The sequence below is a fragment of the Rhinolophus hipposideros genome, assembly GCF_964194185.1.
Source record: "Rhinolophus hipposideros genome assembly, chromosome: X".
NCBI lineage: Eukaryota > Metazoa > Chordata > Mammalia > Chiroptera > Rhinolophidae > Rhinolophus > Rhinolophus hipposideros.
The window spans coordinates 70,738,921-70,883,099 of record NC_138046.1 but is presented as its reverse complement, the minus strand read 5'-3'; the positions used below and the strand labels follow the sequence as shown (position 1 = coordinate 70,883,099).

Genomic DNA, 144,179 nt, shown 5'->3' with positions numbered 1-144,179 from the left:
TGGCAAAGTAGGTACTAATCAGATTTGAAAGAAATAAAACTATTAGATGGAGCTCTTAAATTATTATTAACTTCAGCATGTACATGTTTGCTCAGCCTTGATATTATTTGAGATTTCTAATTACCTGTGGAAAGCTTCAGATAAGTTTTTATATTTGTGTATACAGTTTCATCTGTCCTCACAGTTCTTATCTCCAAGACAGCTAATATTTCACTGGGATATCAAATTCAACCTATCCCAAACTAAACTTATCATTCTGGAACCTGTCCTCTCACATTCTACATGAAAATTTATACTTCCTTATTTTTATATTTCTTATTTCATCATCAACCTCTCAGTTACCAAGGGGATTATTTGTGATTCATATCTTCATATCAATATCCATATGTAATCAATCATCAGATGCTGTTGATGCTACTTCATGATTTCTTTCATGATTTTCCCCAACTTCTCATTTCCATCATTCTGATTCAGGCCCCTGTCATCTTTTATCTATGCTATTGCAGCAGCCTCTTTATCTTCAGTTTTCTTTTCTTTCCTCTGTATTCCATTCATCACATTATCATTATATTTATCTTGCTGAAATTCAGATTTTTTCATACTGAACTATAAATATCTCCCATTAGCTAGCAATGATTTGTCATAGTAGACAGTTTATAAATATTTCCTGAATTGAATTATCTGTGCAACCCCAGCTATATGTACTTACTTCTCATAATCCCGTGAGTGCAAATACCTATAAATATAGTGAATATATTTGTATTCAAAATGTATAGTCAATAATTTTCTGAAGCTATTTATAGTTAACTTTTATACTAAATTCAACTGCCAAATCTAAACCACATCATTATAATCAACATATATATGAGTAATTACTTCTGAAAGGTTACTAGATGAAGTGATATACATTAAATAAATTTCTTCTCTATGTAATGATAATGGGGATGTACATAATACATGTACATATATGTATAAGTATTGTTTTCAGTGAATTTCTTAAAGCCAAAGTATATTGCTAAACAGTGAACTGTGATTTTGTAGGCCTAACATATATGTTCATGCAATTGAGTAGAGATTAAAGTTCTTTACTTTCTTAAATTTCTAACTACCTGAAATCAGTGTGTGCATTTGTGATTGCATATGTGTGTGCTTATCAGCATATAAATATGCCTATGTACCTTTACCAGGGTATGTGTACTTATCTGTGTACTTCTGTAGTGATGGGAAAAGAAAAAAAAATAACTATTTAATGTAGTATTTACTGCTTGAGGTTTTTTAAAAAAATTATGGGACATGATTCAGTTCATGTTATATAACATATATATAATATTTCTCTGTGTTTTTACAAATACAAAACAACATGAAGTCTGCATTGCAGGATTTTTATTTATAAAATGCTATACTGTTGTGTACGCAGAAACTTGAGGATTTTTGTTATAATTAAATTTCTAAATTCTGTTTCAAGTTTCTCCCACCAGCTCTTTTCTCATTTTCCAAAATATTTAGAAAATAAATATAATGAAAATATTGTGGAATTTTATTTTGACTTTTTATCTGGAAGTGTCGACATACTAATACAAACCATTACAGATAATTTCAAATTCAGCCTTTGCTTGCTTCAGTTGTATCATATGTTGTTTGTTCATTATATATGAAGTATCTGGCATTTGGAAGCAGGCTTCTAAAAAGGCGAAAAAACAGCCTCCAAATCAAAGGCCTGTTGAAAATAGTACACCACATGTACACACACACACACACACACACACACACACACACACAAACCCACACACACAGTTCTGCCATTATATGCTACATTCCTCTTTTCAACTTTCCATTCTGAAATGAGGAAACAGGCTTCAGTTTAAACTAGTAAAGATGATTTTAATTTTATTACTTGTGATTAAATATAATGTGTACAATTAGGTTTTTAATGAATTCAATCATGATGATAACGAAATTTGGATAATTTAGGTAGTGTTTCCTCCATAGCACATTTAGGAGTCTAATACTTCTGGATTATGCTCTCAGTTTTCCATTTTATGTGGTCTTGCACATGAATCTAAATCTTTTAATACGAAATTTTGTGATTTTAATATATCAACAAATCAAGATATTTTCATTTTATTTATGACTACAGGTAAATTAGAATAAGAATGAACAATTTTTATCTATTCAATAAAAAATAAGCATTTAGAAAGTTTAGAAATAAAGGATTGTATTTCATTAAATATTGATCTAGGTTATGACTACAATTACAAGTATTTGTGATATTGAAAACGTGTTTTGAGAACTCATAGACACAGATAATAGTTTAGTGGTTACCAGAGGGTAAGGGGGGAAGGGAGTGGTAGAGGAGGATAAAGGGGATCAAATATATGGTGATGGAAGGAGAACTGACTATGGGTGGTGAACACACAATGGGATTTATAGATGATGTAATACAGATTTTTACACCTGAAATCTATGTAACTTTACTAACAATTGTCACCCCAATAAACTTTAATTAAAAAAAGAAACAAAAGAAAATGTATTTTGTGTTGGATAATATTAAAATATATCATAATTTCATATAATTAAAGACCTGTGCCCATGTTTATATATACAACCAGGTTCACATTGTTGAGACCCAACATAATTTTTAAAAATTATTTTAAGGTAAAATCTTGTTCCTCAAACACTAAAACCACTTCTGTTTAATCCAAAGTCAGTAAGATTTTCACTCCATGTAATCACTTATAGAACAGCTGATATTCTTTTTCTCTTATACACTGTTACTTCAGCATATATATTCTTGAAAGCTCATAGTCATAAAATAGGGATAAACACTTTATATAGTAAGATCTTGTAGGCAGCTAGAAAACTGGAACAAAAGTATAAGTAATAGTATGGCTTAGAATAAAAATTTAGGAATTACTGACAAAGATCACAGATAAAACCTGGAGGTGAATAAACTTTACAAACATTTACTGTAAATGAATAAAAGCAGCGGGAGGAGGCCAAAACTTGGGACCTGCTCATAGGTAGCTGTCAGGTGAAGAGGAGAGAATGATGAAAATCAAGGTACAGTCAGAGGGTAGAGAAAGATGGTATATTATGAAAGATAAGGAGAAGGTTTTTTTTTAAAAAAATGAGATGTCAATATTGCAAAAGGGAATCTCTTGTGAAAAAGAACAATGTAATCCTATTTGTATCTTCTAAGCCTATCACACAGTAGGCACACAATAAGTCTTTGTTGGATGAATGAATGAATAAATGAAAGAAAACTGTCAAGGAATTAAGAAATGAGAAGAAATAGTTGTCCTCAACTAAAGACATATGGTATTCTTACCTGTTTTTTTTAAAATTTTTATTGGGGGACAGTGTGTTTCTCCAGGGCCCATCAGCTCCAAGTCGTTGTCCTTCAATCTATTTCTGCAGGGTGCAGCTCAGCTCCAAGTCCAGTCACCGTTTTCAATCTTAGTTGCAGGGGGCACAGCCCACCATCCCATGTGGGAATTGAACCAACATCCTTGCTGCTGAGAGCTCTGCACTCTAACCAACTGAGCCATCTGGCTGCCCCTCTGGAAGCTCAGTGGCAGCTTGTTGTCTTCAATCTAGTTATGGAGGGTGCAGCTCACTGGCCCATGTGGGAATCAAACCAGCAACCCTGTTGTTCAGAGCTTGTGCTGTAACCAACAGAGCCATCTGGCCACACTGATGATTACCTTTTTTGTCACCTTTTTATGGATGGCATAAAAAGGAAACAGATCAAAGATGCAGATATGCAAGTCTTCCCAAAGCAGGGATGCCACTTTGCAGGCTTTAATCAGGCATTAATTCAATGTCTAGTGGGATCCTCAGTGGCTATCTGCCTATGCAGCATCTCTCATGTGCTCTAGCTGCCCCCTCTTATCCCAAACCAGCTTCATCCATAGACATTGTGTGTCAATGTCTTCTGACTTGAATGTTCCTTGAGGCTGCTTCTCAATTTCTTGTTTCTCCATCACTTGTTTGTTGAGTGGATGAATGGATGAATGAATGAATGAATGAATGAATGAATGAGAACTAAGCAATTTGCTCATGGTCACAGTACTACAACCAAGTGGCAGAACCCATTTGTTTCTCTGTTCAGCACTCTGCTACCCACTATAGGGAATAGAGAAGTAACACAAAACATACCTCTCCCCTTTCCTATATCTTGGTCCAAGTCAATTCTAGCTATGTGCTTGGAAGATTGCCACGTGTATATCATATAGATGTGTATGTACTGTTATTTATAGATGTCTTAATTAGTATTGGTTTGTTAACTCAGCAGTGAGTGGTTTTAGCTTACAGTACATAATATTAAAAAGAGAAAAGTATTTGTACATGGCTGGATATAATACATTCACACAGAAAACTGAGCCTCCAAATGAATATAAAAATGTTTAAAGTATGTGAATTGGTATGTTGAACAAAGGTGGTACATAAATTGTGATCAAAGTACAAGTTTATTTTTACCTCCCACTGTTCCTTTAAACTTTAATAAGGATAATTATCTCTGCCTCCAACTCCCATTGATTACTTGAAAAGACAGTCTCAAATTGTGGTCTGTAGGGTCTCTAAAAGGAATCACCTACAGTGATTGTTGAAATGGCAGATTTCTGAACCCTATCTCAAAACTACTGAATTAGAATCTACAATTTAGTAAGTAACACATGTAAAGTCTTCACTCACTAAAGTTTGAGAATAGTTGAATTCGAGTGAAGAATTTCAATATAGAGATAGGGACAACTGTCACATTTCAGGGGAACTAAGGGGGGAATAAATGGGGAGGAGTTGTAAAAAGCTACTGTAGAACACCCATAATTAATTTACCTATAAAACAGAAATGAAAAGGGGATTAAAATTAAGTGACGATCTGTCCTGCGGGGTCTCCTGCGGGGTCTCTGCTCCCACTCCCCACATAAGAACGCAGTATGTGGTGAGGCCAAAAAGGAACACCCACGGAGCCATAGGTAGTGAGACTATGGTCTCACTGGAGGCTGGGTTTACACGACATGCGACCTGCTGTCCGCTTTGCTGCCAACCGACCGACTCTCCTCTACTCTCCTCCACTCTCCTCGGCTTCCCTCCGTAGCCGCAGCAGTTATATCAGTGGCCAATGGCTCAACGGTTACAGCTGATGTCCAACTAGTCACAGCTGATGGCCATCTACTACCTGAGCCAGCACCTCTCCACACGAGGCCAAGAGCCTGGAAACTGCTCTCTGGGGCTCTGTCCCCACACAATCTGTCATGCGGGGTCTCTGGTCCCTCTCCCCGCATAAGAACACAGGATATGATGAGGCCAAAAAAGAACACCAATGGAGCCATAGATGGGGGTTCATACCAGTATAGTCTCGCTGGCGGCTGGGTTGGAGACACAGGAAGCAGGAGCCACACGATGCACAATCTGCCATCCGCTTCTCTGCCAACCAACCATCCCCCTTGACAACGTAGCCACGGGCAGTTATATTAGTGGCTAATGGCTAATTGGTAATAGCTGATGGCCAACCAGCCACAGCAGATGTCCATCTGATTACAGTTGGTGGCCATCTAATAACGGAGCCAGCACCTTTTCATGTGAGATTGAGAGCCGGGAAACTGCTCTCTGGGACTCTGTCCCCACACGATCTTTCAAATTTGACTTAGTCTTCAGCAGTAGTCTGCAATAATTTTTGCTCCGTATATACTTATAAAGGAGGAATATGTTTCTGTGAATCCCCAAATGATGTAGGGGACTTTGGAGTGAGTGAGTGCGGGATTGTGTCTCGTGAGACCATAGAATGGAAACAAAATAGTTTATTGAAAGCAGCGTTCCTGAGAGGGAGGGGCTCCCGAATAGGGGTGCCCCCTGACTGAGGCAAAAGCTCCTACTTTTATACCTTCCCTTGCCTGCTTGGGGATGGGGAGCTGTTTGAAGAAGGGTACTGGTGCCTTCTAATGAAATTCGTCTACCAGGTTTGTTCTGCTTGATCATCCTGAAGGAGTTAGCAACCCTCTAGCCCACTCTTATCTATCAGATCTGCTCCATTTGTCAGGCCAAAAGGAATTTTATAATTAACCTCAAGGCCTTGTTACATTATGTCCTGGAGTGAAGGAGTGATTTCAAAACCTGGAGTTTTAAAATATGGCTGCCTTTGTTTATTCCACCAGGGACCTCCAGGTCTACGTAGGGACATGCTAGCTAACCTGTCTCACTTACATTTTGAAAATCAATGTACAGCCCAATACAAAGCTCACATTTAAAATATTGCATCATAAATTTAAACAGTTGCAAAATATGCAATTCCCAGCTTATTTGTAAATATTGATATTTCAATTTTAAATTACTTCTTCAAATATATCCAATAAAATGTAAATACTCTGGAGATTTCATAATTCTGTCATTCATTTAATAATACATGGAAAAACTTTAGCCGCAGAAATTTTAAATAATTAATCTCCTTGAACCTATATTTTCATTCCAATTTTCTAACATAATATAATTTGTTTAAAAATATTTTATTGATTTCCTTATCATAATTCCTGCAAAACTACATATATAAATTGAATTTTATTTTTTAAAATTCCCTTTGACAGTATATATTTTTCATTGAGGGAGCATTATAATTATTAATAGAATAATTAAACAAAACAACATATTTGAATTTTGTATTTATAAAATATATTAAACAAACATTAAAATTTTATTGGGAACATATTAGTAGAGACATATACAGCTGCTTTTGTACTGAGTTCATGTATCAATAATGCATATTACTTTTTACTAGAATGTGATAGGAGTCAGCATCATTTATTTTTGCAGATGTGAGCACTTAAAAAAAAATTAGTTTACCTAAATATGTGGGTGTAAATGGGAGGCATTTGATTACAGCAATGCCATTCAATTATTTGATCTCCTCTTGCAGGGCTCAGGAAACTTACTGGGGCTAAGAGTCAGTGTTAATGTTTTTTAACCTCCTTCATTTTGTAGTGATTTGAAGTGTAGTGACTTAGGACAGGATTGATTAAAATTACCTGTTTAGCATTCAGAAATTCAAAATCAGTTGGAGGCATACCTCATTTCATTGCACTTTGCTTTATTGTGCTTCACAAATATTGAGTTTTTTACAAATTGAAGGTTTGTGGCAACCTGCATTGTGTAAGTCTATAAGTGCCATTTTTCCAACAGCATTTGTTCACTTTGTGACTCTGTGTCACATTTTGGTAATTCTCACAATTTTCAAAATTTTTTCATTATCATTATATTTGTAACGGTGATCTGTGGTGAGTGATCTTTGATTTTACTATTGTTAATTGTATTGGGGGGTCAAAATAACCAAGAACCACACCCATATAAGACAGCAGACTTAATCAATAAATGCTGTACTTGTTCTGGCTGCTCCACGGAAGGGCCACTCCCACATTTCTCTCCTTCTCCTTGGAACTCCCTATTCCCTGAGACAAAACAATATGAAATTGGGCCAGTTAATAACCCTACAGTGGCCTCTAAGTATTCAATTGAAAGGAAAAATTGTACAACTCTCCCTTTAAATCAAAAACTAAAAATGAATAAGTTTAGTGAGGAAACCATGTGAGAAGCTGAGACAGGCTGAAAGCTAGGCCTCTTGTGCCAAGCAGTAAGCCAAGTTATGGATGCAAAGCAAAGTTTTTGAAGGAAATTAAAAGTGCTACTCCAGTGAACACATGCATGACATACGAAACAACCTTATTGCCAATCCAGAGAAAGTTTTAGTGGTCTGAAGAGAGGATCAAAGCAGGCACAAGCCTAGTCCAGAGCAAGGTCCTAACTGTATTTAATTCTTTGAAGCCTGAGAGAGGTGAGGAAGCTTCAGAAGAAAAGATTGAAACTAGTAGAGGTTGCTTTGTGAGCCTTAAGGAAAGAAGCCATCTCTATAACATAAAAGTCAAGGTGAAGCAGCAAGTGCAGGTTTTGATGCCACAGCAAGTTATCCAGAAGATCTAGGTAAGATAATTAATGAAGGCTGCTACACTGAACAACAGCAATGTAGGTGAAACAGCTTTATTTTGGAAGAAGATGCCACCTAGGACTTTCATAACTAGAGAGGAGAAGTCAGTGCTTTGTTTCAAAGCTTCAAAGGACAGGGTGATGGTTATTAGGGGTTAATACAGCTGATGAATTTTAGTTGAAGCCAAAGCTCACTTATTCTGAAAATCCTAGGGCTCTTAAGAATTATGCTAAATTTGCTATGGGAGAGCTCCCTCACTACAAAAGTTTTAAGCCTCCTTCACCATAAAAACTTGAAGTCTCCTTTTTCCTAGTTTCTTAGCTCCTTAGCCCCTGGCTTTGATTACTCTTCCAATCAGTTTCTCAATCCTAAAGATTGCTCCTAGTCTGAATTACAATGTCTCTCAGGTAACTACTTAAAAGCCTGTGACTTCCCCACGTCTCCCAAGCCATTCCGAACCCCCAGGCCAGTATATTTACTTGTTCATTGTAATCATTGAAGCTTAATGTTCTTTCCAACCTATTCTGGGCCCAGTTCCTTGACAATTGACACCACTTAAATGATTGGTTGAATGGCCACATGCTCTAGAGAGCTAATGGATTTATTACTTAAAATCTATTTTTCCTCATTCGGGGACCTTGGGGATACAGAGGATACCCCAACAAGACTGCCAGTCAAAACCAAAGAAGCAAAAACAGTCTTCCAGGTGGATATCGAGACCCCTTTCTCTCATCTAAGATCGGATAGGGCGAGAGTTCCATGAATCCCCAATAAGTAGGGACAGCTCTACACCCCTGCCCAGCAGGAAGCAGATACAGAAGAACAGACCTCTTGTCCCTCAACTTCCCATAGACATTTTATGGGGATCCCGCCTCTCAAGGGAAAAATAAGGCAGGCAGTTAGACATAGACATTGGGTCTCAGCATTTCTGCTCAAAAGACCTCCCCTCTTTGTCCAAAATTTCCCCTTTCCATTGTAAACAAATGGGTACAAGATACCCAGCTAGATCAAACCGACCACTCACACCTGCCCACTCTAAAAAGTTGAGGTAATAGCCTCTTGTCAATCACAGGTGTCAATCAAGTGTTCCCACTCCCGGAAAGGAACAGCCCATTTGAAAGAAAAAGATGAAAACTCCAAGTCGTTGCCAGTCAGGCCCTTTTTTTGAGCCCAGGTCCCCGGCCCTGGGCCTTTTTGCCTTTGAGCCCCTTCTTTTGCTCCTACTAATGCCACATTGGGCCCTTGAGCCATTCTCTACTACTCGATCCACTTCTATTTCTTTGAAGTGTACTATCTCTTCCAATAAACTACTTTTTCACCACTTTATCTCGGTCAGGTACCTCTTTTAGTTCTTTGCTCAAGACGCCAAGAACCTGGACATTGCGCTGAGAAGGACTCACTCTCTGGTAACAAATTTACTTTACCTGTGCTCTATAAATGAAACAATAAAGCATTGATGTGGGGATAGAGCCCCAGAGAACAGTTTCCAGGCTCTCGGCCTCACATAGAAGGGTGCTGGCTCAGGTAGTAAATGGCCACCAACTGTGATTATTGGATGGCCATCAGCTGTGGCTAGTTGGCCATCAGCTGTAACCAGTGAGCAACTGGCCACTAATATAACTGCTCTGTCTACGCTAGCAAGAAATGGGGGCTAGCAAGAAGATGATGGCTGAGCTAGCAAGCACAGATTGCAGCTAGCAAGCACGTAGGGTAGTGCAGTGTGGATTGCAGATTCTGTGGCTCCTGCTTCCTGTGTCTTCAACCCAGTTGCCAATGAGGCTGTAGTGATATGACTCCCCTATCTATGGCTCCGTGGGTGTTCCTTTTTGGACTCAACATATCCTGCATTCTTATGTGGGGAGCAGGACCAGAGACCCCGCAGGCTGCCCCACATAACAAATGGCACAGCGAGCAGGGTATTGTGTCAGCCGAAACTCTCCGGAATATACTGGAGCAGTTTGCACGTATAAAAGCTCAGTTTCATAAGCAGGGTATGGTGCCGGCCAAAACCTACCGAAGCATGATGGAGCGGTTTGTGCGTGTGAGAGCCCAGCTTCCGGAGGCCCATGAGGAGCTACACCAGGAATGGGAGGCACTGTCTGCCTGGGAGACTCAAGCCTCCAGCTAGCACACCACCTTCTTGGCCATGGAAGGCGTTGCCTTCATTTTGGTGATCTGCTGCAGCCTTAAGCTCTGAGGGTTGTGGACATCTTCTGCGGAGGACTCCACCCACTCAGACACCTGGCACGGCGAGCAAGATCCTGGCCAGGTAGGAATGGAGTCTGATTCTGGGCAGGAGGACGTGTGGCCCTCACACAGTGTGTGGTGTCCGGTGGCCACTGTTCTCAGGAGTTGGACCCCCAAGGAGGGGTGGGAGGACATGGACGGCTCTCCGGCCAGCATGGAGAGGGCTCTGCAGGCTCTGGCTGAGCGGTTGCTGGAGGAGGAGAAGGCTACAGCCGGCCGCATGGGCTGGATGTTCCTCACGGCCTTGAGTCTCAACACAGAAAATGCACTTAATGAAGTGGCCCAGGTGCCGGACCAGGTGTCCCAGTTGGAAGCGCTGGAAGCTCGGGTCCACCTGTTAGAAGAGGGGCCCCACAGTGGAGAGTCTGAAGCAGAGGCGGAGGAAGCCAGTGGAGACAATGTAGTTTCCAACCCCTAAGCCCAGCCAATCTTGAAGCAAAGGGTAAAACGTGAGCCACCTTTGGGCCCTAGGGGCGTTGCTGCTGGCAACCCAGCTGTGACTGAGTTCACAACCTACACCCCTTACACTCCCACTGAGTTGCAGGAGCTGGGGAGGCGGTACAGACAGCGCCCTGGAGAGCCAGTCTTAGCTTGGCTATTAGGTTTATGGGATGAGGGAGCAGACAATATTCTCTGCTCTCCAGGCAAGATGGAAAAGCTAGCCTTCGTGACAGTACATCCGTCCCTGCGACAAAGGTTACAGAACTGACATAGGTTAGCCCACGACCAGGGCAACCATTCTCTAATGGAGTGGCTCACTGCTGTGGTACGCACAGTATGGGGACAGGCTGGCGAGCTGTTCGACACTGTGAGTCAATGGCAGTCATATATGGAACTTATGCAAATCATCCGTGAAATGGGTATGAGACATGCTATTTTTAACCTTAACATTCAGGGGCCGGATGACGAGCTTTTTACAGCCAACCTGAGAGATCTGGTTTTGGATACTGCACCTGCGAATGCTTTTGGATGCTTGGTTGCTATTCTTACACCTTACATAGGGCGACGGATCCATGAAGTTACAACTTCCATGGCCACCCTAGTGGATGTTGAAAGCTGGAGGCGAAGGAAGTTAAGACAGGAGGTCCTCGCAGATGAGACCTGGAAGCCCAAACCAAAGCTAAAGGGGCGAGGTCGCGGGCCTCAGGAGTAACACGTGCACAGATGTGGCGTGATCTCGTGGCAGCAGGGTTCAATCGGGAGAAAATAGACCAAAAACCCAATGCACTCCTGCTGGAACTTTGGAAACAGTTGTGTCCAGAACAACAATGCTGGAGAAGCTTAAAGGAGAAGTCTGGGAAAGCGCGACCCGTGTCCCTCCAGAACTTCATGCAGGCTGAGGCTGACTCGTTTCAGCTTGATTAGGGGTGGGGCCAAGTTTCCCGATCAGAGGGGAGGAGCAGGGACCGGAGGCCCCACGTGGATCTGTCCATACATTGGTCCCCTTCTAATGTGCAGAGGGTTTTGGCCCTAGTTGACACTGGCGCAGACTGCTGTTTTGTTCATGGGAACCCAGAACTGTTCCCCGGACCAGCAATCTGCATTGATGGCTACGGGGGAAAGACTGTGACTGTGAAAGCTGTTTCCTTACCACTGGGTATAGGAAGGCTTCCCCCTCCTACCTACAAGATTTATGTCTCTTTCATTCCGGAGTATATTCTAGGGGTGGACGTGCTACATGGCCTCAGCTTACAGGCATCGGTAGGAGAGTTCCATCTCTGGATCCGGGTGGTGAAAGCGGTGACACGCGGGCATGCTCACCACCCTCCTCAAGTGTTGCCACAGCCCTGGTGCATGGTTACAGTGTGACAGTATTGCCTGCCAGGAAGGCAGGAGGAGACTGATGGTACCCTAAGAAGTCCAGGAAGTCTGACTGTGCCCAGAAGGACTGGTGCCCTGAGAAACCCTGGCTGTGCCCAGGATATTGCATTGATTTCCAGGCTCCTCACACAGGGACCCTCGCGGAAGACGTTTGTTGCGTAGATTGTGAGGCGAGACCCTGTAGGGGTGGACTTTAGGGACAGAGCCCCAGAGAGCAGTTTCCAGGCTCTCGGCCTCACGTGGAGAGGTGCTGGCTCAGGTAGTAGATGGCCGTCAGCTGTGGCTGGTTGGCTGTCAGCTGTAACCACTGAGCCATTGGCCACTAATATAACTGCCGTGGCTACGGAGGAAAGTCGAGGGAAGTGGAGGGGAGTGAAGGAGGAGACTGAAGGAGAGTGAAGGAGAGTCGAGGAGAGTCGGTCGGTTGGCAGCAAAGCGGACAGCAGGTCACATGTCGTGTAAACCCAGCCTCCAGTGAGACCATAGTGGTATGACTCCCCTACCTGTGGCTCCGTGGGTGTTCCTTTTTGGCCTCACCATGTCCTGCGTTCCTATGTGGGGCCCGGGAGCCGAGACCCCGCAGGAGATCCCACACAACAATTGATAACAGCACATCTGTTTACAACATGGTTTACTAAATTTTTTAAGCCCAGTGTTGAGACTTATTGCTCACACAAACAAAAAAAAAATTCATTTCAAAACATTAATACTGCTCCTTGAGCATGTACCTGGTCACCTAAGAGCTCTGATGGAGATGTACAGGAGATTAATGTTGTTTTCATGCCTGCTAACACTACATTCATTCTGCAGCCCATAGATCAAGAAGTAATTTTAATTTTCAGTTCTTATTTAAGAAATACATTTTGTAAGGCTAGTGATTCCTCTGATGTATTTGGGCAAAGTAAACTGAAAACCTTCTGGAAATGATTCACCATTCTAGATGTCCTTAAGGACATTCATGATTCATGGGAAGAGTTCAAAATGTCAACATTATCCAGATTTGGAAGAAGTTGATTCCAACCCTCATGGACGACTTTAAGGGGGTCGAGACTTCAATGGAGCAAGTCACTGCAGGTGTGGTGGCAATAGGAAGATAATTAGAAGTGCAGCCTGAAGATGGGACTGAATGGCTGCAATCTCATGATAAAGCTTTAATGGATGAGAAGTTGTTCCTTATAGATGAGGAGAGAAAATGGTTTTTTGAGATGGAATCTTCTCCTGGTGAAGATGCTGTAAAGAGTGTTGAAATGACAGCTGGAGATGAAAATATTACATAAAGTTAGTTGATAAAGAAGTGGTAGCCTTTGAAAGGATTGTCTCCAATTTTGAAAGTATTATAGTTCTGTGGGTAAAATAAATGCTAATAAACAGCGACATGTGCTATAGAGAAATCATTCATGACAAGAAGAGTCAATTGATGTATCAAACTTCATTGCTTTCTTTTTTAAAAAATAAGCTTTGTTGTATTTTTGTTTCAGAGAGCTAACAGATTTATTAATTAAAATCTATTTTTCCTCATTCAGGGGAGTGGGGACAGAGCCCCAGAGAGCAGTTTTCAGGCTCTTGGCCTCACATAGAAAGGTGCTGGCTCAGCTAGTAAATGACCATCAACTGTGATTGGACGGCCATCAGCTGTGGCTAGTTGGCCATCAGCTGTAAACAGTGAGCCATTGGCCACAAATATAGTTGCCTTGGCTACGCTAGCAGAAAATGGGGGCTAGCGAGAAGATGGTGACTGGCAAGCGTGATTGCAGTTAGGATGGCGGGTTGCAGAAAGTGAGGCTCCTGCTTCCTGTGTCTCCAACTCAGCCGCCGGCGAGAATATAGTGGCTTGACTCCCATATCTATGGCTCCGTGTGTGTTCCTTTATAGCCTCACCATATCCTGTGTTCTTATGTGGAGAGCGGGAGCTGAGACCCCGCAGGCCGCCCCGCACAACAAGGGGCCTTCAGGATACAGAGGATACTCCAGCAAGATTGCCAGTCACAACCAAAGAAGCCAACATGGTCTTCCAGGTGTTGGAAGACCATACACCTATCACGCAGGGGACCCTGTTTGCTGCGCCATTTGTCATGCGGGGCATCAGGCGGGGTCTCAGCTCCCGCTCCCCACATAAGAACGCAGTATGTGGTGAGGCCAAAAAGGAACACCCACGGAGCCATAGGTAGGGAAGTCATACCACTATGGTCTCACTGGAGGCTGGGTTTACACGACGTGCGACCTGCTGTCCGCTTTGCTACCAACCGACCAACTCTCCTCGACTCTCCTTACTCTCCTTCAGTCTCCTCCTTCACTCTCCTCGGCTCCCCTTCCGTAGCCGTGGCAGTTATATCAGTGACCAATGGCTTAATGGCTACAGCTGACGGCCAACCAGCCACAGCTGACAGCCATCCACTATCTGAGCCAGCACCTCTCCACATGAGGCCGAGAGCCTGGAAACTGCTTTTTGGGGCTCTGTCCCCACACTCGACCCCTACTGGTTCTCGCCTCATAATCTACACAACAAGTGTCTTCCGCGAGGGTCCCTGTACAAGGAGCCTGGAGGTGAATGCAATATCCCGGACACAGCCAGGCTCTCTGAGCACAGCCAGAGTTTCTCAGGGCACCACCAGTACTTCTGGGCACAGCCAGACTTCCTGGGCTTTTTAGGGTACCACCTGTCTCCCCGGGCACAGCCAGAGTTTCTCAGGGCACTGCCACTCTCTCTGGGCTCATCCAGACTTCCCGGACTCAGCCAGGGCTCTCAGGGCACTGCCACTCTCTCTAGGCCTCTCGGGGTATCATACTGGAACAACAACGACTCACAGTCAAGGTGCTTATATATTCTCAATGGTGGCCAGTCAAGACACAAAAGCAAACATCCGCCAGTTCCACTATACCGTGGTATGTTCCCAAACAGTCAAGCGGTCCATTAAATTAAGGATAGAAGGCAATTCCCCATAGTCCATAGTCATTCGCCAGGGCTGTCCTGGGGGTGAGGGATGACCTTGACCTCACCCTCATCTCCCAAGGAGGACTCAGCAAGCATTTCCTCCTGGGACAAGTCCTGCATCTGGGTTGCCTCAGCAAGCACTTCCCAGCCCACAGGGCAGCAACAACCTTCGCTTTCTCCGGCCTCTGCTGGTTGGGGAACCATCCACATCTTTCTACCCCTCCACGGGAATCGAGCTCTCCAGCAGCTGCTCCTCCTGGTCTTCCTCAGACTGAGCTTTCATACGCACAAACTGCTCCACTGCCCTTCGGAAAGCTTTGGCCAGCACTGTATCCTGCCGACTATGCCATGTGTCACGCAGGGGACCCTGCTCGCTACGCCATTTGTCATGCGGGGCATCAGGCGGGGTCTCAGCTCCCGCTCCCCACATAAGAACGCAGGACATGGTGAGGCCAAAAAGGAATACCCACGGAGCCATAGGTAGGGAAGTCATACCACTATGGTCTCACTGGAGGCTGGGTTTACACGACGTGCGACCTGCTGTCCGCTTTGCTGCCAACCGACCAACTCTCCTCGACTCTCCTTACTCTCCTTCAGTCTCCTCCTTCACTCTCCTTGGCTCCCCTCCGTAGCCGTGGCAGTTATATCAGTGACCAATGGCTTAATGGCTACAGCTGATGGCCAACCAGCCACAGCTGACAGCCATCCACTACCTGAGCCAGCACCTCTCCACATGAGGCCGAGAGCCTGGAAACTGCTTTCTGGGGCTCTGTCCCCACACACCTCACAAAGTGATAACCCTAACAAGTCTCTTTCCCATCTGACACCATACTATGCTATTGCAATACAATTGACTATATTCCCCATGCTGCACTTTACATCCCATGATTCTGTATTTTTTATAGTTGACATTCAATATAATTTTATATTAGTTTCAAGTGTACAGCCTAGTGGTTAAGCATTTATATAATTTATGAAGTGATACCCCCAATAAGCCTCGTACCCATCTGACACAACACGTAGTTTTTACAATATATTTTACTATATTACCCATACTTTAATTTCACATCCCCCTGATCATTTTGTAACTACCAATTTGTACTTCCAAATCTCATCACCTTTTGCACTCATCCCCCACCTCCCCCACCCATCCTATTTTTTAGAAATTTCTACACCCACCCCAACCTTCAACAACCACCACCCTGATATTTAGCAGCCATCAACATCCAGGCAAGACCTTCCACCAGCAAAAGTAATCAAACTTATTGAAGGCTCAGATACTGGCAAACATTTTTTAGCAGTAAAGTATTTTTAATTAAGGTGTGTACATTATTTCTAGACAAAATGCTATTGTATGCTTAGTAGACTATAGTGTAGTATAAACTAACTTTTACAGACACTTAGAAATTAAAAAAAAATCCATCTGACTCACTTGATCACTATATTTGCTTTATTGTGGTGATCATGAACAGAACCCACACTATCTCTGAGGTGTGCCTGTACTCTTTTCCTTTTATCATTCTAGTTCTGCCCAATGTGGCTTGTGCCAAGTGAATAGTTCCACCTCAGGACTATAATAAGTTGTTAATGTGCAGCTTTTAATACACAGCTGAGGGGACAGAGCCAGGAGTGTAGTTTCCAGGCTCTTGGCCTCACATAGAAAGGTGCTGGCTCAGGTAGTAAATGGCCATCAACTGTGATTGGATGGCCATCAGCTGTGGCTAGTTGGCCATCAGCTGTAACCCGTGAGCCATTGGCCACTAATATAACTGCCATGGCTACACTAGAAGTAAATGAGGCCTAGCAAGGGTGGAGTGTGGATGGTGGATAGTGTGGCTCCTGCTTCCTGTGTCTCCAACCCAGCCGCCAGTGAGACTATAGTGGTATGATTCCCCTACTACGGCTCCATGAGTGTTCCTTTCTGGCCTCACCATATCCTGTGTTCTTATGTGGGGAGCAGGAGCTGAGACCCCGCATGCCACCCTGCATGATAACAGCTGACTATTATTTTTCTTTATGTTATGTAATCATAAAATTATAGGAAAAAAGTAAAGTATTCCTAAACACAATTAAGTAACTTTAAATTCTAAAATGTCCTAATAGCTGAGTAGTTTAAATTCCTAGCCAGAGTTTTGCTCAGAATGCAACACGAAGAGTGTGCACACTGCTAAATTGCCAGGATTTTTCAAGTTGTTTACAGTCTTGTTTCCCACCTATATAACCATTAATTATTTTGAAGGGTATTTTAGCTGTCGTGCCGGGGACCCTGCTCACTGCGCCGTTTGTCGTGCGGCGTGGCTGGCGGGGTCTCTGCTCCCGCTCCCCACATAAGAACGCAGGACATGGTGAGGCCAAAAAGGAACACCCACAGAGCCATAAGTAGGGGAGTCATATCACTATATTCTCGCCGTCGGCATCCGCCTCTCTGCAATCTGCTCTTGCTAGCCCCCATCTTTCTGCTACCGTAGCCACAGCAGTTATATTAGTAGCCAATGGCTTACGGGTTACAGCTGATGGCCATCTGATCACAGTTAATGGTCATTTACTACCCGAGCCAGCACCTTTCTATGTGAGGCCGAGAGGCTGGAAACTGCTTTTTGGGGCTTTGTTCCAACATTAGCTCATAACCATTCTGAAGTTTCATTTTAAAATAGAAACAGACTGGTAGATACATAGAACAAATTAATAGTTACCAGAGGAGAGAGGGATGGGAGGATGGGTGAAAAAGGTAAAAAGGAATAAGGTACAAACTTCCCTTAATAAAATAAATAATTCATGGGTATTTAATATACAGCATAGGAAAAACAGTCGATAATATTGAAGTAGGAATATTTTTCTGTGAGTCCCCAAATTATGTAAATGATGTTGGATCTGCCAGCAGTTTCTGGGTGTAGGCAGGGATCATGTTTTGTGAAGCTGAAGAATGAACACACAGGCCAGGGAGAGGCAAAAAAGTTGTAAAGGAAGATAGTTTACTAGAGGCAGAAGAAGAGGTTGCAGCTCCTGAGCAGGAGTGGGTCCCAAACGGGGGTCCACAGGGACTGAGGCAAAAGCTCTTACTTTTTGACCTTCCGTTGCCTTTTTGGGAAAGGAGGCTGGAGCCTTCTAATTGAATTCATCTATTACGTTTCTCCTGTTTGCCCATCCTGAAGGGATTAAGGAACTAACCCATTCCTATCTATCAGATCTGCTCCTTTGTCGGGCCAGAAGGGATCTGAGATAATTTATTAACCTCAAGGCGTGTTCTCATATCCCTGTCCTGGAGTTAAGGAGATATTCCAGCACCTGGAGCTTCAGGATATGGCTGCTTTTTGTTTATTCCATCCCGTCTACCTAGCAATCATACTAACTAACCTGTCTCAATATCATAATAACTTTGTATTGTGACAGATGTTTGGTTACTAATTATTGTGTTGATAACATTGTCATATATATAAATGTCAGATCACTATGTTATACAGCTGAAACTAATGTAATATCATATGTCCACTGTAGTTTAATAAAAAAAAGTTAAAAAAACAAACATAAGAAAAAATTCTAGCACTGATTGAGACAGTAAATTCATGTAATAATAAATTCATTTAGAGTTTGTCATTTATTAATTCTGCATATATTAAATAGTTACTGGATGTTAACTAAATAACAAGGCAATTTAAAAGGAAAGATAAGAAAGATACAGTTACTAACCTCACAGACATCTTCTTTATTTCTGTTTGAATGTGTTTCTTTCTTTTATAATCAAAAATTTAAGAGGAAACCTCATACTTCATAAAATATTATTCTCTTCAATTATTTTCTAGATCTATATATTTAACCATTTTACAATTCTGTATCCAAGATCCAGAAAAATGTCCATAATCTGCATACTTTAAAAAGCACATCCTAGAGTGACGTCATAGGAATGGCCACAGCGGGGTGCACTTTTTGAGTTTTCCTCCGGATCTTATCACAAACGGGACATGTAACCCATCAAAGGACTCTCTGCTCATCACACAAAATAGCTAAGTGACTCGTGCAAGAATTACTTCCACGTGGGCAAATTGGACGAGCAGGGGAAGAATGAAGAGAGCGGAGTGGAGACGCAGCCTGCACCTGCGGTGGTGGAAACACGGCCCTCATCTGCGGCAGTGGAAACGGGGCCGGCATCTGAGGTGGTGGAAACACGGCCCGCATCTGTGGTGGTAAAAACACAGCCGGCATCCGCAGCTGAAGAGACGCAGGGGATCCCAGGACGGAACAGAGAACACAAAAGCCAGGACATGGGCTCTTTCCCTGCCCCCCACAGCTGATCTCTCCCGCCAAGGGAGCAGCATATCCAGCATTTGAGGCAATAACTTCAGCTGGAATCTCCAGTTGGGACCTAGGCCGTACAAAGGACACAAAATCCATAAGTGGACCACTCCCACCCCGACCCCCACCCCCGCTCTTCCAATCCTACCCCCTCCCTACCAGAGACTTAAATTGGCCCCTGAACTGAGGAGTAGTGCCAGATTACAGAGGAGCCTTAGTGCTCAGGCTCTGGGAAGACTGGCAGGCAGCTCTGACCCAGGGAAAAGGCTGGGAAGAGTGTGATTTTTGCTGGTCTAGAAGAGAAGAGACTTCTCTACCCCCAGCCACCACCTTAGCTGGCCTGTGGGAAGAGTGTGACATGGCTGCACTGGGAGAGAGAAGACCCCTCCATCCCTAGCCGCCACCTTTTCTGGCCTGCCTACGGCGGGGTAATTACATCTGCCAAGGCACTCCCAGGGATCAGCAGTAAGCGGCAGAAACAGCTCCTGGCTTTCAGCAGCTCAGAAATCTCCTGCCTGCCATAAACACACACACACACACACACACACACACACAAACACACACACATGGAAGAAGTGCCAAAAGACCCAGGAGTACTGGACACAGGGCTGGTGTTGCTACTCTCAGTATGCATATGTGCAGGCAAGGGCAGAAACTGCACTGACTCTGTAAAAACTACCATCCAGACCCCTGAGCCCCGTGCATCTAAATCTGTAGTCCCAACGTCACTCTAGGCACCAGGTGACCGGCTCTGCCTGCAAAATACGCAGGGGACTCTTTGGTACAGCAGAAACAACCTGGAGATTACTTGGTGGGCTTGCGCCAAGACTGGCGCTGCTTATTGTTTTGCTTTCTTTTGTTTAGTTTTGTCTTTGTATCTTTGATATCTTTGCCTGTGTTTAGTGGGGGTTGTCGGTTGTTTTTACATGTGAATGTATTTGATTTTTTTCTTTGGTGTTGTTGTTGTTGTTGTTGTGGTTGTGCTTGGTGATTTGCTTTCTTCTGAAATTGCACTACCAGGGCCCAGATTGAGAAGCACAAGATTCAACATATCCAGAGGCCAACTCCAGACCAAACCAGAGTACTACCAGGTTTGACCTACAAGTCAAACAACCAGAGGGAATTCTCTACAGGCACAAGAGCCCATAGAGGCCAAACCACATCTAAGCAGTCAACCCTCACCCAGCAGAACACCCTGCAGTGGGCAGAGTGTCTGAATAGTCAGTCAGGGGTTAACCCCACATACTCACAAGTGAAAAGCAATTAAAGATCTTCTTTAACAGGACAATATACATAACACAAGAGTCACATCTGGAGCACATGCAGAGGAGAAGAACAAAGTAGTTCAAGTAAAATATAAAGGACACATACTGTATAAGATAACTCAGCAAGAAATAAGAACTCTAGGGGATCTACCTAATACATCAAAGCGAACACAGAGAGTCAGCCAGAATGGGGAAACAAAGAAACCTGTCCCAAATAAAAGAACAGAAGAAACCTCCACAAGTGGAACCAAATGAAACAGAGGTAACCAAACTATCAGAGATAGAGTTCAGAACACTGGTGATAAGAATGTTTAAGGAGATTAGAGACAACATAAAAAAGAATCTAGAAATCATAACGAACAACCAGTTAGAACTAAAGAGCATAATCACCAAAATAAAGAACTCACTTGAAGGAATTACCAGCAGGTTAGTTGAAGCAGAGGATCGAATCAGGGACTTACAAGACAAGTTCTCAGAGATCACCCAAACAGAACAACAGAAAGAAAAAAGAATAAAAAACAATGAAGATGGTTTAAGAGACCTCTGGGATAACATCAAGTGAAACAACATGTGCATCATAGGAATACAAGAAGATGAAGAAAGGAAACAAGGAATTGAAAACATATTTGAAGTAATAATGTCCGAAAACTTCCCTAACCTGATGAAGGAAACCAACACACAAGCCCAGGAAGTGCAGAGAGTTCCAACCAGGATAAACACAAACAGGTCTATACCAAGACACATTATACTTAAAATGGCAAAGCTTAAAGACAAAGAGAGAATCCTAAAAGCAGCAAGAGAAAGACAGAGGGTTACATATAAGGGAACTTCCATAAGACTATCAAATGACTTATCTACAGAAACATTGAAGGCCAGGAGGGAGTGGCAGGAGATACTCAAAGTGATGTTAAACAAAGGCCTGCAACCTAGATTGCTTTATCCAGCAAGGCTATCATTTAAAGTTGATGGAGAGATAAAGAGCTTCCTGGAAAATAATAAGCTAAAGGAATTTATTACCACCAAGCCAGCAATGCAAGAAATACTAAAAGGACTTCAGTAAATAAAAGAAAGATGAAAACAATCTAACTGCAAATTTAAAAATGGCAATAACTATGTACCTATCAATGATCACTTAAAATGTAAATGGATTAAATGCTCCAATCAAGAGACATAGGGTGGCTGAGTGGATAAGAAAGCAAGACCCAGAGGGTAAGGAGAGTGGGGGAGGGAGATAAGGATAAGGGGGATCAAATATATGGTGATGGAAAGAGAACTGACTCTGTGTGGTGAACACACAATGGGATTTATAGATGATGTAATACAGAATTGTACACCTGATATTATGTGATTTCATTAACAATTGTCACCCCAATAAATAAATTAAAAAAAAAGAAAGCAAGACCCTTGTATATGCTGTATACAAGAGACTCACCTCAGATCAAAAGATGCACACAGGCTGAAAGTGAAGGGTTGGAGTAAGATATTTCATGCAAATGGAAATGCAAAAGAGCTGGAATTGCAATACTTATATCTGACAAAATAGACTTTAAAAATGAAGAACATATTAAAAGACAAAGATGGGCACTATATAATAATAAAGGGATCGATCCGACAAGAGGACATAACCTTAGTAAACATCTATGCATCCAACATAGGAGCACATAAATATATAAAACAGATATTGACTGACATAAAGACAGATCAACAGTAACACTATCATAGTAGGGGACTTCAAAACAACTCTGACAACAAGGGACAGGTCTTCCAGACAGAAAATGCACATGGAAACAACAGCCATACATGATACATTGACCACTTGGATTTAATCGATATTTTCAAAGCATTTCACCCCAGTGTTCCAAAATACACGTTCTTCTCAAGCGCACATGGAACATTTTCCAACATAGACCATATGTTAGGCCACAAAACATGTCTTGATAAATTTAAGAAAATTGAAATCATACCAATTGTCTTCTCTGATCACAGTGCTATGAAATTAGAAATGAACTACAGGAAAAAAAAAACTGGAAGACACATCAATTCACAGAAGCTGAATAACATGTTACTAAATAATGGATGGGTCAAGCAGAAGATCAAGGAAGAAATCAAACGATATGTGAAGACATACGAAAATGAAAACATGACGACCCAAAATCTATGGGATGCCGCGAAAGCAGTCCTAACAGGGAAATTCATAGCATTGCAGGCCTACCTTAAAAAACAAGAAACATCACTAATCAACAGTTTATCTTCACACTTAAGGGACAGGGGAAAAGAACAGCAAAATAAGCCCAAAAGGAGCACGGGGAAGGAGATATTAAAGATCACAGCAGAAATAAATGAAAGAGAAGCCAGAAAAACAATGCAAAAGATCAATGAATCTAAGAGTTTGTTCTTAGAGAAGATAAACAAAATTGACATACCTTTAGCTAGACACATTAAAAAAAGAGAGAGGACCCAAATTAATAAAATCAGAAATGAAAGAGGAGAAGTGACAACAGACACTGCAGAAATACAAAAACTTTTAAGAAATTACTATGAGCAACTATATGCCAACCAATTTGACAATCTGGAAAAATGGACAATTTTCTAGAGGCCTACAACCTTCCAAGGCTAAGTCAAGAAGAAACAGAAAGCCTGAACAGTCTGATTACCACCAGGAAAATTGAATCAGTAATCAATAATCTCCCAACAAACAAAAGCCCTGGACCAGATGGCTTTACAGGTGAATTTTTCAAAACATTCAAAAAAGAATTATCACCTATTCTCCTCAAGCTCTTCCAAAAAATCGAGAAGGAGGGAAGACTCCCAAACACTTTTTACGAAGCCACTATCACCCTGATCCAAAAATCAGACAAAGACACGCTAAAAAAAGGAAACCAAAGGCCGATATCGCTAATGAACATAGATGCAAAAATCCTCCACAAAATATTAGTGAACAGAATTTAGCAAAACATTAAAAAGATCATACACCATGATCAAGTGTGATTTATCCCTGGTGTGCAATGGTGGTTCAACATCCGCAAATCAATTAATGTGATACACCACATTAACAAAATGAAAAATAAAAATCACATGATCATATCAATAGATGCAGAAAACGCATTTGATAAAATACAGCAGCCATTTATGATAAAAACCCTTAAGAAAGTGGCAATAGAGTGATCATATCTCAACAAAATAAAGGCCATATATGATAAACCCACAGCTAATGTCATACATATGGGGAAAAGCTAAAACCATACTCCCTAAGATCAGGAATAAGGCAAAGTTATCCACTTTCTCCACTTCTATTCAACATAGTGCTGGAAGTTCTAGCCACAGCAATCAGACAAGAAAAAGAAATAAGAGATATCCAAATTGGTAAGGAGAAAGTAAAATTGTCATTATATGCCGATGATATGATACTATACAGAGAGAACTCTAAAGACTCCACCAAGAAACTATTAGTGCTGATAGAAAATTTAGTAAAGTAGCGGGATACAAAATTAATATTCAGAAATCAGTTGTATTTGTATATACCAATAATAAATCATCAGAGGAAAAATTAAAAAAAAGAGTCCCTTTTACAATTGCTTCAAAGACTCTAAAGTACCTGGGAATAAATTTAACCAAAGAAGTAAAAGACCTGTACTCAGAAAATTATGAGACACTGAAGAAAGAAATGAAAGAAGATACAAAGAGATGGAAACAAATACCGTGTTCATGGATAGGAAGAATTAATATAGTTAAAATGTCCATACTGCCTAAGGCAATATACATATTCAACGCAATTCCTATCAAAATACCAACAACTTTTTCACAGAAATAGAACATATAATCCTAAAATTTATGTGGGACCATAAAAGACCCCGGATAGCCTCAGCAATCTTGAAAAATAAGAACAACGTGGGAGGTATAAGAGTACCTGACATCAAATTATACTACAAGGCTACAGTAATCAAAACAGCATGGTAGTGGCATAAAAACAGACACATAGGTCAATGGAAGAGAATAGAGAGTCCAGAAATAAATCCATGTCTATATGGCCATTTAATCTACGATAATGGAAGCAAGAATGTACGATGGGGTAAAGACAGTCTATTCAATAAATGGTGCTGGGAAACCTGGAAAGACACATGCAAAAAAATGAAGCTGGACCACCTTCTTACACCATATACAAAACTAAATTCAAAATGGCTTAAAGACTTAAATGTAAGATCTGAAACCATAACATACCTAGAAGAAAATATAGGAAGAAACTTCACAAACATTACCCGGAGTAAGATTTCTACTGCTATATCCCCTGTGCGAGGGAAGTAAGAGAAAAAGTAAACATGTGGGATTACATCAAACTAAAAAGTTTTTTCATAGGAAAGTAAACCATCAATAAAACAAAAAGTGATCCTACTGAATGGGAAAAGATAGTTGCCAATGATATATCTGATAAGGGGTTAATATCACAAATTTATAAAAAACTCACTCAACTCAACTCCAAAAAAAACCAAAAAACACCCAATTAAAAAAATGGGCAGAAGACATGGAGACATTTTTCTAAAAAGGACATACAGATGGCAAAAAGACATACGAAGAAATGTTCAACCTCATTAACCATCAGAGAAATGCAAATAAAAACCACAATAAGATACCACCTCACCCCAGTTAAAATGGCTATCATCAATAAATCAACAAACAAGAAGTGCTGGCGTGGATGTGGAAACAGGGAACCCTTATACACTGTTGGTGGGATTGCAGATTTTTGCAGCCACTATGGAAAACAGTATGGAGGTATCTCAAAAATCTAAAAATGGAACTACCCTATGATCCAGTAATTCCACTCCTAGGCATCTACCCGGAGAAATCCAAAACTCCAATTCAAAAATCTGTATGCACTCCTATGTTTATTGCAGCACTTTACACAATAGCCAAGATATGGAAACAACCAAAATGCCCATCGGTAGATGACTGGATTAAGAAGCTGTGGTACATTTATACAATGGAGTATTACGCAGCCATAAAGAAGAAAGAAATCTTATCATTTGTAGCAACATGGATGGATCTAGAGAACATTATGTTAAGTGAAATAAGTCAGAAAGAGAAAGACAAGTACCATATGATCTCACTTATATATGGATTCTAAAGAAAAGACTATGTGAATGAACTAATCAGAGACAGTTTTGGGGACGCAGAGAAAAAAACGAGAGTGGTTAGATGGGTGTGTGGGAGGGGGTTGGGGATAAGGGGAAAGGTGAAGGGATTTGGAAGCAGCTGGTAACCACAAGATGGCCTCAGGGTTTTTTTTTTGAAAATTAATTTGGGGAAGGTATTCTATAATGTTGTAAAGATTTTGTTGGGTATCCGATGGACATGCGTCCTATTTGGGAGACCACCTCAGGGATACTGTGGATACCTGATCATGGCATTGTACATCAGAAGCTAAACATTAATGAATGCCAACTATAATTTTATATATATAATGTGATGGTTCAGTGTGAGGTCGGAGGGATAGTGGATGGGGGGAGGGGGGTTCACAGTATGAGGGATATAAATGATGAACGTCTAAGTATTACCTTGTTTTGTACACCTGAAACTAATAAATAAATTAATTAAAAAAAAAAAAAAAGAAAATACCACAAAAGAGCTACTAGCTTGCTGTCATTCAACATTTCATGTTCAAACAATGCTATCCTGTCTGCACAGCCCCTATAAAAACCTCCTCATCCCCTCTTCAGGACTGGAAGTCTCCTTTAGACATGCATTCCGGATTGTAGCCATCTTTTGCACAGCCAATATACTGTTGCTCTCTTACAATAAAGCTTTCTTAAGTTGCCTGACTGTGTGCATTCCATTTCCAGCCAACCTATCAAAGAATACAAGTGATTCTCAAGTGACTTTTATATAAATCATGTTGTAATAACATTGGTTTGGAAAATTTGGTTGAAATATGCTCTAGATTTGAGAGCTGAGGATTTTTCAATGTAAAGGAATATGCCCCGCAATGTTTGCCTTCAACTTAGAAAAGCAGTCTTTTCTTATATAAGAGCTTATGAAATGAGCTATTTCACTGTCTGCCTCTATTGCTAAAAATCTTTCTTGGTGATTTAGCATTACATTTGGTAACCTATAATATGGAATGCATATGATTCTTTCCTATCTATATCTACGTATCTATGTACGTATGTATCTATCTATGTGTGTGTATCTGACATTTAAATAGATACCCACACATGCATGTGTATATACTCATAAACACACAAAAGAATGTAAAGAAAAACATATTCACACTTATTTGTCTTACCCATCATTTTATGGTTCTAACAGATTACTTGCTATATATTGCAAACAAAATATCTCCAAATATGTGGTAAAAGATCATAGGTTTACAATAAAGAACTAACTATAAAAAAAAAAAGAAAAAAGCACATTCTAGGTAGACTCATACAGTATTGTACTATTAATGTTTAGATTTTGACAGTTATTAATTACCATTTATCATGTTGTAAATGGTAAGCAGGGAAATACGTAATTACATCTGAATCATAATAAGTTCAGAGAAAATAGAAAAATAATGTTGTAGACTCTTGATATCTAAGAAGATATTATATAGAGCTATTGATCTAGTCAATTTTGTACTTATTCTTGTGACTTCCACGTGTTATTTTCACCTCTATTTTACTCATTCTGCCTTGTATTTACAATATGCTTATTCAATGTCTAACTTTGTGTTTTGGGCATACTGGGAAATACAAAGGTCTAAAACACAGATGTTGACTTCAAGGAGTTTTTTGGAATGCTTTCCTACCCAGATAACAGAAAGGCAATTAAGATTTTGTTGCCAGTACTCACTGATATACCTGGGGCTATTCAGAAGAACTATTTGAGATTGTCTTCAATGATTTACATGCTAAGTACTGGGAACAGAAAACACACTCACCAAGAAGAGATGATTATGATAGATGCTAACACTGAGGCTTAAGGAACCTGTTGGGCGACAGGTAAAACATTTGAAGATGGAAGTAACCTCTTTGTAACTGGTATAAAAATCAATTATATATTTATCAATGTGTATTTCTGATTTGTTAGTATTAGAAAAAAGAAAACTACTGTATCAGCGTTCTCCAGAGAAACAGAAACATTAGGATGTGTGTGTGGTGTAGAGAAAGAGAGAGAAGAGAGATTGATTTATTATAAGGAATTGGCTCACATGATTATGGAGGCTGAAAAGTCCCGAGATCTGCAGTCAATAAGTTGGAGACCCAGAAAAGCTGATGATATAGTTCCAGTCCAAAGACCTGCAGGCTTGAGACCCATGAAGAGCCAATATTTCAGTTTGAGTCTGATATCAGGAAAAACAAAGTCCCATATTGAAGGCAATCAGGTAGGAGAAATTCCCTTATTTAGGAAAGGGTCAACCTTCTGTTTAGTCAGGACTTAGACTGCTTGGATGGGGCCCACCCATGTTAGGGAGGACAATCTACTCAGTCTATCAGTTGAAATGTTAAACTCATCCAAAAACTCTCACAGAGGCACTCAAAATAATGTTTGACCAAATATCTGAACACCCTGTAGCCCAGTCAAGTTGACACATTAATTTTCCATCACACCTACAAAAACAAGAGGGCAAAGGAAAGGTATAACTAGATTTATAGGAAACTACAGGTGAAATACCTACCAAAACTTAGAAAAATATATTCATTTCATTCTCTATTTCAAGTTTTTAAAATCCATTACAAGTAGAATCTTTACAGATCTGGTCAGCCGCTCCATATTGTATGAAGAAATTGATGCAAAGAAGTAAAGTGACTTGTCCAAGATCATACATCTCATTAACACTAAAGCCAGAATTAAAACCAAAACTTTATAGTTTCAATATTCTTCCTAAGGATACACTGGTATAATTTGCCCCTTATCACCTGTATGCGTTATATGGAAGCTGCATAAAGTTCAAATTCAATTTCAAAATGGCATTGGTGAATGCATTCCTGATACACGACTGTTACGGAAACACCTCTGTACAAAGTAGTGATTCTGATTCAGATCTCAAAGTACTTTTTGCAGTTGTTACTGAGTCATATGTCAATTTGGAGTTAATTCAAAACATGCAGTTTTGTATCCTCTCATAAAGACTTTGAAGAAAAAAAATGTGGACTTTTAATACTGCCTGTGAAAGTAAAGAGCATGATAAGGAGCTGTTTATATAGGCACGGAGCCAGAATGGACTATTCATTTTCAAGCTTTGGTCACTGAAAGAAGACATCTCTTCTAAGCTAAGGAGCTTAGAAAAACACTGCTTTCTTCCTTCAAGTGTAGATTTTAAATACCTTAATACATCCCCTAATGGGGGGTATAGTCTTGGGCAACCAATACTTTCTTATATTTCTGAAACTGTTCAGGTTTTCAAGCAAATATTTACAGAAAGACATTCACATTTTAAAATGTTTCATAAAAATAACGACAAACCTGTATGAAGGGACTGATGGTAAGATGCTTTCCCTTAATGAACCACCTTCAAAATTTCCATAAGATCCCCAAAATAGATCATAATGAAACCACTGTTACAAATTCTCCCAGGACAAAGTGGCACAGTTTTAGAAGTGAGCTAATGGGAAATGAATCCGGCAGGAGGTGGGGTGAGTGGAGGGAATCTAGAAGGAAGTGAACTTAAACACTGCTTTTGCTCACTTGCCTGGGTTTAAGCCATAGCTGCTGTACTTCTGTAAGGAAGAAGCTGAGTTAGATATTTGCAAGTTCAGGCGGGAGGGCTGGAGCTTGCACATCTAGCCGCTGGAGTGTGTCGTGGTAGCTGCTTTCCTGTGCTAAGCTGATTTACTTGTTTAAGGTCTGACTTCATCATCCTGTCAGTATGGGTTCCCACCTACACTGTTAGCAGCAGCTTTTCAGCTAGAAAGCTAGAAGTATTCACAGTGCACCGGAGGCTGCAGGAAGCGGGGGAGGGGGAACAAGAAAGGCTGCTCTGGGCACTTGTGCTTTTGTTAGTTCAACAGAAGAGGCAGAGAAACAAGAGATAACAAAGGCACCGTTTCCTTTCTGTGAGAGAAGGCTTTTGTCTTTCCTCCTGCAAGGATGTCAATGTCTGGCAAGAAAGAGTTTGATGTGAAACAGATCCTAAGGCTACGCTGGAGGTGGTTTAGTCATCCTTCTCAAGGTTCGCCCAGCACTGGAAACTGCCTTCAGCAGGAAGGATATGAGCATAGAGGGACCCCGGTTCAGGGCAGGTTGAAGAGCCACTCTCGGGACAGAAATGGACTGAAGAAAAGCAACAGTCCTGTCCACCACAACATTCTGGCCCCAGTACCGGGACCGGCCCTTGCCCATCAAGGAGCTTTTCAGAATTGGCACCCACAAAACCTGATAGAACATCTTCGAGCAAATGAAGATACTCCTAAAGCAGTTCCAGAGGAGAATTTGTTCAAAAGAGCCTGTGAGAAACATTCACAAGACTTGGAGATGATGGCTGATGACAATACAGGAGATTCTACAGCAAGGTAAGAGTTTTTGATCGCATAACTTAAAGCCATTGCCTAGGTTAATTTATCTTCTAAAATAGTCATTTAATGTTTAAATGTGCTATAATAATCTCTGAATTTCTATGCAGCCTATCAGGGTGTCCACAAAAAACCCTCCTTTAAGTCTATAAAGAAAACAGTAACAGTAAATTTTCATAATGAACAGGGAATATGTTTTAGGGTTGTGAGTTTCTTCTGCTCCATTCCTATTCCATTAAGGATTGTTTCAGTTCTAATAAATGTTTATTATAATTAATAATGTTCTGTAAATGTCCTCTGTAACTTGGATGTTGAAATAGTTGTGATTCTTTGCACAAGTGTGATGAATCACATAGAAATCTTTTTACTTTGTGAGTTAAGCCAACTCTGACAAAATAAAACCTCTGACTGCTCAGCTCATCCTTATTGGTTCGTAGTACATAGTTGATATAGTGACGCTTGATAAATGTTATCTTTGTGTGAGAATACGGAACAGCTTCCTTTGGCATTTGAGATTCATTTCAAATTGTTTTAATTTCGTAGCTAGTTTGCAATCATGAAAATATTTTACATAAAGCAGGTAATAAAATGCTACTTACAGCAGTGAGATCTTAAAGTAAGAAATGGAGTATGTCAGCTATTCCAGGACATTACAATGAAATAAGAAATAATAAAAAGTATAGTTTCAGTATAATTCAGGAAATATTTGACTTTGTCTTTATTTTTATGTTCATCAGTACTGTTTGAGTGGGACAAATTATGTTCCACCCTCTAATATTGTCCAATATAACTTAACCTCATAGATCTTTATTTTTTTCTTTCTCATAGAAGATTTTATTTCCTGAATAATTGATGATCTTAGCAAAATAATTAAATTGTAAAAAAAAAATTTGGAAAAGGAAGTATTTTGACATGTTTTAAATTATATAACACTTTGGCATGAAGCTAGTTAATGTATTTGGAAATCTGATTATTTGGGATATTGTGTCTCTACATAAGTATAGAGGAGAAGGACTGGCATATTTGCTTCCAGATAGAAGTTTTTTTTCCAATATATCTGCCTGACAATTCTTCTCTAAGATAAATTCAAAACACAACAACAATGCAAAAAGCAATGTAACAGGCAAAAGACAAATCAACTGTGCAAAATGATGCCTTTGTAGGAACTCAGTCTTCCTTTTGAAAGGTAAACTGCAAAAGACTTTGTGGAATGACTTTAAGTATATTATTAGATTGTTTGTGATACAGACATCCTACCAAAAAAGTATTTATGTATGAATTTTTCTAAATATTTTTCTGATTACCCAAGAAAGTGCTATATAACTGTTGGAACTACAGGTTGTATTTAGTGCAACAATAGATTTTCAAAGTAATATGTAATCCATACTTTTAGATTCAGAAGGTCTTCAAATGATCTCTCCTTACCATGAACATCAATTTTTAAAATTGCTGAATTTGGAGGTTAGTATGAAACCCATTTGACTCTCTTGGAGAGAAATTTAAATTACCCACTCTGACCTCCTGACAAAATTCTTTGAGTATTCCTGAATTGATTTACCAGCATGAGAATATATTTATAATATATTAGTTGATAAAAGAAAATGCTGGATAAAATGTCAAATATAAAGTGTCACCAAGTAATATTTTTAAAACTATATTTTTAAATTAAAGTTTTCATGTTCTTAAAAAAGGCTCTGTTAAATATAATATGGTTAAAGTCGAAATATAACATTTTCTTAGACTTAACAGGAAGTGGTTTTATAGATGTGCCAAGGATATTTAAACTAAAGACAAAGGGTCATGGCTTATTATTTGAAATACGATGGCTTATTAATTTATCATTACCCATTCTGAATTGTTATGTCTTGTTAAGGAAAGTTTGAGAAGGAGCTTTGTTATGTCCACCTTCTCTAATACCTCTCTTCTTCAAAAAGATTAGGGAGCGGGAGGAAAGGAGCTTGGTAAGTTGGCAGCAGCCTGCCATCCCCTTAATAGAACTCTTCTGGTTAAAAAATGAACAAACAAAAATGGTAGTCAGTGTGGAGAACTACCACACTGGTACAAGATGAGCTCTGACACTGAGGGCAAAGTGATGATCTTTAAGCCATCCTACTTTCTTCAAATATTGCAGGGAATGAATAGAGAACGGACAAAATTCCTAATGTGTGAATAACCTAAAATTATTCCTAAAACAGATACTAAAGCCAAGTTATTAAAGTTATATCAATGTTAGTTTGGGGATTTAAAAACCGAAATACATTCCTATGTAATTGATTTATAAATATGTGCTTCAATTAAGAACAGCTCTATATCATGATCCCAGACTGTGACTATGCATATATCAGTATGCCTGTCATCAGAGACCTGGGCTCAATTGTCATTTTCTTTTTGTCTTAGTCACATACTAACCCTGAATCTTTCTTCTCCATAACTATTAGGGTGGTGCAAAATTAATTGCGGTTATGCAATTCTTTTTAACCTTTTAAACTGCAATTACTTTTGCACCAACCTAATATTTTGCTCAGTGTCCTTTCTTTCCTTATTTTATCCCTAGCGTTCTAAAAATCAGAACAAATATTTTAACAGTGTATTACGGTCATGCTTCTTATATGACAATATTTAGTTATGAAATTATATATATGTATATATATATATATATACACACACATATATATATAGTGCCCAAAAATGTATACACATTTTAAGAAAGGAAAAAACTGTATTAAAATTGTAATACAATGAATGATGCTAGCATTCATTTGATTAACATCATCTTTTGAGCTTTTTATACTACACATCGCTACATAATTCAATTAAACTTCAAAAAATGCATACGGAACATCTCTTAAAATGTGTATATTGTTTTGGCACCGCTGGTATATACCAGGGGTGCCAAAAAAATGTATACAAGTGGACACTTTAGTCAACGTTGCTCAAGTAGTAGTTCGCCATAATCAGAAGTGTCTGGACACTGATGGTAACCACTTTGAGCACCTCTTTTAATTGGAGAAGTCGAACGTGACTTGTATTCATCTTCTGTTACCAGTATATATTGAGTATTACAATTTTAATAGTTTTTTTTCCTTTCTTAAAATGTGTATACACATTTTGATATATATATGTATATATAGATAGATAGATAGATAGATAGATAGATAGATAGATAGATATAATCTTTCAACTGCTCTTGTAGAAATGATTGCTCCTGAAGAAATGATTGTATAAGTACAGGTATATGTCAAAATATTAAACTGTATTTGCTAAAACAAATGTAGCTATCTCCTTGTTGTGCTTCAGAACATTAAATAAAATGCTGATAAACTGTGTGGGCTCAGGCAACATGCTCCAATACAAAGCTGGAGGTTCTCATTGCTGTGTAGTTTGAAGGAATTGTCAGGAATGGGGGTTGTATCCTCATCCTACCTGTTGGATATTTAGGTTTTTGCATAACCTACCAATTGTACAGTATATGATTTTGTATATTTTGCCAGTGTTACACTGTCAGACACGATTTTAAATTCCCTCTCCACTTGAATCTTTTCCAAATTTCATCTGAGGTTTGGTTGAAAAAAAAAGAGTTTCTGTGATTATGTATTGTGATATCACAAAGAAGGGGGGGATCAGATGAATGACTTAGAATTTATTAATAATTCTTTCCACAGATATTGAGCACCCACTGTGTGTCGATCACACTTCCAAGTGCTGGTCTAAAACAGGTTCAAAACAGAGAGCCTGTTTTCATGGAGTGTGTGTTCTAATGGAGGAGAGAGAGACATTAAAATTAAACCAAAAATATTAGGTTGGTCAATAAGTAATTGTGGTTTTGCAATTTTTAACCTTTTAAACCGCAATTACTTTTGTACCAACCTAATATATCAGTTAAGTGGTTATAAGTAGTGGCATGAAGGAAAAAGCAGGGAAGAGAGTTAAGAAGGGATACTCCTTCTGATAGGGAAGGCCTTTCTGATGAGGTAACATTTGAGCTGAGATCTAGATGAAGTGAAGGAGGAAACCGTGAGGCTGTCTGACTCAAGAATTCTAAGCAAGTGACAAACTACTGCTGCTGTGCCTCCAGGGAGCTCTTAAACACCATTCAGCTTTTTTCTATTGAAATCAATGCCACCTGTCCCCATACAATCCATTGATTAATGTCCAAAACATCCTTGACTTAACTGGTGAACTAAAAAATATGCCCTGACCTATTGTTCATTGTAGTGATTTTTAAGATCACATGCACATCCCATGGCCACAAAGGTGATTTTCCAGCCATCCTGTGACCACTGCGGTATTTTGTCCTCTGGGGATCTGGCTATTCAGGCAGCAGACCACAGGCCTCAGATACGGAGGCCTGTGCCTTTTGTGAAAACAAACACATGTTGCTGTATTTGCTTTCTTATCAAAACTATTTAGATAGGACCAGATGTATTGTGCATCTTCATCCTCAACCCAAATCCATTAGTGATATGGAATATGCTTAAGAAATATTTATTTTTAAGGGAAATCCTAAATTTTAAACACTGAAACTTATTGTAAATATTCTTTCTCATGGAGTAGGAAGTAAGCAGTTTGGGTAGTTACAGGGAGAGCTTTCCAGACAGACCGAAGTGCAGTTTCAAGAGCCCTGAGACGGGAGTGTGTTTGATATTTTGAAACACAAGGACCAGTGCAGCTGGAATAGCGTCTTCAATGGGGACAGAGGTAGGAGATGATTTTTGGAAAAGTAACAATAATAAAACAATAGTAATACAACGTTAAAAAACAATAAGTTCCTTTTGTAGAAACTTACTATGTGCCGTCACTAAATACTTCACATATATTTTCTCATTTTCTCAAGGAAAATCTTAGAATGTGAATATGGTATTCACATCAACAAAGGATATTTTTCCGTGTAGTATTTTGTTAGATATCTGTTGTTTTTGTTGTTGTTGTTGTTGTTTCTTACAAGGCAAAAACAATGTGTTTTTCTAAAGTTCATTGCTGGACCTGCTTTTCTTAATTTTATAGCAGAAACTGATAGTTCTAAGGAAGGAATAAGGAATAAATTAAAATTTTATTGTTGTTTATGGAAGTTTAATATTAAATCCCTTTGCCTATAGTTCAAAATGTACCATATAAAAAATACATCGTTTATTCAACTGCTTTACTAAATTTAGAGCATTTTAACAAATAATTTAAACTTAATGCAACGATTCCTAATCTTTTTAGAGATGAAACTTTTATTGGTTTGTTTGTAACACTTGCTACTCACAGCCTAATTCCAGAGATGAAGGTACCTTGGTCCTCATGTCTCATTCCTAATAGTGTGGCATTGCATATGTATTTAAGTTAACATTAATTAAAATATATTTACTATTTTAAAAATGTGGGATTCCTTTCCATCTACTAATTTAGCAATATGTTAGGGTCGTGTTCCTTTAAATATTATGAATAAGTATCTATAGCTGTTATTTCTGGTATTTAGAAAGCAAGTATCATTTTAATCCTGCATTTGGAAATAGAAATAAAGGTTTCAAATATATGGTACTATTTAATATGTGACTTCAAGAACAACATATTAATTATATTGACCTGTTACACATTGCCTAAATGTTCAGTCACTTATTACGTTAGTGTAAAGTTTATTTCTTTAACTTGTACGTCTTCTTTCTTACTTTGTAAGACATCTGCCCCTTAATGCTAATTAACCTCGTTGATGTCTTTCCTCTGACTTTATAAGTGAAAATAGTTGCAATGTTTTATTTATTTATACACACACACACACATACACACAGTGCCAAAAAATGTATACACATTTTAAGAAAGGAAAAAACTATTAAAATTATGCTGATGGTAACCACTTTGAGCACCTCTCAAAGGTGACTTGCATACATCTTTTGTTATTGGTATATATTAAGTGTTACAATTTCAATAGTTTTTTCCTTTCTTAAAATCTGTATACCTTTTTTGGCACCCTCTATATATATATCGGGGGGGCAAAAATATATACACATTTTAAGAAAGGAAAAAAACTATGTTAAAATTGTGATACTCAATATATACCGATAACAAAAGATGAATACAAGTCACGCTTGACTTCTGCAGTTAGAAGAGGTGCTCAAAGTGGTTGACATCAGCATCCAGACACTTCTGATTCCTGCTTGAGCAACATTGACCAAAGTGTCCACTAATCTTCTTTATCCATTTATCAGTAAATTTTTGAAGGCATTCTGTATTTTTCCTCCTGTCTAGAATTCATTCTTCCCCATATGTGTATCAAAATGCTAACCAATATTTAAAGTATATCTCAAATCATATCTTTTCCATGAAGCATTCTAAGGTTGTTCTGGTCAGAAATATTTCTTGTTTTTAAATGCCTATACAGCTCAATGACAAAGCAACTTAAACTGTTCTTGCAATATTCTCCTCTTTTTTTTTTTAATTGGGGAATATTGGGGAACAGTGTGTTTCTCCAGGGCCCATCAGCTCCAAGTCGTTGTCCTTCAATCTAGTTGTGGAAGGCACAGCTCAGCTCCAAGTCCAGTCATCATTTTCAATGTTAGTTGCAGGGCCGTAGCCCACCATCCCATGTGGGAATTAAACCGGCCACCTTGTTGTTAAGAGTTGGCGCTGTAACCAGCTGAGCCGTCTGGTGGCCCCTCTCCTTTTTTCATGTCTATGAAACCTTTCAAGTGAATGCACTTTATTTCGCCAACAATTGTGTAAGCCTCCAGTAAGAATCAGCAATCAGCATGTATTTATGTTTTCACACTTAGAGTGCCTAGGAAAATGTAATGCATACAGTAGGGATTCAATAAACACTTGTTTTTTTTTTTAAATTAAAGTTTATTGGGGTGACAATTGTTAGTAAAGTTACATAGATTCCAGGTGTACAATTCTGTATTGCATCATCTATAAATCACATTGTGTGTTCACCACCCAGAGTCAGTTCTCCTTCCATCACCATATATTTGATTTAAACACTTGTTGAATGGAGAAAACAAGCACTAATACCAATGTCTTAGTTAAGCAACTGGCTTGTTGAATGCTACAACAGACTTCAGACTAAATTAAATAGTTGTGTTACCTAAAGTTTTGTGTGACAGTCTGTTATACATTCGGTCACTTAATAGTGTTGTTATAGCTATTGTAATCAACATTAGCCAGAAAAGGACACCTAAATGCCATTGCGCTGACAGCAGTCTGGTTTTACAGGGAAACAGTGATCAAAAGATTTAACAGATAGCTTCTATTGAGGGAGCTAAAAGTGGAATGACCAAAAACCAACCACTTGTGTTAAATATTTGCTGAAAAACATGGCAAGGCATTTAGTATGGCTACTAAAGAAGCAATAGCAATAGACAGGGTGTGAAGAGAGCAAGAGGTCTCCATTCTATACAGTAACATCTGAATGCATGCAAGAGATAAGTCACTTTGACTAGTGGTAACAGGCTAAGAAAGTTTAACTAGGAGCAACAAAGAAGTCACTTCTGATAATTTCAACAAACATGATCATTGGTATTGCTTTCTTCAAGTGCAAATGAAAATGATATGCAAGTATATCTACATATTGATTTGGGAAATACATGTTTTACAGTATTTTCAGAATGAAACTTTATGTAGTGCTTTTTGTTTAAAATTTCAGTAATACTTATTTCATCCTAAAACATCAGATAACTGAAAACTATTGGATTTCGATTTTCTCACTTTTAGTTACCTTTTCTTACCTAGTTTTTTTTTGTCTTTTTTTTTTTCTTTTAAGCCTATTTACAAAATCTTGTTTCCCAACCACAGGGGCTACACATTTTCCATTTTCTTTAGTGAAATTATAATCTGAATGGGACAAAATCACCATGACAAAAATACACCCAATAACTACAGTTTTTCATTTTAGCATGGAGAGGTAAAGATTTTTGTATAAGAAGCTTGATTTATATGTGCCATTACTTTCCTTCTGAAAGTTAAACCATACATATTAATGTAATAAATTAGAAAAAAGTGCCAAGCCATATTTTCATTTGAAAACATCAATAAATATATGCCACTTTATTAGTATCCATGGTGTTCTCAGTGATTAAATAACAGTGATTTTCTGTTATTCCCAACTATGGTCTTGTTAGTTGCTATGCCCTTAAAAGTTCGTCAACACCACATGATAACCACAATCAGTATCATAGTGATAGGACTTGAAATCGCATATAGATTTTAGATGTTGTCAGAAATTTAGACTTCCCTAAGATCGTCTTTGGGATATTACCTTGTTACCAATGTATAGGACTTTGCATGGAGGAGATAACAACCCACTGATTTTGATTTAATATCCTATTAATCAATTGCCACTGAAAATTTTTTTAAAAAAGGAACAAATAAGTTCTTAGTTCTTAGAACTGGGTGGTTTTTTAGTATAGATTTATGAAATCTACTTACAAGGATAGCCCTTGCTAAAATGTACTTTTCACATAAAAAAATGTGATAGTATAACAATAGTATAAAAAGTCCCCACAAAACGCACACTCAGTTTCACCTTTTAATAATGCCTTATATTAGTACAGCACATTTGTTACAATTAATTAACCAATATTCATAGATTATTGTTAACAAAAATATGTTCCTTATTCACATTTCCTCTGAATGCCTTAGTTTTTTACCTAAGATTATTTTTCTATTCCCATCACATGTATTTGTCTTGTATTCTTAGGCTCCTTTTGGTTGTGACAGTTTTTTAGACCTTCGTTGTTCTTTTTTTTTTCTTTTTTTCTTTTTTTTTTTCAGTTACAGAATAAACCTTTATTGAATACTCTGAATTTGAACTGTGTCCCAAAAAAAGATAAAGAGCTTCCCCCCAAAAATTACTTTAGCTTATTCTTTTCCGGGAAGCTCTTTATCTCTCCATCAACTTTAAATGATAGCCTTGCTGGATAAAGCAATCTAGGTTGTAGGCCTTTGTGTTCCATCACTTTGAGTATCTCCTGCCACTCCCTCCTGGCCTTCAATGTTTCTGTAGAAAAGTCACTTGATAGTCTTATGGGAGTTGCCTTGTATGTAACCCTCTGTCTTTCTCTTGCTGCTTTTAGGATTCTCTCTTTGTCTTTAAGCTTTGCTATTTTAACTATAATGTGTTTTGGTGTGGACCTGATTTGGTTTATCCTGGTTGGAACTCTCTGCACTTCCTGGGCTTGTGTGTTGGTTTCCTTCATCAGGTTAGGGAAGTTTTCGGACATCATTACTTCAATATGTTCTCAATCCCTTGCTTCCTCTCTTCACCTTCTTGTATTCCTATGATGCGCATGTTGTTGCTCTAGATGTTATCCCATAGGTCTCTTAAACCATCTTCATTGTTTTCTATTCTGTTTTCTTTCTGTTGTTCTGTTTGGGTGATCTCTGCTAACTTGTCTTCTAAGTCGCTGACTCAATCCTCTGCTTCATCTAACCTGCTGTTAATTCCTTCAAGTGAGTTCTTAATTTCAGTAATTGTGTTCTTCACTTCTAACTGGTTGTTCGTTATGATTTCTGCATCCTTCTTTATGTTAACTCTAAGCTCCTTAAACATTCTTATCACCAGTGTTCTAAACTCTGTCTCTGATAGATTGGCTACCTTTGTTTCATTTGGTTCCACTTCTGGAGGTTTCTCTGTTCTTTTATTTGGGACATGTTTCCTTGTTTCCCCATTCTGGCTGACTCTCTGTGTTCGCTTTGATGTATTAGGTAGATCCCCTAGAGTTCTTATTTCTTGCTGAGTTATCTTATGTGTCCTTTATATTTGACTTGGACTACTTCCTTTTTCTCCTCTGCGTGTGCTCCAGAGGTGACTCTTGTGTTGTATATATTGTCCTGTTAAAGAAGATCTTTAATTACTTTTTGCTTGTGAGTAAGTGGGGTTAACTCCTAGGCTGACTAGTTGTGAGACTTGGCTCTGCCCACCACAGGGTGTTCTGCTGCGTGAGGGTTGACCGCTTAAATGTGGTTTGGCTTCTATGGGCTCTTGTGCCTGTAGAGAATTCCCTCTGGGTGTTTGACTTGTAGGTCAAACCCGGTAATGCTGTGGTGTGGTCCGGTGTTGGCCTTTGTATATGTTGAATCTTGTGCTTCTCAATCTGGGCCCTGGTAGGGCAATTTCAGAACAAAGCAAATCACTACGCACAACAACAACAACAACAACAACAAAGAAGAAATCAAATACATTCACATGTAAAAAGAACTGATGACGCCCACTCAGAATAGGCAAAGATATCAAAGATATAAAGACAAAACGAAACAAAACAAAACAAAAAGCAGCAGCAGTCTTGGCTTAAGCCCACCAGGTAATCTCCAGATGGTCTTCTGATGTACAAAAGAGTACCCTGTGTATTGTGTTGGCAGAGCCGGTCACCTGTTTCCCAGAGTGACTTTGGGACTGCAGATTTCGATGCTTGGGGCTGAGGGGTCTGGATGGTAGTTTTTATCAAGTCAGTGCAGTTTCTGTCCTTGCCTGCACATATGCACACTGAGAGTAGCACCACCAGCCCTGTGTCCAGTACTCCTGAGTCCTAGGGCACTTCTTTTTTGTGTGTGTGCGCACGCGTGTGTGTGTGGCGGGCAGGAAATTTCTGAGCTGCTGAAAGCCGGGATCTGCATCTGCTGCTTACTGCTGATACCTGGGAGTGTCTCTGCTGATGTAATTGCCCCACCCTAGGCAGGCCAGAAAGGGTTGGGGCTGGGGATGGAGGAGTCTTCTGTCTCCCAGTCCAGCCATGTCACACTCTTCCCGCAGGCCAGAAAAGGTGGTGGCTGGGGGTAGAGGAGTCTCTTTTTTCCAAGCCCAGCAAAAAATCACTCTTCCCAGCCTGTTCCCTGGGTCAGAGCTGCCTGCCAGTCCTCCCAGAGCCTGAGCACTAAGGCTCGTCTGTAATCTGACACTACTCTTCAGTTTCGGGGCCAATTTAAGTCTCTGGTAGGGAGGGGGTAGGATTGGAAGAGTGGTGGGGAGGGGCCCAGGTATAGAGTTTGTGTCCTTTGTCTGATCTAGGGCCCAACTAGCTGACCCCTCGGCAGGAGAGATCAGTTGTGAGACGCAGGGAAAGAGCCCATCTCCTGGCTTTTGTGTTCTCTGTTCCTTCCTGGGATTCCCTCCGTCTCTGCAGCTGCAGATGCTGGCTGTGTTTCCACTGCCGCAGATGCGGGCCAAGTCCCCAAAGCTGAAGGTGCAGGCTGCATCCTCACAGTCACAGGTACGGACCGCATTTCCACCGCAGCAGATGCAGATCGCGTTTCCACTGCCACAGATTCGGGCTGCGTCCCCACAGCCACAGATGCACCAGTGTCTCCAATCCACACCCTTCCCTCTTCCCCTGCTCGCCCAATTTGCGCACTTTCAAGTAATCCTTGCACGAGACTCTTAGCTGTTTTGCGTTTTCAGCAGAGAGTCCTTTGATGGGTTAAATGTTCCGTTTGTGATAAGATCCGGAGGAGAACTCAAAAAGTGTGCCCCGGTCCCGCCATTAGACCAGGTATTTTATTAAGTGTCCCCTGACTAGGATTTGTCTGATGTTTACATTTCTCATGATTAGATTTTTTTTATTTATTGGGGTGACAATTGTTAATAAAATTATAGATTTCAGGAGTAAAATTCTGTATTACTTCATCTTTAAATCCCATTGTGTGTTCACCACCCATAGTCAGTTTACCTTCCATCACCATATATTTGACCCCCTTACCGTCATTTCCCACCCCCCACACCCCTTACCCTCTGGTAACAACTAAACTATTGTCTGTGTCTATCAGTTTTTGTTTCTCATTTGTTTGTCTTGTTCTTTTGTTGTTTTTGGTTTATATACCACATATCAGTGAAATCACATGGTTCTCTGCTTTTTCTGTCTGACTTGTTTCGCTCAGCATTATACTCTTAAGATCCATCCATGTTGTCACAAATGGTCCTATTTCATCTTTTCTTACCACCGAATAGTATTCCATTGTTTATGTACCACCACTTCTTTATCCATTCATCTATCAAAGGACATTTTGGTTGTTTCCATGTCTTGACCACCATAAACAAAGCTGCAATGAACATTGGAGCACACGTGTCTTTATGTATAAATGATTTCAAATTCTTTGGGTAGATACCCAGGAGAGGGATTGCTGGGTCATATGGTAATTCTATTTGTAATAATTTGAGGAACCTCCACACTGCCTTCCATAGCGGCAGCACCAGTCTGCATTCACACCAACAGTGTATGAGGGTTCCTTTTTCTCTACAGCCTCTCCAACACTTGTTGCTATTTGTCTTGTTGATGATAGCCATTCTGACTGGGGTGAGGTGATATCTCCTTGTGGTTTTTATTTGCATTTCTCTGATGATTAGTGATATTGAGCATTTTTTCATATGTCTATTTGCCATTTGTATGTCCTCTTTGGAGAAATGTCTCTTCAGGTCCTCTGCCCATTTTTCAATTGGGTTGTTTGTTTTTGTTGTTGAGTTGCATGAGTTCCTTGTATATTTTGGATATTAGACCCTTATCAGAGGTACTATTTGCAAAAATCTTCTCCAATTCAGTTGGTTGCCTCTTTATTTTGTCAATGGCTTCTTTTGCTGTGCAGAAGCTTTTAAGTTTCATATAGTCCCATTTGTTTATTTTAGCTTTTACTTCCATTGCCTTTGGAGTCAAATTCATAAAGTGCTCTTTGAACCCAAGGTCCATGAGTTTAGTACCTATGGTTTCTTCTATGCAGTTGATTGTGGCAGGTCTTATGCTTAAGTCTTTGATCCATTTTGAATTATTTTTGGTACATGGTGACAGAAAGCAGTCCAGTTTCATTCTTTTTCATGTGGCTATCCAATTCTCCCAGCACCATTTATTGAAGAGGCTGTCTTTCCTCCATTGAATGTTTTTAGCTTCTGTGTCAAAAACTATCTGTCCATATATATGTGGTTTTATTTCTGGGTTCTGCCAACACTATGCTGTTTTGATTATTGTAGCCCTGTAGTACAAGATAAAGTCAGGGAGTGCGATACCTCCAGTAATGTTATTTTTTTCTTAAGATTTCTTGGGCTATTGGGGTTCTTTTGTGGTTCCAAACAAATCTGATGATTTTTTTGTTCTATTTTAAAAAAATGCCATTGGGATTTTGATGGGGATCGCATTAAATCTGTATATTGCTTTGGGTAACTATGTTGATTCCTCCAATCCATGAGTACGGAATGTCTTTCCATTTCTTTGTGTCTTCTTCAATTTCTTTCAAAAATGTCTTCTAGTTTTCAGCATGTATGTCCTTCACATCCTTGGTTAAGTTTATTCCTAGGTATTTTATTCTTTTTCCTGCAATTGAAAAGGGAATTGTTTTTTGCAATTCTTTTTCAGAGATTTCACTGTTAGTATATAGGAATGCAATGGACTTTTGTACGTTGATTTTGTAGCCAGCAACTTTTGTTTCTAACAGCTTTTCGGTGGACTCTTTAGGGTTTTCTATATATAGCATCATGTCATCTGCAAAGAATGGTAATTTAACTTCTTCATTCCCAATTTGGATGCCTTTTATTTCTTTCTCTTGCCTGATTGCTCTGGCAAGGACTTCCAACACTATGTGGAAAAGCAAAGGTGATAGGGGACAGCCCTGTCGTGTTCCTGGAAGTAGAGCCAAGGGCTTCAGTTTTTCATCATTAATTATGAGATTAGCTGAGGGCTTGTCATATATGGCCTTTATTATGTTAAGGTATTTTCCTTCTATGCCTATTTTATTAAGTGTTTTAATCATAAACGGATGTTGTATCTTGTCAAGTGCTTTTTCTGCATCAATTGATATAATCATATGATTTCTGTCTGCTACTCTGTGTCTCTTTATTGGTGAGTTCAGTCCATTTACATTTAGGGTGATTATTGATATTTGAGGATTTCCTGTCATTCTATCTTTAGTTTTCTAGTAAGGCTGTGTCTCCATTGTTTCTTTGCCTTTTTGTTGTTTTCTATTATTTCTGTGTGGTGGTATTCTATGATGTTTCCCTCTGTTTCTTCCTTTATTACAGTATATATTTCAGGTCTGGATTTTTTTTTTTTGAGTGGTTACGCTTAAGTTTATGTAAAAGAAAGTTTGATATTTAGTGTATTCCATTTTCTTCAGCACGCTTACTTTCTCTATCCCAATATTCCGGTTCAAGCCTTATTCTCCCCTTTTTTATGTTGCCACAAATTGTCCCTGTTGATGGTGGTCGAATAGCCTCCTTTAGTATTTCTTGTAGTGCAGGTCATGTATTAGAAAATTCCCTCAGCTTCTGTATGCCTGGAAAGGTCTTTATTCCTTCTTCATACCTAAAGGATATTTTTGTTGGATATATTATTCTTGGCTCATAATTTCTCTCTCTCAATAGTTAGAATATATGATCCACTCCCTCCTGGCTTGTAGAGTTTCTGCTGAAAAAATCTGATGGTAATCTAATGGGCTTTCCTTTGTAGGTTACCGTCTTCTTTTCCCTGGCTGCCTTGAGGATTCTTTCTTTGTCGTTGATTTTAGACAGCTTCAATACAATGTGCCTTGGAGAAGGCTTGTTGGGATTGAGGTAATTAGGTGTTCTATTTGCTTCTTGGATTCGAGGATCCAGTTCTGTCCACAAGTTTGGGAAGTTCTCATCAACAATTTGTTTGAATATATTCTCTGTTCCCTTCTCTTTTTCTTCTCCTTCTCGTATGCCCATTATTCTTCTATTGCTCTTTCTGATAGAGTCAGAAAGTTCTTATAGAGTTCTTTCATTTATTTTAAGTCTCAAGTCTCTTTCTTCTTCTATCTGTGTAATTTACATATTTATATCTTCAATGTCACTGATTCTTTCCTCCATATGGTCAACTCTACTACATAAGCTAGTTATTTCATTCTTAATTTCTTCTATTGAGTTCTTAATCTCCAAAAATTCCATTTGTTTCTTTTTTAAAATTTCAATCTCTTTTTTAAAATGCCCATGTTGTTCTTTGATTGCATTTCTGAGTTCATTAAATTGCCTTTCTGTGTTTTCTTGCATCTCGTTGAGTTTTATCAGAACTGCAATCTTGAATTCTCTGTCATTTAAGTCACATATTTCCATATTTTTAAGTTCCTTTTCTGGAGACTTTTCACTTTCTTTCTGAGCTGTCTTGTTTCCTTCGTTATTCATGGCAATTACTGATTTATTATTTCTCTTCCTAGACATCTACAGGAGTGGCTTCTGCAACAGGTTGATAGTTAGAGATCTTTCTTTTGTTTTCCAGTACTTGTTAGTAGAATGTTTTATTTTCTCTCTAACTGCAGCCTTTTTTTTCCTCTCTCACACAGTAGTGCTATGTTTTCTCTGCACTATTCCAGCTTCTCACACAATGGGGGGATTCCCTGGGTAACGGGCTTCTCTGTTAACAGTCCGCCTGGGTCATAGAGCGCCACGTCCCTGTGGGGATGCGGAGAGCTTTTGAAGTTCCAAAGCTCTTCCTACACTAGATTCAGAGCCTGTTTGTTTCAGCAGTTCTGTTTACTCCTGCAGGGATCTGCCCAGATAGGTGGGGGCAGGGGCGGCCTGAGTTTTGAGAGGTGGCCCAGAGTAATGGCGGTGACTATCACCACAGCCGGTCCTGCTTCCAGAGCTCTCTCTCCTTTGCCAGAAGTAGTTTTGCTGCGAATCTGTGTGTACGGTGCACAGTTCTCAGAACAGCAAATATTCTGTTCTTTTGATCTGACACTACTATGGTTCCGCATCTAGTACAGGGCAGGTGGGGGCGGGGCGAGCTCTGGGAGGGTGGGGACGGGGCGGCTAGTCTCTGTGCCTAAGGCTTCCATTCTCTGCTCGGCAGTGAGGGCTTAAACCACCGTTTTCAGCCTTCTTCCCTCAGTCTTTTCTCTGAGGTCTCTCCTGTGAGCGTTGGGTTCAGCCGTGTTATATGCTGCCCCCTCAGCCTTGTGGGCCATAAGCGGAGCCTTAGCAGTCCGATTTCCTCCCTCTCCCGCAGCTGCGGTAATTCCGGGATGTAGCGAGCTCGGAGCAACAAGCTTGGTCTGTGTCTTGCACCCATGTGGCTCCGTCTTTGCACTTCTCCCTTCCCTCCTCCCCTGCTCGCACGATTAGCCCACCTTTAGGTGAATTCAGTAGTGGGCCTCTTCGTCTTGCCTGTCTGCTGTGCAGGGAGTCCTTTGTGTAGTTATTGTTGTTGGATTAGTTGTAATTTCCAGGAAGGTTTATAGAGGCTTACCTTACGCCACCATTTTGATGGTTATGTAGTAGTTTGACAGAAGTTCTGGAAAAATATTGTTTCCTTAGTCTTTATGGACCTCTTTCAACACATAGCAAGCCTATTTATAACTTTTCCTGAGCCTTACTTCCTGCTTACATGGAGCGTATAGGTCAGCCAGAGGTGAAAGTTTAGTATTTGTCAGGTATTTTCTGTGAATGTGTCTAGCCCCGGGCATATGAGTGGCCTTCTAGATTTCCAGGTTTGTGTGACAGCTTTTCAAAGTCCATGTTCTAATATGTACCTCCTTTTCTAGCCTTTTAATTTCAGGCTTTTTGTTCTGCCTGTTGTTTGCCTCATCTCTTGTCCCTTCCTCAGGAAGCTGTGTCTTGAGTATTTGCCTTCAAATGCTATAAAAAACAGCACTGTACTGGCTCTAGTGCCCCAGCAGTGTGAAATATCCTATGCAGACAGAACACAGACAAGCCCCGGAGCCTTACAAGTTACCATCCCACAGCCATAATTATCCGCAATCAACATTCACATTGTTCCCTGTGTCACCAGCCCCACCACAAATGCAGGCAAGGTTCTTCACAGTTGTCATCTAGCTGAGGAGTGGGAGATTATTTACAAATAGTCCCAATCTTCTGTGCTTCATAAAATTATATATGTACATTAAACCATTGCATTGTAAACTTTTAAAAAATTGCATTGTATAACCTAAATATGTTTGCATCTGTCAACCATAGCACAATAAAGCTGGAAAATGAAGGAAAAAACAACAACAAGGTCTTCTTTGAGTCTTGCCACTGTCAGTTTGGGTTATCACAAACAAGTTTGTGTGATCCCCAATCCCGCCCCCTCTTCCTAGAAACTACATATTGCTGTTGCAGTTGAGACCCACTAGAATAAATTGGTGCTGATGCCATCAAGATATGGCTTCTGAGGAATGTTGCATCTAGAATCTCTAACAACACTAAATCACAAAGCTAAAATTACAAGGCTTTTCCATTTTTTCTTTCCTTGTTGGATTTTATATCCACTATGAAATACTCTCATGTCCCTCTAATGTTGACCTTGTTTGCTTCATGTTTAAGAAATTGCCAGAGATTTTCTAGGCATCTCTGGGCTCCTAAATGTTTTTCTTCAAATGAAATAGAGGAGAAGTAATCTTTCCAATTTCATGGTTTTAGCTTTGTTTCAGGAAGCCAATAAAATGTAATTATTTGTTTCCTTCTTCCTGTCCTCTCTTTGGGATCCTCATTAGATGGTACTTAGTGCTAAAGTATTTTATTTTCCTTTACATAGTGAGAGTGTCTCATGCTTTCTTCATAAGGGTTGATTACAAGAGATTCACTTGGACATTTCTACTTATACAGTCTGACCCTCCAGCTCTGCATAGTATGTGTAGAGTCTCCATGATGTGTGGAGTGGGATTCAAAGCAGCCCATCCCAACTAAATTCAGACTTTTCTTTATTGAAAAATAGCCTTAGTTCAATGGTAAGTTCTAAATTATATTCTTGTCTGTAGTCTTACATAGCCTCATTCATTATCCTAACTGAGGTACATGCGAATAATACCCCTGAATATAACCATGCATTCCTCCCTTTTTTTTTTTATTTCTGGAGGATAGAACCAGGACCTGTCAGGCATATTTTTCAGCCCTTACTTGCCTTGGCCATATAAGTAATAATTTCCCAATGAAAAATGGGTGGCCTGTGGATGATATATTGTCAATTTATTCTCATTTCTACTTTTACTCTCAGAAAATAGAAAAAAAAAGATGCAAAATAATACCTAATTTGATTGCTGGGGAATAATAGCTAATTAAAATATAATAATATAAACTATTAAATATAGATATAAAGTATAATATATACAATGTTTTCTTTTCAATTTTTTGTACATAAATAATAATGTTGTGAAACTAAAATTGGTGGTCAGTCATACAAATATGGATTTTTTAAAAAAGATTTCTTATTTTAGATACACAAGACAAAATAATTCATCTCATGATACTATGGTTGTAGGAAGACCCTCCATATATTGCTTCCATTTTGAGTAGCAATCAATAAATATTTGTTAAATGAATAAATAAATTTCTGTACTCTTTTTAGAAAATTCATTCAGTTAGCAAGAGACTAAATAGTCTTCAATGTAGAAATTACCTAAATATGTCTCAAAGGTGTTTAGACATTAAATTATATAAGAGTCCAAGGGGTTGTTTACATACAAATATAGTATAGATACAATATATAGTATGGATACAATCAGTTCTTTCACAGCTATGAGTTAAAATGTGGCAGAACTCAGTGGGGCCTTTGAATTTTTTGGTTCTGTTTGTAGGTTTCTGCAACTCTCACTTCCACATTTTTATGTAATTTTGGAAGTTACATAAAAAATAAAACTGGAACCACAAACTGTCTCTTGGGCAAACTTCCAACTTCTGGGATGCCTGAAAGAATCTGAAATATGCCTGCTGTTATAATTATCCAGATCCTGGGAAAATTTAATATACGATTAATGATATTTAGTCTGCATTAATCTCCAAAATCAAGAAAGAGACAAGAGAGGCTAGATGCTCTGGAAAGTGGTGATTTTGTTTAGTAGTTAAGACTGGCTCTCTAGAGAAAGATGACCATGATTCAAATTCTGACTTTGTTGCTTAGCAGCTTTAGGACCAGTGGTTTACTTAACCACTCTACACAGCCTGTTTTGTTATCAATGAAATTAGTATAAGAATAAAGTTGTTAAGAGGACTAAACCAGCTACTTTACATAGACTACTTTGAGAAATATCTGTCACATAGCAAGTGATCATTCAGTGTTAATTATGATTATTATTGATAATTGACACTCAAGCCAGAATTCATTCCAAAAATATAAAGACTGCCTTAATTTAAGGCATTAAAATCTTCACACCTATTCCTCAGTTTTCTATGAATAGGAAGACTAATAAAATCAAGATTTATCTAAGTCTCTGTCCATATTTCTAGGTGGCTCAGGTGTTAACACAGACCTTTCTGGTATAAAACCTCTTCAAAAGTGTCATGACAATTCCAGGCTTAACGTTTATCTGACTATATTCATCTCGAGTTTTTTTCTCTCAAGATTCAAAAAGTTAGTTTAACTGAACTTCAGTGAAGAAAATAAATTATGGTAAGTTTTAGCCATACAGAATACATCTGGATAGGGGATGTGATAGTGGTTACGTCAAGGCCACAGTGTTACCTTTTGGTTCATATTTGTTTTAGTGTATGTAGAAACATAGGGCAACACTAGGCTATGCACAGTTTTTCTTGAGAATCTAATTGTACGATCTATACAAAGTAGTGGGCTGTTCACGTGTCGTGCATGATACATCAGCAATGCCTTGTACATAATAGGTTCTCAGTAACATTTGCTGAATTGAGTCAATGGGCACTTTACATATTTTCCATGAGGACTGAGAAAATGTCGTCTTCCTTTCATTTGATATTTGGTGTAGAGAAATCATTCCATAGACAAGAACATTACCTTTATAATGGTTTTCCTGTGTAGAAAAGTCTGCTCATTCAAATTTGATTTTTCACTGGTCTTAGGTAATAGGATATTATAGCAATGGGATTCTGATTCATACACCATTTTGAAAAAACAATAAAATTGTTTTAAATGCATATGGCCTAGTAGAAATATTAATTCTGTATCTATTCAAGAGATAAACGTCTAAGTATTACTTTGTCTTGTGCACCTAAAACTAATAAAAAAAAATACAGGGGTAAAAATATACAGGGGGAAAAAAGAGTGATTTGTAATGAGTATAGCAAAATCCAAACTATACTCTGTGTGTATACTAGGGTTATATTTTTGGTTTGTAAATTAATGTTTCTAATATACTTTAACACTGTGTCTTTGCTTTAATTGTAAGTATTTCCCTTTGTCCTTGATTAATTGATTTGGTAAACTCTTTTCAACAGTATCAGTCTACCATCTGAAATACCACAAATTCTGAGTTAGGAAAGTCCAAATTAATGAAGTTTGGCAGGGTAATAGTTAATGTGAATATACAATATACTGATACTTTGGCATTTCATTTAGTAAAACAAATGGTGATAGGTCAATAAATTAACCATGAATAGGTTAATTAAGTAAAGCAATCCAATAATTTAATGGAAATAAGGTAATAGTTTTATTATCTATTTCCTTAAATGTCAGCTCATTAAATTTTTGCAAAATAATTAGAAACGGGTTGATGTACGCATCTGGGGAAAAATGGAAGTGAATAAAATCACTAAGCATGCTAGAAAAAAACATATATGTTATTGTGAGAATTATTAAAACTCTCAGCTTAGCTTTAAACCCATTCAAATGAGGGAGGACAAAATTAAAATTCCCACTATTACGGAAATGTTGAAAAATATATGACCCTGACATCATAGATTCTGACACTTTAATTTTGGTATTTTTTTCTATCCAAAGATTAGTGAAACGTAGATCCTTCTGTACTTCCATGTTGATTAGTAGTGGGTCTTGAAATATTTTATGCCTGGTAGAAATGGAAAATTAAAATTTTCAAAAAATTACATGTACAGTAGAATGTTTTATAACCTGTGTGAGAACCAAAAATAACCATCCTATAGTTTAAACATAGGAAATAAGACACATATTTTGTCATTGTATTTTTAGGTGACTTCATTTGTTCTATAGATTATTGCAATTAATATAAAATACATATGATATGATATGATATGATATAATACATATAATATGATATGTAATGATTTTATTGTGACATTCTTTTCCACTGTTTCTTTCTGAGTACATGTTCAGACTTTTTACTCTGCTTTCTTTCCATAAATCTCTGCCCATTTCATCCTCATGTATCTGCTTGTATTGCTGGTTCTTTGCTTTCTGAGACTTTCATATAATTTGTTCTCTTAAAGTCCCTATTGACTGTCTGGATCCTGACACATCACCTTACCTAGATATCTAGGTGCTAAATTCAGAAGTACTAAGAAAGGGGGGAAAAGAACATTTCCCAGAATCATATAACTCAGTCTAAAAATATATGTATTTTGCATTTTTAGATTCAAATTTAGTTCAGCTTTGAGAACTGCAATAATCTGTTATGTTTTGTTTTTCAAAAACATATGTGCCCTGTATGAATTACATTTATCTTTTATAATTCTATTCATACGACACCTTCTGAAAAATGGTACTGTGCTTCTTTTCTACCATCAAAGACCCCGCGTATTTTAAACATCCAAAATAAAAAATAATCAGGCTCACTTGATCCCATAAATGGTTTACAAATATTATATATATATATATATATATATATATATATATATATATATATATATATGTAGCAAACAAAACAATGATGTGCTTTTCAAAAACTGCCAAGTATGGGCTTTGAGGATTGTACTACCTGTACTACTTTGAATAGATAATTCTTTGAATACAGAAAGGATGTGATTACTTCAGTACAGCAATTATTCTTCTGTCACTATCTCATCAGCTCTAGGTTGGGTTTGGTGATGGCATTGTTCTTTGAAAAAAGAACCATGGTCATTGTCCATGGCCTCACTATTCAAATAAACCATATATGCAAATTGCAATAGTCATCTAACTCTATTAGATTAGAGGAAATTCATTATTCTGTTTTTGTTTCTTCTTTTTTATTATTTTTGTATTAGTTTCAGTTATACAAAACAGCATAGTGATGAAACATTGATATACCTCACAAAGTGATAACCCCAATAAGTCTATTACCTATCTGACACTGTGCATAGTTATTACAATGTTATTGACTATATTCCCTATGCTGTATTTTATATCCCCTTGACTGTTTTTTAAATTATATTTGACATTCAATATCATTTTATATTAGTTTCAGGTGTACAACATAGTGGTGAGGCATTTATATAATTTTTGAAGTGATCCCTTGATAAATCTAGTACCCATCTTGCACTATGCATAGCTTAGTTCCTGTTTTTCAAGTACACTACAAATCAAAGATTTGCTATAGGAATCTAAAAAATATAAATCAAAATCAAAACACTTCATAATCAATCTGGAAATAGCATTTCAAAGAGAAACACCATTTCCTCCTTGCATGTGTCTCCTCTAAAATCTGATAGTGAAGAACATAGTTTTTTTTTTCTTTCAGCATATCCATAGATAAGCTTTTTTGAGAAAACACTAAATGACATAGCTTCAAGAGCCCTCTCCCTGAAACAAGTTCTAAAAGTAAATGATCTACAATGCTAAAATTAGTACATCAGCCCAAGAAACTAATGAACTTATCAAATGACTTCTAAGCCAAGCAATCCCTAAATCCCTTATCTTCCTACCTTAAAATATCTTGAGCTAAAAATGTGATTTCCAGATCATTAATTTTTAATCCTCATATTTTATCAGTATAATAAACGATTTAAGAAGCTTTCAGATGTTAATATATTTTTAATTATAGTTTATAAATTATAGAACTACTGTCTCAAATTTATCTCTTGTTAAGATTTTCTTTGGAATAAATACATACTTTGTCTATACCAGCCTAAAATACAACTCTTAAAAGACAATACAAAGATTCAAACATCCTAGAACTTAAACGTGCAATGTCATGTAAGTACTTAAATGGTATTGTGGATAACTAGAAAGAAATCATCCTTAGGATCAGATAGATCTTGGTTTGAAACCCAAATTTTCATTTATTAGCTATATGATATTGGCCAATTTTTAATTATTTCTGAGCCTGAGTTTCTATATCTGAAAAATAGGGATGAAATTTAACTTACAGACTGTGAATATTAAATGGGTGAATATTTAAGAAAATATTTATATACTGCTTGTTTCATAACTGACAATAAATAGCCTATTATTATTATTATTATTATTATTATTATTATTATTATTATATTGGTAATGCATGAGGATGTGTAAATCTTCCTTTTCTGGTAATTGTAGGCAAAAATAAAAGACTGTTACCTTTGCATGGAAACTTGTCCCAGAGTTAAATTATAAGGTTTATAATTCATTATAAAGTGAATTTAGATATACTGCTGTTAAAATTGTGTCTCCTAATACGTAGCAACCCTGAAGAGACACAGGCTCATAACAGGTACCCAGTGAGGCAAGTGTCAGTTCTGTCAGTCCCCACTCCTGCCTCATAAAGAAGTTTTTATTTTGTTACTTTTACAAAAGCTCTTTTGGATGTAAAAGAGCAACAGCTCTTTGTATAAATAAATCTTTTCATTTGGTTAATATGCAAATATTTATTTTACTTTGCTTAAAGAATGCATATTTGGAAGATATTTGAACATTACCCATAGTAAATATATTAGCATGACACCCAACTTCTCCCTATTACTAATTTAATTATAGTTCATTTAGGCATGTAAAATGTATATAAAATCATTAACTGTATTTTAGAATAAAGAGAGAGGTCACAATTATACCATGAAAAGGAATTGTTTAAAAACTAAGATTTTCTATAATGTTTATCATTAAAATTCACTGTCAGTAGTTTTGCTTCCTTTGTCTCATGGACTATTTCTCTTATATTAAATTTTATTTCAAAACTAAGAAAGACAACGGTAAAATCAGATAGTATTTAGAGTACAGGGTACTCTAGGTAGTAGTACTTCATTTTCCAGCATTCTCCTGGGAAGATTTTTAAAAACATATTCTTTTGTCTTCATTTGATGATATGAAAGACTTAGTTTTATGTTCCACTGTGGTTCTGAAACTAATTTAGTGGTATGCCTGAAACTAATTTAAAAAAATAAAAATAAAAACATTTTTTAAAATTCAAAAAAATACTATATTCTCTATCTAATTTTTGTTTGGGCATAAATGAGAATATACATTTTTCTTTTTAATCTGTAGATATACATCTAGATCTAGGACTTGATCTTGATATTGACTTAAAATACTTGGTAACATGCTTTCACTAAGATGAACAGAACTGTGATGTGTGTATATGCACGCACATCAAGATTAACTCCAGATAGTTTTTGTAATACAACATTAAGGTTATAACAAGAAAGCTTAGGAAAAAGGGGTGCTAATAAGTCTTTTTTTAATATATAATAAATAGCCTTCTGTGGTAATACCAAAAAGGAAAAAAGAAATTCACACATTCCTGACAGATTACAAACACTGGAAACTAGGATCAATCTTCACATTTGAAACACTTCAATATGTTCTGTTTTCATTTCCAACAGCTTTTCTGTTTATGTTAAATCAAACACGTGATAGACATCACAAATTCAATATGTTATGGGAAATGTGGGAAATGTGCCTTTATCACAATTCCCTACCCAAAAGAAATCCTGTACTAGCATGTAGCATGTACCAATACTTAGTGACTTTGCTGCATTACTTGCAAATGATTATACCAGATTTCATAACATATTAGCCAGCCCTGTACATTTGTTCATTTATTATTTGTAGCTTATAATTGTTATTTTAAGTAGAAATATACTTATACATAATATAAAATTCTTGGGTAGAAATACAAATGTAATTTCTGTAAGAAACATCAAGATATTATCTAGGATGGATAATTCATGATAACATGTTTCTATCTTAAAAAAATAAACCTTATTAAAAGAATTCTATCTTTAATGTAGAAAGTTGACCTCTATATTTAATACAAATTACTCAAAAATTTCATGACTCTTATAAAGCAAATGAAAAACAGAAACATTGCAACAAAACACTATTCACATTAAACAATAAATATCAACATTAAAACAATAAACACTTTAATACCATATTAAAAACTGGTTGGAGGCCTTTCAACCTTCATTTACCCTCTGTTCCCATGGAAACCTCAAAGCTTTAACAATTGCTTCATAAGTCTTTCACCAACCTCAAACCAACTTAACACAACAATCTTCACATCTAAGGGGTTGCCAATTCATGTATAGATTATGTGAATATCTTATCATTTTGGACTTATTAACCTCTTTTCAGACATTTTTTTCCCAGCATGGTGTAACAAAACACACACACACACACACAAAACAAACAAACAAAAAACATGAGGTTGCCTTCAGTTAAGTAACTTTTTCCCAAATCAAACACAACAAAAAAAGATCACCAATTTCTCTTGATCCCACTGCTGTTTAAATTACAATTGTATATTATTGTTTTTTCTAGGCCTTGCTGTATTTCGTTAAGTCTCATATGTGATTGTTACTTGTTGCTTTCACTTTTGTTTCATACGTAATATGTATACCACTGTGAAGTTAGTCAAATGCTGAGCACTTCTCTGCTGTCAAACGTCTGGCTCAGAAGTGCCAATATTTTACTTAGGTAACACGCTCAAAAGAAGTCTTACTGCAGCCAAATGCTAATTACTTTTACTCTTCTTGCTTCTTTGTCAAGTCACTTTCAGCTGCAATATAGAACTGCTCTTCAAGCTAACTCATTCTGAGCAACTCCTTCCTGTTGACTCAGTTCCTGACACCAGATTTCCCTTTTCTCAGTTTTCATTGCTCACACCAGGTATGGAAAATGGCACATGCTTTTCCTGGTGTTTAACGTCTGTTCATAATATACTTCTGACTTTGCTACTTCTACAGCCCTTCTAATATGAATCAAGACAGGGCAAGTAACAGCAGTTACAACACTTACACTCTTTTGTAAACCTTGTTCTCTATTCCTCAAATGCCTCTTTCTCACTTTTTCTATTCATCCAGGCCTTGTCTATCCTTCAAGGCTAAGCTCACCTATATTCTTTCTGTATTTTTCTAAAACTATCATGTATTTTTTCTATTGCTTTCACTGATCATGCCAGCCCAAATGTGATGATGGTGGTGATGATGGTGATGATGATGATGACGATGAGGATCGTGGTGGTGGTGGTGATGGTGCTGCAGGGGACTATAATACATAGTATTTAATGGCTATTTCCTCCTGCATTCGAAAAACCCTCTTTGGAGTTGGCACTATTTTACAGACTATAAAGGAGTTGAGCATCAGGGAAGTTTACTAAATTTCTTAGTCACTTAATTAAATGTTCGGACTGAAATTAAGCTTTTATCTGAGTAAAAAGACTAAATTTTTAGTGACTACACCACACTGCCTCCTGTCAAATTTTGTTAATTTTTACAATTATGCAATATTTAATAATAGTCTTTTGACATCTTTTGTGATTTTGTCATTTATTGTTATTAAATACATACCCATGATTTAACAAGTGTTTATAAGCTAATGGAAGAAAAATTACCTGACCTTATCATATTTAATTTTGTATTTAGCTTACATTAGTTTGATAGGACTACAATAATAAAATGCCACAGATTTGGTGACTTCAATGACATAAATTTATTTTCTCACAATTCTGGAAGCTAGAAATCCAAGATCAAATAAATTTTAGAGTCCTAGATGAAAGTGATTTCAATTGTGATGCCATTATCATTGATTATAATTAAGTAATAAGATTTTAAAGTATATAATTCTAAATATTAATAACAGATTAATATTTTAATATTATTAATATAATAACAGATTAAAATATTAATAACAGATCATATGTTTGGGATTAAATGGAAACAGTCTAGGCTCTTGTTTTATATTACCCATATGTATTTCCTTTCAAATAACAATTTTAGTAATTTAAAACAGCATAGTATCTTAAAATATAATCACATGTGATATATTGCAATATTCATTACACACATAGGGGTGTATCATTTCTTCAGAGAAAGTCCTCTACCTACTTTAGGTTTAGAATATTGGCTTAATTTATGCCACTCAGAATCATAATATTATCTGCATGACTGCAAATTTCTCAATATTTATCATAGCTATCATAGCAAGAGGAAACTTTAAGTTTGTGATTTGTTTTTGAAATTTAATTCATCCATTTCCAAGTCTCCAAATATAGTAAAGTTCAAAGTGCAATAGTATTAAAATAGGTGCATAAATTAATACATTCATCAGACATTTACTGAATGCCATCCATTTGCCAGGAAAAGCACATGGATCAAACTTCCAACAGCTCTCCAAAAGAGAATCAGGTATAAAAATTTTATTTAAGCACTAAAGTCATCCTCTGGATTTCAGAAAGAAATGTTTCATTTCGTCAACCAAAAAAAATAGATTTTGTTTTCTGTGCAGTTTTATATCCCCTCAGTAAGAAAATAATATTTTCTATAATGAGTTTTGGGAACTTAGGCAGCACCATTAGAAGAAGCCTGAGTTTCCATTTAATATTCCATAGCTCCTTGAAAAATGGAACAAACACCTGACAATAGAAAACCAGAAAAAATATTATGAAGCTACTTGAGAACAGAAATGCTTCAATATTAAGTTAGGCACTCTGTGTTATCACCTGGTTCTGGGCCTTTACAAAATTTTAACTATGGTAAAAGGCACACTCTCTAATATAACTGTATTCAGATTTTTTATTCATACATGGAGGCTTTTCTGAAGCTCCTCAAGAATATCTTTACAGAGTATGTATATTTTAATTTATATTGCCCAATAGCTTTCCGGAAGAGGCTGTTAAAATGTACAATTTCATCAATTTAAGATAATGCCTTCTATTCTTTTTCAAAGTATAGTTGTTATAAAATAGTTTTGTAGTGAAAGCAATCACAGATGTTTATTTTTCAGATGTCTGTTTTACTGCTACTCAGAAAAACAAAGGGACCTCAAACATTCTCCTTAAAATTAAATCAGTTCAGACAGACAACAGTAGCTTTTGTGATGTCAGCATGAGGGTGGAATAAGAAGCCCCAGGCCCTTGTTACCCCACGGAAACATCAAGTATACAACTACAGACTGATTAAAACAGCTTTGTGGGAGCTCTGGAAATAAGTTACAGATAGATACACAACAACCAAGTAAATGTCCAATCAAGAAAAAGTTGTATTAGAATCAATAGGAAATTTCATGGCATTTACGCTTGATCTTGTACGACTCCCTATTCAGGGTGGCATGGCAGACTTGGAAGAAGGTGACTTATTTTTTTATTTCCTCCTCAGGGTACAAGGAAAAGAGTGGAACTTGTTTGCAACAGTCCGGTCTCTCTGTAGATTAACCAAGAAACTGATTTCAGTACAGTAGTCCCCCTTGTCCGCAGTTTTGCTTTCTGAGGTTTCGGTTACCCGCAGTCAAGTGCAGTCCAAAAATACTAAATGGAAAATTTTAGAAACAACGCAAAATTTTAAATTGCACCCCACTATGAGTAGTGTGATAAAATCTCATGCCATTCCAATCCAGTACGTTAATTGTCCCTTTGTCTAGTGTATCCACGTTGTATACACTACCCGCCCAGCCATTAGTCACTTAGTAGCCGTTTAAGTTATCAGATTGACTGTTATGGTATTGCAGTACTTATGTTCAGGGTACCCTTATTTTAGTTCATAATGGCCTCAAAGTGCAAAAGTAGTGATGCTGGCAATTCAGACATACCAAAGAGAAGCCACATAGTGCTTTCTTGAAGTAAAAATGTGAAAATTCTCAACATAAGGGAAAAATATTGTATGCTGAAGTTGCTAAAATGTATAGTAAGAACAAATCTTCCCAAGAAATTGTTAAAGAAGGAAAAATAAATTCATTCTAGTTTGCTGCTGTACCTCAAAGTACAAAACTTAAAGCCATCGTGAATGATAAGTATTTACTTAGGATAAAAAAGGCATTAAATTTGTGTGTAGAAGACCTAAACAAAAAAACGTGTTCTGATTGACAGCAACATATTATCACAGGAAACATTGAGCCTATACAAAGAATTCAGCAAGATCCCCTGAAACAAGTGATACCAAGCCATTTCCTGTAAGTGATGGCTATGCATATTCAGGAATAAGTTTGGCATTTTATCATCTCACATCATCACAAGAAGAAACATGGGTACAATGCAATAAGATATTTAGGGGGAGAGAGAGAGCCCACATTCACATAACTTTTATTACAGCATATTGTTATAATTGTTTTAATTTATTATTAATTATTCATCTATTGTGCCTAATTTATAATTAAACTTTATCATAGGTATGTATGTATAGGAATAGTATATATAGGGTTCATACATCCACTGGGAGTCTTGGAACATATCCCTTGTAGATAAGGCGGGGGCTATTATTTTACATCAGTCAGAGCTCAGATGAGAATGTCAGTATAGTTTATATCTCAGGTTAGAAGCCATAGAAGGTAGTGGCAGACATCAAACCATATGAAAATTGCAGAGGGACAGCACATTTGTGGAGACTTGGGGGCAAGAGATTATGGGTAAAGTAATACAGTAGAATATCTAAGACACCAAGAAAAAGTAGTGGTGAGATTTAAATAAATTAAGACATATATAAGCAGCAGTGCATATGACGGACTGGGGTAAAAGCACCACGCATACCCAGATAAGTCCTGAGAAGGCCTCAAACCTTCATGCTGAGCTGCTTAGTCAAAGAGTTCTCTCACATAGAGCCATTATGCAAAAATTAGGAAAAGTAGCTGTTTTTCCAAATGCCCAATTTTAACAAAAGATCACAAGGCATATACAGAAACATGGTAATGTGGCTCTTTCAAAATCAACAAAATAAATATCCAGAAACTGACCCTAAAGAACAACAGGTTTTAGTGTTTCTAGACTTCCTTCCAAAGAGAACAGGATGGGAAGGGGACAAAAAGAGTATCTTCACGGTGAATAAACTTGACAAACACTACCTAAGCCAAGTAATCAAGAGTTTTTCATAATAATTTCATAGTACCTGATGTATAAGTACCACTTAGTATATTTATTGATTAAATGATAAGATAATACAGTTAAACATGTGTATTGATATTCACTTGCATATTTCTTTGAGACCCTCTACTAGAATATAAGGTCACTGAGAGTAGAGACTGTTTCACTATATTAGTGATTTCTATCTAAGGTAAACATCAAAAAGCAAAGTAAACAAATCAATAGAAGTTTTCAAGTGAAGGAGAAGATCATATATTAAGACAGAAGAGGGTGATGAATATGAGTTTAGAAGGCAAAGATAGAGTGGGGAATTACAGAAAGAAAAAACTGAATAAACAAATATCATGAGATAGGGAAGTGCAAAGGATATTCAAAGAAGAATTTGTAGTCAATAGAGAACACTGTAAGGGACCATGTGGTAAAAAGCATAAACTGAAGTCATGTTCCAGTGTCAAGGTGAGAAGTTTGCACTTAATTTGATAGACAATGGGGAGATATTGCATGATTTTGAGGAGATGTATGATTTGAAAGGAGCTGTATTTTACTAACACTAAGTTTTATATATATATATATATATATATATACATATATATATATATATATATATATATATATATATATATATATATAGAACGGTTTAAATAATAGGAAATCAGAGGCATGAATATTAGTTAGAAACTGCAGAAGGAATGAGAACCTGAACCAGGCTTGAGGGCAACTCATGGAAAAAAATAGAGTAAAGAATATTTTTGGTTGCCATGTACTTTCATATAGTCTCATTTAACATTCAGAAAGTCTCTGCAAACTGTTTGCTATTATTGTCAGTTTTACAGGTAAGGAATCAAAGGTTCAGTTAAATTGCTAATAGTTGGACACCTAGAACTAGTAGAGTGAGGTCTTGAACCAATTTTTTTTTAAATAAAACTCATGCTGTTTTCACCATATCACACTTCATAAACCAGTGTATGAAAAGAAGCTACAGGACTTGGAAAACATTAATTATGGGGCACAAGGGAGAGCGAGGAATACAACTTAACTCCATGATTTGGAAAGAAAAAAATATGCTAGTCTTTAGACAGAGTTAAAAGTGACAAATCTCCCTGTAGAAATATGGTGGCCATTGGAAATATGAGTCTGTAGGTCAGCAGAAAGGATAGTCATAGATAAAGACTTGAACTCATCTGCATTTAGATGATAGTTAAAGTCATGGGAGTGAATGAAACTCCAAAAGCAGAGAAAGCTAAAGATAATATCTTCAATATCCTGGCATTTAGCAAGTTGGGAGAGGAAGAGAGGCCAGTGAGAAGACAAAAAGAAAAAAAACACAAAACTATGTCATGGAAATCAAGAGAGGTGATAGATTGAAATGAAAGGACATGAAAACATCAAGATAATGGGTTCTGAATCCAACAAGAGAGACTTGTATATATGTGTGCATATGCCTTCCATATTATCATAGTGATTTTTTTAATAAAATTTATTGGGGTGACATTGGTTAATAAAATTATATAAGTTTCAAGTGCACATTTCTATAATACATCATCTATACATTACATTGTGTGTTCATCACCCAGAGTCAGTTCTCCTTGCATCACTATATATATATATATATATATATATATATATATATATATATATATGACCCCCTTTTACCTCTTCTACCACCCACACTCCCCACTTACCCTCTAGTAACCACTAAACTGTTGTCTGTGTCTATGAGTTTTTGTTTATTTGTTTGTCTTTCCTGTGTTGTTTTGAGTTTTATATCCCACATATGCGTGAAGTCATATGCTTTTTTACTTTTTCTGTCTAACTTACTTTGCTTAGCATATAATCTCAAGATTTTATATAGTATTTTAATGGAACTTTCATATGTACTCAGATACGTAGCTGTGGAATAATATTTTCCAAATATTTTTATTAGCCTTAATTTTAATGTGTGGGACTATTCAGTAAGCACGTTTCCATAAGCATTTAAACTGCATCACTGAGTACTTAAAGCAAAATTTCAAACAATAATATTTGTCATTTTCTTATGAGCCCATTTTGAACCATGAGGAGTTTCTTGGAGGACATAATGTGGCCTGTATATTTTTCAACACTGTGGGTGTTTAAGGACATGTTATTTGAATACTTTTCTGTTTTTATTAGAGTCTTTTTGAGGTATTCTGATAGAAGAGTAATTATATTAGGAACAATTGATTTTTTTCTTTTGTTTTAGTTTGGTTTTTCAGTTCTCATTCACATGTTCAATTTCTAATGTCTTCCTAAATTTATATTCTAATAGAAAAACCGTTTTTTTAAAGTTGTTGATATTTATGTGATGTGTTCCCTAAGCACAAAATACTATAAATACCTTGTACACTAAATTGACACTTGAATTTTAATATTAACACATTTTATTGGGTTGGTATATGCACAAATATATTCCCTTTCTCTGTCAGCTGAGAGAACCTAGTAAAAAGCAAGCATATGTAGTACTCAGATCTTGATTTCCAACACAATTCTCCAATAAAAGGAACTACGTCCTCTTAGAGAAATGGCTGGTTCTATATAATATAAGCCTACAGCATCTTCTACTGTCAGAAGTTAAGGAAATGCTAAGAATAACACCACAATGATTGTGTATGTCAAAGGGACACAGGAGCTAAATGCAAGACCTTCCAATGACCAAAGCTGGAACTATTTAAGCAACAAAATTAATGAAGTTGTGTTGGATTATAAGCCAAAGTGTAAAACACATATCCATGACTTGACACTGATATAAAAAATGGATGGCTGGCCAGATAGATAGATGCTACATAGATATGAGAAAAGACATGTATCCCATGCAGAATTCCAAATAACTTATGTAACTACTCTACCCTCAAGGAAGTGGGCGATAATGTCACTCATGTGTGGGCTGTGCATAGTGACTTCCTTCCAAAGAGAACAGGATGGGAAAGGGACAGAAAAAGTACCTTTACAGTGAAGAAACTTGACAAACACTACCTAAGCCAGGTAAACAATAATAACATCAACAGTGATCAGTCACATTGTCATAATATACCCTTAATATAATGTGATGAGAATGGCATTTTACCTTGGTGGCTTTCCTCCCGAAAATTCAAAAGGTTTGCCTAATTATGAGAAGAAATCAGGCAAATCCCAATTTAGGGGTATTCTATAAAATACCTGACCACTACTCCTGAACATTTTCAAGATCATTAAAGACAAGGAAAATCTGAGAAACTATCAAAGCCAAGTGGATCTTAAGGAGACATGTTGACTAAATGTGGTATGCAGATGTTGTATTATAAAGTTGCACACCTGAAATATATATATAATGTTATTAACCAATGTTGTCTCAATCATTTTAATAAAAACATAATGACAAAGCATTCTAGGTAAAAAAAATGTGGTATCTGAGTGAAATTTTGGAATAGTAAAAAGTGAAGAAATCTGAATAAAGTATGGACTGTATTCAATAATAATGTATCAATATTACTGGTTTATTAATTGTAAAAAGTGCACCATAGTATCAACTTTTCTGTAAATCTAAAACTGTTCTAAAATGAAGTTTAAATAAAGAAAAATTTTCATAAGGTAAAATTAAATTTAAAATAATGGTTCTTTGCAATGATAGGTCAAAGTCCACTCCTCATTCTCAGAATTCAATAAATTAACTCATTTTGTCACAGGGACAAAAAAGATAATGTAGAGTAATATTTAGTCACTGAAATTTGGCTTGAATATCGAATCAACAACTACATGTTCATTGTATGCAAATTATTGTTTCAGGTACATTTTTATAAAAAGATAATTAAACATAGTCCCTGCTTTTTAAAGGCTTAATAATTGTGGAATTAAGAAGTAAACCAGAGTTACTTAAACTTGCCACCATTGACATTTGGGGCTGAATAATTATTTTGTTTTGTTTTATGTATTAAATTTATTGGGGTGACATTGGTTAGTAAAATTATACAGGTTTCAAGTATACATTTCTCTAATACATAGTCTATGTATTGCTTTGTGTGTTTACTTCCCAGAGTCAGTTCTCCTTCCATCAAGGGGATCAAATATATGGTGAATAATTATTTATTGTAGAGGGCTGTTATATGCATTGTAGGATCTTTACCAGCATCTCAGGCCTCTACCCACTTGATGCCAGTAGCAACCTTCCCTAGTTTTGTCAACCAGAGATGTCCTTCTAGTTGTGACAACCAAAAATAAAGAATTTTCTCTACTTCTCAAATTGTCTGTAATCCTACAACTGTTCTAACAAATTCTATTCATTAATAATTAATAATTCAAGACAAAAAGTAAAGATACTTATGGAAATAACTACATCTTGATATTTAGGACTAAACATAAGACTTAAATTTTCTACAGAGCTTCATGTATATTATCTCACGTAATTATCTGAGTAGCCGTGTGACATAAGCATTATCGTTGGTATCATTGGTATTAGTATTATTTGCATCCCCATTTTGTAGGAGAAAATTAATACTTAGAAAGATAAAGTGACTTGCCTAATATTACTCAGCTTATAAGTACGAGGGCAGGAACTAAATCCAAGCATTCTGATGTTCTTTTCATTCTACCATGCTGCCTCCTATGTCACAATCAATAGTTACCATACAATGAAGACTAGGGAAGAACATTCTCTAATACAGTGGCTTCCATTATAACATGTGGTTATGACATTACAGTACCTAAAATGGAGGCAATAAAACTACAATTTATGAGCTCTGGAAACTTAAGATCAGGTTAAGTTTCAAAAGACTAGTTTAATTGTTGTTGGTTTGCTTGTTTGGTTTGTTATTACATTCTGCTTAGATAAGGACCAAAAGTAGATTTTTATATTTTTATATATTTGCATTAATATGTCTGTTGTATAGTGGATGATATAATTTGATCTACTTATATCTCTTGGAGTACTAATTTATTATTTCTTGATGAGACACAAGACAGAGTTGCCTTAGTTTTTTGAAATCTAACAAAATTATGAGGTTCATATTGATGATATTTTTAGTTTTTAAAAATCTGCATTTTAATTATAAAATATACGGCAGATATCTAATACATTTATAATGCTCAGGTAAACATATCCAGAAACAGCTAGTAATGTAAGGCACTTTTTGTCTTCAGCCAAAAAGGCTGAATGAAATTCACAGAATAAATTTTTTTCCTGGTTAGAACTTATTTCCCAAAACGTATTCCTGCTTTAGAATATGATCCTCTCCAATACATGGTGGACTATACCTGAGAATAGCTAAGATAATGAGACATTGAATGTTTGATTGACTCAATGAGAATCAAATGATTACTTAAACAGAGCAAAGTTTAGGATAAGTGAGTTAAGTGGACACTGAATGCTTTCAAGTCTGTGGTGCCAAGGGATTGTTCCTTTCCAAAACAAGTAAACAAGCATATTTTGTAGCAGGCAATCCTTAAATTTATTGGGGTAACAAGATTAATAACATTATATAAAGAAGATGTGGTACATATATGTAATGGAATACTACTCGGCCATAAGGAAAAATGAAATACTGTCATTGCAACAACATGGATGGATCTGGAGATTGTCATGCTAAGCGAAATAAGTCAAACAGAAAAAGTCGAGAACCATATGATTACCCTCATATGAGGGATATAAAACTGAAAGCAACAAAGGAACAATGCAAACACACAAAGAAATCAAGACTCATAGACACAGACAACAGTTTAGTGGTTACCAGAGGGTAAGGGGGGAGGAGGGTGGTAGAAGACGGAAAAGGGGTTCAAATATATGGTGATGGAGGGAGAACTGACTCTGGGTGGTGTCATATATAATACCTATAAATGATATATTCTAGAAATGTACACTAGAAACCTATATAATTTTATTAACCAATGTCACCCCAATAAATTTAATAAAAAAATAACATAAGTTTCAAGTGTGTAATTCTGTAACACATCACCTGTATGTCTTATTTAAGGATATTCATACCATGCTACACTGATTATCCAAACAATATTGTGACTGAATGTCACAAAGAGTCTTTAAAGGTTTAAAAGATTCAGAGATGAATCATTTATTTGAATTAAACAGAAAAAGAGAGTAATGTTACCCTGGACCAACTGTTTTAAAAAAAATAAACAAAAAAACAAGTTGGAGTGGGGGAAACTGAAAGTAATTCTAACTCATGGTTGGAAAATGATGCCTGGAAGCAAAAAATAAATAAATAAATAAAAGTAACAAGCAAAATATTTAAGTGTGTTCATCCAACCATCAATTTTTAAAGCTTTTACTGATTGTAAGCCTCTATGTGTTGTGTTAGCATTTAAATTCTACCATTGTGTGGTGTTGAAAAGACACGTAGACAACTTTCATTATTGTAAATTCAATAGTGATCATATTTGCTTAAATAGTCAAAGGGTACAAACTTCCAATTAGAAGATGAATAATTTGGGAGAATCTAATGTATAGTCTTGTAACTGTCGATAATGTTGTACTTTATAGTTGAAAATTGCTCGGAGAGTAGAACTTAAATGTTCTTACCACACATACACAAAACGATCACTATGTGCAGTGTTAGATAGGTTTACTAACCTCATTGTAGTAATCATTTCACAATACAAACGTATATCAAATTATGTTTTACTCCTTAAACTTACACAATGTTGTATGTCAATTATGTCTCAGTAAAGCAAGAAAAGAGATACAAAAGATGGAAATATGTTTACTTTCTTGATGGGTTTGACATTGTCAAGAATGTTATGGAACTCTCAAGCTTGATATTCTTCAAGGAATATTTCTGATGTGTAATGAGTACACATGGAGAAGCTTCAGGACATAATCATATTTGAAAAGTATTTTGAATCATGTCTACAATTTCATGCCTAATGACATCATTGTGATACCAATAAAAATTAAAGAAAGATGCTGGTATTTTGAAGTTTATGTTTGTCCATATGACAAATAACACTAACCCTGCATGGTCCCATTGTAGATAGAAATGATAACCGTGACATTTCACTTTATCAAAGGCTGGCAGCAATCAGTGAAATATTTAGGATCAGAGGGAAATTTTTAACATTACTTTAATCCAATATATATTTTTTAGAAATTGGTGTGTCTAAATATCCATTGGACATTTGCACACTCACTAGGAGAGTAAACTATATTCTCATTTTATCTCCCTTTCAGATTACATACACAGCATTCTGAAGAAATGAATGTCAGTGTATCTGAGGAGCAGTTCCATGCTGTAAACCATGCAGAGCAAACTCTCCATAAAATGGAAAACTACCTGAAAGAGAAACAACTGTGTGATGTGCTACTCATTGCTGGACACCTTCGAATCCCAGCACATCGGTAAGTATCCTTCTGCAGACAGAACATATGGTGAGTATAGCAAATATGTATGAGAAAGAATCAGTCCATTGATTACTAATTGGAACACTGAGGAAAATAGATTTTTATCATCCTATATTGAAAAATCATTACCATATGTTTTCCACTTTCCTGTGGGATATTTAGAAGAGCCAAACTTTAGAGAAATTGATGAAGAAAACATGGTCTAAAACAAAATCAACTTACTTAATTTGCCTTTCTAATTTCACTACACTTTACTGAACTGTGAAAGATTTAAGCAGAAAAGAGTCTCACAAGTGTTACAAACCTACTGATTGCATTTCATGCTTTTCAATAAGACTATGGGCTGATTATAGTTCCTATGAAACATTCCTATTTCCAGGTTGGTTCTCAGTGCAGTGTCTGATTATTTTGCTGCAATGTTTACTAATGATGTGCTTGAAGCCAAACAAGAAGAGGTCAAGATGGAGGGAGTTGATCCTAATGCACTCAATTCCTTGGTGCAGTATGCTTACACAGGTAAGTGCTAGGCATATATTAACTCACACAATCTTCACAATAATCCTACATTACATAACACACATTGTTATTATCCCTACTCTACAAGTAAAAAACATGAAGGTTAGACCAGTTAAGTAATTTTCTTAAGGAGGTAAGAGGCAGAATCAGGATTGAAATTCAATAGTATAAAAGAGCAAGAGATAAGTACTATGCTATAAAAAATATGACCATGAGAGAATACAGTTATTTTAACATAAAGTTATAAGTACATGTCTCTCTCTCTCACTCAAACAGTGTGGGTACATTCTCATTTATAAAAATGAGAGTGGAAGTGGGATATACCAACTCTAAGGATTTAATCAGCTTCTCCTTTGAAATAATAAAGTCATATTTACTCAAACTATAAAACAAAGATAACAGGATGAGTTTTGGGGCCAAGTAGTATGTTTGTATGTATGTATGTATGTATGTATGTATGTATGTATGTATTGTATGTATGTGTTGTATGTATGTATTCATTCCAAATCTATTGAGGAATAATTGACAGATATAATTATATGTATTTAAAGTATACAATGTGATGATTTGATATACATAAGCATTGTGAAATGATTACCAACATCAAGTTAATTAAAGCATATATTATCTCAAATAGTTAACACTTTTTCATGTGTGGTAAGAATGCTTAAGATAAACTCTCAGCAACTTTCAAGTATACAATACCCAATACCATATTATTAACTATAGTCACCATGCTGTGCATTAAATCCCCAGAACTTTTATAACTCAATGTTTGTCCCATTTAACCTACATTTACCATTTCCCCCTCTGCCCCTAGCAACCACCAATTTATTAGCTGTTTCTATGAAATCAGCATTTTTTTTTGATTCCACATACAAGTGATACCATACTTTCTCTGTCTGGCTTATTTCAGTTAGCATAATACCCCCAAGGTTCATCTCATGTTGTCACAAATGGCAGGATTTCCATCTTTCTCATTGCTGAATAATATTTCATTATATATGTGTGTGTGAATACACACACACACACACACACACAGATATATATATATATATATATATATATATATATATATATATATATAACATATATATAAAATATATAACATACACACACACACACACACCAGGGTTGCCAAAAACTGCATACAAGTGGACACTTTGATCAGCATTGCTCAAGCAGTAGTTCGCTGTAATCGGAAGTATCTGGACACTGATGGTAACCACTTTGAGCAACTCTTGTAATTGCAGAAGTCACACGTGACTTGTATTCATCTTTTGTTATCGGTATATATTAAGTATTACAATTTTAATACAGTCTTCCTTTATTAAAATGTGTATACTTTTTTGGCATGCTCTGTATATATATTATATACATATATATATATATATATATATATATAACATACATATTATATATATACACACATATATATTCCATTCATCTGTCAAAGTATAGGCAGGTTGTTTCCATATCTTAGCTGTTGTGAATAATGTTGCAATAAATGTGGGAGTATAGATATCTCTTCTAGATCCTGATTTTCTTTCCTTTAGATATTTATCCAGGAGTCGGTTTTCTGGATCGTATTGTAGATCTATTTAAAAAAATTTTCGGGAACCTCCGTGCTGTTTTCCAAAATGGATGTACCAATTTACATTCCCACCAAAAGTGCACAAGGGTTCACTTTTACCCAAAGCCTTGTCAGCATTGTAATCCTAACAGGTCTGAGGTGATGTCTGATTGTGGTTTTGATTTGCATTTTCCTGATGATTAGTGATGTTGAGCATCTTTAAAATGTCTTTTGGCCATCTGTATGTCATCTTTCGAAAAATGTCTATCCATGTTCTTTGACCATTTTTAAATTGGGTTATTTGTTTTTGTGTTGTATGAGTCCTTTATATTTTATGGATATTAACCCCATATCTATCAGATACATCGTTTGAAAATATTTTATGTCATTCTATAGGTTGCCTTTTCAGTTTACTTTTTGTTTCCTTTGCTGTGCAGAAGCTTTTTAGTTTGATGTAGTCCCACTTGTTTTTGTTTGTTTGTTTGTTTAAGGAGGGTGCATCTCACAGGGGCCCATGTGGGGATCGAACCGGCCACTTGTTTATTTTAGCTTTTGTTGGCTATGTTTTTGGTGTTTTATCCAAGAAATCATTGACAAGACCAATGCTAGGGAGCTTTTTCATTAAGGTTTCTTCCAGTAGTTTCATGGTTTCATTTATTAAGAAATTAATATTCCTCTTAATAACCAGGCCAAGTTTCAGTGTCTATGACAAGTGAATCTTTAGATCCGAATCTGAAAATAGTTCATACTTCTTTTGGTCTCGTGAGATAAAGACAGGGCTCTCCCTTAAAATCCAGGACAATAAATAACACAAGAAAGTCTGCTGGTGGACTGGACCCCTTTACAACATACGGTTTAGAAAGTAAACCAAATATAGAGCATCTCACAGTATGTGCTACTCTTTTCTTTATGGTTTTGCAACATACAGCATCCATATTAAGGTATTTTACAACGCCAGATTATAAAGTAATAGTTTATAGTTTATAAAATCCATATGACATGTCATGCTTTATAACATACCTAAAGCTTGGCTAAAATAGAAAAGTGAGAATCTATCATATCAAAATACCTTATAACATTTTCAACAATTCATCAGTAATGTTTGCTCCAAAAATAATACAGACATATCAATATAAAGGAAACAGTTTACTTGTTGATCTCATTTTAAAAAATTCTTTATAGACATTTTTAAACAGAGCCTGTTTCTTATACCTAACAAAATAATCATAAGTAATTCTTTCTTATGAGTTTATTCTGTTTTTATTATTGAAACACTGGTATTAAATATCTTTCTATCCCCTCCTTTCCTTTGATTCCATTGTCATATAAGGAGATTTATAAAAGTAATTTTTTAATTAAATTTATTGGGGTGACATTTGAAGACTCTTGGCAACATTTTCTTTCTTTTGAGACAGTGCCAGGCATCAATTCCAGGCATAATATCTGGGCAAAGTCATCCTTATCAGCTAACAAATACAGATGAAAAAAAATGGGCATATAAACTCAATGTTCTCATTTACCAAAATGTTTTTCCACACAAATGACAGTTAACCTGTACGACAAATTGTATTACCCTTACACAATATTACATGCTGCTCCTTGAGTCATAATGTGGACAGGTTTTTATATAAGCTTTAGATGCACGTCTAAGATGATAAATAACAAGTTGCTCTTTTTCCAATGATGGCATTCACTGTTCATCTGCTGCAGTTGTTTTTGATAATCTAGACTGGCTTCCTTCAGCCATCTTATTAGGGTTTATATAGACTGCTTTGCATATGTTGTCTTCAAAAGATGTACTGAGTGGTTACTGTACACTACAAAAGATAATCTTACCAATGAGAGAAACTGAAAATTTCAACCAGCCAGCATATTTGTGTCTTATTTTATGAGACATATAATAATTCTTTACTTTTCCAAACCATCTAGGTGTCCTGCAATTGAAAGAAGATACTATAGAAAATTTGCTGTCTGCAGCTTGTCTCCTGCAGCTGACTCAAGTCATTGAAGTTTGCTCTAATTTTCTCATAAAGCAGCTCCATCCTTCAAACTGCTTAGGGATTCGATCATTTGGAGATGCCCAGGGATGTACAGAGCTCCTGAGTGTGGCACATAAGTACACAATGGTAAAATCAATTGCTTCAAGTTAATTACTTAAGAAATTAATATTCTTCTTAATAACCAGGCCAAGTTTCAATGTCTATCACAGGTGAATCTTTAAATCTGAATCTGAGAATAGTTCGTACTTCTTTGGGTCTCATGAGATATAGGCAGGGTTCTCCCTTCAAAATCCAGGACAAGAAACAACACAAGAATGTCTGCTGATGGCCTGGACCCCTATTACCCAAACTAATTTGTAGTAATGATATAACAAGCCAATATCTAACTTACTGATATGTATAAATATATACAGGGAATGCCTAAAAATGTATACAAGTGCACACTTTTGTCAGCATTGCTCAAGCAGTAGTTTGCCATAATCAGAAGTGTCTGGATGCTGATGGTAACCACTTTGAGCACCTCTTGTCATTGCAGAAGTCAAACGTGACTTGTATTCATTTTTTGTTATTGGTATATATTGAGTATTACAACTTTAATACAATTCTCCTTTATTAAAATATGTGTACATTTTTGGGCACCATATATATAAAACCTTTCTGAGTAAATACTATAATGTTGGGGTAAAAGAAAAAAGCAGTAATCTCATCTATTTTGCAAATTACTTGCACATAACAGACATTAGATAAAATATTTGTTTGGTTAAGCTGTACTCAGGCAAGTTTCTCATTTTTGAAACTAAAAAGTTTTAATTAAAACTCAAAGCCTGGAGAAATGAAAATACTGCCAAAAATTAAATTGTACAAGTGCATATTTCAAGTCGAATCCACACTAATAAGAAAACATAATTTTCCTGATGTTTTTGCACTGTTAGAACTTTAGGTTCTAAAATTGTACAAATTATGATTTCCAATGAAGGTTAAATATTATTCAATAAGGAAAAAATAATATTAAAGGATTAATATCAACTAGAAGAGCTTAAGAACTATCAAAATTAATAAATCAGACAATTCTATTGAACAGACCTTTTATGTCTTAATGAAAATGCTTATTTTGGTTAAAAGCAATTTGCAGTCCATTCCTTTAACGTAACTACCTTAAAATGTCTCTTAATTGTATTAGTAATTGTAATAAATTAAATGAACATGTTCTTTAATATGTTAATTCTTTGAAAGTTACATAGAATAAGGCTACGTTTATTCAGACAAGTGACAGTGACATGAAAGATTGTCTGTAGGGGGGCAAGAAAAAATAGACAGAGGATATTAAATATACCCTTACCATTAATGCTAATAATTCCCTGGTGCAAAGAAGAAAATGAACTTTTTAACTTCTGAAGCAGAGAACACTAGATGAATCTTTTTGTGAAACCCAACCAAAAGATAAATATTTCAAGCTATGGAAATTGCTAGTTATTTTTAAGATTCAAAACTAAAAGGCAACTACATAAAAGTGAACAACAATAGAGAATCACACCTAAAAATAACATAAAATTAACATTACAATGGGAGGATTGAGATGCATATAGGTAATGAGTATTTCTCTAGAGTTTTATACAGACCTTAAAATTTTCAAGTTTATAATATTTGAATTATCTAAAAATGTCTTGTAAAACTTTCCCACCTTCTTCCCACCCCTGATAATTGTTCAAAATTTGAAGTTTCAAACATATTCCTAAAACTGCAACATTATGTGGAGAATCATATTGTAATGGATTGGTATTTTAACATATGTCATTCAATTATGTTATTTATATTCCTATATCCTAAAGACAGATTCCATATAATCTATAGGAGCAGCAGTTATATGGTTCAAAGGTTAATCATACCATAAAAACCAAACATGAAAACTTCCTGTTAAATTACTTAAATTCTTGAACTAAGTATTAACAGTTTCCTGTCTGGTATCTTACTTTTGCAGACAAAACACAGTTTGATAAACAGCTTGAATTATTTTTGTTGCTCAAAATCAACTTCTTTTCCTTTTCCTATTATGTGACTGAAACTGAGTTTTAAAGCAGGATGTGCATAAAAGTGCAGTACTGTTATCTCCTTTAATCCCCCTTCTTTAGTTATTTTAGTATCTGTATAAATCCAATAAAGCAGGTAAAGTTCTTGTTATAATAATGCCTTTGTAATACTGCATTGATAATATAAAAATGCAAATAATTTTAATGTCTAAAGATGATGTTAAACTCTAAGGATTCAATTACAGTTGTTTGAATCATAGACTAAGTAAAATAGGTTGCCTTCACTAATGTGAGTGGGCCTCATCCAGAAATACCCTCACGGACTCAGCCAGAATGATGTTTAGCCAAAAGTCTACACATTCCCTGTCTCAGTCAACTTCACACATAAAGTTAATCACCACAATCATAAATAGTGCCCTGCATTGATGAAACAGTCAGCAAGTATACCACATTCATTTAATAAGTTTTACAACAATGTAAATGTAAATTTAAAAAAAATTAATACCAACCCAAAGGTACAAAATAATACTCAGGAAGGTGCACAGAAGAAAATGTTTACTTTGAAATTAGAAACAAAATAAATCCAAAATAAAGAATTTAAATTAATCTTCAAGCTTAACTAAATATTTCTCTACAATACTAGATACGGCAATGCCATATTTAGATACTCTAAACCAACACATTTATTTTTTATTTACACTAATTTACTACATTGCAAAGCAATTTTCAATAGTCTCATGAGGCAGCCACTCTGAAGCCATAAAAAAAGTCTGTAAAAATCTAATTTCTGGCTATATTTAAATATGATCATCATATAAGCCATTTTAATCATTTCTTAACTTTCTCAAATGTATAATCTAATTTGATTGACTGAGTATGATCCACATTAGCCATTAAGTAGGTTTTACACACTGGGCCAATCTTTTTCCGTCTCTCTCTCTCTCATTTACTTTTTTCCCTTTTCTTTCATTGGAGAGTGGATAGAAAGTAGAATGAAATACTGAGGTTTCCACCATACTGACACAGTTCAGAATTTACATACACTACCAGTCACAGGTAACTGTAAGTTTTAGAGTGTTTTATCTTTTTCTTAACCTTTTCATAAATATTGTCACTTATAAAAAGCAGTTGCAGAATTGAATAAAATGAAGTAGAACTGAAGGCTTTAGTTGGAGTCCATACAGTCATACCTCCTTTTACTGCCCTTCACTTTTTGCACTTTGCAGATATTGCATTTTTACAAATTCAGAGTTTGTGTCAACCCCACACCAAACAAGTTTATTGGTGCCATTTTCACAACAGCATTTGCTCACTTCAGGTCACTGTGTCACACTTTGGTAATTCTCTCAATATTGAAAACTCATTCATTATTACTATATTTGTTATGGTGATCAGTGATCTTTGACGTTACTATTGTAATTGTTTAGGGGTGCTATGAACCACGCCTATATATGATGGTGAACTTAATTGATAAATGTCCTGTGTGTTCTGACCGCTCCACTGACCAGCCATTTCACTGTGTAATTCCCTCTCTTCAGGCCTCTCTATTCCCTGAGACACAACAATATTGAAATTAGCCCAATGAATAACCTTACAGTGACCTCTAAGTGTTTAAGTGAAAAGAAAATTCACACATCTCTCCCTTTAAATCAAAATCTAGAAATGATTAAGCTTAATGACGAAGGCATGTCAAAAGCTGAGACCGGCCAAAAGCAGCTGAAAGCTAGGCATCTTGTGCCAAACAGTCAGGCAAGTTGTGAATGTTAATGAAAATTCTTGAAGGAAATTAAAAATGTTACTCCAGTGAACACACAAATGATAAGAAAGTGAAACACCTTATTGACGATACAGGGAAAATTTTAGTGGACTGGATAGAAGATCATAGCAGCCACAACACTGCTTTAAGCCAAAGTCTAATCCAGAGCAAGGCCCTAACTGTCTTTAATTCTATGACGGCTGAGAGAGGTGAGGAAGCTTCAGAAGAAAAATTTGAAGCTAGTAGAGGTTGCTTCGTGAGGCTTAAGGAAAGAAGCCATCTCTATAACATAAAAGTCAAGGTGAAGCAGCAAGTGTAGGTTTTGATGCCACAGCAAGTTATCCAGAAGATCCAGGTAAGATAATTAATGAAGGCTGCTACACTGAACAACAGATTTGCAATGTAGGTGAAAAAGCCTTATTCTGGAAGAAGATGCTACCTAGGACTTTCATACCCAGAGAGGAGAAGTCAGTGCCTGGCTTCAAAGCTTCAAAGGACAGGTTGACTCTTGTTAGAGGCCTAATGCAGCTCGTGAATTTAAGTGGAAACCAAAGCTCATTTATCATTCTGAACACATTAGGGCCCTTAACAATTTTGCTGAATCTACTCTGCCTGTGCTCTATAAATGGAACAACAAAGCACGGGTAACAGCACATCTGTTTACAACATGGTTTACTGAATACCTTAAGCCCACTGTTGAGACCTATTGCTGGGGGCAGGGGAGATTCCTTTTACAGTAGCACAGCTCATTGAAAATTGACCTGATCATCCAAGAGCTCTGATGGAGATGCACAATTAAATTAATGTTTTGTTTTTTTCATGCCTGCTAAAACAACATCCATTCAACAACCCATGGATCAAAGAGTAATTATGAATTTCCAGTCTCATTATTTAAGAAATACATTCCACTAGGCTATAGCTGCCATAGATAGTGATTGCTCTGATCGATCTGGGCAAAGTAAATTGGAAACCTTCTGGAAAGGATTCACCATTCTAGATGCCATTAAGAATCTATGTAGATGTTGTGTTATACAAATGTACACTTGAAACCTATATAATTTTATGTGTTTACTTTTTATATATTTAAATGTGTTCTAATATTCTGTTGCATATAGTTGGTACAGACATTTAAGAGTAATCCCAGCAGGAATTAAAATGTTGAAGAGATTAAAGTAATCATGTTAATTATCCATTAAAGTGTAAGAAATGATTGTTTCAATTTTATTATAATATTAATAAAAATAAAACAATTAAGTTAGCCAGGCTATATGGAGGATGGGGGGTGGTAGAAGAGGGTAAAGGGGATTAAATATATGTTGATGGAAGGAGAACTGACTCTGGGTGGTGAGCACACAATGTGATGTACAGATGATATACTCATATTATAGAAATTTACCCTTGAAACCTATATAATTTTACTAACCATTGTCACCACAATAAATTTAATAATTTTTTAAAAGAACATTTGTGATTTGAAGAAATCAAAATATCAAATAACAGAAGTTTGCAAGAAGTTGAGTCCAACCTTCATGGATGACTTTGCTTTCAAATTCATCAAGACTTCAATGAAGGAAGTAACTGCAGATATGTTGGAAATAGCAAGAGAACTAGAATTTGAAGGAGAGCCTGAAGATGGGACCGAATTGCTGAAATCTCATGGAAAGACATTAACAAATGAGAAGTTGCTTCTTATGGATAAGCAAAAAAGTGGTCTCTTGAGATGGAATCTACTCCTGGTGAAGATGCTATGAACATGTTGAAATAACAATAAAGAATTTAGAATATAACCTAAACTTACTTGGTAAATCAGCAGCAGGGTTTGAGGGGATTGACTCCAATTTTGAAAGTAGTTCTACTGTGGGTAAAATGCTATCAAACAACATTGTGTGCTATAGATAAATCATTTGTGAAAGGAAGAGTCATTTGATGTATCAAACTTCAGTGTTTTCTTCTTTTAAGAAATTTACACAGACATCCCAACCTTCAGCAACCATCACCCTGATTAGTCAGTAGCCATCCACATCCAGGTAAGACCCTCAACCAGCAAAAAGATTATGTATCACTGAAGGCTCAGATGATGTTTAGCATTTTTAGCAACAAAGTATTTTTAATTAAAGTATGTACATTATTATTATTATAGACATAATGCTGTTGCATACTTAATAGACTACAGTTTCTGTTTTCCTGCATGTGAATTATAGGCTTTATTCAGTTTAAATACTTGCTTCTGGACTACCTCATGAACGTTGAGAGAAAGCAGAACAACATTCACTTCTTAAGCTATTGTCAAAAGGGAAAGTGGATTGGGGGAGGGGGGGTCCAAATAGTGTGAGGGATATAAATGATAAACGTCTAAGTATTACTTTGTCTTGTGCACCTGAAACTAATAAAAAAAAGGGAAATTCAATGCTCAGTACTCCCAAAAGCTAAAAAATTTAGCTAAAAAGCTAAACTAGTCATCTTTAAGATAATCTGCTATTTAATTTCCATTGGATATTTCTTTTTTTAAAGCTGTCCTTCAATTCTTTTTATCGATTTATTTTTATTATAATTATTTTCAGGTGTACAAAACAACACAATGGTTAGACATTTACACACCTCATGATGTGATAACTCCAAGTCTACTATCTGTCTGACACTGTACATTGTTATTCAGTACTATTGATTATATTCCCTATGTACTTTATATCCTGTGACAATATACATGTATATGTTATATATGTAATATATTGTATACATAATTGTTGACATTCAGTATTATTTTATATTAGTTTCAGGTGTACAATGTTATGGTTAGACAATTTAATTTATGAAGTGATCCTCTGGAAAAATCTAGTGCCTATCTAGACACCATACATAGTCTTTACATTGTTGATTATATTCCCCATACTGTGTATCACATCCCCTTGACTACTTTGACTACCAATTTGTACTTCCTAATGCCTACACCTTTTTCACCAATACCCCCAATCGCCTCCCATATAGCAACCATCAGTTTGTTCTCTGAATATATGAGTCTATTTCTGTTTTTCTTTCTTTCTCAGTCTGACTTATTTCACTTAGCCTAACACCCTCTAGTTTCATCCATGATGATGCAAATGGTAACATTTCATTCTTTGTTACGGCAGAGTAATTCTCCATTGTATATATATACTACCTCATCTTTATCCAATCATCTATTCATGGGCATTTATGTTGTTTCCATATCTTGGCTATTGTGAATAACACTGCAGTAGACATAGGAATATATAAATATATATATATATATATATATATATATATATATATATATATATATATATATATATATATATATATATATATAATATATTGCTGTTTTGGATTTCTTTGGATAAATACCCAGGAGTGGAATTACGGGGTCACAAGGTAGTTCTATTTTTAGTTTTTTGAGGAACCTCCATACTGATTTCCATAGTGGCTGCACCAATCTGCAATCCCACCAACAGTGCATGAGGGTTCACTTTGCTCCACATCCTCACCAACACTTGTTTATTGATGGTAGCCATTCAGACAGGAGTTAGGTGATGCCTCATTGTGGTTTTTATTTGCATTTCCCTGATGATTAGCAACATTGAGCATATTTTCATGTGTCTATTAGCCATGTGTACATCCTCTTTGGAGAAATATTTATTCAGATCCTGTGCCCATTTTCTAATTTGATTGTTTGCTGGATTTTTTGTTTTGTTTTGTTTTGTTTTTAGTGTTGAGTTGTAAGACTTTTAAAAAAACAAATTTAGGATTTTAATCCCTTATCACATCTATGATTGGCAAAAACTCTTCTATTCAGTAGGATGTCTTTTCATTTTTTAATGTTTTCCCTTCTGTGGATAAATCTTTTTAGTTTGATGTAGTACTATTTGTTTATTTTTCCTTTTGTTTCCCTCACCTGAGGAGATATGTCAGTAAAAATATTATTAATGACAATGTCTGAGAGTTTACTTGCTATATTTTCTCATAGGAGTTTTAAGTTTTCAGGTCTTATATTTAAGTCTTTCATCCATTTTGAGTTCATTCTTATATATGGTTTAAGAAGGTGGTACAATTTCGTTTTTTGTTTTTTTTTTTGCATGTATCTGTCCCATTTTTCCAGTACCATTTATTGAACAGACTGTTTTTACCCCAGTGTATAGTCTTGCTTCCTTTGTCATAGATTCAATGAACATATAAACATGGATTTATTTCTGGGCTCTCTATTCTGTTACATTGATCTATGTTTTTGTTTCATGCCAATACCATGCTATTTTGATTATTATCGCCTTGTAGTGTAACTAAATAACAGATAGTGTGATACCTCCAGATTTGTTCTTCTTTCTCAGGATTGCCATGGCTATTCAGGGTATTTTATGTTTTCCATGTAAATTTTAGGATTATTTGTTCTAATTCTGTGAAAAAATAGTATTTTAATAGGGATTGCATTGAATGTATAGATTACTTTAGATAGTATGGACATTTTAACTATATTAATTCTTCCTATCCAGGAGTATGGTACATGTTTCCTACTTTTTTTTTTTTTTTTTTTTTGTATCTTCTTTAATTGCTCTCTTCAATGCCTTATGATTTTCTGAGTACAGGTCTTTTACTTACTTGATTAAATTAATTCCTAAGTATTTTTATTTTTGATGCAATTGTAAATGGGATTGTTTTCTTAATTTCTATTTCTGATAGCTTATTATTGGTGTATAAAAATGGAACGGATTTCTGAATATTAATTTTGTATTCTGTGAATTACTAAATATATTTATCAGTTCTAATAGATTTTTGTTGTAATCTCTTGGTTTCTTTATATATAGTATGATGCTATCTGTAAATAATGACACTTTCACTTCTTCCTTTCCCATTTGGATGTCTTTTATTTATTTTACTTATCTGATTGCTGTGGCTAGGACTTCCAGTACCATGTTGAATAAAAATGGAAAAAGTCTTGATCAAATCTTAAGGAGAATGTTTTTAGCTTTTTCCCGTTGAGTATGATATTAGCCATGAGTTTGTCATATATGGCCTTTATTATGTTGACATAACCATGTTTCCCTGAAAATAAGACGTAGCCAGACAATCAGCTCTAATGTGACTTTTGGAGCATAAAATAATATAAGACCTGGTATTATAGTATAGTATAGTATAGTATAGTATAGTATAGTGTAGTATAGTATATTAATTATATTATATTATAGACCTGATCTTATACAATAGTAAAATAAGAGCGGGTCTTATATTAATTTTTGCTCCAAAAGATGCATTAGAGCTGATTTTCCCGCTAAGTCTTATTTTTGGGGAAACATGGTATGTTCTCTCTATTCCCACTTTGCTGAGAGTTTTTATCATAAATGGATGCTGGATTTTGTAAAATGCTTTTTCTGAACCTATTGATAAGCCCATAGGATTTTTATTTTGTTTATGTGGTATAACACATTAATTGATTTGCAGATATTGAACCAACATTCCATAGCAGGAAAGAATCCCACTTGATTGTGGTTTATGATTGTTTCCCATGTATTGCTGAATTCAGTTTGCTAATATTTTATTGAAGATTTTTTTTCATCGATGCTCATTAGGAGTATCTGCCTACAGTTTTCTTTACTTGTAATGCCTTTGATTTTGGAATCAGGGTAATGCTGGCCTTGTACAATGAGCTTCAGGGCCTTCCTTCCTCTTGGATGTTTTGGAATAGTTTGAGGAGAGTTAGTGATAATTCTTTTTTCAATGTTTGGTAAATTCAGCTGTGAAGCCACCTGGTCCAGGACTTTTGTTGGTTGGGAACTTGTAGATTACTGATTCAATTTTGTTGGTAGTTATCAGCGTGTTCTGATTTTCTGTTTTTTCTTGATTCAGCCTTACAAGATTGTATGCTTCTAGGAATTTATCTATTTCTTCCAGATTGTCCAATTTGTTGTAGTACACTTACTCTTAGTAGTTTCTTAAATTGTTTTGCATTTCTATAGAGTCCGTTGTCACTTCTCCTTTTTCATTTCTGATTTCTTTTTTTTTCTTGATGAGTCTGGTTAATGATCTGTCAATTTTGTTTACATTTTCAGGAAACTAGCTCTTGGTTTCATTGATCTTTTGTATCCCTGATCTCATTTTTGACCCATTCATCATTTAGTAGCATCTTATTTAGCTTCCATGTGTTTGTGTGTTTTTCAGCTTTTTCTTTTAATTGATTTCTAGTTTCATAGCATTTTGCTGACCACAAAGTGTTCCTATTGATGGTGGTTGAGTAGCCTCCTTTAGTGTTTCTTGTAATGCAGGTCTTGTGTTAGAAAATTCTCTCAGCTTCTGTATGTCTGGAAAGGTCTTTATTCCTCCTTCATATCTAAAGGATATCTTTGCTGGATATATTATTCTTGGCTCATAATTTCTCTCTTTCAATAGTTTGAATATTTCGTTCCACTCCCTCTTTGGCTTGTAGAGTTTCTGCTGAAAAATCTGATGATAATCTAATGGGCTTTCCTTTATAGGTTACTGTCTTCTTTTCCCTAGCTGCCTTGAGGATTCTTTCTTTGTTGTTGATTTTTGACAGTTTCAATACAATGGGCCTTGGAGAAGGCCTGTTGGAGTTGAGGTAATTAGGTGTTCTATTTGCTTCTTGGATTCGACGATCCAGTTTTTTCCACAAGTTTGGGAAGTTTTCATTGACTATTTGTTTGAATATACTCTCTGTTCCCTTCTCCTTCTTATCCTTCTGGTATGCCCATTATTCTTATATTGCTCTTTCTGATGGAGTCAGAAAGTTCTTGTAGAATTCTTTCATTTCTTTTAAGTCTCAAGTCTCTTTCTTCTTCCATCCCTGTCATTTCCAGGTTTCTATCTTCGATGTCACTGATTCTTTTATCCCTCTGGTGAACTCTACTACCTAAGCGGGCTATTTCATTTTTCATTTCTTTTATTGAGTTATTAATCTCCAGAAATTCTATTTGGTTCTTTTTTTAAATTTCAATGTCTTTGGTAAACTGTTCATTTTGTTCTTTGATTGTGTTTCTGAGTTCATTAAACTGCCTGTGTTTTCTTGCATCTTGTTCAGTTTTTTTAAGAACTGCAATCTTGAATTCTCTGTCATTTAAGTCACATTTATTAGGGTGACACTGGTAAATAAAATAATATCAGTTTCGAGTGTGCAATTCTATAATCCATTACTTATGTATTTCATTCTTATCAGAATAATTCCACTTTCCCAAGACCAGATTGGTGATGACTTAATTAATGCTTGTGAAATAAATCCATAAAGTGTGGAGTTCTGTACATGTGTAATGTATTATTAATTATAGTACTAGCTTCATTATTTTGCTATTGGTTAGGGGCTTTTCAACCTGTGTCATCTGCTACAGTAAGAACTGCACTTCTCAGTCAATTGCTTATCTTAGTTATAAGTGGGCACTTTGTCTAAATAGGCAAGTTAACTTGGAATTTATTATATTAGTGCTTCCTCATGGGTCTATCTAAGTTGATGATTGTTATATGGATAACTTCGCTATTAGGTTGAGTTCCACAATGACTAAACTCAGAGCAGAGTTGAAAAAATGATATCACTTATTCAGTTCCCCCAGTTACTCAAATGCTGTCTTAAGCTGCTTCCAGAATATTTATTTATTGTGCAACATAAATTACCAAATAGACATGTTTATCTTAATTTGAGAAGGGTATTTCATTGCATTTAAAACTTGAGATCATTATTATGAAAAAAATGTTGTAAATGATCATTACGTTCTAAAAGAAAAATATATAACATAAATTGGAAAAAAAATATAGTACTGTTTTGATGAAAAAACTTAACAGATGCCTGAAATTTGATACTTGACAAAATACAGACAACAGAATGACAGAAGGGAGAATTGAGATATAATTATACAAAAACTGAAAGAAAACCCCATCCCTCTGCAAAAAAATTCCATGGGAGCCCCTTTAAGATTATCCTGAATGTATAGATTATTGTCCATTTTAAAAGATACCTTTTCCTGGCTGATAGAAGACCGTGTTTTTCCATAAGAGAAAATAGTTTGTCATCTATCTTTTTTCTCATCTCAAAGAAATTTAGTATTTGTCCCCTAAATGTACAGCCAGAGATATCTCTCCCAAGCCTTCAACAAACTTCTACCTTGGTAACGGGCCTGAGAGGCTCTTCACAAAGCGAGTTGAAAATGAATGCCAGAGGACTTGGATCTCAGCTAAAGAACAGTATTCCAGTTACTGAACTTTCAGCAAGCGGACCCTTTGACAGTCATGTTCTCCTTTGAAAAGGTTTTTCTTGTGTGAAAAATGAACTTAAGTCCAGTCATCTTCTTGAATTATCAGAAAAAAATTCCCATACAACCAACATTAAATGAAATTTTCCACACTGAGAAACATCCAGGGTCTATGTGCTCCCTGAAAATTGCAAGTGGAGTTCAAGGCAGTGCTGCAGATTTAGCATCTTCCGTTTCTTGGAACTCAAACCTTTCACTGGATATTTTGACGGGTAATGGTGAGACTATTAGATTTGAAGATATTCTTAAAGACCCATCAGAAAGTGAACTAAATGGGAGAACCACATTTAATGGTAGAATATAAATTTGGTTTACTGTAATGCTGTGTGCTGTCCATGAAAATAGAGAGGCCACATCTTGTTTATAGTCATCTCTTAAATGTAATTTTATGTACACAACATTAAAAGTACTGATACATGAGAATTGTTGCCTAAATAGTATCTGATCATTTGAAATTATGTGAGTCTTTGTTTTTTGGGTATACGACAGTTGAAAGCACTAGAGATTATTTTAAAACTCCTGATTTATATTAAAACAATAGCCTTCTATGTCTTTAAAAATTGTTGTGATTGAATATTATAAAACCATCTTCAGGTTCCAATTCAACCTATTTTCTTGGTATTCCATAAATTTAATTTTGAATAACCATCATCAGTATTTGAGTCTGCAGTACTCACAGTAGCTTCTTTCAGAATAAACATCTGTAGCTTCTTTCAGAATAAACATCTGTAATTGATTTCACTGGTAACACTTCAAATTAAGTACAAAATCAGATATTTATATTTTACTTTATTTCAGTATAGTCCATTAGTGTTCATAAGAATAATAGTTGCTTTGTTGAAGCTGAGAGGTTTTGATTTTGGCCTTATCTTTAAAGTGAAAAAAATTAAAGCAAGCAGCAGATGTCAATTAAAAAAAAAAACACCTTGAAAATTTTGAGCCTTTCTCTTAAGGTTTTTGGCTAAAGATCAACCCGACATTCATCAGTTCTGAAGTCATAAGCTGTTGTCACCTACAACAGCTGAGAGAGAAAAGCACCCATATCAACTTGGACACTATCCATGTGAACTGTGAAACAGTTAAGGCCTTTCCTTATGTTCCTAAATAATATCCAGTATAGACATTTTGCTCCTCAGCTTCAGAGAGCTCCCCCATGTCTCTTGACATGGGCAGCAATAGCACCCATGTGTTATAAATGCATATATTTGTGTCTGGCATTTTCTGAAGTTTGACAGTGAAATGAGTTGATACACTTATTTTGTTAAGAAGTTTTTAAAGTACAAAATTTCAGTAGAAAACCTTTCTTTTCTAGGAACACTTCATCGAGGTAATAAAGAACCAAGAATTCCTCATGCTTCCAGCTAATGAAATTTCAGAACTTCTGTGCAGTGATGACATTAATGTGCCTGATGAAGAAACCATTTTCCATGCTCTAATGCAGTGGGTGGGGCATGATGTGCAGGCCAGGCAACAAGACCTAGCGATGCTGCTTTCTTACATCAGGTTGCCATTACTTCCACCACAGGTATGGAAATTTACCCATGTCATGTAAAGTACAGTATGAGCTACTACCAAGCATTAATCCATTCTTTATTTGTCATGTTTTATTTTATTCAGAGGATTTCCAGTAATTGAAGTATACAGGATTTGTTTTGCAGAAGGCCATGTCCAGCCTTCAATTAGTAGTATTAATGACGAAGTGAGAGGAAACAAGGATTAAAAAAAAATCCACAGATAATCCCTAAACTTTAGCATACTCATTAGTTTCAGTTTCCTCTCCTCAAACAGCACTTGCAACAAGCAGGAAAATGACTAGGTTAACTCTTTTTCTTTCCCTGCCCACCTTCTAGGCAAGGTGATAATAATCAGTACACGAGCATCCCAGAGGAGACTCTAGAAAGGAGTTAGATTCTGGATAATACCTACTAACCATGGGTAATCAGCTACTATGATTGAAAGCATATTAGAATAGTTTCAGATGCATGAAAGAGTCATTATAATGACACCTCCATCATGCATGCTAAAGTATTATAGTAAAAATGATTCTAAAAACAGACACCCTTGAATAAGATTCAGGATGGACCCACCTCTTACTGAATTTTAGTCTGTGAAGTTTAGTGAGGTTGGAGTGCAGTCTCTCTACATAACTCTACAATTGGAAATAACAAGATTGTTTCTCTGTAGCAAATTTACCAATAGTAGGTATAATTTGTATTATGTATATACATTAATATATTGCACATATGCATACTTCATATACCATATACCCTATGGCTGAAGTCCTCAATCATCATCCACTTTGGAAGGAGGGACCTTATCTGGACTTAGTGGATCAGTTTCATAAACATTAAAATTCATTGGTTTTCAACAAAATTACTAATTAAATGTTAATATTGAAAAATAGAACGTTAATTTGCTAATGGTTTCTCTACTTTTTCCACCTTTAATCATCAATTAAATCCAATAGAACTATATATTTACTCTTATGAATCTGTCCATATGCAATAAAAGAATATTGACAGCCCTCATGCAGAAAATTTATCTAAAGGGCAAGGCAATAGTAATATCAAGAAGAGAAACATTAAAATATATATGTAATTTCCAACCCAAATTTCAGCATCTATAGAAATTTTATGTTTCTGTGAATGTGTATATTCTTGTGTGTGTTATTCTCATGAGACGGTGTATGTGATTTATCAGCTTCTCTAAGGCAGTGTTGCTCAAAATGTCCCTGGACCGGCAACACAGCATTGCTTGGGAGCTTGTTGGAAACACAATTTCTCAGGCCCCGATCACAGACCTACTGAAACAAATGTCTAGGGGTGAGGCCCAAGGAAACTGTTTTTTAACAAGTTTTCCATATGATTTTTAGATACACAGAAATTTAAGAAGCACTGGTATAAAAGATCAGTGACCATTAACTTGACACTGCTTTAATTCTATATGACATTCTTTCAGCAAAATTTTAAGTTTGGATTGCTCTTACTTTATTGGACTGAGGGGAAATTTCCAGCCAAAACACACAACCAGTAGTGCATTGGCCTCCTAGCCCTGAGTGTACCTTATGTCTGTGATGTGGACTGTGTGAACTTTTCTTAATGATGGTAGTGGTGGGTAATGGCATACAAAATGTACACTTTGCAAAGCAATTTTAAACGTGACTTTAAACAAATATTCTAGAAATTAAATATATGAAAAGAATGGTGATAAATCTCTGAAAAATATTTTTGAAAGGGAAAACAATTACATAGCCCAGTTTTCAAACCTGCTTTCAGCAGTGTATGCATTAAGGAAATGCCGGGGGTCTCAACAGCCAAGTCAAAACAGTAATCCATCAAAGATAACAGGTGGGGTGAGAACAGAGCCGCTGTTAACCAGTGCAGAACAGGAAACTTCAGTGAAGTTTTATGGAGTGAGATTAGCACCCCTACTCCAACACCTGCTTGCTATTCCTCCCTATAATACTGTGGACCCAAAATTTAAAAGAATTAATCTAAATGACCTGTGACAAAATTCTGAAACAAACCCTTCTCAACTAATCTCAGGAAAAATACCTAGCTCTTACCCCATTCAATTAGTGTCTTATTGTCTGCCAAGCAGTGATGGTTAGAAAGGATTAATCATCTACTATTGCTGATAGATTGGCTAGTTACTAACACGTGTACTTTGTTCATGTACACATGTACATGTACAGATGAAAAATGACCTACTTTTAGAATACTTTACAGAAGTGATGTGATTATAAAGATTCAGCACCCTATTGGTGATTTTGACTGGGCATGTTTTTACCACCTCCCCTTAAAACACCAAAACGTAGCTGCTTCTCTAGCTACGTGCCATAGACTGGGAGATGCTTGTTTTTGGCATACAAAGTCATTCTCTTTGACTGCTTTCAGTAACACATTTTTATGAGTGCTTTCACTTTCACTCGTTGAGATTATATGTGTATATATTCAAAAGATGAATATGTCAAATAAATCTGCATAGGTCATTAGCTAATACCATGAGGCTTTTAATCATTTTAAATCATAAGTGAGCATAAAAAGATGTTGCTAAATAAGTTAAGATATTAAATAATAGCAATTCTACATCTGAAGTAGCTTGAATCTTCTCCAAAGTAATATAAACAGAAAACACGTTCTTTGTAACGGTGGACTACACTTCATATACTGTGCATCGTTACTTTTCAGTTACTGGCAGATCTTGAAAATAGCTCCATGTTTACTGGTGATCTTGAGTGTCAGAAACTCCTGATAGAAGCTATGAAGTATCATCTCTTACCTGAAAGAAGACCCATGATGCAAAGCCCTCGGACGAAGCCTAGAAAATCAACTGTGGGGGCGCTTTATGCTGTGGGAGGCATGGATGCTCTGAAAGGTAACAGAAACAAATTAATTAATTTAGAAAGTATCATTCAAAAACGAAAATATATTCTCAACACCCTCCAAATGATGAGGGTGGTATTAAAGTCATATTTAAATGTGTGCATCTAAAACTAACTTTCATAAACAGGATACTTTGTGTAAATTTGTAACCTTTTTTCATACCTTATGGGATATAACCCTTTAAAATTACTGTTGGCTAAACTCTTAATAGGTACTATTGTGATAGAAATTTTTAAATTTGAGTGTTTACTTTGCAATATAAGATATTTTCAGGGAAACCTTATTTAAAGTTTATCATAAATGGAAGGGACGAGGTCCTCCAAATATGTTTTTTTGACAGAAATAGAAGAGTGGCCTCTAACTCCTTGCTGTCAATTTCTTGTTAGATGCTCAAAGGCCAGTTAAAAAGAATCTTGACATGTTGATAACAACATCAGCAATTCAAACCTGGAATAAAGCAGTGATTTTACATAAGAATTTTATCAAATAGAATGAGGAACAGTTTCTGAAGCCATCACTTTACCTGGAACCCTTCTTATAACCTATTTTTCTATAGTTCTACCTTTCTACACTTAATTTCTGTCTGTAGACTCATGAGGCCCAAACAATGAGGCAAGGATTTTGTAATTTAGAGTTGGCTATGTAGGAAATAAAACCAACCCACTTTAAATTTGCCAGATCTCACATGTAAATGTCATTTGACATCTGTAGAAAATGATACAAACGTCAAAAGTTTTGTGCTACTAGAATGGATTCATTTTTTATATTTTTATGTACAACTGGAAATTGGAAGACCATATAGGAGATATGCCAATTAATCATAAAACTATAAAACAAGAGCTTGCAAATACAATTATTTACAAAGTAGTCAAGTAACTTCACAAAACTAGTGTTCTTCAGAAAATAACACACAATGCAATATATAGATGATTATTATAGAATTGTACACTTGAAACCTATATAATTTTACTAACCAATGCCATCCCAATAAACATAATAATTTTTATAAAATAATAAACAAAAAATACAGAAAATAAAACTAAGTATAGCAAAAACATTAAGGAGGTAACATTTATCTATATAAATTAGTATTACATTTTTAAAATGTACCAGTTCAAATCTCAAAAAACTATAAAAAATAATTTCTATATTATGTGCCTTTTCTTACAGTCTGTTGTTTCACTTAACATTTTTTAAAATACTTCACCTTTTGATGTCTAGGAAATACAGTACTTCCTCAGTCTTTAATTTCCTCTCTGACTCATACAATTGACTTGGAATTAGTTGCTAAATATAGATATCACACAGGTGGCTTGGGTTAGTTCTAAATCCTACCATGCATATCAAAAGAATCATCAGAAATTTGTTTGAGTGAGCACAGAGTAAAAGTTTAAAAACTGTCAAATGGTAAACTTTGGGCTGTTGTACATACAAGGTATTCAGTAACTTTCCATTTATTAAACACGATGAATTCTGAGAAACAGTATAACAAGGGACAAATTAAAGGCTAATGTAGTCAGTTTTAGATTATTTTAAAAATAGAGGAAATGACTAAATCAGATATATTCAAACTACAGGAACTATCGTGTTCCCAACAATACTACAGAGTTTGGTTGGTTGTTTTCCCTCCTAAAATAAATCATAAATGAGGGATGAATAGGAGCTTAGAAATGAATTGAGAAACCATATTTTCAGTGTTTCAGGGAAGAAGGTGAATTTACACAGAAAAATTACAAAGCGGGACCTAAGGAGAGATAAGTTTTAAAAAGTCTGTGTTCCCATCAAATATAGAGTTGTCATAGTAACTTAGCTAGAGGATTTCCATTTTGATTAGTTGGAGCAATAGTGAAGGTAGGTAAGTGGGTTGAAGATAGCTTCAGAATTCAACATACAGAGCTACTAGTCATATATGTTCGTAGGTGCAAATAAGAGATATGGAGTAAATATATCTACTATATTTAATCTAATGTCCAGAAAAAAAATTACCCTGGTCTAAAACAGACTTTTATATTCTTTCAGTGTAAATCTTGTATATACAGCTGACTAATGTAGCTTTGTAAGATTTCCTGACTAATTACTTCACTATTAATATCATTTTTATAATCTTAATAATTAGTGCAGCATAGCCTTCATTTCCTAGTTTAAATTGGCTCTTTGGTAAATTCCACTAATGAAGAGTTTTAAATAAAAAGTTAAAATAGGAAAGAGAGGATAGAAAGACAGATTTTGGAAGATTGGAATGAGGGAGTGGAAAGATACAAAAACATTCAGAAAAAGTTGGCTGGTTGACAGAGTGACAGTAGCTGTGACATTTTTTGTATATATTCCACTTTTAACAGTATCATCCAGAGATATTTAGTGTAGAAAAGATGCTCTGCTAGGTGGTGCCATTTGACCTCTCATCAAGCTATTAGTTAAAAGAGCAATTGCTGATCCGTAAATCATCATTTAGCGAAATCTACATTATCAGTAAAAGACGCAGAGATTAAAGAGGTAGAGTAAATCAGTACCTGTATATTCACAAGTTTTTATTGTGAAAATTCAAACTTTTGAGACAGAAATACTTACAGTGTACTATTCACTGGAAATATTTAAAATTAGAGAAAAGAAAGAAACACTGTTTCCACTAATTCAATATACACAGAAAAATTTTCAGAAGCAGCCATAGATAGTATATATACTCTGCTTAAATTTTGACTTGATATTGCCCCACACCACAGATTTATAATTGGCCAGTGGATATGCCAGATGTTAACTATATTTTCACTGTAACTAATGGATTATGTTTTCTCCACAAATCTTCCAGTAGAAGAGCAAAACTGAAAACCATTTTTTTTTTATCCTTACGGTTGACTTTGTAAAATTGGGGTGAAATTGCCTAACTATGATATTAGCTGTCTTAGTATGAAATAATTCTTTCATTTCCCATCTTGGTTTTCAATCAGAAACTTCCCTATTGTGCAAAATCAAATTCTACTAAATAATAGCAGCTATTATGAATGACTGGTAAAAAGCATCGCCTACAGAAGTGATAATTTACTACGCTATGGTGACAGTATAGTACAGTAGTAAACTCGATATTTCATTAATTAAATAGAAAATGACCTTTTATTGATACATAAAGGAGACAATAACTCAGAATTACATATTTAATTCTAATAAACAATAATTGTATTCTTAATTATAATCCTTTGTGTTACCATCATGAAAGTTGTACAACAAAGATCCATTTAAAAGGAATTTACATTCTTGTTCCTTTAGTCATTTGTATTTTATTTTATTTGTTTTTTATTCTTTTTGGCATTTTATTTTTTTTAGTTTCAGGTGCACAAAACAATGTAATAGACATTTATCATTTATATCCCTCACACTGTGTCAACCCCCCTTCCCCCATCCACTATACCTCTGACATCACACACAGCCATTATACTTCCACTGTCTCTATGCCAAATGCTGTACTCCGCTTCTTAAAACTATATGCATAACATACATACATACATACATACACACACACACACACACATATACACATACATACATAATATATATTACATATAAACTTGTAGTTGACATTCATTATTGTTCAGCTTCAGCTGCAGGTGTACAGTGCAGTGATCAAGAATCTACATCATCCCTGAGGTGGTCTCCCTAATGAGACAAGTGTCCATCGGATACCCAACAAAATCTTTAAAGCATTATTCATTACATTCCCCAAATTAACTCTTGTAACCGCATGGCAATCTTGTGGTTACTGACTGTGCTTTCTAATTCCCTCACCTTCCTGTTATCCCCACCCACCCTCCCATCTAGGAACCCTCAGTTTTTCCTTCCACTCCCTCCTGGCCTGCAATGTTTCTGTAGAAAAATCATTTGATAGTCTTATGGGAGTTCCCTTGTATGTAACCCTCTGTCTTTCTCTTGCTGCTTTTAGGATTCTCTCTTTGTCTGTAACCTTTGTATTTTAACTATAATGTGTCTTGGTGTGGACCTGTTTGGGTTTATCCTGGTTGGAACTCTCTGCACTTTCTGGGCTTATATATCGGTTTTCTTCACCAGGTTAAGGAGGTTTTCAGACATTATTACTTAAAATATGTTCTTGATACCTTTCTTCCTCTCTTCACTTTCTGGTATTCCTATGATGTGCATATTGTTGGGAGCTATGTTATCCCAGAAGTCCCTTAAACCATCTTCATTGTTTTTTATTCTTTTTTTCTTTTTGTTTTTCCATTTGGGTAATCTCTGCTAACTTGTCTTCTAAGTCACTGATTTGATCCTCTGCTTCGTCTAACCTGCTGGTAATTCCTTCAAGTGTGTTCTTTATTTCAGTTACTGTATTCTTTGGTTCTAGCTGGTTATTCATTATGATTTCTCTATCCTTCTTTATGTCTTCTCTAAGCTCCTTAAACAGTCTTATCACCAGTGTTCTGAACTCTGTCTCTGACAGGTTGGTTACCTCTGCTTCATTTGGTTCCAGTTGTGGAGGTTTCTTCTGTTCTTTTATTTGGGACATGTTTCTTTGTCTCCCCATTCTGGCTGACTCTCTGTGTTTGCTTCGATGTGTTAGGTAGATCCCCTAGGGTTCTTGTTTTTGCTGGGTTAACTTATGTATTATGTGTCTTGTATATTTGACTCGCACCACTTCCTTCTACTCCTCTGCGTGTGCTCCAAAGGTGACTCTTGTGTTGTGTATATTGTCCTGTTACAGTTGATCTTTAATTGCTTTTAGCTTGTGAGTAGGTGGGATTGACACCTTGGCTGACTAGTTGTGAGACTTGGCTCTGTCCACGGCAGGATGTTCTGCTGGATGAGGGTTGACTTCTTAAATGTGGCTTGCCCTCTATGGGCTCTTGTGGTTGTAGAGAATTCCCTCTGGGTGTGTCACTTGTACATCAAACCCAGTAGTACTCTGGTTTGATCTGGAGTTGGCCTCTGGGTGTGTTGAATCTTGTGCCTCTTGAGCTGGACCCTGGTGTAGGGTAGTTTCAGAACAAAGCAAATCACCAAGCACAACAATAACAACAACAACAAAGAAAAAAACAAATACATTCACATGTAAAAACAGCCAATAACCCACACTCAACACAGGCAAAAATATCAAAGATATAAAAACAAAACAAAACAAGCAGTGCCTATCTTGGCTTAAGCCCACCAAGTAATCTTCAGGTTGTCCTCTTCTGTACCAGGAGTCCTCTGTGTAGTGTGCAGGCATAGCTGGTCACCTGGTGCCCAGAGTATCCTTGAGACTGCAGATTTAGATGAGTGGGACTGAGGAGTCTGGATGGTAGTTTCTACAAAGTCAATGCAGTTTCTGCTCTTACCTACACATATGCACACTGAGAGTAACACAACCAGCCCTGTGCCCAGTTCTCCTGAGTCTTAGGGTACTTCTACCGTGTGTGTGTGTGTGTGTGTGTGTGTGTGTGTGTGTGTGTGTATGTGGTGGTCGGGAGATTTCTGAGCTGCTGAAAGCCCAGAGATGCGTCTGACACCTACGGCTGATCCCTGGGAGTGTCTCTGCAGTTGTAATAGCCCTGCCCTAAGCAGGCCAGAAAGGTTGGGGGTTCTGGATGGAGTGGTCTTCTCTCTCCCAGACCAGCAGTGTCACACTCTTTCCAGCCTCATCTCTGGGTCACAACTGCAAGCTGGGTCTTCCCAGATCCTGTGAACTATGACTCCTCTGTAATCTGACACTACTCCTCAGTTCAGGGTCCAGCCTGAGTCTCTGCAAGGGCGGGGATAGAATTCGGTAGTGGGGACGTGTCCAGGTATGGAGTTTACATCCTTTGTCCAACATACGGCCCTGCTGGAGGCCTCAGCTGAGGTTACTTCCTCAAATGCTGGATATGCTGTTTTGTCAGCAGGAGAGATCAGCTGTGGGACGCAGGGAAAGAGCCCGCCTCCTGGCTTTTGTGGTCTCTGTTTCATCCTGGGATCCCCTGCATCTTCGCAGCCATGGTTGCAGGCTGCGTCTCCACTCCGCTTCCTTCCCTGTTCCCCTGCTCGCCCAATTTGCCCACCTTCAAGTAATCCTCATATGAGTCTCTTAGCTGTTCTGTGTGATGAGCAGAGAGTCCTTTGATGGGTTATAGATGTTCTGTTTGTGGTAAGCTCTGGATGAGAATTCAAGAAATCCGCCTCGATGCTGCCTTTCCTATGAAGTCCCCCTCATCATGTGTATTTTAAATCAACATACACAGACACCCACACCAAAATGAATAAAATAAAAGGACATAAATTATTAATAATATACTGAATAGTCATAGGTCATTAAAGCCCTAATGGATGTGTAGACAGGCAGTAATAGATTCCAAGATAAGTTTTTGTCATAAAATACGGTGTTCGATACTCATGTTAGTACTACCAGTAGCATAGTATAGCCAAAGAAGCCATTATCAGTGTGTAAACCATACACATTAAATAAACTATTTTATTCCAATTCTTCTGTTTGGATCCAGGTTTGGTAAAATATTACCCTCACTTGTCTACCAGGTTGGAGAGTCATCTGTACTATTTACTATAATTTGAGTTGCAAGCACTGACTCTATTCTATAAATCATAGGTACACAAATATAATGTGAGTGATGCCAATTAAAATTTTCATACAAGTGGCTTTTACTACTGTTCAATACTCCCTTAACAGGTACCACTACAATCGAAAAATATGACCTCAGGACCAACAGCTGGCTACATATTGGCACCATGAGTGGCCGTAGGCTTCAGTTTGGAGTTGCAGTTATTGATAATAAGCTCTATGTCGTTGGAGGAAGAGATGGTTTAAAAACTTTGAATACTGTAGAATGTTTTAATCCAGTTGGCAAAATGTGGACTGTGATGCCTCCCATGTCAACGCATAGGCACGGCTTAGGTAAGAGCTTAATGTGACATAGTTTCTAAAGAATATATAGTTAGTAGAGCTATTTAAAAATGAAATTCACTGCACATTATTGGGATTTAGCCAAAGCCTTAGTCAGAATGTCTCCAAAATCCTGAAGCAAATGGTAAACACCTTTGAAACTGTTTTCTTGTTTCAGATGCCATACTTGTTAAATCTGCCTCTCTTCCACTGGTAGCTAAAACGAGTCCCATGTTAGGAAGGATGAAAACTTTTAGAAGGAATACACTACTGAGGAACATAAAAGAACAGGGAGTTTTCTTCTAAGTTCAATTTAGAGGAAAGAGCACTTGATGATTCAAAGACATTGTGTTTCTAGTTAGATTAATTATGTCCTTTCCTAGAAGAGGCAAATCTGTATTTCAGCAAAAGTCTTATGATGCAGGTCCAAGGCAGGGGTATTTAGGAGAAAAAAGAAAAAAAAAAGACTTTGGTTGAGAGCAGCTCTAAGTTATATGGAAGTCAGAGGTTCCAAAGAACTTTAAGAAAGATGGAGTGGAGATTTCTGGAACATTGGGGAACTTTAATTCTTCCGGATATTTGTCAGAGTCTGTATTTATTCATGCTAGATTCAATGCATAGTTTTGAGTTTGTTCAACAAAACACAGAATAATTGTCTTGTTTTGTTGTTGTTTTGTTTTGTTTTGTTTTGTTTTGTTTAAGAATTGACTTTTACACATCTAAAATGTGGCAGATCCAAGTCTGGCATTGTTTGCCCCAAATTATCTGATAAATTCTCTATGTCAAAATGTAGACTATGTAATTATATTCAGTTCAATTGTACCACTCTGGTTCCGAGACACAGCTTAGAAAACATACCTTACAGAGAAGTCAGAGCAAGTTTTTAAACTTACTGATGAGGGAGAGGTGATGAGGGTATAGAGGCTCATTGAAATGGCAAAAAAGGTGAGGGGGGATAGCCAATTATGTGTATTCCCAGAGCAGATGAGAAGCAGTTAGAGAGGAGATATTTATAGTATCTAATAGAACAAATTTCTAATTAAACCTCAAAAAACCCTGTCTATGTAATTATCTGATGGGAACCTTTTTCAAATCCTTATAATAAAGAGCAGGGATTAAAAAGACCTACCACAGTCAGCCTACAATTCTAAGATTTATCTAAGACTCAGTGTCATATATCATTTACCTCTTATATTCAAAAAATGGCATTGAGATTATGCCAGAAAAAGAGTCAGCCTCTCTTTTCTACCACATCCCTAGAAGTGGTGTGTTCCACTACCTCCTTTGACTTCAGTATTACAACAATGATACCCTTCCATGATAAAGTAACTGTGCCTGAAAATTTCCTAGGGTTAAAAGACTTCATTTAGTTTTATATTTAGATTCAGTAAGTTATTTATGTGTACACAAAATCATTTAAGAAACAAAACCAAATTTTTAAGCAGTTAATTGCTCACAAAATTAAACAATAGCCATTATATATGTTATACCTACATGAGACCTCATGTAATATTTATCCTTTAGGTGTAGCCACACTTGAAGGACCAATGTATGCTGTTGGTGGTCATGATGGATGGAGTTATCTAAATACTGTAGAAAGATGGGACCCTGAGGGACGTCAGTGGAATTACGTGGCCAGTATGTCAACTCCTAGAAGCACAGTTGGTGTTGTTGCATTAAACAACAAGTGAGTAAACCCAAAGATGCATGGTCTTTGTCCCTAGGCCATGTGTTACAGCTGGTGATGTGATCCATCAATCAACAAACATTCTCAACAATCAGGACATCCTAGTTATCAGTAATAAAAGGACTTTGTTTGGAACCTCCCTTTCATTTTGATGGAAATACTTGTCTAAAATGAATATTTAATTAAATATTCTATAGTCTCTTGCTATTCAAGTGTGGTCCTGGGACCAGGAGCATCAGCATTACCTGAGATTTATTTAGAAATGCTGAATCCTAGCTCCACCCTAGACCTCCTGCATCAGAATAAGCATTTTAATAAAATGACTTGTGTGCGCATTAAATTTGAGAAGGGCTTTTCTAGACAAACAAGTTCCAGTTTTACCTGTAATAAGCTGCTACTACTCTTTGCATTATAACTGATTCTTGACTTAATCAAAACTCTGACCTGCCTTAGTAATAGGGCAATCATTTTTGTTCTTTACCACACACTTTCCTGACTCTTTAATGTTCGCAACTCTAGAATTACCTCTAGTCTTGTCTTTCTCAATCTTTCCTTCTTTCTGATCACGTACCTATAAGAGCAAGCTAATATAATAAAATCCAATGATGTTAGAGGTTGCTAAGAGCTTGACTTGTTATTCCTTCCAGTTAATCGTATGCTTTCTGACAAGGGACCTTTGGAGACAATAACCGACATATGAGAGGGACTTGAATGATGACAAATTCAGACACCAGGATATGGCAGGAGACAGCCTTGTGTGTCTGTACTGACTATGTATCAAGCTGATACCTCATCACATAAATGGGCTCAAAAGAAATTTCAACAGAGATGGGTTATAGAACCTTATGCAAATAAAAAAAAGTAGGAAATGTCTATAGTTAAGAGGAGACCCAACCTTACAGTGTCTTAGAACTTAAAATACTGCTAAATCTGACTATCTCTGTCCTGACCTGAATGATATCAGGTGACACAATAACAATCTCTTGTATACTACAGAACAGCTTGAAATAATCAAATTCGACTATTTTAATTTTGTTTTGCTGACTTGTTTAAAACTGAGCGTGAATGGCAGTTTTAGACATATGGTTTAGTCAATGTTTATCTTTATTGATGCAGAATTAAATTTAAATTAGATTTAAACTATTGCTCATTAAAATAATTGGTGTTTTAAAGTTTATGGGAGAAATGTCATAGCCAATATATTTTCCTAGGAAAAAATCTGGTTTCTTGGTTCTGTTCTATTCCCTTAGTTATTTATTTAAGTATTCCTAGTGACAAATGTAGTTTGTTTTTTTTGTTTTTGTTTTTTTTTTTTTTTTTTTTTTTACTAAATAAAGTAGTTCATAAAAACAACGGGGATTCTAATACTAAGAAATTGAACCTAGCTAAAATTGTAAGGTTTTTGGAGTTGGTCTTTAAAAACATCCTATCTTTTTTTCAAATGTCCAGCTTTTATTGAGGCATAATTGACAAACATTGTCAATGTTTTTGATACCTCCCTTCTTTCTGTGTACTTAATTTTCTATGGGATCTTTTAATCTATTAATGTTAAAGTAACTTTCACAAAAATGTTGAAGCAGGGAGGTTTGGGGTATGTAGAACTTCACAAGTGCCTTAAAGTAACTATCCATTCACAAACTCAGGCTGCCTGCTACAAAAAACTAAGGGAATAGAATATATAGAATATATAGTCAGAAGTTTAAAATGCTTTGTGCAAGGTTCTTTCTATGCATAATCTGGAAATTATACACACACGCGCACACACACACACTTTTCTTTTTTTCTAGGCTATATGCTATTGGTGGACGTGATGGAAGTTCCTGCCTGAAATCAATGGAATACTTTGACCCACACACTAACAAGTGGAGTCTGTGTGCTCCAATGTCCAAGAGACGTGGAGGTGTGGGAGTTGCAACATACAACGGATTCTTATATGTTGTGGGGGGTCATGATGCCCCTGCTTCTAACCATTGCTCCAGGCTTTCTGACTGTGTGGAAAGGTAAAATGTTTCTTTTTATTTATGTATGTATTTATTTGGTTATTTTTTTCAGAAATGAGAACGATTTTTAGGCTGCCAGAAACTAGGTTTCTAAATAAATGTTAATCCTTTTAGAGCATTAGTCCTTTGTAAAATTGCACACTTACTTTTAGACTCAAAATATTTTGAAGAAATTCTCCTCCTCATGCATTTCAGATCCATCTATAGAAATATATAAAAAGAATATATTGTTTTATTATTTGATAGTCATCCATAAAATAATGAGATAAAAGGGATCTAATAATAAAGAAATTGTATGCCAAGCTATCACTCAACCTATTCATCAGCTCAAATCAAATTGAATTTACTGTTTCAAAAATAAAATCAACCCTCAAAGGATGAAGACTTACCACCACAAAATATACGGAAAGAATTTCCTAAGAGACGTGTTAATAATGTTCTGAATAATGACTTTATTGCATTAAGTATTTAATTTCCTAAAGGTAACTTCTTTGAATGGCAGACATTCATTTAGATGAATAAAGTATGATGTTTGCTAAAAGAAGTCATATGACTTTGTAGTTATACCATTCACGTCCTTCACAATACAAAAAAATATTTACATAATAGTAAAATGATATTAACTTAAGAACAAATGACAAACTTATAGTCAGTAAGGTTATCAGAATTCAGAAAGCCAACATCAGTATGGGATGGTGTCCTCAAGATAAATTCATGGAGTACGTAGAATTTGTACTTTGTAAGCATAAAAAAGAATGGAGGGGATTTCAGGTGTAGGAAAGAGCACAACCAAAACTATGGAAGTAAAGGAGAAAGCTTTGTAGACAAGAGCAGAGACTTTATGTTGAAATGTGATTTAGAAGGCCAATTCAAAGCACAGTTAAGTACTAGATTGTTGGATAGCCTACATTTTATCTTGTAGGCAAAGGGACAATTAAATGTGGGGGAACTGACATTATAGTCATTTGGGGGAAATTGATTTAGCAGTGATATATAGGATACATGTAGGAAGAAGAGACTAAAGGAAGAGATATCAATATTCTTCTTCTGAGAAGGATACCACTGAATCATAATGCTTTGTTTCTACTTCCCTAGTAATTGATCTGTGGTAGTTTTTTGTTTGTTTGTTTGTTTGTTTTAAGTTTAATCTTAAGTAACCAGCTTCCTGCTACTCAGTGTATATCTGAAATGCTTTACCTGAGATCAGTTCTTAAGAGAGGCAAACATATTTTAACATTATGCAAAATGTAAATATGGTCAAGCAATGCCTCATATATATACTATAGTACAGCCAAATATATGTGACACTGAGATTATCCACAATAGTTCTACCGATAGTTAGCAAGGTAATTATTGATCAACTCTTCATTATGCCAGATTATTTTTTTAGTGTGGCAAAATTTCATGACATACAGTTTGCCATTTTTACCATTATAAAGTGTACAATCCAGTGGCATTAAGTACATTCACATTGTTGTGAAAACATCACCATCATTTATCTCCAGAACTTTTTTCATCTCCTCAAACTATTAGGTTGGTGCAAAAGTAATTGCTGTTTTTGCAATTGTTTTTAACCTTTTAAACCACAATTACTTTTGCACTAACCTAATAAAATTCCATACACATTAAATAATAAATCCCCATTCCTCCTTCACTTCAACTACTGGCAACCACCATTTAACTTTTAGTCTATAAATCTGACAATTCTAGGCATGTGATAAAACTGAAGTCATAAGTAGTTATCCTTTGGTGACTGGCTTATGTTACTTAGCACAATTCTTCAAGGTTCTTCCATGTTATACCATTTGTCAGAATTCCCTTTCATTTTTAAAGCTGAAGAATATCAGATTATATGTATACGCCACATTTTGTTTTTCCATTCATTCATCAGTGGACAATTAGGTTGCTTCCAACTTTTGGATACTGTGAATAATGCTGCACATTGTAGTTGTACAAATGTTTGAAACTCTGTTTTCAATTCTTTTGGGTATACACACAAAAGTGTAATTGCTTTATCATACGGTAACTGTATTTTTTACATTTTTGAGGAACCTCCATAGTTTTTTCTCCCATTGAGGCTGCACCATTTTTTATTCCCTCCAATAAAGCAAAAGAGTTCCAATTATTGCATATCTTCACCAACACTTGTTATTTTCTGGTTTTTGTTTTGTTTTCTTCTGTTTTTACTAGATATCCCAATGAATTTGAAGTGATATCTCCTTGTGGTTGTCATTTGAATTTCCCTAATAATTAGTGACATTGAGCATCTTGACATGTTATTGGCCATTTGTACATTTGTATATTTTCTTTAAAGAAATGTCTATTCGAGCCTTTTGCTCATTTTTAATTGGGTTTCGTATCTTTTTGTTGTTTTGTGTCATAGGAGTTCTTTATATATTCCATATATTGATCCCTTGTCAGTTACATAATTTGTTAATCGAGTCTCTGATTCTGGGAGTTGCCTTTTCACTATGTTGTTACATGTACTACATCTGCTTTATCCAATCATCTATCCAAAAGACACTTTGGTTGTTTCCATGTCTTGGCCACCATGAATCAGACTGCATAGTAATAAACTCAACAAAGGATGTGAAGGACCTATAGATTGAAAAAAATACAAGACATTATATTTAGGTCTTTGATCTAATTTGAGTTAATTTTTTGTATATGGTGACAAACAGCAGTCTAGTTTCATTCTTTTGCAGTGGCTTTCCAATTTTATTGAAAAGGCTTTCTTTTCTCCATTGTATTTTTTTGCTCCTTTGTTGAAAATTAACTGCCCATATATATGTGGGTTTATTTCTGGATTCTCAATTCTGTTCCATTGATCTGTGTGTCTGTTTTTCTACCAATACCATGCTGTTTTGACTATTGTGGCTTTGTAGTATAATTTGAAGTCAGTGAGTGTGATACCACCAGTATTGTTCTTTTTTCTCAGGAATGCTTTTGCTATTTGGGGTCTTTTATGATTCCATATAAATCCGATGAATTTTTGTTCTATTTCTTTTTTAAAAAATGCCATTGATATTTTGAAAGAGATTATATTAAAATTCGTACATAGCCTTGGGTAATATGGGCATTTAAACTATGCTGAGTCTTCCAATACATGAACATGGAATTTTTTTTTCCATTTTTATGTGTGTGTGTGTCTTCTAATGTCTTACAGTTTTTCAATCCATAGGTCCTTCACATCCTTTGTTAAGTTTATTCCTAGGCAGTATTATTCACAGTGGCCAAGGCATGGAAACAACCAGAGTGTCCTTCAACAGATTATTGTATAAAGAAGATGTGGCTCATATGTACAATGCCAACAGCCATAACAAAGGATGAAATACTGTCATTTGCAACCACATGGATGAATCTTGACATTATCTGCTAAGTGAAATAAGTCAGACAGAAAACATTGAGAACCATATTATCTCACTCATATGTGGAATATAAAACAAAGCAACAAATGAAAAAAAAATAAACAAAAACTCATGGGTACTAACAACAGATTAGTGGTTACCAGAGGGAAAGGGAGGAGAGGGAGAGGTAGAAGAGGATATAGCGGGTCAAATATATGGTGACGGAAGGAAATTTTACTTAGTGGTGAACACACAATGCAATATACAGATGATGTATGATAGAATTGTACACTTGAAACCTATATAATTTTACTGACCAATAAATCAAATTTAATTTATCTTAAAGTACCCATTGCATAAGGAAAAGAATCTAGAATACATAAAATAGCATCACGTATGGCACACCTAAAGGGCGGTTGTGGCAGGTTCCTGAGCCCACTGGGGCAAATCCCACTCCATGGTGTCAGCTCCAACAAGGAGCTCATATGCTGTGAGTGTGGCCAACTTTTATAGCCAGTAAGACTGAGGGTCAATTCTACCCCAAAACTTTCCAACAGCATTCAAAGCTCAACTACAACAGGAAAGCACACAACCCACACGAGGTTTACTCCTGTAGCACCCAGGTCAGGTTACCAGGGAGACTGCAAGACTGGGAGACGTAGAGACAAACACGGTGAGGCAGCCAAAATTAGAAAACAAAGAAACATCTCCCGAATGAAAAAACAACAACAACAACAACAACAAAAAAAAACAACAGGAGAAAACTCCAGAAAATGAATTAAATAAAATGGAGGCAAGTAATCTACCAGAAGCAGAGTTCAAAACAATGATTATAAGGATGCTTAAGGAACTTACTGAGAACTTCAACGAAGAGATAGTAAGCATAAAGAAGGACACGGAAACAATTTTTTTAAAGTCAGATATGAAGCATACAATAATGGAAATGAAGAATACCGTAAAGGAATCAACAGAAGATTAGTTGAAGCAGAATATCAAGTCAGTGATTTGGAGAACAAAGTAGAAGGAAATACCTAATTGGAACAGCAAAAGGAAAAAAATAATTTAAAAAATGAGGATAGTTTAAGAGATCTCAGGGATGATATCAAGAGTAACACACTTGCATCATAGCAATACTGGAAGGAAAAATGAGAAAGCATGGGATTGAGAACCTATTTGAATAAATAATGACTGAAAAGTTTTATAACCTGGTGAAGGAAATAGACATACAAGTCCAGGAAGTGCAGTGAGTCCCAAACAAGATGAACCAAAACAGGCCTACACCAAGACACACTGTAACTAAAATGGCAAAAGTTAAAGACAAAGAGAGAATCCTAAAAGCAGCAAGAGCACAGCAACTAGTAACTTATAAGGGATCTCCTGTAAGATTGTTAGCTGATTTCTCCACAGAAACTCTGCAAGCCGGAAGGGATTGGCAGGAAATATTCACAGCAAAAGAAAGCGAGGATCTACAACCAAGACTACCCAAAAAGTCTATCATTTAGAATCAAAGAACAGATACAGTTTCCCAGAGAAGAAAAAAACTAAAGAAGTCCATCACCACCAAGGCAAGTTAGAGGGACTTCTTTAAGATGAAAAAAAGGATAAAAAATATGAATAATAAAATGGCAATAACTATGTATCTATCAACTGTTACTTTCAATGTAAACAAATTAAATTCTTCAATCAAAATATAGTGTGGCTGTATGGATAAGAGAACCCTTATAAAGGCTTCCTACAAGAGACTCACTTCAGATTGGAAAACACACTCAGACTGAAAGTTAAGGGATGGAAGAAGTTATTTCATGAAAATGAAAAAAAAAATTTGAAGTAGCAATACTTATATCACACAAAATAGACTTTAAAACAAAGGCTATAACATGAGACATAGAAAGATCCAGTAATGCCACTTCTGGGTATTTATTCAAAGAAACCCAAAATGCTACCTTGAGGGGACTTGTGCATCCATATGTTCATTGCACCATTGTTTACAATGGCCAAGATATGGAGGCAGCCTGGGTGTCCATGAATGAATAAAGAGGAGGTGGTACGTATATACAATGGAATATAGCTCTGCCATGGAAGGGAATGGGTTGTTGCCGTCTGTGATGGCATGGATGGGCATGGAGGGTACTATGCTGAGTGGAGTATGTAAGACAGAGACAGACAGATGGAAATTGATTTCACTTATATGTGGAATCTAAAGAACAAAATAAACAAAACAGAAACACTCATAGATAACAGAGAACATTTTGATGGCTGCCAGATGGGAGGGATTGGAGGTGGATGAAAAGGGAAAGGGATTAAGAAGTACAAATTGGTTGTTACAAAGTAGACATGGGGATGTAGAGTATAGCACAAGGACTATAGTCAATAATATTTTAATAACTGTATAGTGTTAGATGGGTACTAGATTTGTTGGGGTGAAAGATGGGAGGGGGCTTGGGCTACCGGCTGAAAAAGGTGAGGGGATTAAGAAGTACAAATTGGTAATTACAAAATAGTCACCGGGATGTCAAGTAAAGTATAGGGAATATAGTCAATAATATGGTAATAGCTATGTATAGTGCCAGATGGGTACTAGATTAGTTAGGGGGATCTTAAATTATCTTCTTAAATTATACTTCTTAAATTATACAAATGTCTAACCACTATGACGTAGACCTGAAATTAATGTAAAATAATAATGAATGTAAAAAAAAATTGAAAAAAAGTGTTGGCGAGGATGTAGAGGAAAAGGAACCCTCGTGCACTGTTGGTAGGATTGCAAATAGGTGCAGCCAGTATGGAAAACAGTATGGAGTTTCCCCATAAAATTAAAATTAGAACTACCTTATTACTCAGCCATTCCATATCTGGGTATTTATCCGAAGAAATACAAGACACTAACTTGAAAAGTTGTTCATTTTGTTCATTGCTGCATTATTTACAATAGCCAAGATATGGAAGCAACCTAAGTGCCCATCAATAGACAATTATATAAAGAAGAGGTGGTACATATATACAATGGGATATTACTTGGCCATAAAAAAGAATGAAATGCTACCATTTGCAACAACATGGATGGACTTAGACGGTATTATGCTACATGAAATAAGTCAGACAGAGAAAGATAAATACCATATGATTTCACTTATATATGAAATCTAAAGAACAAAATAAAAGAAGAAACAAAACAAACAGACTCAAAGGTATAGAAAACAAACTGAGGGTTGCTAGATAGGGATTTGGGGGGGCTGGGCAAGAAAGGTGAAGGGATTAAGAAGTACAAATTGGTAGTTACAAAATAGTCACGAAGATGTTAAACCCAGCATCGGGAATATGGTCAAATAATATTGTAATTTCTATGTCTAGTGCCAGTTGGGTAGTATACTAATTGGCGGGATCACTTCATAAATTATATGAATGTCTAACCACCATTCTGTACCCTGAAATTAATATAAAATAAGAGTGAATATCAAATGTAATTGGAAAATAAAAAAATAAATAAAGTAAGGAGGAGAGATAGAAAAACAAAAGTGAAACAAAAAGAAATGTGATGCTATTTTAATTTGAAAGGCATATGGTAACTTACTCTTTATTTAATAACTGTTCTTGTGTCTTTACAGATGGTAACCATATTGCCAATTTTTTCTTCAAAAGAGTCAACAGTCCGCAAAACCCTCTTTTTAATCAAGCATTATGCAGATAATATGAACATTAGCCATATTTTTGAGCATTAATTATCATGCACATGCATAACAGTCTTGGGTTTGGTTTGCAAATAAGTAAGGGAATCCTTCTATGAGCCTTGGTTCACCATTCATGTATGTGTGTACTCTGTTACTGAGTGCAGTCTCAATTAACAATAGTAATTGTGTTGAATATTCAGTTTAGTTAAAGATATAGATGTGAATTTTCTGATTCTGGGTTTTATTATAACATCAGAATTTAAGGTAATACAGTCCATGACACTGAACAATATTTACTGGATATTCATGTTGTTTTAATTATTGCTGATCTCAGACATTATTAAAAGTGTTACTGGATGTAAGGTTAATTTCACATGGGAGCTTGGGTCAGATAATTTAGAATATGACTAAAGATATAAAAACAGAAATAAGAGGGGTAGTAGAAATAAAGGACATTAGTAAAAAGTAATGAATTAATGTCTCTTTTGTAAAATGATTATCTTTATTTGGATTTTACAATTAGGCCAACATAAATCAGGGATCATTTCCATGTATAACTATATGAGTTTTCTTTTATTGTTCACCTCTTTTAGATTTTAGTATTATGTATTTTAAAATCATAGTCTCAAATTTTAGGAAAGAATTATTGATGCAGATTTTAATTAATATCACTTCCTGAATTCTCTTTTGTTTTGCTAACAGAAAAGGTTTGGAGATAAGGAATTAAATTCAGATTAAAATGGGGGAAATAATCCAAGGCTCTTGAAAGATAAATAGGAACTCTCACAGGGGAAAAATATAGGATAAGATTATGGTCACTCTAATACCAAATAGTATTAAAAACCAGTGCACTACATTCTCTAAAACTAAAAGGTAATTCAGGTTTACTTAAAAAATGCATGCTCTCATATAAACAGGATTAGGCATCTGATGTATACCTTTGATAAACAGAGAATAAGAGAAAAATGAAGGCTCTCCACCCAGCATACTAAATGAGAGATGGTGCATTTTCCACAAAACGTTAAGATGTTAATATGTGAGATTTCCTCATGGGGAATCTCAGTACTGAGCAAAGATATGCATGGTGTTTTAGAAAGGAGATATGTTTTTGACATGCTTTGAGTGTCCTCTGGTGGCTAAAAAGAATTTTGTCATGTACTTACCTTTTACATTTATTAGTCACAGTACACTTCATTATTTATAAGGTATTTTTAATTCCTTCTATTAGACAAGTATACATCTGATCAATGCTTATTATTTTAATGTTAACACTATTGGACTTCTCCTCTCAATCGTATTCTTAAACTCTTAAGGTATGATCCAAAAAATGATTCCTGGTCAACTGTGGCGCCTCTGAGTGTTCCCCGTGATGCTGTTGCTGTGTGTGCCCTAGGAGACAAGCTCTTTGTAGTGGGAGGCTATGACGGACATGCTTATTTGAACACTGTTGAGTCATACGATGCACAGAAAGATGAATGGAAACAGGTACTCTTATTAAAAGTACTCAAATTGGTATATTTCAGGTCTTAATAAAATATTTTTAATATACATTTGGAATTAATTCCATTCTCTTACCCTTTAGGGCCTAACCAGATTTTCTTAGTGAAATTGATAGTACATGCTTTATCTACGCTATATGAAATTACTAGTTGATCTTAAGTGATTATTAGCAGGATCCATCAGTACTGAAATGAAAAGGGATAGAACCATCTCTTGACTGTATGGATCATTCACTTGACAGAAAAGTGAGTCAGGTTCAATCATTCAAGAGCCTTACTTTCTGCCCAACTTTATATGTATGTATTATGACTTGAGAACCAAGGAGCAATGTCCTTGTCCACCCATATCTGCCCCATTTTATCAGCTGATGTCCAGGAGAAAAATCTTTCAGTCCCTTCCTCATGGAGATTGTATGAACTGTGACAGTCTTAACTTAATCAGTCATTTAAGAAAATTAATGCTCAGTAAGAGACTGGAATTAAACAATCTCAAGAGTGCTGGGCATCTAACAGAAGGAATTACAAGGAGAGTAAAGAAGGGGTACTGAAAGCACATCTAGGGGATGCAAAGCCAAATTGATGCCTGACAGTTTTTTCCAGTGACAGCGCCATATTTATTCCAAAATGTCTAATGGTGTTTTGCTAATTACATTATGGATTAATAAAAACATGACGTCTGATTAACTCTTCACCATTTCCACAAACAGGCAAACCTTGTATCTGGTATCCAACCTCACCTTCCCCTATACTGATTTCATGCTGCTCTGTTTTCTACCTAGTGAGCTGGTTACTGTTCTAAATAAATGTGTTAATATATTGACAGCTGATAATGGGTTTCCATCTCCTTCAACAATTTGATTTACTAAGACCCTTGGAATCACTTAAATTCTGCCATATAGGTAGTTCTTTACTTTATCAATACTTAAGATCATCTAGAAATGGCAGAAAACATTTTAGCAAACAAGGAGTTAGGTGAACTACACTAATCAAAATATTTGTCTGAGCCGGTGAAATTTACTTTCCTGAAAATTGTAAACTAGTACCTAAGAGACCTAGATTCTATTCCTGGATTTTCACTGTTTTATTGTGTAATGTTTGAGAGAGTAAAACAGAACTAACAAATAATGGAATTATAACTACTATATGTCATTGGTAGTTATAAAATGAGTAGTCACAGAGATATAAAGTACAGCATAGGGAATATAGTCAATAATGTTGTAATAACATGTATGGAGGCAGGTGGGCATTAGACTTACCGGAACACTTAAATTATATAAATGTCTAACCACCATGCGGTACACTTGAAACCAGTATAAAATAAAATTGAATGTCAACTGCAATTTAAAAATAAAAAAGAAATAAAAAGAAAAAAAGTGAAAAAATAACTACTATATGCCAAGTTATTTTCATTCATTATGTCAGTTAATTCTAACTTATTCTTGAAGTGTTATTAGCTGTAATTTTTCAAGTGAGAAATTACCAGAGAGGTGGAACTTACTCATTATCACCTGCTCCTCAAACTCAGATCTACTACATCATTTTAAAGACTGTACTTTTTTCTACCATACTGGACTGTTATCTGGGCTACATTTTCCCTCGTCTTAATGCGAGGTGTAGGTTAAACCAAGATAGCTAAAGACTGTATCAACTCCAACATGCTATATTATGCTAAACACAGAGTTCATTCAAACTTCATTACTTTTCTTGTTTTAATTTTGTTTGTTTTGTTGTTTCCTGTGTTAGGAAGTTCCTGTTAACATGGGAAGAGCTGGTGCATGTGTTGTGGTGTTGAAGTTACCATAAAGCTATCTTTATCAAAGGGAAGGAAACTGGATATTTTTTTTTAGAAATGGAGTAGGAAGAAGAGAAGAAGAAGAAAAATGTTCTTTCCTTCAGTTAGTAATCAAACATGAAAATTCTTCTGTTATTTTAATATGTAGTTATAATTATAATTGTTCTAATTTGTGAAGCCAAAACAAGTTTCTAAACATACATTACCTATAAGAGTTAAGTTTATATGTTGTTACAGCTGATAATATAAATGGAAGTCCACTAGTCTAAGTTTAGCCTCATTATTTTAAAATGTTTACAAGAAATTGATAATGGCCAAGATATGAGAGATTATAAAATAATTGTTAATTGTTAAGAGTCTGAGAGGTTAAAAACATTTTCTATTTCTTAAAAAAAAAGGTACTCTATTATGTGGAACATAACTAATATAAAACAGAACATCTACAGCTTAAAATATAAAGTCTGATTTTCAGTAAGACATCATTGTCTTATTCAAAAAAAATATCTCAAATAGCTAAATGATACCTCACATTTACCGAGAAGAAAGCTTTTACTGTGTTGAGGGAAAACAAAAACTCATTGACATAATTTGTTGTGATGATCACAGTATTTTAAAATTTTCACAAGCTTACACTTTTAAAGTACCATCTTCCAAAGCATACACATAAATTTGGTATTACTTAACATGTTGTCTTGTTAGATTTGTTACCATCAAAATATTACTGGTCATTTCATATACATAATCTATATAATAAAAATAGTGAATGTTTATCATATTGATGTAAACTGTGACCTTAGCTTTAAAATTTCAGGGCCTCACTTGTATAGAAAGTAACATTCTCCTCAAACATTTCTGTGAGCTCTGTAAACACCTACCATTAAGTTTAACAAATTTTCAAAAACAATTTTTTTTTTTAAATTGTACTGGCAACCTTATGGTTGAGAGCCCACTGGCCCATGTGGGAATCGAACCGGCAGCCTTTGGAGTCAGGAGTATGGAGCTCCAACCACCTGAGCCACCGGGCCAGCCCTCAAAAACAATTTTTAAAGTGCAGTAAAATTGAGATGTTCGACAATATTACACTTGGAAACACAAAAATATTCAATCCATGATAAATTCTGTAATTATCTTTCATGTACTAATACATGCTTTTCTGTTAATGTTATATTCATACATCAGAAAATGTTGAGGATATATGCACTACAATAAACATTTTTGAATTAAAAAACAACAAAATGGCTAGTTGGGTAGTATTTTACCTTTAAATTTTTACTTCCATTATCACATTACAAAAATATTTAAGGTAAAATGTTAAGGAAACTTCTATATGAAAGTAACTTTAAAAGTAATGTACAATTTTAGAATTTCTGCAATATGTTCTTTTAAACAAGCTTTGTATTGTAGTATGTGAAACCAACAAGTAAAATCCAGAGAGACACTTATAAAATGTACCACTACTTTTTAAGTTTAAAAAAAAAAGAGCAACATAAGTTGTACAAAGATATTTGTACTTTGACAAATTGAATTTAAATAAAATCTATTTCCTCTGGTTATAAAGAGTGTGGCTTTAGATTATGTCAAATGCAGTTTGAAATGACTTTTTAATATTTTTATCCAAACAGCAAAAATACCGTATTTAAATATAAAAATATAATTTCCTTCCTTTGTTCCTTACCCCTGCAATTGTCTTTAATTCTAAACAGAGAGCTATTGACATCTTGAGTTCTAGGGGTAGAGATGGAGACATAGATATGCTATGAAAAAACAAAAGACACACACACACACACACACACACACACACACAGAGCTCTGTAGGATCTTTGAATTCATACCTTATCCAAATCAATGTAGAAGAGTTACATAAACTTTTTATCCCAGAGCACAGCTTGGCCTGTCAAGTTAAAATGGAGTGTGAGCCAGTGGGAAAAAGAAAAGATCAAAGGACCTATCGCAGCCCAGCTTGCCAATGTTTCAGTCACAGCCAGATGGCACCAATAGGGAGATCAAGAAAAGATGTCCAGAGTAATGCCGCTCAGGCAAGTGGAGATTGAATACCATCTTCTTGATGGTTCAGTTGGGCTTGTTTCATTTTTATCTGCTGTTGATTAGTAGAACAGATATGTAGTATGTTGCCCAGGGCTACTGCTGCATAGCTGCATTTGAAAACTGTGCTCAGGCCACAATGGCCTAGCTGGATGGACAAAATCTGAGCAGATCTAGGCCATCAGCATGGAGAACTGCAGAGCTGTTGCTCTTTTTTTAGTGCAGAGGCACTAAAACATAACTGCTTACCTCAGTTAAACCTAGCTGGGGAAAGTAGTTATAGGGGCAGGCTCCTTGTTCCTATGGCATAGTGAACATGACCTAGCAGGGTGGTTTAAGTTAATAAGAAAGGGAGTTACTAATTTATATATTCTTTCAACAAGCATGAGGGATGACACGTTTATACATTATACTCAGACTGGAAAGAAAATGTTTGTTCTTGATTTTTTTTGTGTGTGTGTAATTACTGTCCTTGCTCAGGGTTCCCCAGTTTGCTGCCCTCAGCCTCGATCGCGATGACTTACCAGACAACACCATTGGCTACCTTCCCTGTATTTCCACAGGGCATGACGGAACGTATAAATACCTTCTATACCACACAGAAGCTGCAGAAGACTCTGGGATACTAAACTTGGTTTCCCTCCCTGACTAACTTTCATCAATTTGACTCACATGTGGTTGCTGCCCCATTGTGATATGGAGGAAACACTGAAACACATTCTCCTCCTAGAGGGGATAGAACTAAAATTGTTCTGATTTCAGATATTCCCTTTCTTTAAGCTCTCTAACAAGACTCCTACCCTAAGATCTTTGTTCAGGGAAAGTAAAAAGACCATAAAACACTTTTCCTCAGCTGTCATCTGAAGTAGAGTGACTGGTTTTCCAGTTACTGTCCTCCTCATCATGGACTTCCTTTATAGCATATCCCCCTCTAAGCCACAACCTGAGTGATGGAAGAAGTATCTCCTCTCTAGTCTGTGGAAGACACCATGTGAACTTCCTATTTCACCAACCTGGCTCTCCATATGTCAAAGGAATCGTTAAATAAGGTGTTTATAGCATTTTTTTACTCTCTTGACAATATTTATTTTTCAAGAGTATTGCCTGCCATGGACGAGGAAAGTAATCCTCTTTGAGATGCTAAAAGTTTACTATTGACATCCTCTTTTTTTTCCTTTTATTGCATTCCTGTTATCCTAATCCTCTCCACTGTGTGCACGTGCACAGAATACTCAAACAATGAGAAATGGACACATCTAGCCAAATAAGGGAAATTTCATACATGAGTAAATATCAAAAGATAAAAGTACATTAATATTGGAAATCTGATACATGAGTAAATGTTAAAAGATGAAAGCACATTAATATTCTTCAAACTAGTATCCCTGTGACACATTTATTAAGTATCTACTGTGTCTTAGGCCCTAGTGATACATACATACATTAGGGCTGAATTTATGAAATATCTACAAAACCCAAGTCTACATAATTTAGATTGTATTCCAAGTGATAATCAGAATTTGATGACCACTCCTCTACAAAGATCAGGTGAATTTGATAAGTTCATGTTTCATCTAAGGTCATGGAGATGCTCATACAAACAGCCCAGTTCCATATGCTAAATTCAGTCTCTATCTGAGTGGTTAAATACTCCTATCTGGATCACAACTAATTAGAATTAACAGAATTGGGTCACATGTAGGTTCTGGCATAAGAGCACAACTAGTCTTATTTTAAAATAGGCCTAAAAAGAAAATCAGAAAGATCTTTTAGGAGAGTGATGTCAGCCAAATGGCAACATAGGAATTTCTACTGCTTGTTCCTCTTCACCCCACCCAACATCAATTTGAACAACTATCCATGTACGGAAAAATAGGTTCACATTTACATCATGTGGGTAAAACACAGAAATAAGAAAGGACACATCGAGGAGGGTATGAAAGATAAATTTACACTACCGCATTACCTTTCCACCAAGCCCAAGCAGCCCAAGTTGGAGGCACATTCCCAGTGGGAGAAGGAGAGTAAAGTGAGAAGCTAACTTTCCGTGGATCCCAGGGCAGATCCTGGCGAGCACCAGGCAGACTCCTGTAATCCTCAGTGGCTCTCTGCAGGTTCCTGGGAACCGAGCACCCTGGTATTCGTTGGCAGCCCCAAACAGCGTTCTTGGCACCATGTTCCCAGCGGGTCCCATGAACCCAGAGCCGCCTCACTCAGTGCCTGCCTACTCTATCTTACGGCCTAAGGCAACTTGCACAACCTCAGGCTGCTCCCATGGCAGGACTCCTCAGGTTCCCAAGAAGCAAGGCCCTTGTTCCTCTCCTCATTTGCCTACTCTAAGTAGCCCCAAATGGACATCATGACACCAGGCTCCCTAAGGGATCCCAGGAACCCAGGCACACATTTCACTCTGGTGCCTGCTGGCTCTGGTGGCCTCAAGTGGGGTCCTTGGCCCAAAGTTCCTGTGGGCTCCTGTGAAGCGAGGGACAGGTTCACGTTAGCAGCTGCCTACTCTGTGTCCCTAACAGATTTCATGACAGGGCTCCCAGCAGGCTACCACAAACCCAGGCTTCCGGCTCATCCTGGTGCCTGCCTACTCCAGCATTCCTGGCACCTCCCCTGGTTTTAGGCCTCTTCCACCACAGGTGTCCTGGTGGGCTCGTGGGAACTGAGGCTCTCATTGCACTCGGGCACTTGACAGCTCCAGAGGCCTCAGGACACTCCCATGGCCCCTGGTGGCTCCTAACACCAGGCACTCAGTGGGGTTCCTGGAACTCAGGCCCTTAGCTCACCCTGGAACCCACTGGTTCTAATCACCACAGCTGGTATCTTCAGCACCAGGTACCAGGTGGGACCCTTTAAATCTAGGCCCCCATCTCGCCCCTGAACCTGACAACTTGAGTGAAACCAGGTGGCTCCTGCTACACCAGATGGTGTCTGCAGTACTGAGCTCTCATCAGACCCCCTCAAATCCAGGCCCGTAGATCATCCTGGCACCTGGCTTCCATATCACCAGACTTCCAGCAGGCTCCCAGGAAGCCAAGCCTTCATCTCACACTGGTGCCTGCCAACTCCAGTAGCCCAAGGCAGCTTATATGGCTCCAGGCAGGTTTTTCTGCTCCAGGTTCACAGAAGACGCCTACAAACTCAGGCTTCTGGACCACCAGAGAACTGACTAGCTCCAGCAGTTCTGGGCGACTAGTAGCCACAAGTGATTCTGTAGAGAGTGCTCCCGTGAACCGAGGCCCCCGATCCACTCTGGCACTTGCTGGTTTCCATGATTCCAAGGCAGCTCCAGTGGTCCCAAAATCCCCGCCCACCATGGTGATAGTTGACTCCCTTGGCACCAGGTTCCTGATGGGCTTCTATGAATCTTGGCTCCCAGCTTATGCCAGCACCAGCCAGCTCCCATGGCCCCAGGCAACTCCCATGACAACAGGCTCCCAGTGGTCTCCAGTAGGTCCCCCGCATACTGTAGCATGGGCTGGTTCCTGCTGCCCTGCGTTGCTCCTGTGGCCTCACGCTCCCAACCAAAGTCTGCAACCCAGGCTCCAGGGGAACACCCGTGAACTCAAGTATTGAGGAAAGCCCAGTGCCAAGCTGACTACCCTATCTCAGGCTTTCAACCCAACTCAGCACAGGGCAGGCAAGGGCTCTAGTAAGAAGGAAGGAACACTCCCAAACTCATTTGATGAGGGCAGCATTACCCTGATACCAAAGCCAGATAAGGACAATGCAAGAAAAGAAAACTACAGGCCAATATTCCTGATAATTATCAATGCAAAAAACATCAGAGCTCCAAAAGACATGAGGTGAACACTGACAGAATTGAAGGGGAAATACACAGTTTTATATTAATAGTGGGAGACTTCAATACCTCATTTTTCAATAATGGATGAAATGACGATCTGGCTAGGTCTTATTTTCGGGGAAATATGGTAGTATCTACCTCAAAAGTGTCATGCATCCTAACTTCCATCACATTGAAAAGTTAGCAGAACCACTACTACTAAAACCCAAAAAACTTTGCTGCTACCTTCTCTCACTTCCTAACCAGCTTCTCCTCTCCACTGTGTGGTAATCCTGACACAGGAAGAAGTACAGATGCATATGCACGCGCACACACACACACATACACACACACACACACAGAGCCTTGTAGTACACTAACAGTACACTGGAAGCTAAGAGCAAACTGTTGCAATTGATTCCAACAAGAATTTCATGGTGCCTTTGGGGTGCCTTCAGAATACAATTCTATACCTGAGTCAACATAATATGACAAAATCAGCAATACGAGGTTGGACAATTAAGTTTGAGAATTTGTTGCAATGATGTTGCTAAACTTTTTTGATATCAGAAAGATTATTCATTATGAATTTGTACGAACTGGACAGTTAACCAAGTTTATTATTTGGAAGTGCTGAGAAAGCTTCACGAAAAACTTAGACGACATGAACTTTTCACCATCAATTCATGGCTCCTGCATCACAATAATGCACCAACTCACACAGCACTGTCTGTGAGGGAGTTCTTAGCCAGTAAACAAATAACTGTATTGGAATACCCTCCCGATTCACCTGAAGTAATTGGTGCCCAATTACTTCTTTCTATACCTGGAGATAAAGGAAATATTGAAAGGAAGACATTTTTATGACATTCAGGACATCAATAGTAATACAATGACAGCTCTGATGGCCATTCCAGAAAAAGAGTTCCAAAATTGCTTTGAAGCGTGGACCAGGTACTGGCGTCATTGAATAGCTTCCCAAGGGGAGTACTTTGAAGGTGACCATAGTCATATTCAGCAATAAGGTATGTAGCAATTTTTCTAGGATGAGTTCACAAAATTAATTGTCCAACCTTGTATACCACCTTTTAGGAGAATTCATCAGATTCCCTTTTTCTACCCACATCACCAATTCCACTGTTCTCATCTAAATTACCTGACCCTGTCCTCTGGTTCTTGACTTAGCACAGGTACCAGGCTTCAGGATCCTAACTCTCAGTTTGGGTAGTAGCAATTACTTATTCCCCTGCAGACAGCTGTTGCATAACGCCCTCTTTCACTGGGACCAATATGACTGCAGTGAAGTCTGAGGCCTCTCTGATTCTAACCAGTACATCACATCATTGCATTATTTCTCCACCAAGTTCATTGCTGAACACACAACAATATTGACTTGTGTGGACTAAATACAGCAAAAAAAAGGGGGAAATGTAGGGTGGCCGGAGTGTTAGAGGACAAGCTCTGAACAACAGAGTTGCCGGTTCGATTCCCACATGGGCCAGTGAGCTGTGCCCACCACAACTAGATTGAAGACAATGAGCTGAAGCTGAGCTTCCGGACGGGTGGCCAGGTGGCTCAGATGGTTAGAGTGTGAGCTCTGAACAACAAGGTGGCTGGTTCAATTCCCGTGTGGGATGGCAGTTTGCACCCTTCACAACTATGTTGAAGGACAACTACTTGGAACTGATGGGCCCTGGAGAAACACACTGTCCCCCAATGTTCCACCATAAATTTATTTAAAAACGAGGAAATGTAAAAGGACATGTGTCTATTGTTTCTCCCCGGTATGAGCTTTATTATATTTTATTTATTTATTTATTTATTTATTTATTTATTTATTTATTTATTTATTTATTTTAATTTATTGGGGTGACAATTGTTAGTAAAATTACATAGCTTTCAGGTGTACACTTCGGTATTACATCATCTATAAATGCCATCGTGTGTTCACCACCCAGAGTCAGTTCTCCTTCCATCACCATATATTTGATCCCCCTTACCCTCATCTCCCAACCCCCACCCCACTTACCCTCTAATAACCACTAAACTATTGTCTGTGTCTATTAGTTTTTGTTTCTCATTTGCTTGTCTTCTTCTTTTGTTGTTTTCGGTTTATATACCACATATCAGTGAAATCATATGGTTCTCTGCTTTTTCTTTCTGACTTATTTCCCTTAGCATTATACTCTCAAGATTCATCCATGTTGTCACAAATGCTCCTATATCATCTTTCCTTAACGCCGAATAGTATTCCATGGTGTATATATACCACAACCTCTTTATCCATTAAACTATCGAAGGACATTTTGGTTGTTTCCATGTCTTGGCCACCGTAAGCAAAGCTGCAATGAACATTGGAACACACGTGCCTTTATGTATAAATCTTTTCAGAATTTTGGGTAGATACCCAGGAGAGGGATTGCTGGGTCAGAAGGTAATTCTATTCATAATTTTTTGAGGAACCTCCACACTGCCTTCCATAATGGCTGAACCAGTCTGCATTCCCACCAACAGGGTATGAGTGTTCCTTTTTCTCCACAGCCTCTCCAACACTTGTTACTATTTGTCTTGTTGATGAAAGCCATTCTGACTGGGGTGAGGTGATATCTCATTGTGGTTTTCATTTGCATTTCTCTGATGATTAGTGATGTTGAGCATTTTTTCATATGTCTATTTGCCATTTGTATGTCCTCTTTGGAGAAATGTCTCTTCAGGTCTTCTGCCTATTTTTCAATTGGGTTGTTCATATTTTTGTTGTTGAGTTTCATGAGTTCTTTGTATATTTTGGATATTAGCCCCTTATCAGAGGTACTGTTTACAAAACTCTTCTCCCATTCAGTTGGTTGCCTCTTTATTTTGTTGATGGTTTCTTTTGCTGTGCAGAAGATTTTAAGTTTCATATAGTCCCATTATTTTAGCTTTTACTTCCATTGCCTTTGGAGTCAAATTCATAAAATGCTCTTTGAACCCAAGGTCCATAAGTTTAGTACCTATGTTTTCTTCTATGCAGTTGATTGTGGCAGGTCTTATGCTTAAGTCTTTGATCCATTTCGAATTAATTGTGGTACATGGTGACAGATAGCAGTCCAGTTTCATTCTTTTGCACGTAGCTATCCAATTCTGCCAGCACCATTTAACGAAAGGCTGTTGTTTTTTCCATTGTACGTTTTTTGCTTCTTTGTCAAAAATCATCTGTCCATGTTTATGTCGTTTTATTTCTGGGTTCTCAATTCTATTCCATTAGTCGATGTGTCTGTTTTTCCGCCAATACCATGCTATTTTGATTATTGTAGCCCTATAGTACAAGGTAAATTCAGGGAGTGTGTCTGCCTTGAGGATTCTTTCTTTGTCATTGATTTTAGACAGCTTCAATACAATGTGCCTTGGAGAAGGCCTGTTGGGATTGAGGTAATTAGGTGTTTTACTTGCTTCTTGGATTCAAGGATCCAGTTTTGTCCACAAGTTTGGGAAGTTCTCATGGACGATTTGTTTGAATTTATTCTCTGCTCCCTTCTCTCTTTCTTCCCTTCTGGTATGCCCATTATTCTTATATTGCTCTTTCTGATAGAGTCAGAAAGTTTTTGTAGAGTTCTTTCATTTCTTTTAAGTCTCAAGTCTCTTTCTTCTTCCGTCTGTGTCATTTCCAGGTTTCTATCTTCTATGTCACTGATTCTTTCCTCCATGTGGTCAACCCTACTGCCTAAGCTGGCTATTTCATTCATCATTTTTTTTATTAAGTTCTTAATCTACAGAAATTCTGTTTGGTTCTTTTTAAAAATTTCAATCTGTTTCGTCAAATACTCAAGTTGTTCTTTGATTGTGTTTCTGAGTTCATTAAACTGCTTTTCTGTGTTTTCTTGCTTCTCGCTGAGCTTTTTCAGAACTGCAATCTTGAATTCTCTGTCATTTAAGTCACATATTTCCATATCTTTAAGTTCCTTTTCTGGAGACTCTTCACTTTCTTTCTGAGCTGCCTTGTTGCCTTGGTTATTCATGGCAATTACTGATTTATTATTTCTCTTCCTAGACATCTACAGGAATGTCTTCTGCAACAGGTTGATAAAAAGTGGTCTTTCCTTTGTTTTCCAGTACTTGTTGGTAGAATGTTTTATTTTCTCTCTGACTGCAGCCTTTTTTTCTCTCTCACAGGGTAGTGCTTTGTTTTCTCTGCACTATTCCAGCTTCTCACACAGTGGGGTGATTCCCTGGGAGAAGGGCTTGTCCTCTGTTAATAGTTTCCCTAGGTCACGGAGTGCAGTGTCTGTGTGGTTATGCGGAGAGCTTTTGAAGTTCCAAAGTTCTTCCTGCACCAAATTCAGAGACTGTATGTTTCACCAATTTTGTTTACTCCTGCAGGGATCCGCCCGGATAGGTGGGGCTAGGGGCCGGGTGAGTTATGAGAGGTGGCCCAGAACAATGGCGGAGACCACCACCACAGCCGGTCGTGCTTCCACAGCTCCCTCCCCTTTGCCAAAACTGGTTGGGCTGCAAATCTGTGTCTGCGGTCCACATTTGTCAGAACAGCAAATATTCTGTTCTTTTGATCTCACACTGCTACTGTTCTGCTTTTAGCACCTGGTAGGTGGGGGTGGGGTGATCTCTGGGAGGGTAGGGAGGTGGGCGGCTAGTCTCAGTGCCTAAGGCTTCCATTTTCTGCTCGGCAGTGAGGTGTTAAACCACCATTTTCAGCCTTCTTTCCTCAGTCTTTTCTCCGAGGTCTCTGCTGTGAGCCTTGTTTTCAGCCGTGTTATATGTTGCCCCCTCAGCCCTGTGGGCCATAAGCAGATCCCTAGCAGTCCGAGTTCTTCCCTCTCCTGCAGCTGTGGTAGTTCCTGGATGAGCGAGCTCAGAGCACTGAGCTAGGTCTGCGTCATCTGCCCGCGCGACTCCGTCTCTGCACTTCTCCCTTCCCTGCTCCTCTGCTCACTCAATTCGCCCACCTTTAGGTGAATTCAGTAGTGGGACTCTTCATCTTGCCTGTCTGTTGTGCAGGGAGTCCTTTGTGGTGTTATTGTTGTTCGATTAGTTGTAAATTCTAGGGGAGCTTCACAGAGACTCACCTCACCCTGCCATTTTGATCTCTCTCCCTTATTTTATTTTTCAATTTTATTTTTCATAAATTTTATTGGGGAATATCGGCGATAGTGTGTTTCTCCAGGGCCCATCAGTTGCAAGTCATTGTCCTTCAATCTTTTTGTGGAGGACACAGCTCAGCCCCAAGTCCAATTGCTGTTTTCAATCTTTAGTTGCAGGGGGTACAGCCCACCATCATCCCATGTGGGAATTGAACTGGCAACATTGTTGTTGAGAGCTTGCACTCTAACCAACTGAGCCATCCCACCACCCCTCTGGAAGCTCAGCGGCAGCTCTTTGTCTTTAATCTAGTTGTGGAGGGCACAGCTCACTGGTCCATGTGGGAATCAAACCGGCAACCCTGTTGTTCAGAGCTTGCACTATTAACCAACTAAGCCATCCAACCGCCCCTGAGCTTTATTTTAAACAGTTTCTAAAAAGGGTCCAAGGATCACCTGCATCTGAATAACTTAGGTTCTTTGTTTAAAATACGTACGCCTGGGCTGCACACCTGACCTACTCCATCAAAATATATGAGATTTGTGATCTTGAAAATTATATTTCAAACCAAGAATCCAGGTAATGCTGATGCATACAAAAAATTGAGAAAAAATAGTTTTGTCACCTCTGTAATCTCAGATTTTCTCAGTAGATGGTGTTATCCGACCATTTTTCTCTGTATTTCAGTCATCACATTAGTAGTTTGTTAACAGCATCAAAAGAAGTAGCAAATTCTGTCACTCCATACTCTTCTCACTGTTTGATAAATTTATATTTTCTTAGTCTCACACATGCTATTTTCTTAAGAGACACACATAAAAATGTATAAAATGGAGATGTTGTCCAAATTGAGGACAGGTAACTAGGTCAGGAATTGGCAAACATTTCCTATGAAGGGCCAGATGGCAAAGATTTTAAGTTTAATTGGCCCTATTTTCTCTGTAGCAACTATACAACTCTGCTGTTGTAGCGTGCAAACAACCATAGACAGTATATAAATGAATGCCTGTGACTTTGTTCCAATAGCACTTAATTTATGGACAGTGAAATTTCAATTTTAAATATTTTTTGCATATCACAAAATGGTGTTATTCTTTTGATTTCCTTTGAACCTCTTAAAAATGTGAAAAACATTCTTAACTCGTGGCATATACAAATATAGCGAGTGAGCTGTATGTGGTCTGCTGCCTGTGGGCTGTAGTTTGCCTATCCCAGATTTAGATCCTTGCATTTGTTCAAACCAAAGACAGTACTTAAGAGCTTAGGTTCCGATGTCAGGAATCTGTGTGCAAATGCTGGCTTAAACAGTTTCTTAACATTTCCAAGCCTTAATTTCTTTATCTGTAAAATGAGAATAACAATAGTAAAGACCTCTCAAGATTATTGTGGAGAGGGATTCAAGGTGACAGATAGGGTAAATGCTATGCATACTGCATCCCAGGATCATGCCAAAATTGCAAATAAATTATAGAACAATCTACCTTAAGAATCATCTGAACACTAGCTGAACAGAACCACTATAACTAAGGACATAAAGAGGCCACATTGAGGCTGGTAGGAGAGGTGGAGACGTGAAATGGGCTGACTTCAAACACACATAGAAAGGTTGAACACTGGGAGGGACACCTCAGTGGCAGAGGGGCCCCCTGAAGAGGGAGGGTCCCCCCAGCCCGATGCTGGGTTACCCAGCCTAGGGGTGCTGTGCCAGGAAGAGGAGTTCCCATGGCATCTGGCAGTGAAAATCAGCGAGGACTCTGTCTGCCATTCCTGGTGTGGTGGATGGCAGCTGAAAACCCAGATTACCTCGTGTAGAGTCTGCACATGGACTCACTTGCTGGAGCGCACTCACCTGGTCTCTGGTGGAGGGGGTGGCAGTCGGGAAGCCCAGGGACATGTGAGGAAGAACTGAATTGAGTGCCTTTGGTGTGGGAGCTGGAGGGACAGGAGCCTGTTGTCCCTGTGTGGAGCCTGACACAGGTATGGTCTATAGGAAGACACCATCTTTTCAGGATTAAGCCCTCCCTCAAAGGGCCAAGTCTGGGACGACATTGGTCTGACGGAATCTGCAAGTGCACACACTGCCTTGCTAGTGCCCGGGGTCCCCGCCCTCCACACAGGTGCTGCTCCATCATCTGGGAAAGCCTGCACTGCCAGGCTGCCAGCCCCACCTCGAAGACTGCAGATTAAAGTAGACAGAGGGCCTGTGGCAGCCCGAGAATGGGGGAGGGGAGGGCAGGGAAATGTTTGCTGGGAGGCATGAAGCCAAGACCTGTGCCACAACGGTAGCGTGGCAGTCCTGAGATAGGCAGCGGATGGCTATAGTGTTCTTGAAGCATTTTTGTGGGATGGCCCTGGGCCCAACACTGGTGTGGAAGCTGAGACCGCACTGAATTCGTAGAAACCACCAACCACACTCCTTAGCTCCCTGGAAACCGGCCCACCGGAAGCTGTATTGCCAGGGGCACTTTTGGTGCCTAGGCAGCCAGCCCCACCCCCACAAACCACAGAGGAGGTTTTTTAAAGCAGCAGATTATCCACAACCACCTGGGGAGATTTTGATGGTGGGTAGTGACTCAAAAACTGCACTGCGGCCACTCGAGAGCCTGAGGTAGTGGCTGGCTACAGTGTTCTCCAGGTGCTGGACAAGGTGGTCACAGGTTGGGCTCTGATATAAGAACTGAATCTGCATTAATGTTTTAAAAAACACTGGTCATATCTCATGACTCCCTTGAACTCCACCCCGCCAAGCTAGTGCTGCATCACCAAGGGCACTCTCAACACCAGCCCAGCATATAAACCAAAGGAACTTCTTTCAATGGCTGGGCCTTGTGGGCTGCTGACACATGGGCCTTTTGCTAAGCTGCCTCAGGACCACTATTGGTGGCAGCCAGACTCAGTTCAAGAAAAGCCACCCCCACATGCCTCCGGCTTCAGAACAAGCAGCAGCAAATTACATAGATTTGGAACACCTAACAGGTAGCTGTGGTGGGTAATAAGCAAGGCTAAAATTGCCCTGCACAGGAGCCGCTCCCAAAAGAGACCAGAAATAACACACCCAGAGGCCAGCTACAAACCACACCAGAGCACTACCCGGTTAGCCTCACAGGTGGCAAACCCAAAGGGGGATCACAACCGGCACAAGAGCTCACAGAGGCAAAGCCTATTCTGAGGGTTGAGCACCCCCACACACCCAACAGCAGCCCATGCACTGTGGGTGCGGTCAGTCCTCACAGTCAGTTCACCTGGGAGCCAATCCCACTCACTGAAGTGCTAAAAGCAATAAAGGTGCAACTACAACAGGAGAACACACACAACACACAAAGGTCACTCCTGGAGCACACAATAAGTGATTAGGGCTATTGCACAATTTGAGTACACAGGACACACTCCATCAGGCCACCCAGCAAAGATGGAGAGACACAGGAGATCTACCTAATACATAGAATTAAACACAGAGCACCAGACAGAATGAGGAAAAAACAGAAACAAAAAACAAAACATGTTCCAAATAGAAGAACAGGAGAAATTTCCAGAAATGGAACTAAATGAAATGGAAGCCATCAGTTTAAAACACTGATTATATGTAGATGTCTAGAAACAGAAATAATAATTCATTAATTGCCATGGATAACAAGGTAACAAGTCAGCTCAGAAAGAAAATGAAAAGTCTCCAGAAAATGAACTTAAAAATAAGGAAATATAGGACTTAAATGACAGAGAATTCAAGATTGCAGTTCTTAAAAAATTCAATGAGATGCAAGAAAACACAGACAGACAGTTTAATGAACTCAGAAACACAAACAAAGAACAAAATGAACTGTTTACCAAAGACTTTGTTTTTTTAAAAAAAAAAAATCAAATAAACTTTCTGGAGATTAGGAACTCAATAAGAGAAATGAAGGATGAACTAGCCAGACCAGGTAGTGGGAGCTGACCAGATAGAGGAAAGAATCAGTGACACTGAAGATAGAAATTTGGAAATGACACAGATGGAAGAAGAGAGGGACTTGAGACTTAAAAGAAATGGAAGAACTCTACAAGAACTGCCCGACTCCATAGAAAGAATGTTATAAGAATAATGGGCATACCAGAACGAGAAAAAAGGGAGAAAGAAACAGAGTATATTAAAACAAATAGTCAACGAGAACTTCCAAAACTTGTGGAAATAATTGGATCCTTGAATCCAAGAAGCAAATAGAACACCTAATTACCTCAATCCCAACAGGCCTTCTCCAAGGCACATTGCATTGAAGCTGTCAAAAATTAATGACAAAGAAAGAATCCAAGGCAGCCAGGGAAAAGAAGACGGTAACCTACAAAGGAAAGCCCATTAGATTATCATCAGATTTTTCAGCAGAAACTCGGCAAACCAGGAAGGAGTGGAATCAAATATTCAAACTATTGAAAGAGACAAATTATGAGCCAAGAATAATATATCCAGCAAAGATATCCTTTAGATATGAAGGATGGACAAAGACCTTTCCAGACATACAGAACTTGAGGGAATTTTCTGATACATGACCTGCACTGCAAGAAATATTGAAGGAGGCTGTTCGACCAGTATAAGTAGGGATAACTTATGACAACAAAAACATAAAAAGGGAGGAGAGTAAAGGACTGAACCTGAATACAAAAATGGAGAAAGTAAGCATGTTGAAGAAAATGGAATACTCTAAATATGAAACTTTCTTTACATAAACTTAATGGTAACCACTCAAAAAAAATCCAGAACTGAAATACGTAACGTAATAAAAGCAGAAACAGAGGGAAAAATCATAGAATACCACCATACAGAAATAAGAGATAGCAACAAAATGGCAAAGAAACAATGGAGAAACAGTCTTATCAGAAAGCCAAAGATAGAATGATAGAAAATCCTGATATATCAATAATCACCCTAAATGTAAATAGACTGTGCCCACCTATAAAAAGGCACAGAGTAGCAGATTGGATCAAAAAACTAAACCTAACCAAATGCTGCCTCCAAGAGAGACATCTCAGCTACAAGGACAAATATAGCCTCCAAGTGAAAGGGTGTAAATTGACACTCCAAGCAAATGTTATCCAGAGAAAAGCAGCTGTAAACATATTGATATCAGATGAAACAGACTTCAAAATAAAACAGGTAACAATAGACAAAGATGGACATTTCATAATGATAGAGGAGAATATGCAAGAAGAAGACATAACAGTCATCAATATTTATGCCCTCAATCAGGGAGTACCAACATATATAAAGCAACCACTTACAAAACTAAAGGGAGAAATTGACCAAAACACAATTATACCAGGGGACCAAAATACATCATTGACTGCTATGGATAGATCATCCAAACAGAAAATAAATAATGAAATAGCAGCCCTAAATGACACATTAGATGAAATGGACATAATTGACATTTATAGAGCACTTCATTCTAGAACATCAGACTATACATTCTTTTCTAGTGTACATGGAACATTCTTAATTATAGACCATATATTGGGACATAAAGCTAGCCTCAACAAATTTAAGAAGACTAAAATCATACCAAGCATGTTCTCTGATTAGAAGGCCTTGAAAATGGATATCAACTGCAAAAAGAAAGCAGGAAAAAACCACAAATAGTGGAGATTAAACTACATACTTTTAGAGAACGACTGAGTCAAAAAGAAATAAGAAGAGAGCTCAAAAGATAAGTAGAAACAAATGAGAAAGAGAATACATCCTACCAAAATGTTAGGGATGCAGCGAAACCAGTTTTATGAGGGAAATTTATATCATTGCAGGCCTATCTCAAGAAACAAGAAAAATCCATGGTAAATAACCTCAGGTTACACATCAAATAACTAGAAAAAGAAGAACAACTGAAATCCAAAGTCAACAGAAGGAAGGAAATAATATAAATCAGAGAACTAAATAAAACAGAGAACAAAAGACAATAGAAAAAAATAATGTGACAGAGAGCTGGTTCTTCGAAAAGATTAGTAAAATTGACAAATCCTTGGCCAGACTCACTAACATAAAAAGAGCAAAGACACAAATAAACAAAATCAGAAATGAAAGTGCAGAAGTTATCACAGGTGCCATAGAAGGACAAAGGTTCATCCAAGAATAATATGAAGGATTATATGCCTCCAAATTCAATAAACTAGAAGAAATGGAAAAGTTCTTAGAAACATATAGCCTTCCTAGGCTAAATCACGAAGAATTGGAAAAGCTAAATAGACTGATCCCAGTAAGGAAATTGAATCAGTCATCTGAAACCATCCCAAAGCAAAAGTCTGGTACCAGATGGCTTCACTAGTGAATTCTACCAAACAGGCAAAGAGGATCTAATACCTGTCCTACTCAAACTCTTCCAAAAAACTGAAGAAGAGTCAATACTCCTGAAAACATTTTATGAGGCCAACATTACCTGGATACCAAAACCTGGTAAGGACAACACAAAAAAGAAAACTGTAGACCAATATCTCTGATGAATACAATACAAAAATCCTAAACAAAACTCTAGCAAATCACATGCAACAACACATTAAATAGATTATACATCACAACCAATTGGGTGTCATCCCAGGGGCATAAGCATGGTTCAATATATGAAAATTCTTCAATGTGATACACCAAATAAACAAAATAAAGGACAAAGATCATACAAGTATATCAATAAATGCAGAAAAAGCATTTGACCTGATACAACTCCATTTATGGTTAAAACACTAAAAATAGGTATAGAAGAAAATATCTGAACATACTAAAGGCCATATCTGACAAACCCTCAGCCTACATCATAATTAAAGGCGAAAAACTGAAGCCTTTTGCTCTATGTTCAGAACAGGACAGGGCTGCCCCCATCACCTCTGCTTTTCAACGTAGTATTGGAAGTCCTAGCCAGAGCAAGCAGGCAAGAGAAAGAAATAAAAAGCATACAAATAGGGAATTAAGAAGTTAATTGTCACTCTTATCAGATGACAAGATGCTACATATACAAAACCCTAAAGAATCCACAAAAAAGTTATTAGAAAAAAAAAGAATACAGTCAAGTTGCTGGCTACAAAATCAACGTAGAAAAGTCCATTGCAGTCCTATATACTAACAATGAAATCTCAGAAAAAGAAATTTAAAAAAAAATTCATTTTACAATAGCAGCAAAAAGAATAAAATACCTAGGAATAAACTTAACCAAGGATGTGAAAGACCTATATACTGAAAACTATAAGTCATGTTCAAAACAAATTGAAGAAGACACAGAGAAATGGAAATACATTCCATGTTCATGGATTGGAAAAATCAACATAGCTAAAATGACCATATTACCCAAAGCAATATACAGATTTAATGCAATTCCCATCAAAACCCCAATGGCATTTTTTAAAGAATAGAACAAAAAATCATCAGATTTACATGAAACCACAAAAGACCTCTAGAAGCCAAAGCAATCCTAAGAACACAAAACAGTAATGGAGGTATCCCACTCCCTGAAATTAGCTTAACTATGGGGAAACAATAATTAAAAGAGTAGGGCATTGGCAGAAAAACAGACTCACACACCAATGGAAAAGAATTGAGAACCCTGAAATACAGAAAAACAGACACAAACACCAATGGAAAAGAATTGAGAACCCAGAAATAACCCCACATAAATATGGACAGATAATTTTTGACAAAGAAACAGAAAACATACAATGGGGAAAAGACAGTCTCTTCAATAAACGGTGTGGAAGAATTGGAAAGCCATGTGGAAAAGAATGAAACTAGACGCTGTCTGTCATCAAGTACTAAAATTAATTCAAAATGAATACAAAACCTAAACATAAGACCTGAAACAATAAACTGTATAGAAGAAAACATAGGTGATAAACTTATGGACCTTGAGTCCAAAGAGCATTTTAGGAAATTGATCCCAAAGGCAAGTGAAGTAAAAGCTAAAATAAATGAATGGGACGATATCAAACTAAAAAGCTTCTGCATAGTAAAGAAAGTGTTGACAAAATAAACAGGCAACCAACCAAATGGGAGAAGATTTTTGCAAACAACACCTCTGATGAGGCACTAATATCTAAAATATATAAGGAATTCATACAACTCAACAACAACAACAAAAATCCAATTAAAAAATGGGGGAAACGTCATCAAAATGGCAGCAGGAGGTGAGCCTCTGTTAATCTCCCCTGGAATTTACAATTAATTGAACAATTATAACTCCACAAAGGACTCCCTGTACAGCAGACAGGCAAGACGAAGAGGCCCACTATTGAATTCACCTAAAGGTAGGCAAATCGCTCAAGCGGGGGAGGTAGGAAGGGAGAAGTGCGGAGACGGAGGCTCGTGAGCAGGACACAGACCTAGCTCAGTGCACAAGCTTGCTGCATCTAGGAACTACCACACCTGCAGGAAAGGGAAAAACTGAGACTGCTAGGGTTCCATGTAAGGCCCACAGAGCTGCAGGGACAGCATATATAACACAGCTGAACACAGCGGCTCACGGCAGAGACCTCAGAGAAAAGACTGAGGGAAGAAGGCTAAAAACAATGGCTTAAGACCTCACTGCTGAGCAGAGAACGTAAGCCTTAGGCATTGAGACTAGCCGACCCTTCCCTACCCTCCAAGAGCTCACCCCACCACCACCTGCCCAGTGCTAGAAGTGGAAGAGTAGTAGTGTCAGATTAAAACAACAGAATATTTGCTGTTCTGAAAACTGTGGACCACAGACACAGATTTGCACCCCAACTTGCTCCAGCAAAAGGGGAGGGAGCTGTGGAAGCACGACCGACTGTGGTGGTGGTCACTGACATTTCTCTGGGCCACCTCTCTCAACTCACCCTGCCCCTGGCCTCACCTATCTGGGTGGATCCCTGCAGGAGTAAACAGAACTGCTGAAATATACAGGCTCTGAATCTGGTGTAGGAAGAGCTTTGGAACATCAAAAGTTCTCCCCATACCCACACGGACACAGCACACTATGACCCAGGTGATCTATTAACAGAAGAGAAGCCCATCTCCCAGGGAATCCCCCCATTGGGTGAGAAGCTGGAATAGAGCAGAAAAAATATAGCAATACTGTGTGAGAGACAATAAAAGGCTGCAGTCGAAGAGAAAATAAAACATTCTACCAACACGTACTGGAAAACAAAAGAAAGACCTCTTCCTATCAACCTGTTGCAGAAGCCACTTCTGTAGACGTCTAGGAAGAGAAATAATAAATCAGTAATTGCCATGACTAACCATGGCAACAAGACAGCTCAGAAAGAAAGTGAAAAGTCTCCAAAAAAGTAACTTAAAGATATGGAAATATGTGACTTAAATGACAGAGAATTCAACCTTGCAGTTCTGAAGAAACTCAGCGAGAAGCAAGAAAACACACTACGGCACTTTAATGAACTACGAAACAAAATCAAAGAACAACATCAGCATTTTACGAAAGAGACTGAAATTTTTAAAAACAACCAAATAGAATTTCTGGAGATTAAGAATTCAATAGAAGAAATTAAGAATGAAATAGCCAAGATATGGAAACAACCAAAATGCCCATCGGTAGATGACTGGATTAAGAAGCTGTGCTACACTTATACAATGGAGTATTACGCAGCCATAAAGAAGAAAGAAATCTTATCATTTGCAACAACATGGATGGATCTAGAGAACATTATGTTAAGTGAAATAAGTCAGAAAGAGAAAGACAAGTACCATATGATCTCACTTATATGCGGAATCTAAAGAAAAGAATATGTGAATGAACTAATCAGAAACAGTTTTGGGGACACAAAGAAAAAACCGAGAGTTGTTAGATGGGCGGGGGCGGGGGGGGTTGGGGATAAGGGGAAAGGTGACGGGATTAGGAAGCAGCTGGTAACCACAAGATGGCCTCAGGGTTTTTTGAAAATTAATTTGGGGAAAGTATTCAATAATGTTGTAAATATTTTGTTGGGTATCCGATGGACATGCGTCCTACTTGGGAGACCACCTCAGGGATATTGTGGATACCTGATCATGGCATTGTACACCAGAAGCTACACATTAATGAATGCCAACTATAATTTTATATATATATATAAAAGGAATGAAATAGCCAGCTTAGGTAGTACGGTTGACCAGACGGAGGAAAGAATCAGTCACACCGAAGATATAACCCTGGAAATGACACGAATGGAATAACAAAGAGACTTGAGACTTAAAAGAAATGAAAGACTTACATAGAACTTTCTGACACCATCAGAAAGAGCAACATAAGAATAATGGGCATAACAGAAGAAAAATGAGAGAAGGGAAAAGAGAATATATTCAAACAAATTGTCCATGAGAACTTCTCAAACTTGTGGACAGAACTGGATACTCGAATCCAAGAAACAAATAGAACACCTAATTACCTCAATCCCAAGAGGCCTTCTCCAAGGCACATTGTATTGAAGTTGTCTACAATCAACAACAAAGAAAGAATCCTCAAGGCAGACACGGAAAATCAGATGGTAACCTACAAAGGAAAGCCCATTCAATTATCGTCAGATTTTTCAGCAGAATCTCTACAAGCCAGGAGGGAGTGGAAACAAATATTCAAACTATTGAAAGAGAGAAATTATGAGCCAAGAATAATACAACCAGCAAAGAAATACTTTAGATAATAAGGAGGAATAAAGACCTTTCCAGACATACAGAAGCTGAGGGAATTTTCTAATGTACGACCTGCACTACAAGAAATACTAAAGGAGGTTATTTGACCATCATCAACAGGGAAAATTTGTGGTAACCAAAACATAAAAAGGGTGAGAAGGCCTGTACAGAAATACGGGAATGGAAAAAGTAATTGTGCTGATGAAAATGGAATACTCTAAATATCAAACTTTCTATTATATAAACTTAAGGGTAATCACTCAAAAAAAAATCCACTACTTAAATATATACTGTAATAAAAGAAGAAACAGATTGAACATCATAGAATACCACCACACAGAAATAATAGACAACAACAAAAAGGCAAAGAAACAATGGAGACACAGCCTTACCAGAAAACTGAAGACAGAATGACAGGAAATCCTCACATATCATTAATCACCCTAAATGTAAATGGACTGAACTCACCAATAAAAAGGCACAGAGTAGCAGATTGGATCAAAAGCTAAACCCAACCATATGCTGTCTCCAAGAGACACTTCTCAGCTACAAGGACAAGAATAGACTCAAAGTGAAAGTGTGGAAATTGACATTCCAAGCAAATAGTACCCAGAGAAAATCAGATGTAGCCATAATGATATCAAAAGAAACAGACTTCAGGGTGAAAAAGATAACAAGAGACAAAGATGGACATTTCATAATGGTAAAGGTGAATATACACCAAGAAGACAAAACAGTCATCAATATTTATGCCCCCAATCAGTGAGCACCAAAATATACCAAGCAACTACTAACAGAACTAAAGGGAGAAATTGACCAAAACACAATTGTACTAGAAGACTTAAATATCTCATTGACAGCTATGGATAGATCATCCAAACAGAAAATAAATAACAAAATTGCAGCCCTAAATGACACATTAGATGAAATGGACATAATTGACATATATAGAGCACTTCATCCTAAAACATCAGACTATACATTCTTTTCGAGTGTACATGGAACATTCTCAGGGATAGACCATACATTGGGACATAAAATTAGCCTCAGAAAATTTAAGAAGATAAACCACATACTTTTAAAGAACGACTGGGACAAAGAAGAAATTAGAGGGAAGATCAAAAGATAAATAAAAACAAATGACAATGAAAATACATCCTACTAAAATTTTTGGGATACAGCGAGAGCAGTTTTAAGAGGGAAATTTATATCATTACAGGCCTATCTCAAGAAACAAGAAAAATCCCAAATAAAAAACCTCATGTTCCACCTAAAAGAACTAGGAAAAGAAGAAAAAGTGAAACCCAAGGTCAGCAGAAGAAAGGAAACAACAAAAATCAGAGCAGAACTAAATGAAATAGAGAACTAAATGAAACTAAATGAAAAAGAAAATGAAACTAAATGAAAAGGAAAACAAAAATCAGAGCAGAACTAAATGAAATAGAGAACTAAATGAACTAAATGAAAAAGAAAATGGAAAAAATTAACATGACAAAGAGCCGTTTCTTTGAAAAGATTAACAAAATTGAGAAACCCTTGGCTAGACTCACTAAAATAAAAAGAGAGAAGGCACTAATTAACAAAATCAGAAATGAAAAAGGGAAGTTATCACGGACACCACAGAAATACAAAGGATCATGCAAGAATACTATGAAGAACTATATGCCACCAAATTTAATAACCTCTAAGAAATGGACAAGTTCTTATAGCCTTCCAAGGCTGAAACATGAAGAACTGGAAAATCTAAACAGACCGATCACCAGTAACTAAATTGAATCAGTCATCCAAAATCTTCCCAAAAGCAAAAGTCTGCGACCAGAAACTTCACTAGTGAATTCTACCAAACGTTCAAAGAAGATCTAATACCAATCCTCCTCAAACTCTTCCAAAAAATTGAAGAATAGACTGTATTCTCTTACTCATTTTGTTAGGCCAACATTACCCTGATACTAAAACCTGGTAAGGACAACACAAAAAAAAAACAACTACAGACCAATGTCTCTGATGGATACAGATGCCAAAATCCTAAACAAAATTCTAGCAAATCTAATAAAACAATGCATTAAAAAGATTATTCATCACGATGAAGTGGGGTTCATCCTCGGGGCACAAGAATGTTTCAACATCCGCAAATCCATCAATAGGATACATCACATAAACAAAATAAAGGACAAAAATCATATGATTATATCAATTGATGCAGAAAAAGCATTTGACCTGATACAACTCCATTTATGGTTAAAACACTAAAAAATAGATATAGAAGAAAATACCTGAACATACTAAAGGCCATATCTGACAAACCCTCAGCCTATATCATAATTAAAGGCGAAAAATTGAAGCCCTTTGCTCTACGTTCAGGAACACGACTGGGTTGTCCCCTATCATCTCTGCTTTTCAACATAGTGTTGGAAGTCCTTGCCACAGCCATCAGGCAAGAGAAAGAAATAAAAGGCATCCAAATTGGGGATGAAGAAGTTAAATTATCACTCTTTCCAGATGACATGATGCTATATATAGAAAACCCTAAAGACTCCACCAAAAAGCTATTAGAAACAATCAAGGAATACAGTAAAGTTGTTGGCTGCAAAATTAACATACAAATGACCATTGCATTCCTATATGCTAACATTAAATCTCAGAAAAAGAAATACAACAAACATTTCCTTTTGCAATTGCTGCAAAGAGAATAAAATACCTAGGAATAAACTTAACCTAGGATGTGAAGGACCTATATGCTGAAAACTATAAGACATTTGAAAGAAATTTAAGAAGACACAAATAAATGGAAAGACATTCCGTGCTCATGGATTGGAAGAATCAACATAGTTAAAATGGCCATATTACCCAACGCAATATACAGATTTAATGCAATCCCCATCAAAATCCCAATGGCAATTTTTAAAGAAATAGAAGAAAATATCATCAGATTTGTTTGGAACCACAAAAGAACCCGAAGAGCAAAAGCAATCTTAATAAAAAAGAACAATACTGGAGGTATCACACTCCCTGACTTTAGTTTGTAGTACAGGGCAACAATAATCAAAACAGCATGGTATCGGCAGAAAAAAGACACGTAGACCAATGGAATAGAATTGAGAACCCAGAAATAAAACCACATAAATATGGACAGTTAATTTTTAACAAAGAAGCAAAAAACGTACAATGGAGAAACTACAGCCTCTTCAACAAATGGTGCTGGGAGAATTGGATAGCCACATGCAAAAGAATCAATCGGACTGCTATCTGTCACCATGTACCAAAATTAATTCGAAATGGATCTAAGACTTAAGCATAAGACCTGACACAATAAACTGCATAGAAGAAAACATAGGTACTAAACTTATGGACCTTGGGTTCAAAGAGGATTTTATGAATTTGACTCCAAAGACAAGGGAAGTAAAAGCTAAAATAAACGAATGGGACTATATGAAACTTAAAAGCTTCTGCACAGCAGAAGAAACCATCAACAAAACAAAGAGGCAACCAACTGAATAGGAGAAGATTTTTGTAAACAGTGCCTTCGATAAGGGGCTAATATCCAAAATATACAAGGAACTTATGAAGCTCAACAACAAAATAAAACAAACAACCCAACTGAAAAATGGGCAGACGACCTGAAGAGACATTTCTCCGAAGAGGATATACAAATGGCAAATAGACATATGAAAAAATGCTCAACATCGCTAATCAGCAGAGAAATGCAAATAAAAACCAAAATGAGATATCACCTCACCGCAGTCAGAATGGCTATCATCAACAAGAGAATTAGTAACAAGTGTTGGAGAGGCTATAGAGAAAAAGGAACCCTCATACACTGTTGGTGAGAATGCAGACTGGTGCAGCCGCTATGGAAGGCAGTGTGGAGGTTCCTCAAAAAATTGTGAATAGAATTACCATATGGCCCAACAATCCCTCTTCTGGGTATCTACCCAGTAACATCTGAAAACATTTATACATAAAGACACGTGTGCTCCAATGTTCATTGCAGCTTTATTTACGGTGGCCAAGACATGGAAACAACCAAAATGTCCTTCGATAGAGGAATGGATGAAGAAGTTGTGGTATATATACACAATGGAATACTATCCAGCGGTAAGAAAAGATGATATAGGAACATTTGTGACAACATGAATGGATCTTGAGAATATTATGCTTAGTGAAATAAGTCAGACAGAAAAAGCAGAGAACCGTATGATTTCACCGATATATGGTATATAAACCAAAAACAACAAAAGAACAAGACAAACAAATGAGAAACAAAAACTCATAGACACAGACAATGGTTTAGTGGTTAGCAGAGGGTAAGGGGTGTGGCGGGTGGGAGATAAGGGTAAGGGGAATCAAATATATGGTGTTGGAAGGAGAACTGACTCTGGGTGGTGAACACACAATAGGATTTATAGATGATTTAATACAGAATTGTACACCTGAAATCTGTGTAATTTTACTAACAATTTTCACTGCAATAAAATTAAAAACAATAAAAAGAAATGGTCAGAGGACCTGTATTGACATTTCTCCAAAGAGGACATACAAATGGTTAATAGGCATGAAAAAAATGTTCAATATCAGTAATCATCAGAGAAATGCAAATAAAAACCACAATGAATTATCACCTCACTCCAGTTTTAATGGCTATCATCAACAAGACAAATAGTAACAAGGTTGGAGAAGCTGTGGAGTAAAAGGAACCCTCATACACTGTTGGTGGGAATGCAGATTGGTTCATCCGCTATGGAAGGCAGTGTCGAGTGTCCTCAAAAAATTAATAATAGAATTACCATATGACCCAGCAATCCCTCTGCTGTGTAACTACCCCCAAAATTTGAAAACTTTTATTCATAAGGTCATATGTGCTCCAATGTTTATTGCAGCTTTATTTATTGTCACTAAGACATGGAAACAACCAAAGTGTCCTTCGGTAGATGAATGGATAAAGAACTTGTGGTATATATACACAATCGAATACTATTCAGCCATAAGAAAAAATGGAATAATATCATTTGTGACAACATCGATGGATCTTGAGATAATTATGCTGAGTGAAATAAGTCAGTCAGAAAAAGAGGAGAGCTGTATGAGTTCACTGATATGTGGTATGTGAAACTGAAAACAACAAATGAAGAAACATAAATTCATAGACACAGACTATAGTTTAGTGGTTACCAGAAGGTAAGTGGTCGGGGGACTTTAGAAAAGGGTAAACGGGGTCTAATATATGGTGATAGAAGGAGAACTGTTTCTGTATGGTGAACATATAATGTGAGATATAGATGATGTATTAAAGAAATATACACCTGAAATCTATGTAACTTTATTAGCAATTGTCACCCCAATAAACTTTAATTTATAAATAAATAAATAAATAGATAGATAAATAGATAAATAGATAAATAAATAATTTATAAAGGGAAAACACTGGTTATAAGAATGCTTAAGGACCTTAGTGACAATTTCAGCAAAGAGATAGCAAGCATAAAGAAGGACATGGAAACCATGAAAAATAACCAATCAACAATAAAGAATACAATAACTGAAATGAAAAATACACTTGAAGGTATCAAAAGCAGATTAGATGAAGCAGAGTACTGAATCAGCTATATAGAAGACAAAGTAGCAGAATACACATAACTGGAACAACAGAAAGAAAAAAGAATAAAAAAAAATGAAGATAGTTTAAGGGACCTCAGGGACAATATCAAGTGCAACAACGTTTTCATCATAGGAGTACCAGAAGGAGAAGACAGGGAGCAAGGGATCGGGAACCTATTTTAAGAAATAATGACTGAAAATTTTTGTGACTTTTTGAAGGAAATTGACAAACATGCCCAGAAAGCCCGGAGTCTCAAACAAGATGAATATAAACGGGCTCACACCAAGACACATCATAGTTAAAATGGCAAAGTTTAAAGACAAAGAGAGACCCCTAAAAGCAGGAAGAGAAAGACAACTAGTTATTCACAAGGTAACTCTTGTTAGAGTATCAGCCAGAATAGATTGGCAGGAAATATTCAAAGAGATGAAAGCAAGGGCATACAACCAAGACTGCTTTACCCAGCTAGGAGAGATAAAGAGCTACCTGGATAAGAAAAAGCTAAAGGAAATAATTACCATCAAGCCAGTATAACAGGAAATGTTAAAAGGACTTCTTCAAGCAGAAGAAAGGAGAAAACAAACTAGTAACAAAGACCCAAAATATGAATAATAAAATGGCAATAACTATGTTCCTATAAATAATCATTTCAAATGTAAATGGATTAAATGCTGAAATCAAAAGGCATAGAGAAGGTGAATGGATAAGAAAACAAGACCTATGCACATGCTGTCTGCAAGAGACCCACCTCAGATTGAAACACATACACAAACTGAAAGTAAAGGGATAGAAAAAAATATTTCATGCAAATGGAAATGAGAAAAAAACTGGGGTAGCAATACTTATATTGGACAAAATAGACATTAAAATGAAGACTATACAAAGAAGGACATTACATAGTAATAAAGGTGTCAATCCAACAAGAGGACATAACCGTAGGAAACATCTATGCACCCAACATAGGAACACCTAAATATGTAAAACAAATATTGTCAGACATAAAGCAGACATCAACAGTAACACAATCACAGTAGGGGACTTTAACACCTCACTGACATACAATGGACAGATCCTCCAGACAGATAATCAACACAGAAACAGTGACTTTAAATGACACACTAGACTGGATGGATTTAATTGATATTTTTAGAACATTTAACCCCAATGTATTTAACTCCAAATATACATTATTTTCAAGTGCACACGGAGCATTTTCCAAGATAGACCACATGGTAGGCCACAAAATAAGTCTCAGTAAATATAAGAAGATTCAAATCACATCAAGTGTCTTCTCTGACCACAGTACTATGAAACTAGAAATCAATTACAAGAAAAATAACTAAAAACACGCAAACACGTGGAAACTGAATAACATGCTATTAAATAATGAATGGATCAACAATGAGATCAAGGAAGAAATCAAAAGATACCTTGAGACACACAAATATAAAAACACAATGCCCCAAAATCTATGGGACACAGCAAAAGCAGTCTTAAGAGGGATACTCATAGCAATGCAGCCTACCTAAAGAAACAAGAAAAAATCTCAAATCAACAGTCTATCTTTACACCTAAGGGAACTAGAAAAAGAACAGCAAAATAAACCTAACGTGAGTACAAGGAAGAAAATAATGAAGATCAGAGTGGAAATAAATGAAATAGAGACGAAAAAATGCAAAAGATCAATGAAACCAAGAGGTGCTTTTTGAAAATATAAACGAAATTAACAAACTCTTAACCAGACTCCTAAAGAATAAAAGAGAAGGACACAAATAAACGAGAAATGAAACAGAAGAAGTGACCTACAGAAATACCAAAAAAAGAAAAAATGCTACGAGCAACTATATGCCAACAAATTAGACAATCTGTAAAGAATGAATAAATTTCTAGCAGCAATCTTGCAAGGCTGAATCCAGAAGAAACAGAAAATCTAAACAGACCGATTACTACCAATGAAATTGAATCAGTAATGAACAAGCTCCCAAGAACAACAACAAAAAGTCCTGGACCAGATGGCTTAACAGATGAATTTTACCAAACATTCAAAAAAGAATTAACGCCTATTGTCCTCAAACTATTCCAAAATATCCAGGAAGAGGGAAGGCTCCCAAGCCCATTTTATGAGGCCATCATTACTCTGATCCCAAAACCAGATAAAGACATTACAAGAAAAAAACTGTAGGTCAATATCCCTAATGAAAAAGATGCAAAAATCCTCAACAAAATATTAGGACACTTAATTCAGCAATACATTAAAAAGATCATACCCCACGATCAAGTGGGATTCATTTCTTTTATGCAAGCTTTATTCAATATCCATAAATCAATTAACGCTATACACCACATAAACAAAATGAAAAATAAAAATCATATGGTCCTATTAATAGATGCAGAAAAAGCATTTGAAAAAAATCCAGCATCAATTTATGATAAAAGCTCTCAGCAAAGTGGGAATAGAGGGAACATACCTCAACATAATAAAGCCTACATATGACAAATCCACAGCTAACATCATACTCAATGGGGAAAAGCTAAAAGCATTCCCCTTAAAATCAGGAACAAGACAAGGCTGTTCACTTTTATCACTTTTATTCAACATAATAATGGAAGTCCTAGCCACAGCAATCAGACAAGAAAAAAAAGCATCCAAATTGGAAAGAAGGAAGTAAAATTGTCATTATTTGCAGATGGCATGATCATATATAGAAAGAGCCCCAAAGAGTTCACCAAAAAACTATTAGAACAGATAAATGAATTTAGTAAAGTAGCAGGATACAAAATTAATACTCAGAAATTGGTTGCATTGTTATATACTTATAACAAACTATCAAAAAAAGAAATTAAATAAATAATCCCATTTACAATTGCATCAAAAGGATATTTAGGAATAAATTTAACCAAGGAAGTAAAAGACCTATACCCATAAAATTATAAGATAATGAAGAGAGAAATTAAGCAAGATATAAATAAAAGGAAACATACACCATGCTCATGAATAAGAATAATATAGTTAAAATGTCTATATTACCCAAAACTATATATAGATTCAACGCAATCCCTATCAAATTACCAATGACATCTTTCACAGAACTAGAACAAATAATCCTAAAATTTATATGGAACCATAAAAGACCCTACATAGCCATGGCAATCCTAAGAAATAAGAACAAAGTGGGAGGTATCATACTACCTGATAGTAAGCTACACTACAAGCCAATCAAAACAACATGGTATTGGCATAAAAACAGACAGATCAATGGAATAGACTAGAAACCCAGAAATAAATCCATGCCTAAATGGTCATTTAATCTATGACAAAGGAAGCAAGAATTCACACTGAGCTACAGACAGTTTCTTTGGTGCTAGGGAAATGGGACAGATAACATGCAAAAAAATGAAACTGGACCACATTCTTACACCATACATGAATAAATTCAAAATGGACTTAAATGCAAGACACAAAACCATAAAACTCTTAGAAGAAAATATAGGAAGTAAACTTGCAGGTATTACCGTAAATAATATTTTTACTGATATATCGCCTCAGGCAAGGGAAGCAAAAGAAAAAAAAAACAAACACAAACTGGACTACATCAAACTAAGAAGTTTTTTCACAGCAAAGGAAACCATCAATAAAACAAAAAGACATCCTCCTTAATAGGAGAAGATATTTACCAATGATACCTCTGATAAGAGGTTAATATCCAAAATGTATAAAAAAACTCATACGACTCAACACCAAAACAATGAACAACCCAATTTAAAAAGGGGCAGAGGACATGAAACATTTCTGTAAAGAGGACATATAGATAGCCTATAGATATATGAAAAGATGCTACATCACTGATCATTGGAGAAATACAAATAAAACCATAATAACACCTCACTCCTGTCAGAATGGCTATCATCAACAAACAAGTGTTGGTGAGGATATGGAGAAAAGGAAACCCTCGTGCAGTGTTGGTGGAATTGCAAGTTGGTACAGCCACTGTGGGAAACAGTATGGAGGTTCCTCAAAAAATTAAAAATAGAACTACCTTATGACCAAAGAATTACACTTCTGGGTATTTATCCAAAGAAATCCAAAACACTAATCCAAAAAAATATATTAACTCTTATGTTTGTTGCAGCGCTATTCACAATAGCCAAGGTAAGGAAACAACCAAAATGCCCTTCAGTAGACGATTAGATAAAGAAATATGGCACATTTATACAATGGAGTGTTACTGTGCCGTAAAAAACAATTAAATCTTACTGTTTGCAATAACATGGATAGACCTAGAGAACATTATGCTAAGTGAAGTAAGTCAGACTAAGAAAGACAAATACCATATGATCTCACTTATATGTGGAATCTAAAGAACAGAATAAATGAGCAAACAAAACAAATAGACAGAGATATAGAGAAAAAAACTGATGGTTGCTAGATTGGTGGGCAGTTGGGGATGGGAGAGAAGGTGAAGGAATTAGAAAGTACAAACTGGTCATCACAAAAATGTCACGGGGATGTGAAATACAATATGGTGAGTATTATCAATAATGTAAAAATTATGTAGGGTGTCAGATGGGTACTGGACTTACTGGGAGGATCACTTCAGAGATTGTGTAGAGGCCTGAACCCTGAACACTGAGCTGTACACCTGAAGTTGATGTAGAATAATAATGAATGCCAAATTACATATATATATATGTATGTATATATATATATATATATATACATACATATATATATATATATATATACATACATATATATATATATATTCACAGGATGTAAAGTACAGCATAGCAAATATAGTCAATGGTATTGTAACAGCTATATACAATGTCAGAGGGATAGTAGACTTGTAGGGATGTTATCACTTTGTGAGGGTTATAAATGTCTAATCATTGTGTTGTTTTGTACGCCTGAAACTAATGTAAAAAATAAAATTGAAAAAAATATATTATTATGAGGATTTTAGGAACTGACTTGTAAAAAGAGCTTAGAAGAGTGCTGAACATAAGGAAAGCAGCCAGTAAATGATCACTATTGTTATGGGCTAAGTGCTTTCCTAGATATTTTCAAAACAACATCTCATTTCAATCTCATTACAACCCTTCACTGTATGCATTATTATTCCTCTTTAAAGAATAAGGAAAGTGAAGCTGTGAGAGGTAAATGATTTGCAATGAGAATACATAGCTAGTAATCTGTAGGGTCTGGAGTTGGAGTCAGGCTCAGTTTTGTCTCACTTCACAGTTCATGCTTTTGTCCCTATGCTGATCTCTTCATTCAGTTCATTTATGTGATGCTATGGATAAAGGTTAGAACTCTACAAATTTATTTGTTTCACAGTGCTAAAATACCTGTTTTAAAGAATTCCTGAGATTCACAATCAACATACTATTTTGTGTGTTTATTCAAAATATCCTATGAAATTCAAAAACATATGATGGCATTATGATTAGTTTTATGTGTTAACTCAGCTAGGCTATGGTACCTAGTTATTTAAATAATAATCTATGTGTTATTGTGAAGGTATTTTGTATAGGCGGTTAACATCTTCAATTGGTCAAGTGTAAGTAAAGATTACCTCTGTAATGTGGGTGGGCATTATCCAATCATTTGAAAGACATAAGACAAAGGCTGAGGTTTCCCTTAGAAAGAAGAAATTCTGACTGAAGGTTCTGCCTGAGAGCTTCCAGCCAGCCAGCCTGCCTTACAAACTTTAGACTTGCCAGCCCTCATGTAAGGCAATTCCGTGGAATAAATCTCTATTGGTTGTTTCTATGGAGAGGCTTGACTACTACAGATGTACAGTTTTGACATAGATGAAAAAAGTTATGAATATTTTCATCTGTACATGTAAGTCGGGTTTTTCAGACTCCTCTCTCTTGGGGGTAAAAGAACTTAAAAGTCACAAAAAAAGATTTATCAGACTTTTCTTTCTCACTCTACAGCAGCATTTCTCAGCTGGGAGCAATTTTGCCTACCCAGGGGACATTTGGCAATGTCTGGAGATATCTGTGTTTGTAACAGCTGATGGGTAGAGCTAGTAGTTAGGAGGCAGGAATTAGGGACACTACTAAACATCCTACCTTGCACAGGATATCCCCCAACAACAAAGAACTATATATCCCAAAATGTCATAGTGCTGAAGTGAAGAAATCTGCTCTACAGGAATATCATCCCTTTCAAAATCTTCTCAAATAGTTATTGAGTCTGCCGGTGAGAGCAGAGAGGAGCTGTGTTCCACACTATGTCCTCTGTTTCTCCATTCTCCCACTTTCAATTCCTTTTTGGTGCTGATGCTCAAAGTAGCAGCTATACCATCATTTTCCAAAAATTGCTCATCACTGGTGATGGAATCTGCTGAAGTTACAAATGCAATTCTCAGTGGTATCTGGTATGAGGTGCAAGATGTCTTGTTGTCACGCAGCAGCCTAACCGTCTGTTCCCTCGTGCCTACCCCTAAAGAAAGAAGAGTCTGTGAGACTAATCCTTTCAGGAACTTTGCTTCACCTTTGTGCTTACACCTTATGTCTCCCTGTTTGGCCCCAAAGGATGGCTGGTCAGTCAACGACGGGTAAGATTCCCCATGGGGGGAACAATGTAAGGCGCAGCTGCGTAGGGAACAACAGGAGAACCCATGGGATTGACAGAGGTAGGCATAGACCCCTACCTTCCCCCGTTTAAGGAGAGCTTCTGCCTTTTGTGGCTATATTCCTTCCCACAACCTGCTTGGGAAGTGATTCAATGATGTGATAACATGAATTCTCCTTCTATTCTTATCAATAAGTTTCAGCATATAGGTTTTGTCCCTGGGGAGGCACATACCACAATTTTTAAGACATCATGTGACTTTCGATTCCGGCTGCTTGCAGGAAAGGGTGATTGGTTTGAATCAGTTTTCTGGTATGATGTATGAGACTCACAGACCGTGGAAAAAAAACAATGTTACTTCTTTGTATGTACATCAATAAAAGCCACAGGGTGGCCCGATTCGGAGCTGTCAGTCTTTTGAGGCTGGGAGACCCTTGGCCCCTATTGCACAAATTTCTTGATTTCTGTTTCTTTCTTAACCCTTTGCTGTCCCTTCTCGTTCCCTCACTGCCCGTGTTGTGCTGGATGCCACAAAGTCTAACATCTAGAGTCCTGGTGTTAGTGGTGAGGACATCATTTCTCATTGTCAAAACTGTTAGAACCTGTGGTGAGAATACCAGGGCTTTCTGGACTCTCAACATTGCTACTCTTCTCATTTTTAGCTGCTGTTTGTCACAGCACTCCTCTTCTGGGACTCGGGAAACGACCTGAGTGACACTCGCCGTGCAGTCCTCAGAGTCTTTCCTTACTTTGAACTGACCCATTTTTCTAGAATCAGGTTAAGTTCCTCAACTGCATTTTCCTTAGAAGGAAATGTCTCCCAAGAGCATTTTAAATCCCTCATTCTAATCCATGATGGACACACATCATCAACTCTCTAAATATGCTAAACCGTACTCAAACCTTAGGATAAGACACTTTTAGCTCAGATGAGGATTCCCTGCTACATAAACAGTTGATTACTTCATTCCGCTGTTGTACTCATATGTATGGAACACCACTTATTCATTAAAAAATGTTATTGAATAGCTAGCATGTGCTAGGTAGTATTCTGAGAAAAGAGGTTATAGTAGCGGCAAAACAAGAGCAGGTCTTTGACCCATGGAGCTCACATTCTAGTTGGAAAATGAACTTTGTAAAAGTAAATAAATAAAAGAATTTCAGGAAGCAATGATTACCCCGAAAACAAAACAAAATAAAACTGTATAATGTGGCTTGTAATGGAAACAGGATTCTTTGAATTAGATGGTCAGGGAAAGCCTCTCTGAGGAGGTAATATTTAACCTGACAAATGAATTATGTAAAATATCTAGAAGGAATAAGTAGATTACCCCCACACCAAAAAAAGTGGGGGAAGTCCCTGTGACTGGAACATAGTAAGCAAGATAACATTAGAGTTTGGCAGTTTCCAGATCATGTGGATCCTACTAAGTTCCAAGCACAGTGCTATGTACTGGGATAGCCAGGTAAGCTAGATACATTATGGACCCCACAGTATACTTAAGAAGATATACATTAATCGAAATTAACACAAATAAATACATAATTACAAAGTATAGTAAGTGCAATGAAGGAAATTACCTAATGTTATGACAGCATATCAGTGTGCAGCCTGATCTGATTAAAGGGAAGGCTACCCTGAAGATGATGAGCTGAGATTTCAAGGATGAGAAGTTGACAAGCAAAGAATAAGGGAAAGACTGGCATTAAGTAAATAAAATAATTTAACTTTGCCCACTTTTAACAAGCAATGAGGCAAGGAATAGATGCTCTTTTAAAGAACTAAAGCTAGTTTTCTACTTTCATTTGGATACAGAATATAAGAAAATTTAGATTAAGAAGCAACTAATTTAAAAGTGTAATTTCGTTAATGATAAAAGCATTAAGCCTGAAAGGCCTTACTCCAGGTTTCTAGTGACTATTGATTCTCATACTACGCAGCTGTTATAGCATGACTTGGAAGAGAAGGCAAAACCTAGG

The 144,179-nt window shown here is 36.7% G+C and overlaps 1 protein-coding gene and 1 pseudogene across 3 annotated transcripts in view; one reads left to right on the top strand and one right to left on the bottom strand.

Annotated features, from left to right (window-relative positions):
• The window catches only part of LOC308495050 (small ribosomal subunit protein eS8-like), an 89,813-nt pseudogene extending 70,641 nt beyond the window's left edge, over positions 1–19,172 (bottom strand). Inside the window, exon 1 of the transcript in view lies at positions 18,998–19,172. The product of the transcript in view is annotated as a small ribosomal subunit protein eS8-like (transcript). The remainder of the gene's footprint in view (positions 1–18,997) is intronic.
• Positions 19,173–29,133: 9,961 nt separating this feature from the next.
• KLHL4 (kelch like family member 4) lies at positions 29,134–110,077 on the top strand. 2 transcript variants are annotated; one of them, XM_081042498.1, is made up of 11 exons: positions 29,134–30,012; positions 66,992–67,159; positions 67,542–67,678; positions 71,181–71,377; positions 84,605–84,817; positions 87,483–87,669; positions 94,318–94,542; positions 96,055–96,217; positions 98,005–98,217; positions 106,546–106,717; positions 108,475–110,077. In XM_081042498.1, the coding sequence occupies exons 1-11, from the start codon at positions 29,591–29,593 to the stop codon at positions 108,532–108,534; spliced, it is 2,157 nt and encodes a 718-aa protein (XP_080898624.1). In that variant the 5' UTR covers positions 29,134–29,590; the 3' UTR covers positions 108,535–110,077. The 2 variants fall into 2 exon arrangements, with proteins under 2 accessions (XP_080898624.1, XP_080898625.1); XM_081042499.1 differs by lacking the exon at positions 29,134–30,012 and adding an exon at positions 34,353–34,710.
• Positions 110,078–144,179: the final 34,102 nt, after the last annotated feature.

Excerpts from the sequence above, each read along its gene's own strand:
- KLHL4 (XM_081042498.1), top strand. The coding sequence starts at position 29,591 with ATGTCAATGTCTGGCAAGAAAGAGTTTGATGTGAAACAGATCCTAAGG. Across the intron at positions 30,013-66,991 it reads ACAGGAGATTCTACAGCAAG|ATTACATACACAGCATTCTG; the intron begins GTAAGAGTTTTT and ends TCTCCCTTTCAG. Across the intron at positions 106,718-108,474 it reads AGAAAGATGAATGGAAACAG|GAAGTTCCTGTTAACATGGG; the intron begins GTACTCTTATTA and ends TTCCTGTGTTAG.